A 144,179-nucleotide genomic window follows, 5' to 3' on the forward strand; every position below is an offset into this window, starting at 1 on the left:
CTTGTAAGCTGCACCTCATTTGCCATCTAGACTTTTAGGATTTTGTCCCTATGTGTTTTCTCAGTGTTTTTCTATTTATTCTCAGTAAGCTAACATATTTTTTTACTACTTCCACAATTTCCCCATACATCTGAGGTCTATAAAAAGCTCACAATTCAAGGAAGTTTCCCAACCGCCTATCTTTGCTTTAGTTATTTTGTATTTGTGCTCATAAGAAAAGGCCACTTATATCACTTTTTCTTACATTCACCTGCAGTATTTGTCAACCCTCTGAGTACATATGTCTTCCTGGGAGCCTGACTTTTTAATAGTTTTTTTACTTCTTAACCCTACCAGATCTTAAATACCAGTGGTTTATTTTTATTCACACTAAGCTGGCCTTTCACCTTTAGATCATTCTTATCCAGTATTTCCATGTTGGCTGAAATTAGATCTAACTTTCTGTATAATTTCCCTAATTTCCCATTCCTTTTAAAAGTAAATTCTGTGTGCTAAAAAATTTTGCTATTTATTCACAGAAAGCCCTATCTGAACAACTTCATATTTTGGACTCTAGCAGATCTTAATCAGATAGCTCCATTGTTTTCTTCCCCATCTTTCTACTCAGAGAAGCTTCTTTCTTTTTCTTCTCTCTTGGCAAGCACACACATCCTTCATCTTCAAAGCAATGCTTCTCCTTTTTTGCATTACTTGCCCTTCTTGTACAAGCTATTCCTATTTTATATTAACATTCCAGCAATAGAAATTATCCTATCATGTATTTACTACACAAATTTATCCTCAACTTGACCAAAGAGTCACAACAGTTTTTTCTTTCCCATATTTCTTCCTTTAATACACCTACAGCATGTTATTTTGCAGACACATTTCCTTTGCGCAAACATATGAACAGGTTTTTAAAAATATATAATCCTTTTCTTGTGGAATGCCTCTGCTATACTACCTTTCCACTTACACCAAATAATATTTCAACAATGCTGTATCAATACACAGTTACCCAAAAACACCATGAAGAATTATTTTAAAAGTGTATTGCATCATCTGGGTTTAGAATTTCAATAAACCTATCTATGTTTTCAGATATAAAATTAAAAATTTAAGTAGAGTCTTTTTGGAGATCAACAAGGATTACATGTCTTTTATACAGGCACTAGCCACATAATAATCTGAAAAAAAAAAAACTTATGGAAGAAGATAACAGTGATTGCAAATAAATGTGTAACTGTAGAGCACCTTCTCAGTTCTGTTTATTTTTTTTCCTTTGAGTTCAATTAAAGTGCTTCTTTTATCTTCTTTGTTGTTAAAGAACCAAATTAAACTTGGGGTAAGCTATCACAGACCTTCAGGATGAAATAAACTGCAACTACAATGTGCTCTTTTTTCATAGGGTTTATAATATTAGTGACATTTTTAGTAAAGATAGTAACAGACAGAGCTTGAAAAACAAACTTCTGCAGAAAAACCAGAAGTGACATGACAAAGGGCTGACATAATATCCAAGATACTGATTTTTATTGTATTTGATGTCTATTCAGACATGTTTGACGTCTGTTTTCACACCTCTTCTCCCCTAATAGGAGCTGTGCTCTGATGAGATATAATGTCTTCAGTTTCCAGCCTTTTTTGTATTCTTCTCATTAAAGTGAAAAAAATTCTCCCAACATAAAAGTAGCCTTCTCACCCACTTGAACTAAGACTCCAAATTTCAGTTTAGACCAAAACTTCTAACAAAGTAATTAATGCTAAAGTAAACAGGTATCGGGAATGTCTGTGTGTAAAAGGAATGATCCCAGTTCAGTCTTTTATTTACTTTACACTCATATCTACTTAACCTTCTCTAACCTAGCCATCCATCAAGAAACTCTACAGCTTTGCATGGTGACTAAGCTTTTGTCTAATAGAATATTTTAAGCTCAGGAAAAATGAAAACTATATAACTGGTATTATGTGCTCATAAAGTTTTTCATTCAGTGAATGATGACACAGGTTTATCTGATGCACTGTGGTAAGAATCTGGTGTAAAGTAGGGCTGTTAGCACTTGAATAAAATACCCAGTTGTGCTGTCAGAACTTCCCAAATTGCTTACTTGAACCAATTAAATCTTTCTGCACATTATCCTGCTACAGAAAATTCCCTGCATAAAGAAATTAAACAGGATTTCCTGGTGCTGTTTTCCATGAACGAAAAATGTTGTAGTAGAGGGAAGAATCAAAATTCAATGAAGTCTTGAGAGAGTTGGCTATTTTTTATTCAGGTTGTACAGTATTAGGAAAGTTTTGGTTGGCTGGTTGTTTGGAGTGAAGGGTTGCTCACTAAGGTCTAAACACTGTCAAAATGCAAAATAAGGCAAATTTACTTCATTTTGCATGGAGATTTTAAAGTTGTGGTCTAGGGAATGTGTTTTATTAGCTTATAACAACCTGTCACTTCAAAATATATAAACTGTTTGCTAGAGAGCAATTAAGCCAAAAATTCTCAGAGGATCATTTTAAGATATTAATTATAAACAACATGAGACAGGAAGTAGATATAGATAAATATTATTTATGTTTCAAATAAAACCAACCTTATTTACAGTTCTTAAACCTGAAATTCTCTCAGATTTTGCAGTTGTGGTCAGATGCAGATATTTTTATTCTGAAATTATTCTACACAGTACACAGGTACATTTATAGACATGCCTTTGTTACTTGAAAGAGAGTGGTTATATTTTTCCAGTTGTTTTTCTTTCCCATTTCTGTTGGCCTTTTACTTTGAAACAAGACAGGTCAAACAGAAAAGCGATGAATAATTCAAAATGTTGAAAGAAGAAAACATTGAGAAGCCTAGAAAGGTCTGTTTCAGACAATTCAAGGTATTAGCTTTTTCCTCTCCTTTGGTAATTTGCAATTTTTTCCCTGAAAAAAGGCAGAACCTTACGTGCCTTCCCATTCCAGGATGACTGTTACAAAAATATGACTTGATGAAAAAAAATACGGTGAAGATTTTTAGGCTGATATTTTCCTGTTGATTGAGATTAATAAAGATGAAGAACAATTTACATTAATACAGTAATGTGGTGATGTTTCCTCATATAACTAACACAGGTTTTTTACACAGTTTGCTGTTTTGAGTGGACAAAAATAATTTTATCCTTAGCTGATTTTTTTTTAATATATTTGCTGATATGCTTAAGTCTTAGAGAAAAGAAATAATTTCTAAATAAATTTAAGTTATCACCTTAATCATTTTATTTGATTAGAGGAATTCCTTAGCTTTTTGGAATTCAATACAGTGTTTGTGGAATAGACACATGAAAATAAGTAAATCACTTGTTAATAAAACAGTCTTCTCAAGACCGTTGTGTATATGCACATCGGAAATAATCACTTAATGTTCTCTTGATATTCAGTTCCTTATGTTTATAAAGATGAGGTAGGCTTAATGTTACAGATAAATGCTCTTCTACTGTTCAGATTCAGTCAGATTTGGTTTGTTTTCTCCAGTGTTGGCAATATCTAATAAAATAATATTTTCACATAATTTCATAATTTTCATTATTTTCAAGTTACATAATTTCAATTAATACTCTGCTTGAATGAATACATTGTTAAAAGGTCATGCTACAGTTTAAATAAATTTCTTCCTTTATTTATGATTCCCAGCCTAGCCTTAGCTGTTCTAAACAGAGGCAGAGCAATTTGGTGAATAACAATCAGTCTTACCAGGTTAGATTTCCCCTCTCCTATCAATAAGTTTAGTCCTTCAGGCATGACAACTCACATCAAGGGTTTTTGTACAGTGCTTAAGCTCCTTAGGTCATTTAGATGTTCTTTCTACTAGATCATCTTTTGACGTGTGCCTAGGGATAGCTTCTTTCCCTCACATCCCACTATTCAAGTGGGTATGGTTCACATCCAGCTTCTCCCCATACTGCTTGTAGAGGGATACTGGGTTGCCTGTTTGGAAGAGGCCCAACTTCTAACATGACTCTAAAAATGCTGGAAATTACAGGCAAGTAGATCTTTGTGGTGCCTGTGGTGAGCAGATCAGCCTTTTGTTGACAAAATATGCTAGGTTTCTATAATTACAGAATTCTTTGTCCCATCAAAAGCCATGTCACCATGGCATTGCTAAGATAATGTGTACAGGAAAATCAGATATCCCAGCCTGAAAGTTTAAAAAATATCCATCTAAGCATTTGAGGTTGAGGCAAAACAGGTGACAAATTGTTATATTGCGGCACAGAAAACAAAGTTTGAAAGTAACTTCGCAAAAATTACAACTAAAAAATTAAGGTAAAAATAATACTCTATATTTATTTTTATTTGTTTTTTATTAAAATGATGTGTTTTATTAAACTGCATTGTATTCAAGTCAACAGTCATTTTTATCAAGCAGCCTGCCTGGGAAAAAAGGAGCAGTGAAGTGAAATTCCAGTCTTCTGTGTTCCATGTGTTTCTTTTCCATGACGAAACTCTGTTTACTGTGTTTTCATGGATAGCAAATTTGGAGACAGGCTGTAACACCAAAAACTGAAAAAACTATCATTTATATGCCTGCAGCATTCAAAAAATTGAGTATATATGTTGAGCAACCTGAAGGGAAATAAAATATTACTACTGGTACTAGTACTAGTACTACTACCACCAGAAATAGTTGAGTAACTATGAAGGATCATGAATAATATAAGATAGTGTTTATTATTTGATATTGCCCATGCACTCATCTAGACAATAGCAACAATAATAACAATGTGTTCAGGGGACCCCAGTACTACCCCCTTCACTTTAAAGCAGAAGATAAATTAGAAATAAAAAGCCAGCCATGTGATTTTATTAAAGTTATAAATGTTTTTATACATTTATAACTTTAAAAGACCACTTAGAGGGTCAAGTGAGCAGAAGAATGGCAAGATTTCAAGGCTACATGATAATTGCACTTGTTAGCAATGTGCCACTTTGGTTGCACACTGGATAGTGGTCAGTATGAAAATATATAGACAAATATCCTTCAATCTCTACATAGTCAGTATTGATAGGTTCTGGGAATAAAATGGGACTGAGCAATGGACACTGACAGCAGTGTCTTAGGTCATTCTGTATGGAAGGGCAATGTAATTTGTGTGAACTGCCTGACCATTTAACTATCATTCCAATAATTTCCATTCTAACATTATGCCATGTGCATAGAAATTCAGCCAGTTCTGTCTGACAGTAATAACAGAAATTAAGCTCTTCAGATTCTGTCTGCTTTATGTATTGAACAAGGTTAAAAATTTTACAAATAGAATTTTCTAATTTCAGTGTTTCTATAGAGTATAGCATGTAGACACATGTACAACATCTACTCCCTGTGTAGACACACGAAAAGATAAATAAAACTGAAAAATCTTCAGAATATCATTTTGCCATAGCATTGTGACTAAAAAAAATGTATGTTTTTATATACTAGTAACCAACCAAAATAATTTAAAGTGGGTTTATTTCCATGTGATTAGATTCTTAGAATGCAGATGTGAAGGTAGGTGTGTTTGCATGTCTACGTGCATATGTACATGTGTGTGAAAACATATTTACAAAGGAAGTTCTTTTTCTAATATAATGTGTTTTCTAAATTATCATTCGGAACAGAAGTGAAGGCATAGTCTAGGATTTTTGAACTGTACTGGAGCAATCTGGAAGTCTAATTCTTTGTGGTATCTGTGTACAGAAATCCCTCGTTCACACTGTGAGGAAAAAAAAAAAAAGGAGAAAAAAAAAAAAAAAAGAAAGACAACTGCTAGCTGTGATCAGCTGTGCCATATTTTCTAAAAGCCCATGAACCAGAACAGTGGGTTAAAAGGAAGTTGACCTGACACATCCAGGTAGACTGATAAACTGAGCTGAAAACATTTCATCTTGCAGCTGATGCTAGGTGAAGCATATATGACAAATTGTAATGGCTGCAGGGTAATGGATCACCTGTAAGGGTTGTGTTCGTTCACTAACTTGCTCTCGCTCTCTCTCCTGCTTTCTCCCACATGTAGCAAGGTATTTTCCCTTCACAAATCCTAGGGCTGCAGGGAAAAATCATAACCTTGGGCAAGTCATTCAGCACCCAAAGCTACAAAGCAAAGAGCACTGCCTTTACACGCACGCCTTTACAGCAGGACAGGCTGCGAGCTCAGAGTCACAGCTGGTCTACCATAAATTCTCACCTCAGGACAGTGCCTGTCTGGCACTGCTGATCATGCCTCTGAAGAAGGCAATAACTGCAGCGTTGTTAGGCCCAAAGAAACATTTTTACTGGATACCATCATCAGCTTTCACTAGTTATCAAAGATGTGTTTCCCTATAAATGAGGAAGTCCTAGGAAAAACTATATATTACTAAAATATTGTGTTGTTTGATTAGACCGGACTACCAGAGCAATGCTCAGCTGAGATTCCAGCTCAAGGCTGAACTGTTCATACATTTTAGCATATAAACAGATAAGCCAGACAGCAATATAAATAGCACACTTCCTTGTTTCTGGCTCCCTGTCTGTCAAACTGCCTGCCTTGCAACCCAGCTCCCTTCGGGTGCAAGCTGCTGAGTCTGACAGAGGAATTCCTGACACGGGGCACCAGCCACAGAAAAGAAGAACATCATATGCATGCAACTCAGAAATACTGGGCAGGGTTTGCTTAGAGGCCCCTGAACTCTCTGTCATCCCCGCTTTAAATGTACAGGTAACCTCTGTCTCTTGTTATACCAAAGAACACAACCTTGAATGCTGCAGTTTGCTACATTTCAACTCAATGGAAAGTACAGGTTTTCTGCACCCAAACCTGAAAAATCTGACTCGAAATTTATAGCAATTTAGTTAAACTGGGGTAGTTTAATAGGTAGACATGCCAAATGAGGCATCTTGCTTGTCCTACAAAACCATTTTCATAAGGTGGTATTTTAGAATAACAGACATGTTTGAAATCAAGGCAAGCAAAGATTAGTAGCAGCAGCAGCAGCCACACACAAGTTTTTCTAGGTTTTTTCTGAGTCAAGAAAAAAAAAGTAAGAAAAATTAAAGGTTTTAGGATATTGGCATAGTTTACTCTAAATGAGCAATCTTCAACATCTGCAATATTTTCTGGTTTCTGTACTTTTAACAACTTGGCTCCAGGTTTGTATGAAAGTTGTCCACGGAAACATTTTTCAGACCAAATGGGTTAAAAACTATATATTTTCTTTTATTTGTATGAACAGCTTCCTTACACATAAACAAAAATATCTGAATGTCACATAAATGCTCTAATACATTCCAGGAATATTTCCCTTTACTTACTTTCTAGATCTTGATTCTAAGTGGTTATTGTATAGATTATATTTTGCCTCCTATTTCATCCAAGCAAGGGTCAAACAAATACATTTTCTATTTATAAAGAATCTCAGACTAAATTCACTTTGTTGTAAATTGTAAACGAGGCCGTTTTGGAGCTGGTATGTTGAATGCAGTGTAAGTCACCATGAAACTAAATGACACAACAGACATCCACCGTTGACTTTCCCCACCTAGAAGCTTTTAATGTGACACAGCACATGCCTTGCCTCTCAGTTCAACCTTTTCAGAAAATCCATCAAAATTAGTGGCATTACAATGCTATAAAAGCAGCTTCAGTGAGACAAAATTATTCACAGAATTTATAGTGGATAAGTGAGGAAGAAAATTATTTTTCCAACAAAATGATTTTGTACCAGCTGAAAATGAATGCACAGTAGCAACTGCAGATTCAGAAGAGGGATTCAGGTTATCACTCATTGAGACTACCCTCTTTATCATCTCATACAGCCAAGCTGGAAAAAGATCTACTTCTCCACTTCTGATGTTTTCACATTATATATTGTAAATTCCCACATTAATTGCATCTGCAAAGAAAAGAAGAAGCAAAACCCATCCAAGACAGAGTCAGGGGCAAGACATATTTTCAGTAGTCAGATTTCTTTCAGTTTGGACATTATTGGACTTCAACTCATAGTAAATCATTAGTCTAGGTAGTCAAAACTGATATAAATCGGAGAAAATTAAGTTTATATTTGGACAATTAAAACAGTTCAAATAACTGAAATAAATAATTGAAATAAATATTAAAATAATTTGGATAATTAAAATAATTTAAATAAATCAAAATAGATAAGTTGGGTTTTGGTGACCAGAAGATTAGCAAGAAAATTAATAATTTTTTTTGTGGTTTAAATTGATGTTGATTCATAGGATTGACAGTATAATAACTATTTTTGTTTTTTTTTTACTTTGGACCCTTAAATCATGTAGATAGTCCATACCAACTCTGCAGGATTTGAAATGAAAGTGACGAGCTGAAATGTTTATCTTGCCTAACTGCTGGCCACTGACAGGGTCAGCAGCAGCTTCTCTGTGTAGCAGTCTGGCTCAAAGTAATGCCTTGTGTTCCAAGGGTTTCCATCCTGTGACTTTGAAGAAGAGAATACCCATCCTTACTTACACATTACGCTGTTCTGTGTGGTGTGTAAGGTATTGATACTCCTGTCAGACAGCTTTCAGGAACTGAGCACAGAAAGGGAGAAGGCTTTGTGGTATTCTTTGGCTTTGTGGTAGAGTTGTACTCTGGATTCCAGGAAAATTGTCAGAATACCCCTCTTTTAAGATGAAAAGGTTTTTGCTATGAAAAAGAGTTGGAGTATGCTCTAATCAATTTTTAAGTCAAATTATTACTGCTTGGTGGAAACAAGGTTTTTCATTAATATTTTGTTAAAATATGTATGTTTTGTCAGCGTGCAGAATTTCTCATATCTTTTCTAGGTGTTTCCTTCTTATTCTCTTTTCTTTACAGGCTTTCTTTCTTGTTCAAACTTCCCTTCTTAAGTCATCTTCATATTTTTTCACTGAATCCCTTTCTTCTTCCTATTAATTGATCAATATTTGCCTTTTAGATGGTGATGAAAGCTATGCTGTCATGACATTTCTGTAGTTCTAATTTATTATATGGTCTTGTGGTAGGTTGACCTTGGCTGGTTGGCAGGTGCCCATCAAGCATCTGTCTCAAACCCTTAGCAGGACAGGAGGAGGAAGTATGATAAAAAACTCACATGTTAAGGACAGGGAGATCACTCATGAATTATCATCACAGGAAAACAGACTCATCTTGGGGAAGAACAACTTCACTTATTGTCAATTAATAATGGAGTAGAATAGTGAGAAATAGGCACAAAACTAAAACCATCTGTTTCTGCTCAGACACACCTTCCTAATTCTTCAGCCTCCTTCCTTTCCTGTCCCAAGAAGTGCAGAATGAGGGCTGTGGTCGGTCTTTACTGCTCCTTCTCTCACTGTTTCTCTGAACTTCATGGGGTCTCTCCCATGGGGTATAGTGCTTCACAGTCTTCTCCACTGTGGGCCCTTCCCGCAAGCTGCAGTTCTTAAGAACTGCTCCACTGTGGATTCTTTCCATGGAATATAGCCCTTTAATCAAAGGGCTATATCAAACCCCTGCTTGGGGTCCCTTTCATGGGCTATGGTTCCTTCTAGAAGACTTCTCCTGCATAAGCCCTCGATGAGTTGCAGTTTTCACCAGGGCTAATTGACCACTCTGGTGTGTCTGTGATCCTCCACAGACTGTAGTGCAATCACCTGCTCTGGTGTGGCTGCTGCCATAGGAAGCAGGGGGGAAACATGCTTCACCATGGTCTTTTCCAGGGAAATACTGAGTGTATCTTCAGTAACTTTGCAGATGACATCGAGTGGGCAGGAGAGTTGATCAGCTGGAGGGTTGGAAGACACTACAGAAGAATCTGGACAGGCTGGATCAGAGAACCAAGGCCAGTTGTATAAAGTTCAATAATATCAAATGCAAAGTCCTGCTCTTTGGTCACTAGAACCCTGTGCATCTTTACAGGCTGGGGGAAGAGTGGCTGGAGAAAGGCTCATCAGAAAAGGACCTGGCATGCTGGTTGATAGCAGCTGAACGTGAGCCAGCATTTACCCAGGTGGCCAAGAGGGCCAATGGCATCCTGGCCTCTATCAGAAATAGCATGGCCAGCAGGAGCAAGACTTTGTCAAGCAGAACTTCTGAATTAGAAACACTGGTAGCATGGGTAGAACAAAGAAAGATTAAAACTATCTTTAGGTAGAAAATAGGCAGATGAGCTGATAACTCAGATTTCAGGGCCTGAACTGTTTCATATTAAAGGCATGAGTAAAAACTCCTTTAGCAGCAGCCAAAGGCTTATATTTTCTGGCCACTAAAAGGATTTTTTAATATGACAAAGTGCTAAAGAGATCGCAAAAGTACTTATTTCTTGTTGAAGTACTAAGTGGAAGAAGTTTCAAGGACCAGGGGTGAAATGAACATTCCTTCTTGAAAAAGTAATTCCAGCTGACTGGAACCCTTATTATTGTATTAATCAATCAAATAATTTAGAGAAAATCTAATGGGAAAATATGATCTATCACACATAATTTCTAGAAAACACAAGCAAGAAATCTGCAGGTAAAATGTAGTGGGTATGGTGGAAGTAGGAGCAATCAGCAGACTTTTATCAGAGGGTTATTTGAAATCAGGATTAACACTCTTCATATCGCAGTCACACCACACGCACATGACATTTAATATGTGCTGTTGGCAGTTAGATAACCTCACAAGTGGGAGTTGAAGAGCCCATCTATGTTTAGTCTTTCTCACATAGTATGCATTTAAACTAAGATTCCTGCTGTACATGGTTATTCTGTCTCTCAAAGAGAAATGGACAGCCAGTGTTCCGTAACATGACTATTCTGTCAGATACAACCAATAAACTTTCTTTTTCCTCCAAAATGAAAACTAAAAATCAACAGTAATGTCTTCAGCACCGATAGACAGGTGATTCAATAGTCCCAAAGTTCAACTAAACACATGTTTCTCATTAATGGGATTAATCTATGGAGACCAATAAAAATGGTGTTGAAGAGCTAGATCTTCTCACATATCCAACATATGCTTCCCGTACAAAAACTCGGGTGACTAAAGATGCAAATTCTTGGTTTGTCATAGCTTTTTCTGTGGCATATATCCCAGAAATCGGCATATTATCAGTTTGATATTCTGCAGGCATTCTACAGTCTAGTCACTGGTTAAAAACATTTGAAACATTTTCAAGAGCATGATCAACACACCCCAGTAGCTCAGCAATATTCTTCTTAAAATTTAAAAACTTTTATTTTCTTACTGTTAATGAATAGTGGTGTATCCAGAAATGTATTAATATTGTTAATATGTAATGTATACAAAAATGTTGATTACAATCAGAACAAATCTACAGGACAGAATTATTCTTGTTTCACAGCCTAACACAATGAGATTTATGATTCATTATGATTTGTGTGGTTTTGTGTGCAGTACTATTATCATCATCATCACCATCATCATCATCATCATTGTCATCATCATCCTTATCATCCTTATCATCCTTATCATCATCATCATCATCATCATCATCCTTGGCCTTTGTATATGTATTTTTTTAATACCCCTGTCATTTTTTCTTCCATGAAGGAGGAAATAGCAAGATACCAGGAGAAACATCTCATGTTATTATTTGACCAAAAATTCTGGGAGATATATATTTGGGTCCATAAAAGAAGAGTAAACTGGATACAAAACATTACCTAATTTTGTGCCATAATTAAAAGCATGTCTTAATTTCAGCATGAGATTGCTACCAATTTCCTAATAGTGAACTTAAAATGTCTGCATACCTCTACATAGATCTATATCTATAATTTCAGGTTTTATTTGTCAGGGAACGCTGAAGATATTTTATTTAAATAAACCACTGGTTAACTGCTACAGGAAAACTTTAATCTAAGGTAAGAATTTGCTCATGATTTATATTTCTTCTTATTTTGCTACCCTCCTTTATTTTTTATTCTTATAGTAAGTTCCGGCACAAGAGGGATAATTAGCTCTTTGAGTCATAGCAAAATATAACAAAATATATATTATATATATATAATTCAAAATTATATTTGAATATAATTCAAATTATCTGAAGAATATCTGTGATTTTTCTGTCCCCTTGGATGCCACTACACCTATGAACAACCTTGCTGCTCTAGAATGATGACAAACATTTCTGATGCAATTTGGCCTAAGCATCACCTTAGATTATAAACTGTGATATATTTTATTATTCAAGTATTTTTTTTCCTATGAACAAAGCACTGCTGTTCAAGATTCACAGAAATCTAGTTGCAATATCTCTTAACTGGTCAAGAAAATTTCACTTTTTTCCTGAATGAGTCTTTTCCATTATAAAGTGAAGTCAAGTGCTAACCCCACACAAGTAAATGGATAGTCAAGTATGGCTGTCTATATAAAATGATATGAGTATGCAATATTAAAGGAATTAGGTATGACATTGTTCACGGTTTTCTCCCTCACTTAAATGCTTGCAACTAGAGAATAAAATTCAGTAACATAATTCCTATTTTTTTTTTCCATATACTTTGAGCACTAAATGATATTTAAAGTTATGGAAGAAATAAAAAAGAAGAAAATAAAAAAGAGAGGATCTCTTACTGAAAAATCAGAAAAAATAGTGATAGAGAAGTAACAGGGTGAATTTAAAATTGTTACTTTTTGTATTAATCATCACATCTTAATTACTGCTGGTAAAAAAAAAACTTCCAATGGGGTGTTAGAAAATGAAATTATGAAGTTTACTGTCTGAACACTACTTCTGCCAGGGTGCCTTCTTTCAGCTCATACATAATGTATATATTCCATTAGAACTGTTTAGAAGGCACAGATGACAAGAGAAAGAAATGTGAATGAAATGCACATACATGTGTATGAAGACAAGGTAATAGACATGGGTTTTGAATGATAAAATCATAAAGTTGAAAGTACTACAGTTAAGTTCAATCCAATACACTTTCATATGTCTATTGATTTGTGCACAAGCCTATTCACAGATATTAGTCCTAACTCTGAAAAGTAACATAACATTGTCATATTCCCTATTTACCCTGTTGTGTGGGAACTTGCATACTTTTATGCTAAGCTGCAGTTTAGATATATTGATAATATTATTTTTTTAAAATCAGGTTGCTATTGCTCAACAAGTTCAAATCATTGTGCATAAGAATAAAGGGATTCATTAAAAAAATATGACTCTAAAAACCAATCTCATATTTTTCTTCCTCCTTAGCAGTGTGGTAAGAAATAAACATCTACAACATTCCCTTGAAAAAAAAATTAAGAAAACAAAAAATATATCTTTTCAGTTTAATACCACCTTCTGAGAAATTTCATGTTAATTGTTTTGAAGCACTAAAAAATGTACATTTTCAGATCGTATTATCTGCAATACAGTGCTTTCTAACCTTCTTTGTGCAGAATTATAGAAAGTGATATGTATGAGGTAATAATACATGGGCAAAGGAGGGGAGCAGAAAGCAAGCTATAAACAATAGCCTCAGAAGGAAATATGAGCAAAAACTGTTGGGCATTCTTGAGAGCTTTCCAAAAATAGGGTTCAAGTTATATTGTGTGGGGCTTTAAAATTTCTGTTACAATTGCCATCACCTTTCTTATTTCCTGCTCCCTTAAAGAGAGATTTTATAAGTTAGATTATTGCCATTTCAAGTTGTGCTTGGTTTTTAAGTGTATAGCATTTCCAGGTCTACAAAGCAGGCACTTGAAGTACAGAAAAAGTACATGTTTTCTGCATGATACAGTAGGAATAGTTATAAGGTGGCAATCTTGTAATCACTAAAGTTGAATTTTTTTATTTTGTTTTAGGTGACAGCAACATGCACTCTCATGTATAGAATTAAAAATAGAAAAAAAAAGTATTAAGACACTCAAGGTTATTGGGCCATTCAGAAACACATAGGAAGGTGCAATGAATTCCTTTTATGCTTTCTGCATAAACAGGCACTTCAGAGTCATTAACAATATGAGTGATGGGATGAAGCTACCACAGTTGCTGTGCAGCCAGCATCTCTTCATTTACAAAAAGAATTTGCCTCCCATGAGTTATTTCAGTGTGGTTGAGTGCATCCGGATGTAAACGGAGTACATTTTAATTAATGCATCCCCATGCTAGCAAGCAAATCTCAAGATGTGAATCAGAGATCCAATTTGGATAGGTATCAAGTTTTTGATAGTGTTGAAATAATCAGTGTGCAAAAGATCAGCAGAAGCAAAAGGAAGTTACAAGGAGCAACAAGGAAGTTACATCCTTGACTTTCATTTAAATAGCTGAACTTGGGATGCCATTGTGAGTATCCCTGGCTGGGTTACCAGCTGCTGTAAATTCAACTGACTCCACTGATTTTCAAAGGAAATAGATCTGTTTACATTACCTGACATCCTCATTGACATAATCCAAAAGTGCAGAGTGAGTCAATCTGACACAATGTAGTATCACAAATCAGAGGCTTAGCATGACACTAAGGTTCCTTTAAAAAGGGTCCAAACCCCAGTTGAAATTAGCAAGTACAGGCTTTCAACCTCAATCTTTAAGTGAATCACTATCATGAAAACTACCAAGGCCAAACTTGAAGGCCCTTTCTGTAGCGTTTCAACTTAGACTTTCAAACATTTCATTAGACACAGGCACAGACATCTACATTATTAAAGTTTCAGATGCCTAAATGTAGGTGAACTGAGCCATTTTCCCCTTGTTAAAAACAAAACAAAACAAAACAAAACAAAACAAAACAAAACAAAACAAAACAAAACAAAAAGCAAATAACCCCTCCCCCCAAGGAGTGTCTTTGTTTTGTTAAAGAAAGACCAGTGAATTTTCTCCTCTATTTTTTTTGTCCCAAACACCTCTTTAAGTCTTTTTTTGCACATGATCCTGATGCCATTTCTTCTCAGCAGTTGCTTTTTCTTTTCTTGCTATTTCTTTCAAAATTATTCAAATTTATATTAAAATAGCTGGAAATTTTTCCTATTACCAAATAAAACTAGACACACAGAAAACTGGATTTTAAGGAACTAATTAATTAATTCAGTATGAATCAGACTCACTAATTCATTTTAATCTGATTCCCCATTAAGTTAGGCTGAAGTTTAATGAAATTTATGTGACATATTGACAACTAGGCACCACACAATTTTAGCTGCTCTGTTTTAAAACTCAGTGGAACTGATGCAACTTTGAAATTGAACTAAATTAATCAGTCAGTCCCCAAGAGTGGCGTAGAAGCACCTTTGTGAGTGTAAAATCACTGTGAGTGAGATGTATCTGTTAACTGCAGACAACTACTGTATAGACTTTCACATCTCAGCTGCTTATCTAGACTCTGTAATCAGTAAAGAGGCACTTGGAGGCCATGACTCATTTGGCTTATTTTAGATGACTGCTGCAGAAGGACTGTGCCCTAGAAGACTTTCATTTGAGCCACCAGTCACAAAAACAATCCATGTAAACAGCTTGAATACAGACACATGCTTAGTAGACATTGAAATGTAAGCATACATCAGGGTGTGATTTTACTGTCTTTACTGTGTTGAGCTGTGCTTTTCAGTACTCATTGCAGACTTTCCTTTGTGGGTATGCTTAGTTTGACTGAGATTAGCAGAATTAGGCCATATGAATCCAGGTGAATTTTCCAATGTTATCCCAAGCTAGGCTCTGTTTAGGTGCACCTAAGAAATTCAGAGAACAGAGAACATGCATTTATGTAAATGAAGCTGGATAAAAGATGCTATTGTCTTTGCTTTCTGAGATACTTATTTAAGTTGAACTTTCTACTTTGCATATGTATATAAATACCTGTAAAAGCATTTTATGATAGTGTCCACAAAATTGTGATTGACAACCACCTAAAAACATAGGGAATGAGCAGAAGTGTAAAGTATTTTAGAACAGTTACTAAGTTATACACTGGTTTTCAGTCTTACCTCTGCAAAGTGAAATCAGTAAAACCATCCCAAATACACCGCCAGCTGAAAAAGAAATAATTACCTGTAACCTTTGTTGTTCTTTCTCTTTTGTGATTCACATCATAAAACTGCTGTTATAAGGCTTCTGAGTGGGGGAAAAAAAAAAAAATCTTCAAAATTAGTCCTACACTTTAAACCATTAAAGCAAAAAACAAAAAAGCAATTCAGAACCTGGAATGCTGTGCTTCATCCTACAGTACCCCAGTAGCTCAATTAAGACTGTATCAGATCAGTTACTTGCCTGCTACTCAGCTCAAGTTTATGATCATCTAAGTGGTCAGATCTTAATCAAAACAGTGGTGATATCTAAGGGTAGAAATAAAGCAGTCTTTTATTTTTATTTTTTTTTTTCCCTGCATCACAGTCTTTGTTATCTGATTCAAACACCATTTGGAAAATTTTCATTTGTTTCTGAAACACTCTTAAGTAAGACTGGGAAAGAAATAACTCCATCAGTGGATAGCATGAATATGAAATTGAGCAAGTGGCACCACAGCACTAGATTCACTGTGACTCTTGATAACTGTAGAAAAGACAGATTAAAACATTATGTTCCTCTGAAGAGGTAGTTTCTCTTGAGTTTGAGGTTGCTGAGTACAAGGCTACTCTTGTGCTTAGAATCAGATTACATCTGCTGTGTCAATTTTTTTTTTGTTGGATGACAGTGAAAGTAAAACAATTTGTCTTGAGAATTTAGACATTCTTGAAGATGCGCTTCACCATAGATAAATTGGAGACACTGCTGGATGGCTTGAGCTAGGTATTAATTGTATAATTAAGCCTGAAGCTCTGACAGATTAGTGATCTCTTTTACTACATATTATTCAGTGCAGAAAAATACAAATAATTTAGTTTTAATCTTCCTATGAACACTTCTAAAATGTGCAAGACTAATATTAATGCTATTCATATATCTATAAATAAGATAATCCATGCATGAACTTTAAATTAAAGGATTTTTATCTTTTCCTAACTTTTCAAATGCTTTGATTTCAATTTTCAATGTCAACAATGGCTAAGTGATGGTTTAGGCTCTCCAGAGCTGCCAGATAATAAGATACAAACTATATTTATTTATTATTTTTTGTTAATTTCTTCAGATCATGTGCAGCACATAAAAGTGTACCAACAATCACTTCTTGATGAAGAATGACACAAATTATGGAAGATTTTCAATAGAAAATAACAACAACAAAATCAACAGATGATAGATCTAGCTGGATGACTTTACCTGCCTTATTCCAGAAAGATATGTGTACAAAACTCTACTGTGCACAGTGGAAGAAAAGGCAAGAAGCATTCTCTTTGTAAATATTATATTGGGAAGGCAGATTTAGTTTTAATTTTGAATGACAAGTCAAGAATGTTGTTTAATGCAAATCCTTTCCAAAAGAGAACATACAAGACACAATATATTATTTATCATTCATTTTCTGTACTTCATTATATATATCTGCCATAGGGATTTTATGCCATTGTTTGGTCTAAAAAGATGAGGAAAATGTACTTTCAGGAATGAACCCAATCTGTATAAAAGCCATTCATTTGCTTATAGGGGTGTATGTTTTTAAAGTCACTCCTCATTCTATTACCACAGAACATTCCATTTTACTTTTGCACTTTACTTACAAAAGCACAGCTTGAAACCAGTAACTTAACTGTTCCATAAGCTAGTGAAAAAATAAAAAAAATTGTTTTCCTCTTGCTTCCTGGGTTTTTTTAAATTCAGTGTTTATGCAGATCCTAGGACAATATATTCCTGCTTTAGTACCAGCACCTCAGAACTCTGTAATAATACAAATAAATTTTTATTGTGTCATCCCTTGATAGGGAGAAAATAATTTGATTTCTCAAAAAAGCAGCAAAACCCCAACCTAGTAGTAAAAGAGAAAGAAGAATCTATTTCCCAGGATTGTTTTATGCCCTCAGAATAGGTGTCTCAGGTATCAGAGCATACCATGCACATAAGATCACAATGAGGATTCAGACAGTATCAATTTTTTTTTTTAAGAAAAAGGAAGAAATTAAAAAGAAAGAAGATGAAAAATTCAGCTAGAGGTAATTCTAATAATAAAATTCTGTACTGAAAATGCCAATTCTACTACAATTTCCAGAATTCCAGGGCTAGGTTGCTCCTGAATTTATTCAATAAGAGGAAACTACCTTTTTTACAGTCAAATACTGTGGGAATTTTTATTTTTTTTTTAATGTACCACACTCCACTTGAAAAATTTTGGAAAGAATAGAAAATAAATGAAGATGGAGTACAGTCAAAACAGTTCACTATTCTATCTGAAGCAGATTGGTAGAGAAAAATGAATGAGAAAAAGGAGTCAGCTTTCATCACATTTTGGTTATACAGTAAAGTGAAAAAGTGAATTAACATTTCATGTGATCCCTTGAAGTATTTTTACATGGATAAGGTAATAGAAAATGTAGTTCTAAAAGAGTGCATTTATGTGTACCTAAGTTTGATTTTCTTATACAAACATTTGTATATTAATTTAATATATATGTGCAATCTAACTGGATGAAGTTCTTTGATAAAGGACTTTTGTCTTTACTATGTAAGATAATGTTTTTAATCATTCAGTTATTTTTAGATCAAAATTTATAATGAACTACAAAGCTTAGTTCTGAAAGATAATATTTCTTTTTAAACTACAAAAAGAATAATTTCAGATTATTTTTTTTGCTTTAAACAGCAGGAAAAAAATGGAATCACTAAAACTTTCCTTTTTGTTTTTTTTTAGCAAACCATGTGCTTGAATTTAAAACCAAAATTAACTAGTTCTTCTGGGTTGATTTTTTAAAATAATTTTGTATTCCATTCATTTCACCTAGTATGAGTAAATACAGCAGAACCTTGTATGAATGATTTACTCTTCCCATTTCAACAGTTTCCATAAGTATTAGAAAACATGAAAGATTTAGTAGGAACTGATGATAGGACCAACAGACCATTTTGGATGTATGACTGGAATTCCTTAAGAAAAATGTCAAGGGGCAGTTCAAAATGATCAGCCAAATATTTAACAATGATGCATATTGTGATAAAAGCACTTCCTTATTTCACTTACGAAAAGTTATGGGAGTTTAGCTGCTCATTGTATTTTGTACCAGTACAGTTGTTCTTTATCAGACAAGTTCTACTATGGGGAAAATTGTCCTTTAAAAAAGACTCACCTGAATGCCAAAAAGATCTTCAGGCTTAAATCCAGCTCACCTTTCTTTAATATGAATATTAAAATTTAAATCCACACAGTTATAATTTAATACTACAATTAATTATTTAACTGAGCTGAAAAGGAAAAAAAAATGAAATAAAGAAGGTATTCAGCATACTCAAGGTTTATATGTTACACTGAATTTCAAGAGTGACTAGATTTTTGTGTTAGAAATTGGTCTCATTATAAGGTTTTTGATACTGTAAAATGTGATTAGTTATTTATGTGTATTTTCACTTTTTAAAATTAACCATGTTTTATTTGTGTTTAAAGGTTGGTAATCTTTGAGTTCTCCCCTTTTTCACACACTGCTTTATGTTTTCTGTTTAATTTTTTATCTAAACTGTTCTCTATTTTTAACTATTGGATTGAAAAGTCCACATAGAAATGCAAATATCTCTTTTCACTATGATAGAACAAGACAAACATATTTTTTTAAGACACAATTTTTAAACAGGTATTGCTTCTTGTTTCCTTTTAACCAGACAGAAAACTAGTAATAAACAGTAATAAATAACAATATTTATTAATAATAATAGTAATAAAAACCCAAACTTTTTTCCTTAAAAAAGCATGGAAATCTAAAACTCTAATTTAATGAAAAGAATTGCTGAAGGAACTATAGAGAGCTTGGTCACAAATACATCCTCTACTAGAATTCACTCTACTTACAGACAATTTATATTGGATATTCAGAAAAATTCCTTCCCCAGAGGGGTTGTTCAGCGTTGGCACAGGCTGCCCAGGGAAGTGGCTGAGCCAGCATCCACAGTGGTATTTAAAAGACACTTGGGTGTACCACTGAGGGACGTGGTTTGGTGGTGGACTTGGCAATGCTGGGTTAACAGCTGGACTCGATGGTCTTAAGGGTCTTTTGCAACCTTGATGATTCTGTTATTCATCACATGTAGAACAGAGCCATGCATTTCTATCATGATGTAACCTACAAAGCCCATGTCAGAATGAATTTGGATGCATATGAAATGTCTTGTGCTACAAAGTTACTTGAACAACACAGGAAGGACAGCGTAACAGTGATTGATGACTGACCTTCCGTGTTGGACTGCTTTGAATGCTTATGACGGAAGGCTTTTGAAGGCCAGTATTTCATTGCTAAAATCCTGGCCTTTCAAAGGTCTCATGAGGAAGAAGGGAAGCTTTATAATACCTTACCAACCAGATAAATTTAGCAGTCTGCATCAACAAAGATGTTTAAACTGTATTAATATATACAATCTGAAAGTATAACATAAAATCAGTACCTATCAGTACTACACGTTTTGCTAATTAAAGCATTTACTTCATTGCTTATGCAGTCAAAAAGACTTTAGCCCATCAAGACACAGTACTGGTTCTGGAAATGATGCAATGCTTTCAGAGAGCATAATGAAGAAATCTGCCTCGAGCGTCCAACACGTTCTCCCTTTTCTTGTCTTTTCTTTGTATTCTTGTAAAATGTTAAAGTGATAATTTCACCAGCACCATTTCCTAAGCAGTAAAGAGTATCCAGAGACAGTTGCAGAGTTTGTCTGGTCTAAACAGTTTGCACAGCCTGAACTGCACAGTCACACTGGGACTTCACAATGTTGAGCTTGTTGGTTTATTTTGGCTCTGACCTGATCATCACTGAATTCTGTCCTCATATTTAGAGTGGTGAGTTTCTGGATAGGATTCACCGTGACCCCACTGGAATTTTATATCCTTGCAGTCAAAGAAAAACCTCTGGCTTAAAAAGGTGAGTCATGACTGCTGTGGGAATGCAGATAGAGTTTTAGATATCTCAGATCCTACAAATAGAAACTATTTTTTTTTAATCCTCTTTCCTGAGTAAGAGACTATGTCATGCTGTCTGTTAAATTTCAGGGATAGATGGGACACTCTGGCCCCTCTGAATGAATGGGGAATATGAGAAGAGGGAAAAGTGGTTGGATTAGATTTGGGCTGAGTAAATGTTGATCTTTCCTCACCTGCTCTGCACAAGTTTTCACCTCACTGAACATTTTTATTAAATTTTAATCAAAAGCACAGAAAAGATTGTTGATTGTAGAAATGTCTAACCCTGCTCTAAGCTTCTCTACTAAGCCAGTTTATAGATGTTAACAGTGTCACATTGACATTGAGTTCAATGTTGTTTTACAGCCTACGTGTCCTACAAATTATCACAAAACAAGAGCATAAAAAAATTCTGTGGCTACATAAATGTGACAAACCCAAGACCCCAAGTCTCTATAAGATACTTAAGACTGACTTGTGTTCAGAAGGTTCCCTCTGTATTTGTTGTTCCTGATGCTAGTCTTCTGCGAGATCACAACTTGGTTTTGGGGGGGATCTTGTGCTGAGACACCAGTTTAAGAGTCTGACAGATCTATGTTTGAGGGAGTATAAAGTTGCATCCATGACATCTTTGATCACAAATAGATGGTCTGCCTCGGTTTTGGAAGCCATACACGATCAAAGAGATCCTTTATTTAGAGATGCAAATGCTGTTGTCAAGCTCATAAAATACATACAAATGACAATTTTTTACAGTCCTGCATCGTACTTCAAAAGAGTGCTTTTTTTTTAAAAGGTCATGACCATTTTTATATCAGATACTGTTATTTGTGAGTGGAAGGTCAGCAATCTTTTATTCTTCTGACTTAAACATCATATGAATGTGTGTATTAAAACAAAGATGAATCTCTCAGAATGAGGAAATGAATTTTTTAACAGATGTTAAAAGGCTAATAAGTTCACAACTCTTAGCGCCCAGTCCAAATACCAGATTTTTATATTGCAATAAAAATTTACCAGATTTCTGAATGTATGTGATCTCTTGAAAAGAAAAATCATAAGAAACTTGGATCAGATGCCTATTATTTAAAAAACTTTACAGTCCACTAAAGACTGCTTTTGGCAGGGAAGTAGGAAATGAGTTGGAAAGCATTAATAAACTTTCAGGATACTTAAAAACACCAGCTTATGGTACTTGGTCTGTAAGTGAACTCTAGATTACTTCCATTTTTATTTTTTTTTAAACCTTAAGAAGTGCTTAGAAAGAGAGTTTATCTAAGTAAAAGAAAGAAAACAGAATGCAAGGAGAGAAAGTCCAGCTTGGACAAAAGCTACCAAAGACAGAAAATTAAGTACTTGATTAATACTTTCAGAGTCCTACAGAAAGAAACAGAAAATTGCAGTAGGATTCCATTTTTAATTTTACGTGTTATTGAAATCTATTTTACAATAAATTCATAACAAAGTGTCAGTCTGGTAAAGAAGCACAAGAAAGCTATGTCAACTAGTTGGCAGCAATAAAATAGGGTACATAGAGACTTTGGGGATCAAAGAATTAGATTCCAAAACAGCAGTTTGTTCTGCTGGCCTGACAGGCACTGATTTTTTCCACTCTTAAGCCAGATCTACTTTGCTCCTCCGTAATGATGTTAAGTGGTTCAAAGTCAGTGCAGTGCTATGTAGAGTGAGGAAACCCCAGTGAAAATATCTAGCCTCTGAAAAAGCACTATTTCCAAAAACAATAGGAAATTTTTGAGATCTGCCTAAGACTTAAAAAAGTTTTAGATTTCCAGAGTTCTTGCTTCTTTTTGGCAAAGGCCTGAAAACTGTTTCTGTATATTTCTGGAGGGTTTTGTTGCTTTTTTTTTTAAAGGCCCAAACAAGCTTTGAAAAGTCTCTCTCCTTTTATTTAACATAAACTTGTCAAGACTCAGCTGGTTTTCTTGAAAGCTTTTTCTTAGGATTGGAAAATGTGTTTTGTGTGAACTCAAGCACCTTAATTGAAAGGTGTCTATGAGTGTACTGGAGCCTAAATAATGCTGTGTTTTATCCAGAATGTTAATTAGATGTTGTGCTAGATGGGTATTAACAAGAAATAAAAGCAAAAGTTTTAAGGAGTTTGTCTATAAATCCCCGACCTTTCAACTTTTCTTCCTGTGATCTTTTTATCTGTTCTTCAGTCACATTAGAATTTTATAGGATTGAAAATATTTACATTCATCATTAAAACAAACCCGAAATAATATTCTTGAGAAAAATGCTCCTGTCTGACTATGAATGTCAATAATAAACAAGAATGAGATCAGGGCAGCAGCTTGTTTTCTTTCTGCTGAGTCTCCTTAACATAGTGCTAATAAGACCATTCTCTGCGACTATATCAAAGCAGCAGGCAAAGCAGATTTGAATAGATAAACTATGTGTAGTAAAAGAACTTGGGTATAAACCTTTAAAAGGCTAAAATAAACCATTTTTCTGTGTATGCTGATATAAGCCTGACTAGATAATTAGATGCATGTGACTATTTTCCGCACGGACTAGAATGAACTCAGAAACAACATTTCTAAAGAATTTGAAAAAGGTTTCAGAAAGTGCTATGAAAAAACACTTCTGATAGACAGAGCACCCTTAGCAGAATGGGAATTCATTCCACTAGAAGGAATAATATGCTGACCTAATAATTAACTATATTTGCAACATAAGAGAAAGAAAAGTTGAATGTAAAAGGCTTTAGGAGATGCAGGTGGTCATCATTCAATGAGCAACCAGAGTTTACTCCTTGTGAAGCTGAGTCGGATCAAATACCAAGTATATTTTTTCTACTGCTCTTCAAATTCATGATGATAAAAGGCTTACGGTCAGTGAGGAGATAGCTTGGTTAAAAAGTTGCTTTTCAGTTATAAAGTGATTACTAATATAGGGAAAAGAAAAAGAATGTTAACCCAAAACAAATATTTTCAAAACATTATATACCTGAAAATACACCTATGGTATGCAGAGCAGTTTTGTGTTTGATCTCTCTGATTATTGATATTGCTATGGCAAATCACTATCACAAAATTCTCAAGAGCTAGTAATGTTGTGGAATTATAAACTGAAATATGACTGCCTTATATTTTCCAGCGTAGAGTCCTGCATGATTAGTACTGCTGAAGACAATGGAGAAGCAGACTCCAATGGAAAAGTTGACAGTGACACACGTAATTGGATAATATGATGCAAAATTCTTCAGGGCAGACAGGCAGGCAGACAGACAGGGTAGGAGTGAGAAACCTTTTTGAGGGCCACTGCTATTGGAAAAAATACCAGTGGTTTAATTTGGATAATAATTATGCCTAACATCTCTGCTTGCTATCATATTAGCATTAGTCTTATTTCTTTCTGTGTCACTTTGTGAAAACCTGGCTTCTCAAGGCCATGCATTCCTTGGGCATCACTTAGCAGAAGGCCAAAAATATATGCTTTTTTTTTTTAAAAAGTTCCATTTTTCTTCAGAATGATAACTGAGCCCAGAGGTGACCCTTACACACAATTGCAGTTATTCAGGTCTAAAAAGCCAGCAAATTCACATGTAACTATATCTCCCAGCTTCAACAGTAGGGCAGACTGTCAGCTCCCTCATCTGTCAGCACTTGTTCAGGCTGGTAAATGAAGACTGGTGCATACTAGCAGTATCTATTTGCTACAGGATATGCACTCAAGAAAGTCACGAAAAGGAGTTTCAAGCAAAGGCCAAAACCAATCAGTCATTTTCTCCTGTTAGTGATAAGAAAAGCAACATAAAAGAGAGAGGTGCTTGTCCCAAAGGTGGTATCAGTAGCAAACTGTCACCAAATAAAAATAGTTAAAGTCCTAATGACTGTACTAATTCAATACAAATAGCCAGGTTCCAGTTAGCTTAGCATTTCCTCTTGCTAGGCCTCAGGGAGGAAAACAGAGGTCCTACTGTTCGGAAGACAAATCTGAAATCAGTGTGCAACTTGCTTTGGGTGAAAAAGGTACGCTGCGATGGTGGGACAATCAGTGACATATTGTTTCCTTGGAGCTGAAGTCCTCGAAAACCATGCTGCATCTCATTAAATTAGCAAAAATCTTCCAGGTGTTCTGCTTCTCTGTGGGTGAAAACTCATCCACAGCTACAGTCCCTGCCATGCTGAATGTATATTTAACTAACCTAGAGGCAGTGGAAAGCTGGGCCATCACCCAGGAAGACTGGGAGAGGACAGCCAGGCAGAACGGTGCAATGCAGAGAAGCTCTGCTTGATGTGGACTCTCCCAGAGGTGAAACTGGCTGCTCTTTGAAAGCTTGCCTCCCCCACTGCCCAGCACCAGAAGCTGAATCTCTGCACAGGGAATAGAGAAGTAGCTGCAAAAACCTACCACTCTGACCTGATATGATTTTATAGCAGACTTCTGTGATTCAAAAAGACAGAGCAAAATGGGGTTAAAACTCTTCAGAGCAGGAGCAGATTGTAGGGAATGACTGATTAAGGCTCCACTGATGCTGCCCCATCTGACATGTATGATCCCAATCACATCACGTGCTGCTGTATGTCCCTTTACATCTAGAGTGAAGCTGTCTCTGGCTTTGTAAATTGATTGTGCTTTTCCAGTATCCTATACAGTGCTTGATTACACTTCATCAGATAGCTGCAAAGGAAAGATGCTTTGATAGTTATTTTATAGGCTAGTATTATGTTCGAATATTTTAGAAACATTTTATAGATGTAAAATATAAAAAGGAGTGCCTTGATTTTATGACTTTTATTTACACATTTTCAAGAAAATATATTAGTCAGAAACTGGAACAATTTAAAACATTTTAAATGTTTTAAATATTTAAACTGGGACTTTTTCCCCCAGTTTCAAAATAATTATAGCTTTCTATGATAATTTTAAATAATTTTAAATAAAATTAAAATAATTTTTAAAAATTTAAAATTTAAATAATTTTAAATTGAAAATTAGTGAGTGTTCCCATGTTGAAGAGTTTTTATCATAAAAGTATTGTCTACATTGGTTATCTGCATCTGAAAACATAGTTTGATAAAATATATAAGGAGGGAAGAGTTCTGCAGCTGACATTAAAACAAAAGACAAAGAAAACCCTTCCTATATAGTCAAACTTCCCTTCTCATAACACTTTTTCTAACACTATCTTTGGGACATTAAAAGAAAAGATCAACACCACAAACACTCAAAAGATGCTTTCAGGAGTGGATCCTCTATTGAACTTCCATTCCTCTTTCATTTTCCCCTGTCAGCTCCTTGCACTGATGTCAGTAATTTAGCTTAGATTTGACTTGCTTCTCATGCCGCTTTTCTGAACCCTTACACAAAAGATGTTCAGACAGAGACTGTGCTGTAGTGATTTCATTCAACCTAGATGTTTGATTTCCACAGCTCCTTCAGATCCAGCTTGCAAACTTCCACTCTTCAGACAGTTCAGAGAAAGGATGCTTTTCCTTTACAGCCTGCTGCCACTGTCATTCTGGATATAAACGCTTCCTGTTGTGCTTCCCCTTTCAACTTCCAGCACTCAGATAGTTTATAAACTGTGGACCTTTTTGTCTCCCCCAGGCTCTTTCCTCACAGGTAACTTTCTGGTGGACTTATTGCCCTGCTCTGAGATCCTAACTGCCTGAGTATGGCAGGTAGCTCTGATGAGAGGGTGACTGTATTTCCTAGAGGACCTATATCCACTTCTGACAGAAATAAGCATCATCATGAACATGTTGAGTAACAGGTATTACACCTCTCCATTTTTCTGCGGTATCACTCTTCATTCAAGATAAGCAATAATATATCTGGAGCACTCCAGCTACAGTTGAGGGGAACCACATCAGAAAACAAAACCTGAGACAGAGTTTTCAAGGGCTGTTTCCCCCATCACCCCACATTCTCTTTTCCAGCCAAATAGAAGTAGTACCCTGTAAAACCAGCAGATGTCTTCAGGATCTGCACCTTTCTCTGGTGAGGGCATGGAAGATAAAAGTGTCTTTTCAAGGTGGTAAGTTCTTCAGTGTGTTAGAGATTTATGAAACACTTCACAGAGTAGGCAATTTCCCTTTTAGAGGTTTGTGAGCAATTCAAGTGAACAACCAGATATTGTGATCCATGTCTTATCCTGTACATAGTGCAGCTAAATGACCACATTGAATGAATTTTTAAGACTTTTAGAAAAATGTCCTCTCAAATCTGTAGTAAAACTGATAAATTACTGCAGTAGTAACAGTTCCTACCTTATCTTAAATCTGGTTCTGTCTTCTTTTGCTAGCAAGAAACAGATTTCATTCCTTCCACACTGGAATGAAGATCATCTACTATTGTGTTTTGACATTTCATGTGGATGAGCCTAGGGTCAGCTCAGGCCATCTCCTAAATTTTCTCACTGATAAGTTAAATAGACTACTGGAGTATAGGTAGAATATTTTCCAGCCTTTAAAATATTTTCATGCCAATGACTCAACCCCCTCTGAAGGCTTTCCAGTTTATCAGCATTCTTCATCTGTTGTGGATGCAAGCAGTAGGTTCAGAGTTGCAGTAGTCACAGAATCACAGAGTCAGACTATTCATAAGGCTGAAAGGGACCACAATGGGTTATTGGGTCCTATTGTTTGGCACATGCACAGTAAAGTTCTTCTCATATTTAGGTGGAATTTCTTGTGCATCAGTTTCTGCCCATTGCTTCTTGTCCTGTTGCTTTGCACCACTGAGAAGAACCTGGATCCATCCTCTTGTCAGCCTGCCTTCAGATACCTGTAGAAATGGACAGCTCATTGTCCACCTGGACTTGCAAATCCTTCCACACAGAGCTGTTTTCCAGCAGGTCAGCCCCAAGCCTGCGCTGGTGCTTGGGATTACTCCTCCCCAGGTGCAGGACCCTCCATTACCCTTTGCTGAATTTAAGATGGTTCCTCTCTGCCCATCTTTCCAGCGAGTTGAGATCTCTCTGAAGGGCTGCTCAACCCTCTGGACTATCAGCCACTCCAAATATAATCACTGGGATGTGAGTGGACAACAAGTAGCCCATGAGTAAGCAGTGTGCCCAGGAGGCCAAGAGGACCAGTGGTACCCTGGGCTGCAACAGGAAGAGCATGGTCAGCATGCCAAGGAAGGTGATCCTGCCTCTCTATTCTAGCCCGTGGAGTCACACCTGGAGTGTGGCCAGTCCTGGAGGGCAACAAGTACGGTGAGGGGACTGGAGCACCTCGATTATGAGGATGGATTGAGGTAAGTGAGCTTGTTCAGCCTCTAGAAGAGACAACAGAGAGGGAACCTCATCAATGTGTACAAGTATCTGAAGGGAGGGTGTCAAGAGCATGGAACCAGGCTCTTCTCAGTGCTGTCCAGCAGTAGGACAAGAGGCAATGGGCAGAAAATGATGCACAGAAGTTTCACCTGAATACAAAGAAGAACTTCTTTACTGTGTGGATGACCACATACACGAACAGATGTGTCCAGAGAGGCTGTGGAGTCTCCCTCAGTGGAGATATTCAAAAACCATTTTGACAAAATCCTGTGCCATTTGCTCTGCTTGAGAGAGGCTGGACCAGATGATCTGCTGTGGTCCCCTCCCAACCTGACCTACACTGTGTTTATGTGATTTCAGATGCACTGGGTTTAGATCAAAGAATTTCATGAGCTTGTTTTAGTCTTGTAAATGACCAGTCTATTATAATCCACCATGATACCTAATTTCTTTTTTTTATGAAGACCTGGCTAGTATATTAAGAAAATATGTAACTTGCAGATACAGTTAGGCCAAAAGCTTAGAAGTGGGTTCACATGTGAACCAAAGAGAGCTCAGAGACCTTCACTCATTAATGGCCTCATCAACATACACTATGTTGAATTTTACAAATCAAGTTTAAAAATATCTTCAGAAATAAAGGGTAGTTTTATAAATGTATTTGTGCCCTTTTATTTCCAAATAATATTCTACTGATAAAATTAATTTAATGAATATTCATTGCTCTTTATTTTTTTTTCATAACTTATTTATTGATTGTGGGGTTGCCACATTTTTATGGCTGCTGTCATTTATCTTTTAGGCTATCTTGATGCTTGTTTTCAGTTTTGACCAAGCTGAACTTTTGCTGATAGTGTTTTAGGCATCTAGTTAAAAATTATTAAATAGTTTGCAATAATGATAGTCTTTTCCAACTGAGTTTTGTCTCCCAATTGATTTGTCTCAAAATTGTTTTTTCCTTTGTTAAATGGCCCTTTTAAGCACCAAGTTTATATCTCATTGGTATATCTTTTATTCTTTTTGCAGAGTGTAGTGAAATCAAGTTTCAGTCATTTGAACACAGGAAACCACTAATTTTTAGTCTTGTGATCAGGTCCTCTTTATCTGTCAAGATGAGGTAAGACAAAATTCCTCTATGTAAGATGAAACACTCTCTAAGTTAATAAATTGTCATCTGTAATTTTTAGAAATCTCTAGGATGCTTCAGTATTGTCAGCCTGAAAAAACCCAGCATATGCTGGGCAGATTGAACTCCTCCCCATTCCTTCCCTTTACCTGATAAAACACTTTTTCTTCCTGCACATAGCAAGGTACTTGAGAGCAATCCATAGCATGGAGGAGAAAGAAAGAGGGAAAGAAAAAATTAGGTAGGTCAATTAATTATCCTTATAAATACAGAATCGGAAAAGGGGATGGTAGAGATGTGATCAGCTCTGCTCCTAGATTTTTTGCCTGGGTCACCTTCTTCCTTTGCTTCCTACTGAATGTCCATGGAAAAAGAGCACCCCCATTTAGGTGGGTGTACCACACAGGGGTTTTTTGTGTGTGTGTCCCATGGGTGGAAGGAACAACAGACAGCGTGCCAACACAGAAGCTGTTCCAAACCATCAAAGCATCTGTCTCTGAAAAGCACATAAATAATACATTTGTTCTGAATGTATATATGTGATAGTTTATTATATTGTCACATTGATTCATGATTCAAAATTATTTGCCTTAAGATGATATCATTTAAATCAGAGCTGGATGTTTTTCCTTCCCAACTGCAAAATTATCAGTAATAAGGAGAAGATGGGCATTTAACTGAATTCTGGTAACTTGGGGCTGAGACTTGATTCCAAATATGTCCTTTTTATTCACAACAGCCTTCCATTTCACTCTCTTTGTTGTCTGCATTGTTGCTTTTACCTTTCTGTCTGACATCACTCTACCTTCCAAATTTGACTTCTGCGTATACTGACAAACTAGAAGCTTGGGCAGGGGGAGGGGGGAAGTTTGTTTGTGTATTAGTTTTGTTCAGATATCTAAAATATAAAAAACAAGAAATCACAGCTCACAATAAAGAGAATAAACATAATAAAACCCTAAGGAATTTAAGTTGTTTAACTCCATCTGTGTCTCCTTAAAGATGTATAAGTGTTGCAGTGGTAAGCACATTAATGAGATGCTGAAAATTTGTGAATGATGAAAGTGATGAAGATTGAAAGATCAGAAAACTGCAAATAATACTTGGCATTGAATAAGTAGATGAAGAGAATTAAGTGCCTACAACTCCTTAAATTCCATTCATAGGAAAGGGATTCAAGGGATATCTACCATTTTGGAAGCACTTAGGAATTAAAAATCAGCTAACATGCAGCCGGCAGGAGCAAATTCAGTAAAGACAATTTAATTGTTATCACAGTTTTGTATCCATTCCCAGACGATCACTGAAATAAAGTAAATAACACAGTCAAAATTGCAAAACTACATTGGTCAAGTCTGCAAAAAAAGCTTTGTTTTGAAGTAAGCCTTTTAAATGTCCAATGAATGCTGCTGAAAGATGATTTGGAGTCACAAACTAAATATACCAAATATATACTATGAAAGTAATACAGCTGCAGATCGTTTATCAAACCTATTAATTAGAAATAGAGAAATTATGGGATAGGATTTTTCTTTAAAACAAGAATTATTATTTGATATTTGTGAATGGATTGTAAGAACAAAATTATGAAATTGATAGTTGTGTTTGATAAATTAAACAGTTCTACAGTAATATCTACATAATTTTTAAAAATATCAGGAAACCTGTGCCCTGTTGACATATTCCAAGAAAAAAACAATATTAATTTCCCTTTCTTTTTATTAAATTTTTAGTTCTTGAACTGTAGACACATATCATTTTACTATTTATCAAAGATCACATGAAATTTTGTATGAAGCGACATGCATCATACTGGCTTTAAATTTGCAATTAGAATGGTATGTTTAAGTTGAAAAGTAATATCTGAATCATACGATTAAATGGAGAAATGATAAACAGGCGAAAACTTGCTAAGCAAATTATTAAATTAGTATCAAATTGTACATTCCTTGACTATTGCAAAGGACAGTAAGTAAAGCAATTGGTAAGGGTCAAATTAAATAAAACCTCCCTTGTGTATACAAATTTGGCATAAGGAGAGAAACAGCTAAGAAATGAGAAAAATCTAAAGAAAACAAAAAAAAGTCCATAAAAAGACAAGGTTGAGAAACTTTTGCTTCTAGTGAAATTGTGAAAAGGTATTTAAATAAATAATAAAAATGAATAATTTTGCAATTCTGCATTGCTACAATTACCATTCCATCTCTTCGTAGAAAAAGTCATTAAAGAGCTGTAGTTCTGGAAATGAAATTTTAAACAGAGAAAATCCTCTAAGACTTCAATTGCAAATGAATTGCAGCAGTAGCATTTTTTTAGACTTGAGACATAAGCTGCACAGGTTTCTTACCATGTTATAACTGAGACATATGTCCTGACCTCCAAACCCTTTTTTTGAGGAGCTCCATGACAACTCTGACAGCAGACTTGTGTTCCACTCAAATGCAGGAAGTCTCACTACAAAGGTTTATTGGAATCAGGCTCGACTAAAAATACTATTAATGCTACTGCTCAATATTTTTATTTCAGTTGCTCCAAAACAGTTGAGCCTCTCCTTCTCTTGGTGGCATTTGGGCTAATATGCATTGCTGAGGAAAGAATGATGCTTATATTTATAAAGGAATCGGGTGCCAGAATTTTGCAATACTATCATAAATTACAGTATCATATTATTCAGTGAAAAAGAAATGAAAATGAAGAGCTTTGTGTTGTGGTTGACAATAAAGTTACTGTGGAAAAGAGAGAGTTGAATCACTCTTGTTTGTTTCATGCTTGTTTGACTACTACTACTTGCCTCAAATCCCTCAGATTTCAATGTTACAAGATTTTTCTCTAAACTGTGAGAGATCAGTATTACAGCAGTGTGCATTTTCTAGAGAACTCTTTCAAGATCTTTTCAGAATGCCCATTTCTTCTCCTACACCTTTCGCCTGCTCATTCAATTCCAAATATTTTTCTTGACCTTTTGGCCTGCAGCTTCTTGCCACAAACTGCAGAGAAAACCTAGACCTCTGGCTCCTGTTAACCATAGACATGATGTAATCCTGCCTACATTACTTCACTATTTTCTTCAGTATATGCATGTATATACATATTCTGCTTAACTAGTCATCTGGGGAAGGATGTGAGATCATTTTGTAAGATTGGACCAGAATGGAATTTAAGGGTCGTTTTTATAAGCAAGTGGGCAGCTGCAGTTAACTCCATATGAGGAACTAATCTCTTCACATTTTCTGAGTTTTAAACCCTTGGGGCTCAGTTTTTAATATCTATCTATAGGCATATTTACAACATTTTGAAAGATAAATAAACAAAGTAAAGTGAAAGATAAGATGGTACAGAAGTACTCAGTTATTGCAAGCACTTCAGGGCTTCCAAACACATCCATCAAGCCCATGGGCTCTACAAATCTGCACGGATCAGAATGTTATGACACTATTAACATAACCTTTCGTACCAGAAACTGCTCTTGACTGTTATAAAATCAAGAAACAGGGTTAAACTTTCAGAAGTTTTTAGTTAGTGGATTTCAAAGAGAATTTCCAATGTTTTAAATGACTTTCATTTTAATGTTCCAAACAAGCGATAAGCCGTAGTAGCAGCCTACTTAGCCAATTTTTATAACTATGGATCTTTATTGCATTCCTGTCATTCACACAGTTGCAGTACCCAGAGAAAGCAATTGGTTTAATCTTTTCTCTCAAGTGGCAGGAAAGGTTGAGAAGCCATCCTGCAATACAGTTAATATGGCCCCTCTCTGCTTCTGATCCCAATGAGGCCCAATCTGACAGCATGCACTTGTATAAGCAGCTCAGTGCCCAGGCAAGTGATACTACAACTATCCAAGTACTGGCATGTGACACAGCTCACAAATATTAACTTGTTTCCAGGACCTTGTACCTCTATATATATAGTCAATACTCACACAGACAACGATTATATCATTTCATTAAGCACACACACATTTTTTGTGTTTCTGTATGCAGTTGAATTTATGTCAGTGATAAGAACTGCAGCATTTCCTTTCCCATTCTTCAGTATCGGGTTTTGCAATCCAAGGGTCTATCAGAAGACAATATTCCCTTCAGAGATTTTTTTGCCCTCTAGCAAGTTCTTCTGACATCTGTAGTAGAGCCATGTGATTCTTTAAATAAGGAGCTCAAATAAACTTATTACAAAACAATTTTGACTTAAACAAAAAATTGGTTATGATAAAATAAATTCATTTTATCTCCTACGCATCTAATAATCTTATGCATTACAGATAGAGCTGAAATTATCAGTTCTTACTAGTCAAAATTTCTACAGTTGTGTATGGAATCCTCTTTTTTTAAAAAACCTTCATATTAATTATAAACTCTGTGTAGGAAGTCCTAGGAGCCCTCGTTGTATCTTTTTATTTAAAATTCCTCACAGACATATTTTCTTTATGATAATTTTCAAGAATGTCTTAGTGAGGATATTACATTTTACAAACACTGTTTTAACATGAGCCTAAGCTGAAATGATACACTTTATTCAAGCAAATTAAAAGAAGAAAGCAAAAATTTGCAAGTAGTCTTCATTTCACTGCACTTTTAAGTAAGAACCTCAGGAGTAAACAAGTTGTTTCAGTAGAGCTGGCCTAAATTGAAAAGGCTCCATATGCTAATTTTAGAGGTGCTCAAAGTAACCAGACATAATTTCAACAAGTCTATCATTAGCCCTGATTTGTTTCTCTTGGTTTCAACTGCCTCTATTAATTTCTCAACCTGTCAACTTTTATATAAAACACGTTTTGTCATAAGAAAATATATTTTCACCCTCCTTTTTCTCCATATACTTTGGGTTGTAGCTGTAAAGAGATTTTTTTCCCTCTATATTTTCTAAATTCTGTTGTAGTATTTATTCATGGAAATGCCACCTTCTCTTATGGAAGTACATGACAGGTACTGAGTCAAAACCTATTATTTTTAGTATAAATATCTCGGTTCTATACTTTTTAATCAACAGGGTTTTAAAAGAAAATAAATTTTTAACAGAAAAAATTATACATTGGTTCTGTCTCTATGTCCTTTCTTACAAGAGTGAAATAAATCTTTTACATTTTTTTGAGATCCACTCCACTTTCTGTCATACCCTCAGTTTTCCTTCATTTGTACATACTCTTCATATACATAGAGACATATGTATACATTATTAATACGCTGTACATTTTCTTTCTCAGCAAGGGTCAAGGAGCTGAAATTCTTTTTCATTGTTTAACCTATGCTCCTCATACTCCTTTTTCAGTGCTAATTGTGGTTTCTCTCTATATTGAATAGATAACGTGCAGCATTTTTCTGAGAATTTTGACAAGGATAAAAAGCTTGTTTAAAAAAACCCCAAAAAACTAAAATGTCAGGAAGCAACATATCTCTGGAAGCTTACACAGAATGGAGGGTGTTTTCAGAGCACAATTGAGGCTTCCCAGAAAGTTCTGCTGCTCCTCTTTTGAGCTTCCTGCATTGTTTCATGACATGACCTCTGAAGACATCACTGTGCTGCACTTTACTGCTGTTTAATCATCTACAGATCGTTTTCTCAGTATTACTTTAGCTTCTGCAAAATTAATCTTAACCTTTCAGCAGAAAAAAAAAAAAAAAAAAAAGAGCTACAAGGGACAGTGAGAAATTCAGAATCTGCATGTATAATAAAGGAAATGCAAAATTAAAATATGAGATTGATAAATGTATTCACCTGTTGTCTGAAAAACTCTACTTCTCCAAAAGAAAATGTATAGTGAAAAATGCAAATATTAAAATAAAAATATAACTATGTATTATAAAATAAATATATACTTACAAATATGTATGCATATTCACATATTATGTAATAAGTATAAAAATATAATATCACCCAGAGAAATTTGGGTTTAAAAATTTAAATAAATAATCAGCATAGGACATTGGCAGTAAAACCTTTTCCATCTGTACCATAAATATGTGCTCAGTTCTAAACTCTTTTGTAGTACTAAACACTCTTTTGTGTTTACTAAAAGATAAACTCTTTTAGTATCTAAATTAAATCTCTGCAAGCATTTTTAAAAAAATTCAATATAACAAAAAATTTATTTCAATAAACTGCAGCTATAAGTACCATATAGAACTAAAAAAAAAAAAAAGTAGATGGAAATTATATAATATGTGACATTTAAATTCTTGAGAAAGAGTAGTTTTGAAAAACTTAGTCTAATGGTGAATTAATGAAATTAAATAATCTTGTCTTCAAAATCTGTCCCTTACTGATATCAAAGTCATCAGCTTGTTCCAGCTCATTTTTAAACAATGGACTGAAAAAAAAGATCAAATTAAATAAATAGCTTGTGTAAATAAATAATTCTGCAATTATTTTGAAATTGAGTGTTTCTTTGCCTTCGACAAGAGAGGGAGGAGAGGAAGGGGTTAAAATCTGGTGGAGTGTAATTTGTAAGGCTTAAATCAATACATAAAACAATAAAAAAATATTACCTTGTTCTTCACTATTGATTTCTACCATAAAGCTCTAGAAGTTATAAAGCATGACCTTTCCTTATTCAAATATAGAAATATTTTCAAAATTGAATGTTAGACATTGGAAAATAAAATTAGACATTGCAAAATAAGGTGATCATCATTGTATAAAAGTGATATTGCAGAAGTGTATGAGGTTATGTTAACAACTTCATATTATGTAAACCACAGGCTGGAAATGTGGAATATGCATTTCTCATTGTTAGCTCCTCGAACATAGAAATATTATTGCTGCATACAAGATAACATGATGATTTTCTGGCTTGTGCTGTGTAGGAGCAAGTGTCTTCTACAAGATTTGTGAAAATGGTGACAGTCGTTCTTGAACATCACTTGATGGCCTAATCAAAGTGGAAAACTGCTCCTTTTAGAGTCTGAATTTCCTTTGACTTTCCTGATTCCATGACTTTGCAAACAGCACAGGCAATCACAAATGAGGCTATTATTCTTCCATGTGCATTCCAAGTGATTCAAGTATTGCATATGAAGATGCACTTTCACAGTTTTACCCCAGAATTCCAAATATCAAAGTACTGTCTCACAAAGGCATTACCTCCTTTACATGATCTCCACCTGTACATGTTGGGGGCTTCTTTTTGTTGTATTTTGTTTAATTTTTCAATTCAAAGAACTGATGTATTCTTAGTAAATATAATTCTTATTGTATCTGTGGGCTAGAAGTACATATTAAACACAATCTTGCTAAGAGAAACACATTGTTCTGAGGCTTCCATCTGCACTGAGTTTACTCCACACTGGAGATTTCTGTTCCTGGTCCTACAGAAGTGCTTCTCAAAGGTGACAGTGCATAGTCCTCTCATCACAGAAAGGTCCAAAGAAGTTTTGAGATATTAGAAAAAGCAGTTGGCAGCAGCTCATTTCTTCCAAGGAGGAGGTCTAATGCCTTTGGTTGTTTTAATGCCTGAAAATAACTCCAGTTCTTCCATGATCAAAGAAAAATAATGTTTACATTCATCATTAACTGCTAGCCTCTTCTCTTTTTTCCTCCTTTGTCACTGGTTGAGAAGAACATGTCCATACGGGGATTTAAAGGTATTTCCAAAAGAGAGCTGTTTGAGGCTCAAAGAGACCCTCAAAGAGGCTTTTCCTTCCTACAGTTCTTACTGTGATTAAATGGGCCAAGACAGACAGTCAAATCAGAGGAGCAGATAGAAAAACAGCACTTAATAAATTATGGAAGAGGGAAAGAAGCTTTTGGACATCTCAGGCATTCAAGTTCTAGCTGGCTATAAATATAAGCAAACAAGAGTTATGATCAATGCGGTTTCTCTAAGAAGTTTCAAATGGTAGTTTGACAATCTATCAAAAAGAAAAAAGGGGGTTAACTACCACTATTCACAAAATAATTTATATTATACTTCTTTTTGCTCTTACAGTGTTGCATACATCTCCACTTAGTTCCATACAATGGAACTTAGGTTTAGATGAGATATTTCAAGGACAAATCACATATTAAGTTTTAATTGCTATCAAATGTTTCATGAATGGAATGCCATATATATAGAACTCTTTAAGGAATTTCAAACAACTGTTAACGTGTCTGAAAAAAAAGCTACAAAAATACAAAAATCACATTTCTAAAGCATATTTAGTTACACCACTTGGAAGCATTAAAAATAGTTTTAAAAAGACAAGCTGAAAAGCCACTACTGTAAAGATTTGAGTCTGCCTAACTGGTACGTCTAGACTCATTAAATGTCAAAATACTAAGTGTCTCTTATTTTCAGAACACAGAAATGTATATTTTTCATGTCACAGATGCCAGAGGTGAAAAGCAATTTAATTCCAAGCTGGCATGATATTAAAAAGAACTGCTGCAGAGATTTCAGGAACAACAAACCCACTTCAGACCTCAGGGAAAGCCTGCAGAGAAGTGTCCTTACTAAAATTTAAAAAGAAAGGCTTTGAACTACAACATGGAAACAAATACGGACATTTTCTGTGAGCTCAGAAAAATAAAAAAGAAAGAGAATAGATTATTCCAAAACGGAAATAAGGTCCTGGCACCTCAGCTATAAAAAGCTCACAGGACTAAATATGTTTAGTCTTTTCCCTTCATGTTTAGCTTCAGTTTTGACTAAGAAAATGTTATCCTTTCAGATCAATAAATCTTGGTAATGGCCTCTGCAGAAGTTAATTTCCACTTTATTCTGTACAATAGGGAACACAGTATGAGAGACTCAAAGATTTATAAAGCATATTGTGGGACTGGGAAGAACCACAGCTTAAGTGCAGATCTTGCTTCTTGAAACCTCAAAAGACAGTGACAGAGTAATGAAGGAAAATTAGGACCAAAAAGAGATGTTGATCAAAACCAGCAATTTAGGATCTTCCTTCTTATGCTAAAGCTCAAAAAGCCTAACAATGGTTCATTAGGGAAAGATCCCTAAAAGTTGTAATATTTGTCTCTTTTTTTTTTCTTTTTTTTTTTTAAGTGTATGTTTTTAAACACTGGGCAGTACTCACAATGCTTGGCAATTACCAATAGGCTGAATATCACAACCAACCATGTTATGACTTACCAACATGAAATAAGGGCTTCACAATTTGGCTTCAACTTAAATGGCATATGTCTACCCCTTCTAATTTATCAAGCTCTAATAATAGCCACCTCTTCTCATATGATGTTTGCACACAGCATACAGCCCCTGGGAAGTGTAGTCTTGGGTACCCATGGGGGAAATGGTCTCATTGATGTAAAATGTTTTGGGGCTAAGCTTGGATGAGCAACTGTCCATGCAGGTTTTACTGCAGTCAGCCTGAGAGAATCTTGTCACAGTCACACTGTCAGTGCAAATGACATCCTCCCAGACATGTTCAGAGCTGACTTCTGCAGCAGACCAAGAACTGCAAGCACGATATATGAGGCTGACTTCTTTGGAACGAGAACTTGTTTGCATAAAGGGACAGTGTGCTGCCCACACTCTGGATCAGGGAAAAGGTGCTGGGCTTTTTATTTGCAAGTATAGATGAGCTGTATAGCCACAGGAGTGAGGATAGAACCACGTGGGTTGCTGGGAGCTGTGGGAGCTTATGGGCTTTAAAATGCATGTTCTCTAAAGGAAACCACCTCTTTCCAGAAGACCACACAGAGAGTACCCTCCTAAAACTGGCAGCTTGGATATATGTAGGCAGTTTTATGGAGTTTTACTGAAAAGACTGTAGGGTAGGACTGTACACAGTTGGAGGCAGAGATTTAGGTAGCTGGGATGTTGCAGAATGAAGCTAAGAGGAATACTGTTAGATGAAATAAATGCTACCTGGCCCCACCTGAATGTTAACTCCTACACTGAGTCAGAAGGTGACTCAGGAGGATTCGTAGCAGTGGGCTCTTCATTCCTGTTTCTGTTGGTCATAATGAACAGAACTAGGTGATCTTTAAGGTCCTTTCTAACCCAAACCATTCTGTGATTCTATGATTCCATTCAATAATTTCCCAGAAGCAGCAATGAGCTGGAAGGTCTGTACAGTGATCTGCACAGCTTGCTGGGGTCCTGCATCTCTCCCCGTCCAGCAGTACCAGAGCAGTGATACATGACCAGGCGCAGAGCTGACAAAGTAGCCCACAGGGCAACAGAAGGCCAAATAGGAATCAACAGGAGGATTTTGTTGATTTCCCAGGTGTTATCTGCTCTTTCTTGTCCTGCTATGTTGAAAAGAAATTGTTAATTTATTTCATTTAGAATGCTCCAAGACTTTAGAACTCACTGTGCAAGTTTTATTTATGTGAAGGAGTTGCACATGAATAGTCTTGGTAAATTACCCATGATTATGTTCACATCTGTGCAAGCTTTATTCATATTATCAGACTCTTTTAAGCTATATTTCCATAGAGTACAATGAAGAATATCTTTGCAATTCCCCAAAGGGAATACATGCACTTTCATTTATGGTTTGCAGACACTAAAAAAAAAAAGAATGAAAGAAATAATTTTATGAAGAAGAAATTATTATTTTCCCCTTTTTTTAATCTAAGACTACTTATCTTATTACTTTTTATTAATCCTAAATGCTTATTGTAAAGACAAAAATTTAATTTGCATTAGAGTTTGTCACTGTAATAGGATATAGATTACCATAAAGGCAACATAAAACATAAAACATTATTGCACAGAGCTGTTAACAAGGCCTGCTGATTGGCTCTGCAAAACAGTTTTGTGCACCATGCTTTTTGCAGGCATGTTTTTTAGGAAAAACTCCAACTATTCTGATAGGTGTCTGAAGTCAGAAGACAGCAAAGTACTCAGAGTGGAGAAAATGTTGTTGCACTGTTCAGATGATAGACAGACACTTAAGTCTGGTTTCAGTTGCTCCTGTCACAGGTAGCTTAATAACCATGATCCACTGATTAAACACCACTGCAAAATTAGGGAAATTATTCTCCTTATCCACAAAGTGTTTGTGATAGGAATGTGTAGAAAAATTTACCTAGAAAGGAGAGAGAAGAAATTGGTTTACCAGTTTCTCAGTGGATAAATTGAGACCCCAAGAATTTTTCAATCAATTTTACTCAAAAAGCAAGTTTTCCCACTTTTTATATTGAAAAGAAACCTGGAAGACTGCTGGTACCTTTCAGAAAGTTATGAGCATTTTGAGATAACAAGACAAAATTTAAAAAAATGAAAAATTTTCAATGTGCACTATGAATTCAATGCTTTTTTTAGTTAAAAAATGCAGTTATAAAAAAAATTTCCTCATGAGACATAAGATCTTGCTTGACATTGGATGAGGGTGTGGGCAAATAAACAAAAAATGCAGGTGCAGTGCTAGTCCAGATTTTGTAGTGGTACATATTTTGAGTACTTAGGAAATCTATAAAACTTTTTCAGTTTCTGGTTAGATTTTCGTTGATTTTCCAAATGAATATTACAGTGCTGGGGAAGACCTGTCCTACGGATCCAATCACCTCCAGTGATGATATTTTTGCTGTGTGCTGCAAGACGGGAGAAAGCATAAGGAACAAGCCTCAGCTGATCCTACTTTATCCTTTACCAAATCAGTGCTATACAGACAATTTTTGTGCCTTTTTGCAATATATATCGTAGAAGGATTAATGACTCTGTTTCTCCTTTTTGTAGAACCACTTCTGGAGGAATTCAGGGATTACAATCTGTCTCCCCTGCAGAGCATTAGATGAAAAATACCTTGCAACAGGAAAATAATAGAGTTGGCAAAAGGAGAAGTAGGTTTCTGCCTTACTTTTTACTGCTAAATACCCCAAAGACTAAGCAGGAATATGGTTGTTTTTTTAAGAATTATCAGGAATTACACTTCCTACTCAACTTGAAGAGTACACACACACACACACACACCCATATTTGACTGCAGCTCCCACTGTGGACTATCACAGGACCCCATTTGCCTTCTGCATTTTGAGGTTGATAACAGCAGCTCCAGTGTGATTTATATTGTTCTGCTCTACTATATTGTTGCATGTCTGAGCTCATCTGTGTTTCATCCTAATTTTGTGCTACAAAACAACACTGAAAATATAATTAAATCATTTCATAATTTGCATTTCTAAAGATCCTCTAACTTTTGCTGAATTCAGTGATATTTAGGCCATACAGTGCTTCATCTACCCTTTTCATTCAATTCAACTTTCCCAACAAATGAGAGAAGTAAACCATAGGGGGTTTTTTGACTTTAAAAAACACTTATTTTCTAGGAAGTCAGAACAATGGAAACAAAGTGTTTCAAAAAGTATCTACTACTCACTGTTGTACTTCCAGAAATAGCACAGGAGCCTGAACTGTCCAATTTCCCACAGTTTTAATTCGTTAGTTTTCTTTCAACTTTGAAAACTAATTTATTTCTTTTCCCACTTGTATTATGATGTCATACCACAATCTAGCTATGACAGCACATCAAATAAATGAACAGATCACCTAATTCTGTGATCTTGGCAGCAGTGTAAAGAATATTTTTATGAATCCCTTATCTCTACTTTGTGTGCAATTAGGATTGTCTGACATTTAGCAAATGCTATCATCTTGATTTCCAGAATTCTGTTCAGTGATAGTAAAATCTATACCCAAACAATGCACAATGTAGCTTTTTTTTCATTTCCAAACATAGTTACATTAAACTTTGATCCATGTGGGTTTGTAATCATGTTGCAGAGAGGAGTAGTGGTTTGTTTGTTTTTTTTTTGAGGGGGGGGGGTTGTTTGTTTCCTTGTTTGGATGGGGTTTTTTGTCTGTCGATACTGTTGTTAGTTTGGTTTGGGGTTTTTGTCCCCATAGATGTATGACCTGGGGAAAATGAGGCAAGTGACTGAAACTGGGCTATTTGAACACTGTCTGTCACACTGAATATATTGTCATTCTTCTTTGCTCCAATTTTGAAAGCCAAATCTGCTTCAAACAGAAAAATACTATTAACGAACCCTATATTTAGTCTTCTTGTAATATGGAACAGCAGGAGAGGTTCCACCAATCAGCTGGAGTTCTGCTGTTTCCTTGGCTGACATTAGCTGGAGAATCTCTTTTCTCCCAAGGTGAAGAATCTAAAAATTATTCTGAAAATCTGACTCCGATGTTAGAAGACCTCATTGAGGGGAAGCCACTGATTCATTTGAAACACAGATTGAAATACTTTTTGACTTTAGAGATGACACACAGAAATATGCTCCAGATTTGGAGTATGTGTTTGGTCATTTCTGAAGACTTTCAACAGAACTTTCATTTTACTAATATATTCAGCTTACTTAAATAATGATGAAATCATGAACATATTGATTTTATTCTTTGGAAAAAAACATTTCACTTTCAGAAGCATGATTTGGAGCATCTAGTCTCCCAGGAAAAAACATGTTTAGGAAAGTACAATTTTGTCTGGTTTTCACAGTCCACTGCTGATTGCCAGCAATAAACACTGGCCAATACGCTTATCTGCTCAATTTGATGAGACCAATTTAATGGATAGAAAATCCAAATCAAGTGCCATAATGTCTTAAGTAGAAGACTCCTACTACCCACACATGGCTCCCCATTCTAAACAACGCTTTGGGAATGTGAGGCAGACAAGCTCATAGGTCGATGCTGAAAGGTATGACCCTGTTGGCCCCATATTTTGAAACATGCCAGAAGCCTGTGTACAAATAGTGCTCTTTTCCTCACTTCACAAATTTCAGCAGTTTAACAAGTCCCTGAAGTGAGGCAGAATGCAAAGCCTCATCCAAAGCATCACAACAAGAAGCTGGAAACCCTCTGGAGATCTGCAGTCCGCCAGTGCCTCCACTTTGCTGATCTTGTCTAAGCTGTGCTGAATGAAGGTCAACCTTTCAATTAATGCCTATTCCACCGTAGCAAATTGCTTTTTTTTTCCCATGAATTGATGTGATATAGGAGACTTTTTTTATTATTAATAATTTAAAGGTTCTATCTTTATTCCCTTATCCAATGGCCTGCTTTAAAGCATTAAGTGGAGAATACTAATAGGGCTACTTTCACATGGGATATGTTGGTGTACGAGATAGTACCTATAATAAGGTTGAGCATGAGGCATAGGTAATCCCCAGGTACTTTGTGATATTTGATTTGATTTGTGGTCCTTTGCAAAAGAGGCAAAACATGCTTGAACCTGATAAATGTCCTGTAAGAGAAAGAAAAATGTCTATTGGTCAGAGAACCTTGCTTTAACAAAGAATATTTTCCATATCCCACTTATTGCTAATAGCACAATGAGCTAGAGGAAGAGACAGAGAAAGGTCAGATTTAGATGACTCTACAAGCCCCTTCTATTTAGCCTGTAATAATGCAGTGTAATAAAGTTTTACAAAGAACAAGTTCTTCCCATAAGTATTTTATTAACTATTACCAGGTTTGGAGTGGTTTAGTTAAAACACTGTTACCTATATTCTTAAAAAACATGTCAATAGATTTCAGAAATTTTAATTTCTATTTTCCTTATACCTTTTCATGAGAGGAGTCAATATTTTCATTTACAGGTTCATAGTACCTAAAATTTTGGGATACTCCTCTTGCTTGTCTAAAATTAAATTATTGCTATGGACAGTAGTGCAGCTAATGCAGCATGTCTTAAAATTGCATTCTTCAAGGCTCAGACCAGAAATGGAGGAGGAAATTTTTAATAAAGACAGTCGGCAATGTTTTCCCAGTTCTATTTGTCAAACAAAGGTTTATTTCTCATCAGCACAACCTTGACTTGGCATCCAAACTCTCACAACGTGATGACCTTGTGAAAGAAACAACTTGAAGATTCTTAGCATCGGAATTTTTTGCTCTACATCCCTTTCCCTTCCTGTTCAGCTTCAAGTACCTTGTAGTTTGTGGATGTTAAAACACTATATTCTTGAAGAATTAATACTCATATAATAGTACAATTTTAGTTGTTTTTTTGTTTTGTTGGGTTTTTTTATTTATTTCTAAGACAAGCCTTCTGTTCCACAAGCACAAACAATTATTTTGATTTTTTTAATGTCTTTGGTGATATGGTCCTCAGTGCACTCATGAAATTTGAAGTTTAAAATTATAGAGAGAAGATGGAACTAGCTGAATATCAGTGAGACTAATGCAGTATAAGAGACATCTCACACAGGGTCTGAACAGGACCCCAAAAATAAGGAATGCTTTTGGAGATAACAAACAGAAGAAAAGTTTTGAAAAGCATCTTTATGATTTATATAACTAGCCTATTTCAACTAACCATTGTTCAGACAATAAACTGGAGAGCCTTATGGATGTTTAAAATGTGTAAATATCTGAACACCACTGGTGGTGAGACAGTAGATCCTAAAAGAAGCCATGTACTTCAGAAGTGAGATGCTCAGTATTCAGTAGAATGCCAGTCTTGCCACCCCTAGGGTAAAATGGTATATTTTCCCCTTTTTCTGAGCTAAATTAATAACATTAATTATTTTAACTACTGAATGTGTTTCTGTAGAAAAAGGCTAAAAAAGAGGGTGCTTGAAAAATGACAACACATACATCTTTCACATCTCGGTGTTATGGCTTGAAGTCTTAAATCATTACAGGAAAAGAAATTACACTGCTTGTCTTATCCTCTCGGTGAAAGTGGCTGATAGAAAGACTTCATCACACACACGCACCACACACAAACATACATAAATGCACAGAGAAGGTTTGCACTAATCTTCTAGTTATCACCAGCACTGAAAACACTACTCTTCCTTTTCTTCTTTTCAATAAAAACTGCAAGCATCTCCAAGCTTTTCTCATTAACCTCTCTTTTCTATACTTATCAGCATCTTTTCCACATTGTTGGGGCCATTTTCCAAACAATCATTTGAGGGAAGGGGAAAAGCCAAAGCAATAATGGGCTCAGGGTCACAATTGAGACTGTTCCATATAATAAGCAAACCTGAAACAGTAAACTGAGAAAGAAAGAGGGAAGGAGAAAGAGAGAAAAGAAAATGCTGACTTAGGTCAGGGGTCAGCTCTCTGATCTCATTGTCAGCGCCTCTGCCTTTTGCGTTATGGAATTTGTCTTTCATTACCCTGTCTGCCACTCCTGTCAATACACCCTGAAAAGACTCCTCAATAGGAAATTTAAAGTTCTGGTTGAGGTAACAGGGGGAACTACCCGCCGAAGGCAGCTTGTGGCTCACTGCCGTTTCCTGGGTCTCCGTCCTGGTGCCACTGTTCCCCCAGCGCTGCCTCACAGAGCATCAACAGGGGCTGCAAGGGAAGAGGGGTTACACAGCCCGCCCCAGCCCAGCCCTTCCTCCAGGCAGGGCATCCCTGCTGCTTCAGGGAATGTGGAGCTTTAATATCTGAGTCCCTCAAGGCAGACAATGCAGGGACACCTACTAACACAAAGAAAATTGCAAAATCATTTGTTTCACCGAGAGAAAGAACATAATGATTTTTGTGAAAGGGGAGATGAGATAAAATGAGCACTCTGCGTGTGAAAACAGGAACTTTAAGCATCACATACGATGAAGATATTTAGTTCTGGTTTATTCCCTCTAACTTCCTAGCTTTAACAGACTGGGGATTTCCATCATAGTTAAGTTATAATCTCCCCTGACATTTGTACTACAGCAACCTGTATTGAAGGCCTTTCTAATTGAGTACTCAATTATCATTAGCATTGCTGAATGTCCCAAAGAGAGTTTTTATTTGGTACAAAATAACGAATGATTTTCAGTTCTAAAACAAAAATACTTGTACATTAAATCCCATTTAAAATGTCAGATTTTCTTTTGTTTTCAGTTTATGCTTCAATTTAAGTAATATTGCATTTAAATGTGCTTTTTTTTTAAATTTGAAATATTTTCTTAAAATTGGTGTAATCTACTCAAATTTGTGATGCAAACTCTATATTTAGTTATGTGACTGGTGAACTTATAAAACCCTTCACTGGAAAAATTTGCTTGAAATAAAGAATCACATGCCCACTCTGTTTGTGAAGTTCCAGCAAACTGTAATTAAACTTTGCTTTTTATTTATACATAATCTCAATTTTAAAATGTGACTAGAGGTACACTGAAATCTCTGAAGCCAAACTTATGTCTTTGCATAGTGCTACTCATAAATATGCTAGGATATGCCTATTCCAGTCATAAAACATTGTCTAAGTTAACCAAGAAGAGTCGTGGTATGGTTCATTAAGCCTAATTCAGCTTACACTTCCTATACAAGGCAGAGCTCACTAAGGAGAATGCTTTAATTTCTGTTATATTTTCCTGCAACAGTCCAAAGCAATCCAGTAGTGCATTTCCTAAGTAGTTTAGTCTCATCACCTTAAGAAAGTGTTCTGATAGTATTCTCTGTAGGTTGATTACTTTCCCTACAGTTTCTCAGTCTAGAGGAAAAAAAAAGATATCTTTAATAAATATAAATCTACACCAAATTTGGATATCACCATAGGCAGGAGTTGCAATGAGGGAAGGAAGGGAAAATGGGTGTGGGAAGAAGGAAGTGGCGGAAGGAAGGAAGTGGCGGAAGAAAGGAAGGAAGGAAGTGGCAGAGGGAGGGAGGGAGGGAGGGAGGGAGGGAGGGAGGGAGGGAGGGAGGGAGGGAGGGAGGGAGGGAGGGAGGGAGGGAGGGAGGGAGGGAGGGAGGGAGGGAGGGAGGGAGGGAGGGAGGGAGGGAGGGAGGGAGGGAGGGAGGGAGGGAGGGAGGGAGGGAGGGAGGGAGGGAGGAAGGAAGGAAGGAAGGAAGGAAGGAAGGAAGGAAGGAAGGAAGGAAGGAAGGAAGGAAGGAAGGAAGGAAGGAAGGAAGGAAGGAAGGAAGGAAGGAAGGAAGGAAGGAAGGAAGGAAGGAAGGAAGGAAGGAAGGAAGGAAGGAAGGAAGGAAGGAAGGAAGGAAGGAAGGAAGGAAGGAAGGAAGGAAGGAAGGAAGGAAGGAAGGAAGGAAGGAAGGAAGGAAGGAAGGAAGGAAGGAAGGAAGGAAGGAAGGAAGGAAGGAAGGAAGGAAGGAAGGAAGGAAGGAAGGAAGGAAGGAAGGAAGGAAGGAAGGAAGGAAGGAAGGAAGGAAGGAAGGAAGGAAGGAAGGAAGGAAGGAAGGAAGGAAGGAAGGAAGGAAGGAAGGAAGGAAGGAAGGAAGGAAGGAAGGAAGGAAGGAAGGAAGGAAGGAAGGAAGGAAGGAAGGAAGGAAGGAAGGAAGGAAGGAAGGAAGGAAGGAAGGAAGGAAGGAAGGAAGGAAGGAAGGAAGGAAGGAAGGAAGGAAGGAAGGAAGGAAGGAAGGAAGGAAGGAAGGAAGGAAGGAAGGAAGGAAGGAAGGAAGGAAGGAAGGAAGGAAGGAAGGAAGGAAGGAAGGAAGGAAGGAAGGAAGGAAGGAAGGAAGGAAGGAAGGAGTTTTTCCTGATATTTCAGATAGGACATCACCTTGTAAGCGTGGCAATAGAGTAGGGAAATAAGTCATTCTTAGAGAGCAGCTTAAGAACACGACATGGCACCAGTTTGATAGCCTTTGGGAAAAAAAGGAGAGGAGATACAAGATGTTTTCATGGCCAATCTTGCAATATTGGCTTGAGTTATGCTGTCAGATATGTGAGAATCTTCTCACAGAAGCCATTTGTGTTTCCTCCCTGTGCCCCCCCAGTTACAAACCTGTCCATGCAAACACAATTTGATTAACTATTCATAAAGAAAAATTAACAGATCTTAAAGGATCATGGGAATTTCTCTATGACAGGAAAATTGAGACTGAACTTTTTGTCCAGAAAATTGATATGTTCTCATTCATAGTGAAATGAACTTTTGACCAGTTATAATGTCTTTGTTTTGCATAAACCAGATTAGTTCATCACAACAGTTCTTTGTATCCTAACAAATCCCAAAAAGGGACAGAGTGTCTGATCCAATCTGGAATTTTGGAGATTATCTTAGAAATGAGAGCTCTTAATTCTTGTTTGGACCCCTGAATATCTTCTCATCACTCCCCAACCCAGATGGACAACTGAGTGTGCTTCAGATGTTAAGCACCACAAAATAGTCAAATAGTCATGCAATACTATCTTCTGTTCTTACTGAAGTGCAGTTACTGGAGACTCTCCATCAGTAGGACAGACAATCCCACTTTCATAGTCAGGTATATTTGACAAAGGTCAGTATCTGAGGAGGCTGATGTCATAAAGCCTTTCAGGGGCTGATGTAGAATAAGTGCTACCGAGTTCATTTGGATAAAAAGTAAATGACACAAGTGTCTCCCTCAGACTAAAGCAAGCTGATTTATCTATTATGAAGTAGTTCCAAATGCTGATACAAAGGTGAGTTTTGGAATGTGGAAATTTGGCTTTTTCTTTTCCTCAGATCTTCTTATGTGCTTGTACCAGCATAGGAAAGCCTAGCACTGCATCTTAGAAAAAAAGCACTTGAACCATTTATTTGTAACTTACTGGTAGGTAGAAAGTCTAACCCAACTCAAACTGTGCCATTTCAGTACACAAAAGTGAATTTCACCCACAGCAATTCCACTAGCCAATTTACCAACAGATGTTGATTTACTGGGAGATCTATTAAATGAATTTGTCCTTCATTAATAGACAGTATGTTATAAAGTTTTCCCCAATAGCTTTCCACAGCACACTTGCTCCCAATTTGGTTGAAGTCCAGTCTTTGCTATAAAGTGCAAAATACTTGGCTGCTAACTAAAAATATATAGCAAGCAAGAAACACTTTTTAATTAATATAAAAGAAGTAGTTGTATTATTAACAGTGGTACTGGGAAAAAGTCAGTTTTATTTTTCCTCCTAAATTATTATTATATGTCTCCCACTGCTGGCATTTTCTTTGAAATAATCGTCCTTTTTCCAAAAGGTAATGGATACTTTTACTGTCCATACTTTCCTTTTATGAGCATTTATAAGCCTCGCTGCACATACTTTATCCAACAGGTAAGGTTCTACCTTATAAAAAAGCAATTTAGCTTTATAGATTTGGCAATACTGAACACATGGTTAAATGAAGGGTGCCTTATTTAAGAAATGGCATATCTGAAAAGGCCTGTTATCACAGCTTTAAGTCAGTGTAAAAACACTATCCAGTACACTGCTTTGATATGGATGGGAACTATTGCTTCTGGCATATTCTCACATTGGTGGGTGCCTGGAAACCTTTCTGTATATGCTTCTGCTTAGCGGGAGAAAAGATGGTGTATATCTTGAGGATAATTTTTTTTTATTTAAAATGGTGTTCTTTTGTTTAGGAAAACATTTGTACAGAAATTTGATATATTAATTGCTCAAGTGTTTAAGATACATTGTTTTTCAAAATAAGGGACTTCAAAGGAAGCATTTCTAGAACATGATTGAATTATAATGAAATTTTACGGTATTAAATGTTACACTTTCCCTATTCCAATCTTAGCCAATATAACATTCAGACATCCCAAACCAGTGTTTATTTGAAAGAAAAACAAGTAAAAAATGGGAGAAAGTCATAATTAAATACTAGGGTTTATATTATTAATGATATTAACATTTTATAACAACCTCAGGTTATTTTATATTATTTTTAAGCTGGCAGAAAGTAAAGTATGCAAATAGTGGGGCATTTGAGGGTCACTTCAGGAGCTGTGCCTACGGTCATTTTTTATTAGAACATTAAATTACTGACTTTAAAAGATAATCTGTTAAACAGAATAAGAGTATTTTTTCACAATTTAAAATTTTATAGGAATCCTTTCTTTTCATTCAGCACACAACATTATCTTGTAAAACTTTTTTTTTTATTTTTCTTTTTTGGTGGGGGTTAGTTAAAATTAATATAACTTTATTTTATTTTGTTGTTTGGTTGGGTTATTTTTTTGGAATGGAGTGGTGGGGTTCTGGTGCATTTGTTGGTTTGAGCTGGGACTTCTTTGTCTCTTAGTGATAATTTAATTTGAAAAGGAACAGATGATCTTAGTCTTCAAAGCAACAATCTCTCCCTACTTTTCAAATGTTCCCCGAGATATCCAAAAAACCTTTCAGCTTTTTTGTCCTGGTGATCCTTTTGCAATAACAAAATTGGGGACGTTTCTTACAAGTCTCTGTTATTACATTTTGTACACAATTTAGTTGCCAGTACTTTAGAGCTGTTGTCACCCATAATCCTCTCTTGTGTACCATTGACAGAGTGACCTTCATACTCACTGGCTCATCCATCATACAATGAACTTTTCACTCTACACCATGCTCATCCCTTCCGAGTAAGGAAAACCTTTGTCCACATCCCACTTTGCCATTCACTAGAGATTCTGTACTTTTGCAAATGTGTATCATGAGAAATGAAAAAAAGAAGGAAGTGGGGGGAAAAAAAAATCACTAGTTCAGCACCTTTGAAAGTAAGTACAGATGGTTAGCTTTAAAGCACATCTATCATTCTCATTTGGAGCTCTTTATCTGATAGGCCGCCCCCACTTGTGCTGCCGCACTGGACAGAAGATGCCTAGTGAATCAGTAACAGTGAAAAACTAATTGCCATTTGAGAAATGCACTTTCCCTGCATTGCTCTGTGCATTTGCCTCACATCCCTAACTTTAAGGATCCCATTGAAAAGAGTTTGGTTTTCAAATCATAAGCAAACTCTTTAAATGAAACACACTAACAAATGAAGATTGCTATTTTCTACCTGTTGCAATTGGCAAGGTTTGATTTAAAAATGGCTACACAAAACATTATTAAGGACAACGGATTCATCCTGTTCACATATTCATGTACAGGGTCTTGAGTACTCCTGAACTAAAATATTTCTTGCTCCTCCAGAGAATAGGTTAAAACATTAAATTCTGGTGCCATTCTATTTGTATTTGATCCTAAATTTTCTCTGTTTTTATTGATATAACACTTGACTAAAACCTAATATCAGGTTTTTAAAGTCACCTCTTCAGCTTCTTATATGAATAAGTTCTATATGGATATAGAACCAGAAGAGAGTATCAATAACAACGTGGAACCCCTGGAAAAGAAAAAAGAAAAATATTTACTCTTAAGTTAGCATATGGCACAAAGTAAGGGAATATGAAGTGGCTTATTGGATCCCTATGACTATTTTACCATTAGTTTGTTTGTTTTGGCTTTTTTTATCCAGAGATTTCCAAAAAATGTTTTAAATAATATACATCTATTAATTCTTTTAAATTATATATGACACAATAAATATAGAAAGAGTCCAGGCTTAGAAAATAGAGAATATTTAGAAAAGAGAGATATTTAGTGGTATAGCTGATGTGAGAAACTAGGGACTGGCAATGGTACATCACTGATATTTTCAGATAATGAATGTAAGTAGATTTGGTGATGTTTAAAATCTTGTTTCACTTTCTTCATGAAGGCAGAGTTATAATCCAAACATTTCCTATTTACTATTATTTTTCACAGTTATATGCAAGAAAATCTGTATTAAAGGTCCTATTTACAGAACATTATGAATTAGGTCTTTCCCCAGAATTTATCTGACTTTATTAAAAAAAAAACAAAAAACCAACAAAATTCCAACAAACCCACCAAAAATAAAACAAACAAACAAAAAAAACCACTCCAAAAAGGAAAACAAACCTTTTAGACTAAAATTCATGACAGGAAATATAATTAGATTTTAAATGCTCTGTGTACATTTTTTTCACCATTTCATTTGAGAGTCTTTCTACCTTGCATCCTAGAATTTTAATGCCTTGATAAATCCAGAATCATGGACTTGAACATAAGTCAAATTAACACATCCTCAGTAATTTCCACCAAAGGAAGTGACCAATTTCAGCATAGGAGCGAGAAGTATCTCATTCAAAATGATTCACTTATCAAGGTTTGGTCAGGCCTTACACTCATTCACTGGTATTTTTTCCAGCCTTGCCTCTAAGGTGTTTAACCTGTGAAACTGCAAACCTTTATTTCCCAGCTGCATATATTCCCTCATCAGAAAGATTTGTAATTTAAAAATTGTGGCTCTTAGTTGTATCTAAATAGAGGAAATATATGAGAGTAAAATATTTTTAACGTAACCTCAAGCAGCAAGAGTAGTACTCATAAAAAAGAAGAATTTGAATGTGCATGTTTATCCAAAAACAATTTACTATTAATTTTTTTTTAAATTACACTCCGCTTTAGTTTACTGTATGTGGATTTTTTAAAATTATTTTTGATATAGTTCTGAGGCAAGCTCCTCTTCCCTCCTTCTAGGTGTAAATTACATAACTAGTTCCTCTACAGGTTCATAATAAACCATGCTCAGATTTGAGAGTGAGGTTCAGTAAAGAAAATGACTTGTGGTAAGCACCTGTAAAGTGCCTTTGAAACGTCTCTTTAGACTGTATTTTTTTAGTGCTAACTTCCATTTTGCTGGGTTGAAAACGCTGCTGTCCAAAGAACAGAGGTGCTTCTTAGCTACAGTGGATGCCAGTGCAGAAGAAATTCCTCATTTCTACTGATTACCAAAACAAGGAGCTGTCAAAACAGACATGATCTGCCAGGAATTGGGTGAGAGAAAAGTACACAATTCCTGCAAGTGGAGCACACTTGTTGCTTCTCTTCAGTATGGCATCCACTTGCACTCGCCTGAATGTTTACTGGCCAAACTTTTGGGACCCTCCTGCCCAGCTCAGACTGAATACACACAGGAAATCAATTTGCACCTCATCAATATAGCTGTGAGGTTAAAGGTTGGGATTCCCTTCCCAGTGTGTCAATGCCACAACAAGAAATTACAGAAGCCTTATATATCACCTAAAGACAAAAATCCTCTTTGCAATGTCAACAAAAGCATCAGCTACTGAGAATCTTAGCTTAACCATTGAAACTAATCTCTATATTACCAGTAAAAGTCAGAGAGAACTTTATAATGGAATTTCCGTTCACTTACACAATGCACATGCAGGGTGAATAACAGAGAAGAAATAATATACTATGGTATTTTTGAAGGGAATGACTGCAACAGGAGACCAGCAGGAAAACCTTTTTCAAGTAGAAAGTGAACCACCAAACAGGTTGAGTTAATACTGTTTTTGCTGTTTTTCTGCCTTGTCTCTCAATCTTAAGTCAGCTGAGCAGCATCTTTCTTAGTGGGAAAAAACAGGAGGAGGTCAGGCGGAATGACCTCCCTATTTTGTCTCCCAGTGGCCTGCCTCCCATTTACTACACCTTTTGACATCCTTAAGTAGATATCTCTTTAAGTGTTCAGTCAGTAAAACAAACTGCAATGCAGGCAAAAGAAAGGGGGGTGGGGGGGTGGGAGAAGAAATGTACACTCTAGGGCTCAGATTGAATGTGAGGCACGCACAACCCGTAAATGTTTCTTATATCTTCAGACACAGATTGAAAATAGCCTATTATTTCATGTATCCAAAAACCACTAATTTACAGTTTACTTACCAATTACTACAGCTTTCAAACTGTGTTACTGAGAGTCACTTGGGAGAAATGCCATATTCCAAAATAAGCTCTGGAGCTACAGGGAAATCTCTATTCAGATTTGTCAATTCAGCAGCAGTATTTTGGATGTTAATAACTTGACTAATCAACTCAGAGTGAGAACTGTTAGTGTGTGCTGTATGCAATTCACATATGAGAAATCAATTCATGGAGTAGTCGTGGTACTACGTATGTAAGATGTGTTATAATAGGATCTATGGCTTGGAGTATATTATTTCAAAACTGCTGTGGAAAAGTTCCAGATGTTCTGCAAAACATTTAAGAGCTTTTTTCAATTTGTAAATTACACATTTCCCATCTCTTGCTCTTATCCATTAATTAAGTAGTTTAAATATTTTGCTACAAAAACAATTTCTTAAATAAATATCAGATGCAACTCATGCACTTTAAATTATTAGAACCATAAATTTTGACACCCCGGATGTACCTGTTCTTATCCATAATCCCTAAAAGAGAAACCTGAAAGATGTGCATAGCATTTAAGACTTCAATAATTGGTAAAAACTTTACCAAAAAATGGATTTAAAAGATTCAAATATTGCAAAAAGCCCTGTTCAACATATCAAAACATTGATGAATTTTTAGCTTTTCAGAATTCTTAGTAAGTTATTCTCTGATAATCACAGAGTTAAAGCTGACAAGTTAAAGCTGACTTAACGTTTTTATGTTAATCAGTTAATTTCAACATCCATATAAACTGGAACCTCCAAATACACAAGATTTTTCATGAAACTTTTTGGAAGATCAGAGTCATATAGCTGTAAATGGGTACATACCTTTCTTTCAAGATTAATTTTTTTTTTAACAACATTTCCTTTAAAAAATTTGGAAAATAAATTGTCTTTCATCATCTCTTTCAGAATCTTGCTGTGCAGCTCTCCACAACTTCCCAAACAGAAAAACTACTTGTTTTACTTTGTTATTAAAATTTGTCATTTGTAATACAAATCAATCCCCACTCAAAAAAAAAAAAAAAAAATCTAGGTAAACTAATTATTAAGCTGCTTTACATTGTTTATATTAGTGAAACATGTTATTTTCTATTGCTGCACATAGCAACTGGTTTGGGCAAGCTAAACTAGGTTTTAGTGCTCAGTCAGATGAATGGAACAAGAAAATATTAATAAATAAATTTTTGTTGTTGAGGTGAACAAATATGAATGAAATATAGAGACATTGGATTTCAGATATGCTAATAACAAAAGAATTCAGAAAAACAAAACATCAGTGATATTTAAAGAAGTAAGTAATTAATGTTAGCTCATGGCAGTGTCATACACTGGGAGAAGGCAACACATAATGTAGATTTGAAGGCTCTGTTTCTTTTGAAATTAAATCTCTGGATAACAATAAATGGCACAAAAGATTCTACCTGGGTTTGGTCAAAACATTTTAACAAACTTTATTTTTTCAGTTAGTTCTCTGACAAAGCCAAACCTTTCTGCAATGACATATATATTCATAAAGATTTTGATGGGAGAATTCCAGAGGTTTGTGGCTTTGTGGTTAATCTGGATGTTTTAAAACAATCATAATTAAGGAAAAGACAGAAATTTTGTTTGCCCCATGGATTCAATCAGCTGCATCAGTGTAATGCCACTCCCCTATTAAGCCCTTCCAAAAGGAAGGGTATTTAACTTGGAATGGACAGTGTGCTGTCAGGCTGCCTAGCTGTGAGAATGTAAAGCTTTTGCTTCTAGAGAAATGTTTGCATCATAGTCCTGGATTTTCTCTACCTGCAAGTACAGTGCTGAATAACACCACACTGGAAGCCATGTCATCACACATAGTTCAATCACCAGAAGATACTTTCTCTTCAATATATCCTTTCTGGAGAAAGGTGGAAGAATGCAGGAATTAGCCCCCATGTCCTAAAAACTGTGTAGAAAATTCTGATATTTTAAAGCATGCTGTAGAAAATATTATGACAGCATATATTGTTTAGACACTGCAGATACAACCATCCCTGAAATATGTAAACTTCTTTTTCTGGGAACAATCTTCCACTTTATGTATATTAAAAGAATGAACAGATTTTATGTTCACTTTTCAAAATTTTGACAGTCATCTGATTGTAAAAATTTCCATTTTGTGGTCCATATTTAACAAACTAAATTTATTTGCATACTTAGATATGTCTACAAAACATTTTAAAAATGGTCTGGTTTTTTTTTTATGAGTGAGCATTTTAAAAGCAGTTTATATAAGGGAGATGCTACTAAGATATTTTTCTCTTCAGTGGTTAACACATTTCTTAAACTGGCCTTCTGAACTGGGCATTTTCTCTTCAAAATGTCCCATTAATTCCTATTAGGGAGCTACTAGTAAAGAAAATTGCATGTTAACTTTTATCAATCTGTATGAATAAATGTTAACCATTCTCAGTTAAAAGCTCTCCTTTTAGCTCCACTCAAGTGAAAACACCTAAAGCAGTGCACACGTTGGCAAATCATTCAGAAGATTAATGCACTTAGGCCTGTACAAAGAGTTAGAGATGTGTATTAGCATTATAGATTTTAATTTGAAATGATGTCAGTCTTTTCTTAGCTGCATTGTAGTGCAAGGACTGCCATCTGCTTATAATAATGAATCTGACAATCCACGTAAATGTGATTTGCTGCTTCTTTTGCCAACATAATGGCCTGGATATTGATCCTAATGGTGGAGCAGTTGCTGCCATTTCATTCAATAGAAATGGGAGGAGAGGGTGAAAGAGTGAAATTTTCAGGATTTCCTCCGGAATCACAGTCAAAAACAGAGCTGTGGGGTTTTCACTATGAGAGGGGATGAGGATATCCCTTATTCTTTTTTTTTCCCCTTCCTGGAACTTACAACTCCAGAAAAGGAAACAAACAAAAGAAAAAGTGAACATCTGTAAAGAAAAAGAGCTCACAACAAGAAAATAAAATAAAGTCTCCCTGTAGAGATGTTCATTTTTTCTCCTGTTGATGATGACAATCAAGATGGCATTTGGGGGAGGATGAGAGAGTGCTGTAATATTCTATAATGTAAGGTGAGTCTAAAGCCAGGCAGTGACTCTTCTCTGTGCTGTGAGAATGAGATGCTTGAGGTGCAGAATTTTGTTTCTCTCTCTAATTTCTTCATGAGCACTTGCACCCTTAAAGAAAGGCATTGAATGGCAAAAGCTAACTGTCATTCATAAATCACAGATCCCAGAGGGAACTTGTCTCCAGCTAACAGTGGATGCAGGGATTTCATGCCTGTTATTTTCATCATCTCAGTGCAGAACTGCAGGTGTCCCTCAGGATGGCTTTTCTCCAGGAAATGGAACCTGGTTTCCCAGGAAGTGCTCAGACTTGGAGCTGTCTAGAAGTGAGGAGAGGGCCTATTTCCCTAAGCTGCAGTCATTATTACATCTAAGTTGATTTCCAACTCCACTGTTAATATGATTTGTGTTCGGCCCAGCAGTATTACAGTACCTTTATAAGAGGTTGCATGGCGTTTCCATGACAGCCAGAAGAGGTAGGGATGGAAAATGCCATTTGAGATAGCCCAGAAGTGTTTGATTGATACAAGACATAAGGTCAGAAGCTTTAAGTAGCAAACTCCAGTAACACTCAGTCTGATTTGCTTTTAAAAGTGAAGTTTACAAGTAGTAGCATGTCATTTTTTAACAGATTTTATCCAAAGGAGATAAAATATAAAGACACTGTTAATTTTACCTCAAACAGTTCCTGGACAAGCCACAGTGACCTCAGTGACTGAAACACTAATCTCCATGGCAATTTATAGTGGTTGCTCACACCTACACTCAAATTTTAGACCATAACAAAGGGTGATATATGAAGCAGCTTATACATAACTCCATTTCAGAACTGTTCCTTTACTTCGAACAGCTTTAACTACTGATCTTCCAGCTTTCATTTCTAACCTTGAAGACTGTTACATTCATAAATGGAACAGGCACTGCGCATTTCAAGATAACCTCAGCAATCCATCATCTTCATGTCATTTGATCTCCCAGGACTACAATTTTCAAAAAGTGTTCTCAAAATGTAAAACTACCTACAAGTAAGAACTGCAGCATGCATATAAAATTTTTGTAATATTCTATCAAGACTAACCACAGAGCCTCCTGATTTAATATAGAACATCCTAAAATATCTTGCATCTTCTGGCTTATCTGAAAGAAATTTTTTTCCCCCAGAGCAGTGCAGCATTGAGTAAAAGACAGTAAAAGGAAGAGAACCTACACAAAAATGGTGACTATGAAGGAAGAAAAAGAATAAATTCCAAAGCTGTTTGCAACAAGCTTATATAAGAAGCATAAAACTTTTCTAAAACAGCACAACACTTACTCTCCAATCTTTTTTCTGATGATTGGTGATAATAAAAACCACCTGTGATACTCAGCTGACAGGCAGAAAACCCACCTGCCCTGAGGAAAGTAGGCAAACAGAATTTGGCATAACCATAGAGAGGTGTTATTCTCAGATGTGAGTATAAAATGAAGGTGACTTATTATTAATGACCAGCTTTTGTGTGACTGACACATCTCCAACTGAAAAACATCTTTCATCTCAGAATGAAGGAGGAGGGAACTGTTTTCTCATCTTCCCTCCTATTATTCTTGTCCAGTGTTTCTGGTCAGGTAGCAACAGACAAGAAGATTTAACACAGGCCCTTCGTATAGAGAACCTTCATCTTTCTGCAGTGAAGATCTGTTTTCCCAGAGGTGTTCCCCAGTTAGCTCTTCCTAGAGCTGTGTTTTCTTTCATTACTTTTCTTTTACTGAGAGGAAAGATCAGGGAAAAAAAAAAAAAAAGTTATACTTGATATCACTCCAGAATTTTCCTGTGTGGAAATCATTAGGTAAAAGCTGTTTGCAATCAGAGTGGATGCCTTTAGAGGATGGGGATTGGATCCGGATGCCTTCTATCCTCTTTGGTTAGTACCCATTAGCCATATTTCACTACTGTTTAAGCTACTATCAGGTATCCAGATGTACATCTTTTCTTCTGATTCAACCTTCTGAACTCCCCTGTTATAGCAAGAGGAGCAGACATTTTAGTTAGGTATAAACCAGTAGGAAAACCTCAAGTTCCAGTCACAGTTTCTGATGCTGCTGGTGTGTACGCTGCAGAACCTCAGGACTAGTTCATCTGCAACTCAAAAAAGCTTTTTTAGTAGGCACAGTTTCCTGAGGAAGAACATTAAAACTGAAATAAATATCTTTAAATCTGATGAAATACCTATATTATTTTTGATATCTCTATAATTTCTTTTACATTACAGCAATATTCATGCACATGTATACAAAGAAAAAACCCTCAATATACATAGTCTAAGCACATAGCAGATGTTCATTTATAGCTTGGGCATATGCCTCAAACTAGATAATCCAGCTTCAGAAAAGGGCACTGGGAAAGCTGATAGTATGGTGACAAACACAAAATACTTCTTCACATCTTGCCAAATATTCATTTCCCTTCAAAAGGAAATTACTATTAGAAGAAAAAAAATACTCAGCTGCGATTGGAACAGATACATCATCAAAAGCACAAGTGATGTGCAACTCTTGATATGAATGCACCCTATCAAATCTCTCCCAGATGTCAAGTGAATGTAGAATCAAGCAATGTATTGTGCACTCTGAGGTAATGCTCATAAAGGTCCACATTTTATAGAGTCATAGAGCATTTTGTGTAGGAAGGCACTTTAAATTTCACCTAGTTCCACCTCCCCTGCCACAGGGAACCTTCCACTAGATGAGGTTGCTCAAAGCCCCATCCAGCATGGCCTTGTACACTTCCCGGGATGGGGCATCCACAGCTTCTCTGGGCCACCTGTTCAAGTCTCACTTCCCTTGCACTAGAGAATTTATTCCTTGCCTCCAATGTAAACCTTCTCTCAGTTTAAAGCTATTGGCTCTTGTCTTAGCCTCACATGCTTTTGTAAAAAGTCCCTCTCCAGCTTTCTTGAAGGGTCCCTTCAGGTACCAGAGGGCAGCTTTAAGGTCTCACTGGAGCCTTCTCTTCTCCAGGCTGAACAGCCCCAAATCTCTCAGCCTGTCTTCACAGGAGCAGTGTTTCAGCCCCCAGATCATCTTCATGGCCCTGCTCTAGACTCAAACTCACTGTTTTGGGCATCATTAACATCATGTCCTTTTGATTTTCTTTTTTTCTGAGAAGTGAAAGAAAGAGACCTAGAATACTATCCTGCAAATTAAAGCAGATACACAGATTTTCTACCTTATGTGGAGCGGAAGGGGGTCTGGACCTGTGTCAGGTCTGAACTCTGCCAGCAATCCCCTAGGGGGCCAAAACTGAATAGACTTCATTTGTCTGACAAGAAAGGACTTCATTTTGGAGAGACTTTTCAAGGCTTCTGTCCAGGAGAGTTATGGAAAAAAATGGTGCAATGTTCAATTGTAACTGTCATTTTTTTCTGATACATCAGCTAAATGTCTGGTATATCATTATAGCTCCTAGCACATCTCATCCAAACTTTGCCTCTCCTCTCCAATTTAACAATACCTTCTTTTTAGTAATCACAGTTAAAAACACTGAATGGGAAGAGCCCATTTTTGAGTTTGCAAATATAAGCAGCCAAGGAGGACTTTGTGGAGGGAAAAAAAAGAAAAAAGTGTTTGTTGGTGTTTCTTAATCAGCAGAAAAGGAGCAGCTGTCAGCCTGCCGGAATTCAGAATTTAGATGAGCTGTGAGGCCACACTTCTGCTACCCCACATCTGGCTTGGAAACAAAGAACAACCTGTCTTTGGTTGCTCTCATCTTGTAAGTACAACTATCGCATAGGTAATTAACACTCCATGATAAGGGCTTAGTTTTGCATATCTTCATTTCTACTGACTCTTCCACAATGTAAGTCTTCTTCCCACTTTCAATTAAAACAAAGGCTATGTAGAGGAAAGGAAACCTGAATTTGTTCTGATGTTGAGGGGAAGTGAGGTAAATTTACTCTTTCAGTTCATTTCATGGAGAGCACACCAGGATATATAATACTTTAAATGTATTTTTTAATCTTATGCTTAAAAGGGGAAGACTACTTCTTCCCTTCTTCTCTAAAGTGTTTAGAGATTAACTCTTTGTGAAGCACATGGTAACTAATGGAAGTATTTTTAAGGTATCATAGAAACATAGAATGGCCTGAGTTGAAAGGGATCTTAAAAATCACCTAGATCCAACACTCCTGCCATGGGCAGGGACACCTTTCATTAAGTTGCTCAGAGCTCCATCCAACCTGTCCCTAAACACTTCCAGGGATGGGGCAGCCACAGATTCTCTGGGCACCCTGTTCCAGTGCATCATCATCATCACAGTAATTTATTTTTTTTTTCCTAATATCTAATCTAAATCTACTCTCTTTCCCTCTGAAGCCGTTAACACTTGTCCTGTCACATATGGGTGCTGTATGAGCGGTATTATTTCAATATTAGTATTATTTGTATATTAGCATAGAGCAGTATTATTTGATGTTTTATATAATGTGAATTCGTTTGTGCTGTCTATAAAGTGGTGAGTTGAGATTCACCCCCACAGGGGAATGAAATTTCTCTTACCCTTTGGTCATCTACAAAAAGCTCTAGGCAGAAGTCACTCAGCACTGCTGGGTACAGGCTCTGTGGTGAGTACTGGGCTTCGTGGGCAGCAGAGGAGACAGACTCTTGTCCTCTGTAGCTTGAACATCACACATGGTCAAGACAACTTGAACTTTCACAATTTCAGCCCCTGAACTCATCACGAACCATGGATTTTTGAAACCTTACAAAATCCAAAGTTGCAGTATGAAAGACATTAAGGCAACACTGTCAAGAAGATAAAGGAAAAAAAAATCATAAACCTGTGACTGTTCTATATTTTAACACTCATGACTGATTAATTTTTTTCCTCTGTAATGTTAGGAATTGAACCCAAGTACATTACCTTACAATCTTGTAAACTGCTTTTAAACTCCTAGTAAGTGGACATTTTTCCAAGATATTTTCACATAAAAATGCTTAGAAGTAGGAAAAAAATCCTAGTGAGACCGTTTAACCACCAAAGTTTGCATCTTTGTTTTATTTCAGTTTCAGTATTTCACAGTCCTTTTCTGCTTAACTGTCAAGTGAAAGATAAGGCTGTCATCCTGTCTGAATAACAAAACAAATACAATTTTCCTACACTAAAGTGTACTGGCTTTGTGCCACTGTTAAAATTAAATTTGTCCAATACCAGTTAGCTGCAACAAACATTCTTATGGCAATAGTTGGTGAACAGAAGTCTTTCTAGGGTTTTGTGTTGCTCCATTTCTCTGAAACAATGGGAAGAATTGACATTGTCTATTCACTGTAGAAGATAGGCTGTCAAGTAAAGCAAGACAAATGTGATGTCCTGACTGATTATTTCCTTAGATACTAAATCAATGAGCTTATTATCACAGCAATTACATTACTAATGTAAACAGATGCTATGTGTAGAAAACTGGTTAACAATAAGGTAGGCAGAGTGCAGAGTTTTAACTGTTACACAAAAAGAAATATTTGGAGTGTATTATACTACAAATAACATTCAATCTTCAGTTCATATGTATCACTTAATTGAATATATGCTCTATCACATGATTTTACATATAAGAGAGATGTAATGTAAAATGTACATAATTAAAGTTTTCCTTGTGTAGTCTTTATTACCAACATTAATATTCTTATCTATATCAGTCATTAATAAAATTCAGGGATTCTGAAATAAAATACAATTCTGCTCATGAATTAACTCTGCCAATTTTCTTAATGCAACTTTTTATTTAGTTTATAATGAAATCAAAGGGGGAAGAAAAGCAATATCCTTTACAATGGTTAAAATTAGTTTAATATAACTCAACTTGAATTTCCTATCTATTCTTTTACTTTATAAATAGTTATCTCTACATTTCTAAAGCCTTCTTGGTTCTGTAATTGTATATGTGCTTTAGATATATCTAATATGCATAAAATAAATCATTATAAACACAACAGCATTTATAAAGATATGTCTTTTCAGCAGAAGGCAATTTCTACCTATGAAACAATTCAATCAGCTCTAAAGCTTTCTGAATACAGGTGGGTATTCAGGATATGTATTAATCCAAAAGAGTAATGGAGAATCAATGTAAATTGGTATGGGACTTAGAGAAGAAAGGACCATCCACCAGTATTTGACCTAATGGCAGGACACTTCTATGTTATACCATGGTCATCTAAGTCAAAGGAGTGGAAGGAGTCTAGCAAGTACTAATAAAGAACTTATGGAGCTGCTCTAGATATAACAGAGATCATGCCAGAAAACAGCTTATCAGAAAACATTGTTTCATCAAGTGCAAAACTTAAAATGGGAATGCTGATCACAAAGCTCTCACTACAGAGAGTTTTGACTCCACTGTATGCAGTAAAAGGTTCAGATTTCTATTTCCCCCAGACTGGATTAAAAATAAATGGCAGATAACAAAGCCTATAATTTATCTTTTCTTTACTTTTATTATATATGTTATAACAGTGAAAGAAGCAGTCAGATTTCTCCCTAGTTTAATATTTCATGAAAAAATTGACATGGTAAGGTTCCTGCTCACCATCATGTTAAATTAAACTGTAGTTTAACAACTCCAGTTGTTTTCTAAGGCCTTTTTCAAGCAGCAAGATCTTTTTCTGAGTTATTTTAGAAGGCTCTCTAGGCAAATTGTGTTCACTCTTTTCTATAAAAATCTGAGTTCTAAACAAAAATAATCAAAAAAAGCAAGATTTCCTCAAAGTTTAAGCAAACAATTAATTTGAACACCAAGAATGAGCCAGAAGTTCCTGAGCTGCAGCCACAGGACATGTTTCTCTGTGAGCATTGCATGAGTTTGTTTTCATGAGATCTTTCAATGTCCCAACACGTTTGGAAGTAGATTGCTTAAGATGTTTCCATTCTTCAAATCCATTATGCATTAAAGTACATACACGTGTACCAACAAGCTCAAAGTGCATTTTTTCTGGTCTGGCACTTGGTTGTGTTGTTCTGGAGAGCAAAGTCCTGTCACTTCTGCACCACTGAGGAGAGTGGGTGCAGAACAAACCTCAGCAACATGCTCAAACATCCATTCACAGGCAGCATAAGATTTTTAGAATTTGTCCACTAAGTGCCAAAATAAGTTTTCCCTGGAAGTCAGTCAAAACCATTTTCCCTTTGTGGAGACTGATTTCCATGACATATATCAGTCACAGCTGTTTATAGTTATATGTATATTTGTGCTAACTGTTATCATCTGGAATTTTTCTTTCAAAAATAAACCATTTCTGTTAAAGTTTAAAAAATCTCTTGGTGAAGAAAGGATAGAGATCAAGTGGAAGGTGTTGATAAATTTCAGTCTTTTTCTGGAATATCTAATACAGAATAAAATAGCCTTAAATGTACAAATAAGGAAAATTACAAATGTACTTATTTTTAGTAATAAAAAAACCCAACTACTCAGTACTTCTTTGAAAATTTCAGGGAAGTTTCAGCTGAAAGACTTCATCGAAGTTTACTTAGATACCACTCTCAATTAAAGAGAAAATAATTTTCAGAAGTTCAAAATTCCTTAAGATTTCTCTATGTAATAAATTAATCTTCTACAATATAATTTGCATTCACTACATGTGACAGATACAGTGTAGTTGTACCTCTTTTAATATCTGTTAGGTTTGGTACACAGCATTGGTCTCTGTCTTCAGAGAATTTCTCTCCCTCCTGCAAAATTTAATCCCGCTACTTTTGAAATACTTGAACAAAACAGCCCCTTTTTAAAGACAATTTTTCATGAAAATTAATATGTCTGCTTACAATCACAGATTAGGCATATCATTATTTACAGTGTCTGTTCTTTGTGAACTGAATACCTCATTGGCTTTCCATACATTGGTTTCTACTGCTAAGTTTCATTGCTCATCCAAAACACCTATGAAGAAGATGAGTCTTCAGTTCCCCAGTTTTCTCAGAAAATAATTATAAATTTGGTTCAGATAATTAGGTAAATATTGTTGCAATATTTCAACAACTTTTTTTTAAATTAAGTGTAAGTTGAAGTGAAAGTCTTATGGGAGGGGTGTCAAACTCATGTTTTCTCTTTTCTGGAATTTTTGAAGTCTTGAGAAAAATGTTCTGGACAAGAGTTTATCAGGTAAAAGTAAAGGTAAAGAACAATACAAAAATAAATTTTTATAGTCACTAGTAGTCATTATTCCAGTTTTTCACATGCATATTTCAGAATCCATTAATTTCTAATTTTATTATATAGGTAGCAATATGCTGTAACTTCATAACTTTATTTTAATTGCAAGTGACATAAATTCTTCTGTGAGAACAAACAAAGACCAAATAGTTTTGCCATATTCAGAAATTGTGGAATCTCTGTTTCTGTGTTTTCTTAACATATATTCACTTTACTAATTGAATGTATTAGAATCTTTATGCTAAAAATATTAAAATTTTAAAAATCCTTTTGAAAATCCATCGTTTTTATGCCTCTCATGAAAAGATATCACATTTTGCAGATGCAGCTGGGTGATATTTTTTAAGAAATGGCAGTACATATTTATTACTTCTATAAATGGTTAATAAATAAGATAAAGGTTTTTAGTTTTGAGGTTTTAATTTCTTTTAAAATCATGTATTATTACATTGAACATAATAAATCAAATTGTTTGCTATCTCATCCACTGTCCAAGCAGTTCTATTGATCGGTGATGGATGAGTACCCAAATTGCCTACTGTGTGCTCTATTCATGCTCACTGCATTGCTTGTTTTAGCTAAGCTTATTGTGAGACATAAAAAAAAAAACCCAAAAAAACCAAAAAGTAAGAACAGCAAAGCTGCAGGTGTGGGAAAGTTAAGAAGCTTTGCCAAGGAAGGTCATTACTTTAGATAGGCTGCACAGCTCTGAAATGCTCTAGAGATTGACTTAAGGTGTGAGACATCTGCCTTTCATTTTCCTACTGTATCTTAACTGAGACAATTGCAAATCAAAAACTAGACGTCTTTTAGAAGTTGGATCACATACTGAGGAACAAAAGGGAATTTTAAGTAGACTCAGGCAACAATGATAAACATATAGAAAGAGGATATTCCTTCCTCTCCCTTTTTATTGTACATATGTTCCTCAACAAAGTATTCATAAAAATATCCAGAAGTCCATTTCCTCATGGCTGGTTTTCTACTTTGTTCTTTCACACTTTTCCAATGGCTCATCACCACTCATGACATTGAAACCTTGGTGCAGCACTGGATACTCTTTGGGCTCAGAGAAGACACAGCAGGCCCTGTAAATGAGGCAGAGCTGAGCAGTGTTTAAATCAATTTTGCTTACTGCTGTGCATAACATAATAATAGAGAATTGTCAGAGAAGCCAATTTTGAAGTGTGGCTTCAAGAGAGCTAACATAGATTTCACCTTGCCGTAAAGAAGAATTCCATTCCAACTTTTTAAAAGGACAGCATCTATAAAATAAAACTGATTAAATAATATCATCTCCTTATTTTTTTCTATGGTCAGCAAAAATGGGCTTCTCCATTATGCTCACAACTGGGGAAAACAACAGTTGTTTCCATCGACACATATGCAGGCATCCAAAAAAAGGAAATAAGGTGGTGTCTTTTTTCTAGGATATTTTTCAGTTATTGGAAAAGACACATCTTCAGAGCCAAATGCTCTAAAACATGAGATTTGGAATGTCACTGTATGAATCTTTGTTTAAATATGTGGTGTCTGAAATAAAAATTTAAAAAAATATATAGATAACCCATCTTTTTTTTTTCTTTTTTTTTCTTTTTTTTTCCCCAGAAGGTCTTAATTTAAAAGAAAGTAGCGACAGCTCATCACTTCTAGAAACTTGGCTACTAATAGATTCTTAATATAGATTTTAGGAACTAGAATCTGTCTTCTACCTGTCTTTTGCCTTGTCACTGTTATTTGCCCCTTTAGAATCTTAAGCAACTGGATTTAAGCTTGCAGTTGATTTAAGGTAGAACTTCGACGCAGTGTTCCTTCACTCCAGCATATTTTGGACATGGAAATTATCTATGTACTTTTGCACAGTACCTGACTGTAAGGAAAAGGAGAAAATAATCCAGAGAATTTGAAGCACTTGAAAGGAAAAATATAAAAATATAACTATGAGAAAACTCATTAAAATCACTTAGAAGTTTGGAATACCAATGGCTGTAATGAAGCATGGAGGGGCTAAAATCTTGTGAGAGTGGTCAAAGTTTTGTATGACTTAAAATTCATCACTGTCAGATTTTCAGATTGTTGTACATTTGTTTAAATACTTTCTCAAGGATCTCACCATCCCAGGCACTCAGTCAGTATAAAACACATGTAAGTTTTTTATAAATTAGCATAATAAAATTCTCTTGCATCATACAGAGATACATAATATTTGCTTGTAAAAATACAGAAAAATAAAAAAAAAATTAGGAATTATCTTCAGTTTTTTCACTTAGATGGCATTTTCATTTTTAAAAGTTTTAGAAGTGCTTTTTTAAATTTTACATGCTTTAAAAGCTTAAAAAAATACAGTGTTTAGAAACTATAGTCAATGATCCACATGTAACACAATTCAATTTTCATGACACATATATAGTAAAAAAAAAAATCATTATAATATCACACCACACTTAGCAAAATACAGAATGAAAGTCAGAAATCCCCAAGGTTTACATCTGCCACCGTAGTTCTAGCTTACACATTTGAATATCTTACATTTTATATTTGAGTATCTCATCCACTGTCATTGACAGCTTCAGGGGAGATTTGACTCCTACTCCTGCCTTCTACCTTTGCTCCAGCAAAAGGCAAACACAGACAAATAATCACTGGATACTCATAGAGGCATAACCACAAGCAGTGAAAGCCATTTAAAAAGACAGCCATAACAAAGTATTTCCTATTGTACTTCAGAATCCAGGCAAGACATATAAGCACCAGCTCAGGGAACAGTGTTGCCTGGATTCTAAAGACCAAACTCTGACTTGTCCAAGCCTAGATTACCAGCAAAGCCACTGCTCATTTTCAACAGCAACCAAAAGATGTTCACATTCAAGCCAGTGACCCTCTGATGACTATTAGTTCTAAAGACAGAACTGAAAATGTGGAATTTTTTCCCAGGATGGCCAGTATTATGATCCTTGCTTTGCACAACTTTCTTTGAGCCACTGATTAGCTAAGGTGAAATAGTTCTTTCTTAAAAACATAGCCTTGATTTTCTATAGATAAAGTATTTTGGACAACTGCTTTTGAAGGAGACATTGAATCAGAACTGGCAAAAATTCTTATATTTTTATGTTATTGAAAAATTAATTCCACTCTGTAACCTCTAACAGCTAAGTTTAACCATGCACAGATGCAGCTGCTACTAAAACAAGGAGCAGAATTCATTCCAGATAGACATTATGCTAGGTCTTTGAAGGCTACAGAGGAAATGAGTGTAGAGCTTCTAATAAAGCATTTACCAGCCAATTATGAATTTGTGTGCATTTCCAGACTAGGAAGACTGGCTACTAAACTAAGACATTCAAAAGAGTTCAATAGCATAATATATACATAAAAATAACATGAAATTCCTGCTTTTACCACAGTATTATACATTTGTGTTTTATATTTGACATGGAAAAGTTGTACATGAAAAGGTATACTCTGCTGTGTTTCCCAGGAAGGATTGGTTTTGCCACTCAGGGATGCATTATTTATTTATTAAACAGGAGAAGAGCTACCTGAAACTGTGACTTTCTCTAATTATCTGTCTTTGCTGCCATTGAGTAGGCACTGGACAAATGATGCCGCCCTCTTTGAAATCAACACAGAGGCTAATTTACAGATACTTCTAAGAGATCTGGGGATATGATCTTAAATTAACTTCTTTGCTGACTACTCAGAGCACTCTGAAGAGAGTTATCTGAAACCTGAAGCAACGAGCACCAGTTGCAGTGTCATGTGTGCTCTGCATACTCATTTCTGTCCCAGACTGCTGAAACACAGAATATTAAGATCAACAAAAAAAGTCATTACCAAAATGATTTTGGATTTCTATGGCCTTTGTCTACAGTCAGAAACAGCGAGTTGCTGTTTTCTTTCTGCAAAGTAACAGCAATATCAGAAAGCAGCTATGCCTTGTGCTGGCTGCTTGTACCCGTGACCAGCCCCATACCACTGAATTAGTGGTATGAATATATCTTCGAGATACACATAGTGTGATTAATATTCACAAATTTTTTGAAAGGGATGGAACAAAACTGAGGTCCTAACCTCAGACACAGTTTTTGTAACTTTACCAGCCTGGAAAAGAAACTTGCTCTGTGTTAATCTTGTATTTAAAGTCTCAAGGAAGGAATGTATATAAGGATTTAATTTTTTCCACATTACGTTCTTCAAGTATGCTTAAACAAGAAACAAAACATCACACATTTCAATTACTAAAAAATACACAAGAGTTAAGTAACCTGTTTTATAGCCTTTTATATATTTTATAAACAATACATAAGTATTATACCATTTCCTTGCCCTTAATACCCTTTATTGTCTTGATTCCTTCTCTATTTTTTAAAGCCAAAATCAAAATGTTTTGTTGTGTTGATCTTATTTTCATTGTAATTTACTTTCAAGCTGATTTTGAAAGCTGTTTTAAAGTTCTAACTTAAGTGAAAAAGCAGCTACTACACAATAAAATCCTTGGGAAGAAATGTGATTTATGCAGATGAGTTTGTTAACAAAATTTACACATAAATGAGAACATTTTTTTCCATTCCAGTTGCTATTACAAAGAAACACTGAGAAGTAAATTATCTGTAGAAGAGTACAAGATAAAAAATGTATTAAAAGCTGTAAGAACGAAATTGAAATGTCAAACATAGTTACTTATAAAAAACAGGTGATGGACTCCTTGTAAGCTACCTATTAAAAAGAGTAATCAAAGTGAGCTAAAATGACTTTAGTTCTCCCACTAAACTTGTGGCTCAAATTCTCCACAGGTTTATTGCCTGTTTGCAGTTTCATTCACTCCTTGGTGGTGCAGGCTTTCTGAAAGTTAAGACTATATATGATAAGGCTCTATTACTCACATACATAACATTTGAATTCTGCTAGAGGATTTCACAAAATCCTAATAAGTGCTTCTTGGCACAAAGATTTTATGCATTCCATAACCAAGATGCTCTGCAAAAGAGAGAGATGTGGTGTAAATACAGGTTTTCAAGATGTAAAAAGGCCGTGAAGCCAAAACTGAGACAAGGTCATTGTGACCAAGGCTGTTCCTGGCTGCAGGGCACGTTTTCCTCAGGAATCCCCCCCTCAAACCCTCATCCCATTTCTATCCCCCAGTCCCACCACCCCTGGTTGCCTTCTGGTGGGGTGGTGACGCCTCCTGCCCAGGACCTGGGGTCCAGGGACAATGGGGCCAGGAGCACAAAGCATAACGCTGTGACCAAAGTCTCCTCACTGGCAGGCCTTTTCAAGCCGATGGGAAGTACGGCCACTTGAGCTGGACATGGCTGGCTTGTCAGTTCCTGACAACAAACTGTGTTTGGTACGCAGTGCATTCATGGGCAGTGTCGTGCTTTTGTCCAGAGCCATGACGACTTTCCCCAGGTTGGTTTCTGGCTTTTGCATACAGGCAATAGTGTTGAGAAGTCCACCCAAGCAGAAAGGGCCCCCCTGGCTGGTGATTTCTCACATTTAATTACTTGATTTTCCTTTCCTGCAGTCAGGAAGAAAATGGAATTACATCACGCCCCATGTAGCCTTGGAAAGGGACCAATTGTTTCTAATAGAGCTGCTGGCGGCAGGCACAATACATGTGCTCCTTGTTTCATGTCGAATATTAGATTGTCCAAACAAGTCTGAGTACTCCTGCTCGGAGGATCCTCAATAGGGAACAAAGGGGATCAGGCTTCTTCTGTGTCACTTCCTGCACCCCACAAAAAGTAAATCTTTATTTAGGCACACTTCACCCCTTTTCACACATTTCAAGCATCTTCTGAGACTCAGAGATTGGTTTGGAGAGTAATGGTTTCCTACATGGAATTAGTGAGCTGATGCTTTATTCTGCTGATCAGTAATTAGTTAAATTAATGCTTCTTCCACTTCACATAACTGCAGACATGTCTGGTTGTAAATTTGCAGTTACCAAGAAGTATGTGACAGGGCTTATGACACTTGGCCCTGGGACTGTACAGTAATGACAATTTATTAAATTAGGTATGTTTTCCACAGGCACACAGATTATGTTACAGATCTTGTGCAGTTGCTCCACTACATTTATGTTTAAAACACACAAACAAACAAATAGAAAAGTCTCAAGAATTTCCAGATTTAATCACACCAGTGATGCATAGCAGTCAGTACAGGGTCTCTAGTGACAGTGTATGGAGGATGGGTATAGAGGAGCATGGGTACATAGAGTAATACCTCTCCAGAATACAGCATACATGTCAAAAAAGTAATACTTCCCTAGAATACCCTCTCCCCTTGCTGTCATTTGTGGCTAAATAACTCTGTGAATCAGAGTATTTAAGAGCACTGGATGGACTTCTGTCCTACCAATCTTGGCATTACTGACAGGCTCAGTCCTTGAACAAAGCATCTAAAATCATTTTCCCCAATCACATCTCAATCAGGCAAGATGCGTGCCTGAGAATTACCTGTGTACACCTTTCTTCCCAGCACATGTCCACTTGCATGCCTTTCAAAATTGATGTTCAGTGCCCATGCTTCTAAACATGTATTCAAGTTCTTATAAGAAGTTATTTCTTCCACGTGCTAAAAAATATGCCTGGTTCTAAAACAAGGTTTTCCTTAGTAAGCATTTCAAACTAATCTACCTATGGGAAAAATGCAGGCAAAACCTGTTTCTGTTAAATGCTAGGCATGGGGGGTCACTATTATATGTACCCATGTTAAAAAACTCTCCTATCAATATCAATCTCAGTGAGTGAATTGCGGAGATGAGAGTTGTTCTTTCTTAATGTATGAGGACAGCAGACCAAGGAGTCACACTACACCAAAAAGCAGGACTAGAATGCAATTATGATGAACCTGAGGATATGGAGGAACATTTGTAGCAAACAGACTTCAGCAGGGAATATCATCAAGATTGGATGTAAGGAACAGTAGATGGTATTAGGTGGTGTTATACCTGAAATAAAAATTACTGGGCCAGCACTGCTCCCCAGATGATTCTGTAGATGAGTTTATCATATCAGAGAACTCCTTGTTACTACTAATGACATGAAGGCATAAATGCTGTATTATCCCTGTTATTTATCCCAAACAACAGACCTCTAGGACTGACAATGTCTACACAGATACATTGTGCCCTTGTAACAAGAGAGGCAGGAATCTGCAAGCTTTCACTAAGAACTTTTGGATTCAATATTAATGAACAACGCAATATGAGTCCATATGGCTGGTGAGGCCTGAGCTGGAATTCATAGGACATCAGTCAGTGTACTGCAGGAGTCAGGTCTTATATATATTTTAAAATAGAGTTTGTTTTAATGGTGTATTAAGCCACTGATGTCAATAATGAAAGAGAAGCGACAGATGTGCCTGTGCAGATCAACTAAGCTTTTTTAATGTTTTTAAATTATTTGTTCTGTTGTAGACCTACATTACCTAACAAAAGAAAAATAGATTTGACTGGTATACATTCTAATTAGTTATACTAAATTTAGTCAAAAGTAGGAGTTTCTCTTTCATGCATGTCTTTTGATATGTTTTTTAATGTGTTCATTCTGAACTGGAATAAAACAATATATTTTGATGTTTCCAAACCAGTGGCTGCTTTTGTCACAACAATAAAATATCAAATTTACAAAATAACAATTCTCTAGAAGAACAGAAAACAGGAAAAAAAAAAGCACATTAAAAGAAATTTTACAGGAATTCATGACAAAGTAGGCTTAACACATAAAATACATTTGCCAAAACCAGGTGTTTTTTCTGGGGAAAAAAAATTAATTAAAAGGAAAAGAAGAAATTTATTTTCTGGTAGCTTGTCAGTCAGGACAAGAAATCCCAACAGGTAAAACATAGAGGGCTGAAAAGAGAAGACAGAAACTTCTATACTTCAAATTGTGCCTCCATTCCTGGGTTCCCACAATGTAGTCGTTTATAGATGCATCCAACAAAAATATACACAAAACCAGGCAGAGTGGTAGATTAATGGAGCTGCATGACTGCACAGCCACTCTTGGCAGCTGAGGCCAAGACTGAAGGTATAAATGTCAGAAAACTGCACCATGGCCATGCTCTGTCTAAAACTAGGACACAGATAAGGAAGCTGGGTGAATATAATGTACATGCTGTAAGTGTCAGTGTTAGTGGGCAACTGACTATCCCAGTGCGAGTTAACATTCAGTACTGTCTGTAGAGGTCCAATAACCCATAGCTTCTAAAGTTTCAGTTTATGATATGGCATTTCACCATGTCTTAAAGAAGAGGAAGTCTATTGAATACAGTGGGTAAATCCTGCAAAAAGGAATAGTGACTGTCCAGCAAAAGTGATGAGACAACAGTCTCAGGAAAGGATGGAGATAGATAACTCCTGCCCAGTGTGGCAGATCAAAGACCAAAGATGTTCTCCCAGAATTAAGATAATGAGTGCTAGGTGAGCTGGAGAGTTCCTTGATGTGAGAACTCATAAAAATTTGCCATAGCTGCCCTCTCTACAACCCTGTTCAGTTTGGAGCAAATAAGATGCAATTATATATATCCTGTGGATGGGTTCTCTGTATCAACTCATAATCAGTTACTGGTGTCTCCTTGATTTTGACAACTCCTTCAGCTCAAACAGTCCCAACCAACCATCTAGTCATCCTACCAAGGCTAAATTTGTTCCTTAATTGCATTTACTCTGATTAATTTTAATTGATTTCTGTGACAGAGGTTTGTCATTGTTTTGAAATACCACTAAAATCCAAAAGTTGTACTTAAGAATCCAGTGTTGAGTTTGTCACATACCTGGCAGCATTATCTGAGCCTCAGAGATATAAAAATTGTTGTCTTTACATGTGAAAATTTCCCACAATGGTATTAAACATAATATTGTTTTAACATCTATATTGCAAGTCATGATTTAGACAACTTTCTGTGGCCCCTTAAGTGTTATTTTCACAGTAAAGTGCGACTTTGAAACAACAGCAAAGGGCACGGTGTTTTCCTGGCATTTATAGTAAAGGTGAAATTGATATGTTTGAAATGCCACAAGAAAACACAGATACTGGGCTCAACACCTAAGGAAGCCTACACATCCCAAACTGACAAAGGTAACATCAGCATGGAGCTTGAACTATATATTCAAACTATATTTGCTGGCTACTTGCTTTAGACAGCACTGCTTTCCCATGGTCACAGAACTCTGCCTGTATTTTTATTCAGCATTCACATGTAAAGAACATTTGTTAATTTTCCATTTTAACACACAGTGAAATGCGTGAGATCGGTGCAACAGAAAACTTAGAGCCAGTTACACATGTATCAAGTGGGTGCATTGAAAAGGCAACTTCAAAATTGAGGGATTGTTTTAAGTGGTTAAAACCAATGCTCTAAGCCAATTTCGTTGCTAAAAAGCTGCAGGAGTTTAAAACAGAAATAACACATTCTTAGCCTGTTTGCATTTCCTATTCAAAGAGCTTGTTCATCTTTAATCTTAACTCTTTATCTCCAGAACTCTGAATGGGGGAAAAAGACAGAGACTATACCAGAATCCTTTGCTCTATCAACAGATACATGGGAATTAGAAAATAACCCTCTGCTCATTTGCCAATAGCCTTTGCAAGTCACCTAATTAGATGATTAAGTCATTAAAGGGATATGCACATCTGAAAAGCCTCTAGTCAGCCTCTGAAATCAGAGGAGATAAAGACAAGACTCATTTCTTTTTTCTCTTACACTGAAAAGGTAATTAATCCATTTAACTCTGCCTAGAATTGCTTTTCTGTAGCAAAAAGGAGAGACTGAAGCAGGATAGCTTTTCAGAAACACTCTTTGAAACACCAGAATGACAAATGTCTCTTTCTTTTGCATGCCACATGAAGAGGCTAGGCTTAGCCTCCAGTGGTCAAAATTATTTAGACAAGAGATCAGCAGCAGTGTGTGTAATTCTGACTTTGGTATTTGGGATGTTACTGACTACCTGCTAATTTGACTTTTTTGTAACTCAGTGTAAAGTCTCTCTCCAGAGCAGCATGTAAGGCTGGTAACTAAAATTCTGAAGAGTAAATTATTTAGCATCATTCACCTTCTCCTATAGAGGCTTCCCAAGAGTCATTCTTGGGTGCATGTTGCCTGCAGGATAGGACTTCCAAACAATAACAAAAATGTGCTGTGATTTCCAGGCTTTCTCTATAAAGTGGAAGTAGTGTGTTGGAAATTACATACAAACATGTGCTGCCCTAGCAACTAAGCTCCACATTTCAAACTGCCAACGACACTGTGGATAAACCAGTGCTCCAACACTAATTGTTAAGGTCTCCATCTGTGTAAGGTTTCAGGCTTAATTTCTGTGAACACATTTTGATATTTTCAGTATAACACAACTATGAAGAAAAAAAGGTCAGCAGTAAGGAATAAAGCTCAGGAAAAGCTTAATCTACAATGCTGTTGTCAGTATTCATCAGATCAGAGAGCACAGCCCATGTTGCAATAGCTCAGCCTCATCACTTCAGTGATGTGAGAGGATCTGAACACAGGTGACAGTGGACAGAGGTCCCACACTCCTCTTTGCAATTCCTCTCTCTAGAATAAAATTGGTGAAAGAGGTAAAGAAAGAAAGATTAGTACTGTGAGCTTAAAACAAGAAACTGTTTACTCTGCTTCACCACTCTAGAATTTTTCTTGGGTCTGGCTATAGGAATCCTAGCAACACTAAACAGAAAAGAGCAATGTCAAACATATTACTACAACTAACTGCCATTGTTGTTCTAAAATCTTTATGTTTTGACATCTTTATGTCAAAACAATTCCTAGTTTTGAGCCACATTTGGAGTAAAATTCAGGTATGCTCACACAGTTTTTATATTTTCAGTGCTGTAAGTTAAATTAGAACATTGTGTGATTTCCATAATTTTCTTAAAGAGTCAGCATTGATCTATTACCTGTTATTCTACTGTGTGTAAACTTCACAGTAATTCAATATTGTATCCAAAGAAGTCAGAGTAATCATTCTGAGATTTAGTACGCCTTTCAGTGCATGTTTTAGTAGCATGTTTTGGCTGAAATTTTCAGTGGTGTCACAGAGACCAAAAACCTGATGTATGGACAGACAACACTTTTCAAGTTTTGTGACCAGATTATTGTGATGTGTCTGCATAGACATATATTTTCTTGGGTGGAAGGGTGCAAAAAATGGATCTAAGTCTGCACAAAATACTATAGATCCTTAAAAATCCTTGAATTTTCAAAGAAGTCCAAATATTTCATTTAAGAGTCAATTGACACATTGATATCAAATAGATATGCTGCCAGGATGTGTTCCTTTAGGCCAAACGATTATCAGTCTTCTTTAGTTGACAGCAATTTAATAATAATACCAAAATGAATTATTAATTTCTAACAATACTATAAATACACTGAAAATTTCTTGTCAACCCTTGCCTAGAAGGCCACAAATTAATCTTCCCACAGATAAGATGAAATATAGCTCTTAAGCCATTATTTTTTTCAGAAAAATGGAAATGGATGAAAAAGCATTGACTTAGCAAATGTGTTTTTATTTTATTCATTATTCAATAGTTTGTGCTCACTTAAATCCTTATAATAACTTTGTGTTATTGTATTTATATTTGAGACGCACAAAAGCAAATACCTATTTCTCACCTTCTATAATGACAATAGTTTTTTTCTGTCCCACACTAACTAATGGGATTCTGTATTATAAAATAATTTTAATTTTAAATATACAAAAGGAACAAAAAGGCAACAAAGTATGTGTCTTAAGGCTGTCCTGGCCTAGTAATTTTCTAGTATCTCAAACTAGTTTTTTTTCCCTAGTTTCTTAAAAAAAAAAAACATGTACAGGGATGGCCAGGTCAAAATACCAAGTAGATCAAAAGACATTGTGGGATATTTCAATTGTAAAGTGTGTAACAGGCAAAAACTAATCTGTATGCAAGTTCATTACAGTATGAGAAAATAGAAAAAAACAGCAATGAAAATTGTTTTTAACTATCTAAGCCATTCTTTTGAATTCTAACTTGATATATCGACATTATTTCCCTCATTATACAAAAAAGGATGACATATTATTTCATATCTCTGAATATTCTGGATTTGAAGGGAAGAGGGGCAAAGCTGAAAAACCTTAGGCTACAAACTCAGCCTTGAGCGAAAAAAAAAAAAGACCTTGCCACTGTCTTGCTTGAGTGGCCCTTGAGAAATCGATGAATAAACATTTTTTGCTCTTATTATACACAATATTTCCTTCCTTCCCTATTTCAATTTGCATTACATACTTTTGACTGAAGGCAATAACAATGATACCAGGAAAAGAAACACATGTCAAAGGACATCTAGATAGCAACCTCTCAATGGTTGAAATCCTTCAAAGTGTAACTTGTAAATATAACTAGTATCATACCATAAGGCAAGCTAGCTCAAGCTATCAGTTAAGTCAAGATATTTGGTATCTTGGTGAAAATTTCTAGTGGCTAGAATTTCATCTGCAGCGAAGAAACATTTTTGACAGGACACGACAGCATATTGAGTTATTCTAACCCACTGCTGAAACATTCTTAGTTTCAAACACTTAATGAAATAATTTTATGTGCTAAATATGTACTTTTCCCATAAATTAATTATTAATCAAAATGGAAATATATGGAATGAAATGAAAGAATTTAGTGCAAGGGAAACACAGAGAAAGTTGTAACAATAGTTGTTGCAAAAGAGTTACATAGAAAAAGACGATGTGCTTTCAGTAATTAACAGGTAGGAATTATGTCAAAATTAGAAAAACAAGACAACCAGCAGGGCAGAACAATTCTGGATGGCAGCTAATTCACGATGGATGACTTTGGGAAGTAACTAACATACCTGTATAGAAGAGAGAGTTAAAATCCACTTTTAGGTCTCAGGTAAAGACTTAAATATAGTCTATGTGTACATTCAGTGTAAGGAATAAATAAGCTCTGCAGACTTAGCATTAAAAATCTCTGTCATCACAAATTTCCTTCTTCCTTTTCTATCTTGGGTCAGCCTACCATTTCCAAAACCTTCTTAAAACATTAGCATTTTTCTATTTCCCTGGTTTTTTTTCCTTTTTTTATTTCTTTTTTTTTTCGCTTTCCTTTTTTTTCCAGCTACTTCCTACTCATCTGTCCTACACACTAAGGTCTCCTCCAGTACATAAATTCCTACAATGCAGGTGGGAAGGGAAAAGAATATATGCAGGAGCTGAAAGAGAACGTTTCCAGTCTCTGCAGCATTAAGTTTTGATGTTTGTTATCTAACCTTGTTTTGTCAGTCCAAAATGAAGAAAACACCATCAAAACAGTAATCTTCTTGGCTGGAATAGGTCTTTAGAGCAAGTTTAATGTAAGTAAACTTGAAGTATTACAGTCAGGGCTAAACCTCAATCCTTAACAACATATTTCAATGAAAAATTGATTCACTCTATTCTGTTCCCAAATTACTTTTTCCAGAGTCAGTAGTACTGCACCAGTCAGTACTAGACAAGCTCCAAGTCATGCTGTGCAGCATCTTAAGATGTTAGTACTGCCCTAGCCTGTTCTTCCCCAACAACAAAGTCAGCAAAAGTGTAAAGCAGCTAAGCATCAACCCGGCACCATTGGTGATGTAAGCACTGAGATTTCCTGCTGATACAGCTGAGCTGAACATTGCCATTTTGGTTTTCCCATTATTTTTCCCTCAAAATCGATGCCTATAAATTCATAATAGGTCTTCTTTCAATGCCATAACAGAAACCCTGAACTTAACAAAATGGCCTTCAAGAAGAAATTTTCAGATTGCACAGCATCTTTCTGAAAAAGTATATCCATTGACTTTCAGTATTATATCATCACTTTGAAATCAGTTGGATGATTCTTAAAAAATGTCAAATGAACAAATGCGAGACTCACCAGGATTTATTTTAGGTATTTATGCACCATTAAACAGAGTTACCATCACCTGCTTTCCAAGACATCATTTTGCTCTTTGGATTGCACAGGGTATAATAGTTACAGTGATTGGGAAAGCAGAGGTTGTTTCTATCCCAGGATTTATCTCTGCTTAGTTCAACTTTGTTTCGCTCTTCAGACACAGTGATAACTTCAAGGAAAATGACCAGAGTTTTTTGGAGCACAATAATGCCATCTCAAAAAAATCATCTATCACACCTTGGCATGTCTCCTCTCCTGTATTCTCTCCTGAATTCAGCGGGAGGTTTCCCATATGACAACTGATCTACTAGACTTCCTACTAAACAACCCAGAGTTTTATCTTGGATAAGCCACTTTAAAGGTAGCTGTGAGGAGCCTGCCAGCCATGAGCTGCATGCAGATGAAAGTGAATAATGCAACATGCAGCATGCAGCAATATTCCGCCAGTACTGATTCCATCTACACAACAAATGCTCATCATGTGCACATAGACGGCAACTGAATCAATTATAATCTTTCAAGAAGGGTAAAAACAAAGACCTGTGTTTTCAAAGCAAATGTCACCAAAACAGTTAAAAAAAGACAAAAGCCAGATAAAAATATGAATAGAAAAGATCTCTTTATTGCTCTTCTCATTGTAAACTGCATGGTGAGGGTTTTTTCTCCCATTTGAAGGGTCAGAATAAAAAGTCTGAAGTAAAAATCATCTTAAAGTTTTCATCTTTGAAAGGATCTACTCTTGGAAAGAAAAAAGCTGATAATATTTTAACATGTAGGGATCAAACTAACAGTGCCACTCACTATCAGAAAGTAAAATACATTTGAAGCATGTTATTTTCAAACTTTCTTGCACTAAAGAATAACAAGCTTTCTAGCGTAGCTAGGGAAAGTAAATGCACAATAATAAAAATACAAAAATGTCAGATGATTCCAGTGGGCAGAAATAACCCACTGGCCAACATTTACTGCTGTATCCTTATTTCTGAATGGAAGTCCAGCGTCTACCACTTAAATATATTGGATAATTGAGACACAGAATACACATATAAAGTATGTATTTAATCTATGCTCTCAGGGAAGAAAACATAGTTACAGAATGAACAAACCTCTTAGACCTACCAAATTAAAACAAAGAGATACACCTTGAGTGTCAGAATCTTTTTTATTATCTAGCATATTAAGTGGTGTTACAAATTGTTTATACTGAACACAAAACCAAACTATGTTTTGTCTTCAGTCTTTCATTCTCACCTACATAGATTAAAACAAACAAGAAGACATATGCCAAGACATAATAAAATAATTAATTCCATTCACACCTTCTACTTATTCCCTGCTCCCAAAGCAGATTCTGTAGCAGCAGGATAGTACCCCCTTTGGCTCATGGAAGCAATCAAAATATATTCTTTCTGAGGGAGCCCAGATCACATTCAGATTGGTGCTTATTTCAAGATCTTGTGACCCACCATGGCCATGTCCATCTTAGACTGAAAGAAAATGTATTGTAGTCATGTTTGAACACTTCCAGTTGCTAATTTTATTCAGTATTAAACTGAATAGTTAAGCTGGTGTTTGACTCTCCTATTTATAGGCAGACAATCAATCATTATGCAATTTTAATCTAAATAAAAGACACCAAAATATATATTTTGTGTTCCATTATTATTGCTATCATTGTGCATAATGTTTATCAATGAGACAGGAAAGGTATTAATGTCCTTTCCACAGTTTAGTGCAAGGCTGAACAAAGTCATGTTTTAATACTACACTTGGTTATTGATGAAATGTTGCATTGCTGCAAGAAAAAAAAAAAGTTGCACAAGTTTGAACTATTTTCTGCTGAACACCACCTTCCTTTGCAATGGCAATTCCAAGATGTCCAGATATGTCTAAGAAAAAAAGCACAAGAAAAGTTGAAACAGCTTTTTTTTCCTCCGTTTCAGTGGGATTTCTGGAGTCCACCAGACAAGATAGGGCTGTGAATCATAGTCTTATAACACAAAAAATGAAAGTCATAAAGAAGACTAGAGCAGATCTGCATTTTGAAAAATGCCTTTCATTATGCTGTTTTCCTCTGATCATCATTATGTTTTCCTACACCTTAACAAGAGTCACAGAAATACATGAAGCAATATGAATTCATGATGAGGAAGTGGAGGGAGATGAGTGAATTTTGCTGTTCAAACTGCAAAGAACAGCAGTCTTTCCTCCCTATTCAGTGCCTCTCTGGAGTGGAAAAATCTGTCTCTAATTTTCCACTTACCTTCAGTGGTAGATTAGAAAACATTCCCAAGTGGAATTGTAAATCTTTGACCACACTCCTTAAGAAAACCAAGACTTTTGGTTCCTTTCAAAAACGAATTACCCAAGTTTATAGTGAAGAAAATTGATTTTGTCACATTCTACTATGTGCTTAATCTAAGGTATTTAAAGATTGTGTAAAAGGAATTAGCAAATTTCAATATAATGATGAGCATGGGTTCTTAAATGAATCAAATGCTGAGCTTCATGAAACGATTTTGTAGGCTATAGCTTGTTAGCACTGCCAAAAGGCTGCTTCTTTTCTCAAAGGTGTCACACACCCCCACATGCTCTCCTTTCAGCAGAAAATTATAAGATTTTCTTGCACATAAGGAATAATCACTGTGCAATTTCCTTTTACTATAATTTTAAATACCGTAAATATAATTTCTCATCATACTCCAGGGAACATAAGAGTTTTGGCAAAATGCAAAGAAATGGTAGAGTTGAAAAAGAAAGTAAAAAAACCGCACATTAATTTCTGCAAAGCATTTTAGAGCTTTCTCCTAGATAGTCAGTATCTATCACCAGTCTAGCTTGAGATATTTGGATTTTATTGAAAGAAACAAAGTTGTGCAAATATATGCCCAGAGAATATTTTGAGTCAAAATGTTTAGACATTCTTCCAAAACCTACATATCTAGCTTTGGGATCATACCTTCCATACATTAAATTTTCCTTTCTTGTTTGCTGAAGCACAAGAACTACAATTTTAAAAACCAAGTTAGCATATGATATGCATAGAATATAATATAATAACTATGCATAGAAAATAATAATACTAATTCATGAGAAGTTTAGCTTACATTCACAAACTTAAAAGTCTGTTAACTGTTTCTGAGTGTCTGTCCTGAAAGATCTAAATACTGTGTTTCAAAAACATTTTATAGACAATCAGAGCTTGTTCATTGTAAATTGTTTCCTAATATTTATTCAAGGCCAGACTATCAAGAGCCAGATAGTTATCCTAGGATGCTGTAACCCACTATTTTTAGTGAGAATATCACTTCAGTGACTGCAACAATCAGAATTCTCCAGGCTATGCTGAGTGAGCTATCCAGCAGAAAATGCATTTTCAGAAGCTTAAAACAGAGAGAAGGTACTATCCAGCAAATATGGCCAAGTATGAAACTGGAGGACAGGTTGTCCTGTTCATATTTCCTGTTCTTCTTAAAGGAACAAGGATGGTCACGAACAAAAAAAGTCAGATATTTGTGGATGTAAATATGTTGGGAATTTTATATCTTTTGAACACATAAGAAAGCTTTAGAAAATGCTGGTGCAGTTCATCCTGTTTAATACAGGTAAACGCTGTCTGCTAGTCGGGCATCCAAAGGTTCTGAATGTCTTTTCTCGGCAGTCATGTTTATTAGAGTTACTTGTCCAACACTCTTGTTTTGGGGCTGTGAAATATCTTAGGGCTGCAGAACTGTTTCTGGAAAAAATCATCTTGCATTTTTCCACAATGTACACTGCATACAAAGAAGCAAAATGCAATCTGTGTCCAGTTGTTAGGAAGGGAGAGCTCTGTGTTATTCCCTCCTGACCTGGTCTCTTCTGAAGTTAAAATTGGGAACGCACTGCAACTCCACTCCTATCTATTTGTAAATGTCTTTCTAAAAGAATCAGGAAAACCAAAAGGATTTGTTGCATGGTTAGGTCTTAATACGAAGAAATGCACCAAAAAACTGAAACAAAACATGTCACAGAATAAGCTTCTCTGGTATCATCATCATCAGTACCAGGTGAGCAAACGGCCAGCTTCCTTTAGGAAGGATCCAGCTTTAGGATCCTCTAAATCCATGCCTATTTTGCACACATTCCCTGAGTAGGAATGATGTTCATTATACACATCTTTTTGCTTTGTAATGGTGCTGGAGGCATCTGCAATGATTAAATTGTCTGTACTACCTGCCAACATTTACTTAAAATAGGAGATGAAGTGGGCTTCTGGCATAGTTAGGCAATAATCTTGCCTGTTAAATTGTAAGACCTTTCCAGCACCACAAGATTTTCTGCTTTGCATGCTTTTGCATCATTGATCCTTACATACAGTATGCAGGAAAACCAGCAAGAATTCTAGCTATTCCATCCAGAATGGTTCTGTCCAGAAACCTCTGTCTGTGGAGGAAGGCTGAAGTGCTAACAACACATATTACCTTTATTTGTACTTTTACTCATGCTTCCACTAACTTTTGTGATTTGCTTTGTTTATTGCATCTCCTGCCAGTAATACTGGTTCAGATTACCTCAGGTTCTCCTTCCTCAATAAATAATTTGTACAGTAGTTTGAGCAATTTTGGTAGACCTTTAGACCTTGATCATAACATTCAATCTTTCAAATAGATCCCAAAACTTTCCAAAAACATGCATCAGCACTGTAGTTTAAAAGAACATAATACTACCATAAGCCTGTATATGAGAACTGAGAGGAAAGCCAACAATAATGACAAAGAGCTTCACAGTAATATGATGCCAATATTTTTCTTGATGTAATTACATATAACCTCTGGATCCTAGAATTATGTTCCATTTCCGTTACTCCTGCTTTACATCTTTGTATGGGACAGTTAGTCAATGGTCTATAAACTATTGAATTGATAGATAGTCAAACATTTGGAAAATAGATAGCACAGTGAAGATGACTGATTTTTCTGCAAGCTTTCAGGGGTTCCCAAGTTCTTTTGGACCTAATTGGACTCTTTTACTGGTGGAGCTATGTTATTAAAATTCTAAACTTCTTTTTTTTGCATTCCTTCTTGCTTCAGATTAATGTGGGACAGGAGGAGCACTGCCTATAGTATCCAAGATGCATTTCCCCACCAACCCACTTCAATCAATACACCAACATCCTCTGTTGTGTTCTCTTTCTTTCCTAAAAAAATCCCGTCAGTGAGCCTTTTCTTTGGCTGTGGCTGAGCTTTGCAGAAAATATTGTATCCTGCTGTGTTTCAGGGTGACAGCTTCTCTTTCACCCTGCCCACAAATGCATTGTACAGAGCACTGCAAAAGAGGAGATTGGTGAAGGACATGATACACCTCAGGATGAGCAGCTGTTTCATCTCCAAAAGGAAAAATCAGTGTTTTGAAATCCTTCTCTGAAGTGAGAAACCCTTTGTTCTGGATACAGGAAGGAAAGCAGTGGTGGTACACAAGCCATGCCTCACTCAGAGGCTACTCTCCCCACAAAGGCTCCCTCTGCAATGCTCCGTGTGTCTGACGATGGTCACACTCTCTCCTCACCTGCTCCAGCTAAAATATGGACCCACTCTGCTGTTCACTTATGGGATTTTATGATCTTACGTGACACAGACAGGTTTAGAAATGCAGGATAAAATACTCAGAGCTTCCTTTTCATGTCTCCTTCCTTTGCAACATGTTTTCTTTAGTAACAGGCAGAGTACAGAAGGATGGCAGATCAGATAGGAGAGCCAGGTGATCCCCTGGCTGATGAGGGGGTTTGGGTTGTCATTGCAGGCACCAGTGAGTGGCTGAATGCCTGGCATTTCAGAAAGAAGCCTGACTCCTATTTTCTTTCCTTGTATTTGAAGAAACTTCACAGTATTTGACAGGTCTTAAAGCTGTGCATATCTGCTGCCATGTAAGAAGCTTGCCTCTAATTTAGAAAGGTACAGTAGATAAATATTACCTCAGTAGGGCTTACTAAAAGTCTTTCTTAAATCAACAGCTATGCAGTGTAGTTATAACTATATGCATGCAGAGCAATTTTAGTTTTTTTGACATCTTTACAAAGCCAGTGGTGGATACCCATTTTCAGATTCTGAGAATGATAACATGATATCTTGGCAGGCCAAGATGACAGTATGCAGCTGGTATGCTGTTTCTAGCTGTCATAATAGGTAGTGTTTGAAAAGGAAAAAACAAAGGCTTACTTTAATGAGGCCTACAGCAGCAGCAAACTGAAGTTATAAACATATTTGCTGCTATTTTGAAATTTTCAGTGAACTTTTTTCTTACTTCACATTCCTTTTTTAAACACATTTTGCTGTCTGCCTTTATAACTTCAACCACTGCTGTGTGCCGTCTTGTGTAAAACTTGCTCAGAGAGATTTAAGGGTTATTTTTTGTTTGTTTGTTTTTGGGGTGTTCTTTTTTATCTTTATCCCATGTCTCTTTTGAATTTTTCCTTGAAGAAAGAAACTGTTTCCTCTAAATACAACCATTTGGTTGAGTGTAAAAGTGTTAATTGGGGCATTTATTTACTCTGCCGAAATAAATTCCACAGTGATTCTACACAGAGCTTCAGCAAATCCAGTATTTTTTCTTCTGAAAGCCTATGCAGGTGGCGTCAGTACTGGATATTCTGTTTACAAATCATTAATGAAGTGATTGTGGCTTTTTTCATTTGCTCACACTTTTGAACTGCTCAGAGCGACACATTCCTAAATAGGGAACACAAGAGTAGAGAGAAACACACAATAGCCTTATTATGGGGGCCACACAAACACTGGTAGTGCTGAGGGTTTATATTAACCCAATCAATTAAAGATGTACGGAAAGAGTTCAGCTAGTAGGGGACTGGGAAAAAACGGTGCACAGCAATGAGTTGCTAGGCATGCTAATCTGGACTCTGAAATTTTCGCTTAGCGCTATATCTGTGCTTTCTTCCTGCACAATAAAAGGTCCCTTTCAAAGCTGAGAGTCCTTAGCAGTGCAACCATTGGAAGTCACTGCATTCTCTGAATGAAATAAATGCCTTGCTTTAATTTCTATAAGGCTTGTGTAAATTTCCTTCAGTAGTAAACCATTAGAATTCTGAAGGAAAAATGCATATATTAGACTATACTGTATCCCTATTGTGCACTAAACATCAACTCATGCTGCTGATATGGAGTTTAAAAGCTTAAATAAAGTACGGAGCTCCTGCTGGGCAAACAAGCTGAACTGGCCCAATGAAGCAACCTTTTTGTTAAGAATTCTCATTTGAATAAACAGCATGGTAGAACTGCTGAATGCAGATGGCTTAAGTGTTTGGGTTCTTCTAGAAGAAATAAGTCTTAGTAGTTTTACACTTTCATGAACTAAGTCATATTTTGTGAAGAATAACTTCTCAAAGACTGTATGGCAGAAATGAAAGGAGTTTGTAGTTAACTGGTTCATCTTGAAGGCTGCATCAAGACAAAACAAATATACATATTTTATTCTGTAATTCTCCTGTTGCCTGTTTGTTTATGCAAACACACATACAGAACGACGTAGCTCTAAAAGCCATCTAAATTCTCCAAGGAGTAAATTAAATCCCTGTGCTCAGGTTTGGCATTATCTTTGTGTTCTGCATTTATCTGTGATACTTTTTGAATTGGACGTAGCACCAAGAGCTATGTAAGACTCAATACAGCACAAAGCCTGCTTTAACATAGATGCTTTACTTCAACTTTTATTGCATTTGCTCTTATTTGCTAGGCAGATATTTTCCTTTTTGACAGCAGAATGCTAGCCCTGTTTGCTTCCTTCTTCTCTGAAAGTGCACAGGTGATAGGGAATGCTACTGATAATGCAAAGAGCTCATACCACTGTCTTGAATGGAATATAAGATCTGAGAGTTACAAACATTAATTTGGGATACTATTTAATGGGATGACATTGTGCAAATGGAATCAAGAGCTGACTGCCCTCAGCCGTCCAATAGATACTGCATTCTCTGCATCTTTTATAGAAGGTGAATAAGTTATTAACTGTTGTGTGAAGCATCAACAAGCTATTTCTACAGGCTTCCCCCCCTGTACTGTAAGGACAGCTCTAACAGACAAATATGAAAGACTCAGAAGCGGGGAAACAGTAAAAACATTTGCCAAAACCTATCTTTGAGAGGGTCTGCTGATTACAGGAAATGTCTTGTATAGAAAGAAAAGGTAATTGGCAAAAATTAGGGAAAAGAGAGGGAAATTGTCAAGAGTTAATCAGTAAGACCCAAGAGGAATCTGATTACATTTACATGAGAAAATACTTTCTAGTTATCAACATCTATAAAACTAGGCATTTTCATGTTGGAAAAGAAGAATGGGCACTGTGCACCAAAACTCTTAAGACAGATCTTTCCTCTGTTTTGTTGCCATTTGTTCCCGTACAGGTGAGATAAATTTCTACCATGTTGTAATAGAATTAATTTGTATGTATTTTTTATTCTTCTTTTCTCATAGCACTTTAAAGAGTTCTGTAGGCCTGTGTATTTGAACTTGTCATGGTTTAACCCTAGCCACTAACCAAGTAACCATAGACCCACTTACTCACTTCACCACAAGTGGGATCGGGGAGAGAATCAGAAGAGCAAAAGTGAGAAAACTCCTGGGTTGAGATAAAAACAATTAAATAGGGAAGCAAAATCTACACACATGCAAAACAAAGCAAAAAAATACTTCACATGGACAAATAGATATTCAGCTATCTCAAGGAAAGCAGGGCTGCACCATATGTCACGGTGACTTGGAAAGACAAATGTCATCATTCCAAATGTTTCCTCTTCCTCCTTTTTCCCCCACTTTCTATACTGAGCATGATGGCATCTGCTACAGAATATCCCTTTGGTCAGTAGGGGTCAGCTGGACACTTTTCCAGTAGACCAGGCTGCTCAAAGCCCCATCTCATATGGCCTTGTTTACATCCAAAAGGAGGGTGTTCTATTAGTACAAACAAAGCTCCTTATACCTTGCCAAAATGAGGTCTGTGTCTGGATTAAAGACTTCCCTCAACTAAAACTCTATAAGAACATCTGAGAACAAAATGTGACTAATTAAAAGAGGTGTTTCTCTTTCAAATCTAGACACATAAATAGTAGGAAATAAACCACATTAAATTGTATTGTGCATTATTGCAGATTAAAAACACTTTACAGACCTTATCACTCATGGTAGACAACTTTATGTAGCAGATAAATTTAATCTAGTGACATTTAAGCCAAGAAGCTGTCTTAATACACCAACTTCCATCAACTTTATTTAAAAGTTGATGTGAACTTAGAGAATTGCTCCTCATTGCTCCTCCCTCTGTTCTTGCCTGCAAGGTCTGCTAATTGCTTGTAGGCAACAGCCTGTCCAAATTTCACATCTCTCGACAGGGTCCACACCAGTTGTTGGGTGAAGGAACACTGCTAACCAAGAGCAGAACAACTTGTTGAGGTGTGCTTTAAACTGAAAGACTTTGGAAGAAAGGTCTCAAGTAGCAATGTTCATGCCAGGGGAACAAGCCAGGCCAACCAGAGTAGAAACAAATATTCCCTAGCTGTGTCCCAAGACAAGAACCAGGAACCCAGCCATCTTAAATGTATGTATACCAATGCAGACAGGCTGAGGAATAGACAGGAGGAACTGGAGCTCCTGGGCCTGTCAGAAAGTCTTGATGTCACAGGAATAACTGAAACATGGTAGAATCTACATGGCTGAGAGGAACCAGATGGATGGCTATAGGTTGTTTTGTAAAGACAGGAAAAAAGAAGAGAAGTTGCACTTTATATTAAGGATAACCTTGAATGTATAGAAGTCAGCTATGGTTGACTTCACTTCATCCCACTGGGGTCAGTCAACACCATCTCAAGCCTGTCCATTCGAAATAAGATGCATAATGACTAAACTCTAATAAAATGCTGAGACATTTCAAGTAATTAAAAGAAATATGAGAAATGGCTTAAATAAGGTCAATGTTTCTGATGCTAAGCCTAATTGGAGGCAAAAGAGCAACTATTCAATGTGTCACTCATCAAAACACCTAGTGAGAAAGAAGCAAAGTCTGATTTTGAGGCTCAGGATGGGCTGCTGGCATATTCCTTGTTCTAAGAGATGCTTTGATTGGACTGAGCCATACAGAAGGTCCTACGTGACATGCCCTGGAGCTTTGAAATGCTAGACATCTTCTTTTATGTGAAAATTATGATTCTGCTGTCATCTTTTCCCGTTATATGTCTTTTTCCTACTCTTCTACCTGACCTCTATTTTTTTTTTTTCCTCTGCTCTCTAAATATATCCCTGTCTTGTGATACTACCATGACCAAAAGGACACTGAAGTGGTCTGGCCACACAAACAGAGAAGGAAGCTTTCAGATGTCAGTGTCTCAAGGAATGAAATACAAAATGCCACTCGGGAGACAGAGGTCATCTTTTGGAAGATTTCCCATACTGATATATACAGCCAGAGAACTGTGTGACAGCAGAATTCTTAGGCAGGGCAAATGTTTTTTCTCTCTGGTAAAAATTATTCACTGTTTGTTGTCTGTGTCTAGAGAGATATCAATTCCTTGGTTTTGTGCACAGTTCTGTATTCCTCACCACTCAACAGAACTTCATGTTTCTAATTCTTTCCCTGTTGCCCTCTGAAGCATGGCTGCTACCCCTTCCCATCAGGCTCTTCACTGATACATAATGTTAGAATGTTTATCCAACAAGAACTATACACAAAATGGAATCAATTTGAACAATAGATTGTAATAGATTTTACATAGCCCCTTAGTATAAGTGAATGGCATGAAAGTTCAGCTACTGAACTTTGAAAAAGTAATAATTATTAATTATTAAATATGATGATGAGGAGGATGATTATTATTATTATTATTGTTATTATTTATTGAAAAATAAAAGGATTTAATCATAGATATTAGAACTTGCCGAATACTGAAAATTTGATGAAAATCCATTATTGGTTATAAATTAATACATATAACTCCGTTCTGAAGTAAAGGTTCACTAACAGACTTCTGTGCCACTATGACCTGGAATAAATTTTGCAAAATGACACCAAAATAGTTCATAATCAAAGTCATCTGACAAATGTACAGGACTCTTGTGAGTAGGGTCAGATATCAAAGCAAAATATGAAACACCTCACAAATCTGGCACTTTTGCTATTACAAGAAGTCTCTCCAGAATAATTACTTGCTTCTTCCAATCAAGGAAGAGTTTTAAAAGGAGAAGGAATGGAGTATCTGATCTTCCCACAATCATTACCCTGAAGACTTTTTTTTTAATATGATTTGCATTGAGATCCAGCAAGGGCTCATTACAAGTCCCTAAATAAGGCTAAACTTGGAGGCCATCACATATAGAAAATTTTGACTTGTTCTTGAGACTGTGGATGATTTGAGGAGATCCATATGATAGAGGATATCATTCTTCCACCTGTGAATGAAATGAAACACCTCCTCCAGTTCTGATGTCTGTCTACCAGCAGAATAACAGAGAATCTGTTGGCAAATTAAAGGCAGTTTGGAGATGAGCAAGAAAATGCAAGGAGACAAAGAAGCCCTATGCCTAATAAAACTATTATTTGTTTTGTGGAAATTCAGGTTCAAATGGTAAGTTGAAACTTGTTTAGATTGCAAATTGACATAGAAATATTCAAAATATTTATTGAAAAATAATTAATCATTTTGATATGGATTTAAATAATTTTTTTAAATATGTTGCAGCACAAAAGCATGGATTCATTTCCAATGCAGAAGCAAAATTATACCTGGGAAAGATAAAGAATTACTTTCCTTCAGGAGGAAGAGACTAAAAAAAATGAAAGCATACAGATAGAAGTTCAGGAATGTAATAGTGACATGGAAAATGGCAATTTACCTGGGAATTCGATTTTTTTACTTGAATCCTAGCAAAAACTTGCATTAATAATAAAATTATATCAAAGGATTCTAAGGGAGGATTAAACCAATTATTAAATAAATAACAAGGATCAAAACCTAAATTATTTTTAACAAGAAACATTTTATTCTGACAGTTATGTTAATTCATGTGTGGTGGAGAAGAGAAAGTTCAAGAGACCCTTGGAAAAATTAATCCAATGAGAAAACAGAAAAAAAAAAAAAAAAAAAAAAGACATGAAGTGATATGAAAAACAATACATCAAGTACTAAAACCTAAATCAGTCTCCCAGCCAACCTGGCAGAAGCCCCACTACTTGATATAAATACAGCTCAGTTTCACCAAGATTTCAGACCTGAATAGAAATATTATCAGAGTTTCTGATGTACTATTTTGCCGACACAAGGACTTACGTGTTAAAAGTTACTTCATGAATTTGGTCTTGAATTTCTCAGCCAAAAATGAACTGGGTTACTTGCTCTGTTATGTGTTGCTCGGTGTGAAATTAAGTCCACTTTCCACCACCACTTTTCTGTTTCTAAAAACTGTCACTTGTTACCAAGCATCCCATAACTGTGTTTCCAACAAAGATTACACTGATATTTCTGTTCAGCTACATGTCCTGCAGGGCTGTTCTGCGGTCTTCTGATCAGTAAAAATGTAATAACATTTTCACATAGTCAATATTTAATTCTGTAAATGCAACTGGTAGTTGTAATCCAGGTTATTAACCACACAGTGATTTATGAGGGAGGGCAGACAGTGGAGGGGTGCAGAGCACTAGGAAGGTCCTCTGGTGACAATAAAAAAGTTATAAATTTCATAGCTCTGCCTGAGAAATGTATTTATATCCTATATTAAGAATAGCTTTTTATAAATTTTAATGATCCATGTTATTAATGATGCTGTCATCATTACTGCCTGTGCAAGACTGCAGTCTTTTTTCTTTCCTCTTATACTTTTCCATCAGCTGAAGGTCTTACAGTTTCTAAAAAGCTCTTATTAGCAGTTTGCCAAAAATCCTTAAGAGTTATAAGTCTATCTTTGTTTCACTGGACTGCAAAGACTGCAAGGAATATTTTGCATAAAGTTTTACAGCCAAGGCAAAAGTTGGGCTAATTGGGCAGAAAACAATTGCTTCTCTATCATGTTTACAAAAGTAGCACCATATCAAAAAATAGGAATTTATACATGAAAATTGTCCTTAAACAGTGTAGTATATACTGTTTATTGGGTAACTATAAGATAGACAGTTATAAAACAAAGATCTGATATAAATATGTGAGACACCACAGACTCCATTGCAGTGAAAATCAAGGGTAGCATTTACAAAAAAGCTCTCCACATTTTTACTCCATTTACATTACTTTAGAATGCTCTGTCACACTTGGCTGGGTTTGCCAAGGGAAGGTAAACTGTTGAACTGTCTGATAGCTGAACAACTTTCACATTTTTCTGACCTTCATACAAGAATTTCAGAGACACAAAAAGAAGCCTGGAAATGAATCAAAAGACATAAAAACAAAAGAAAGCAGAAGTAGCACAATTTCATTTCTGAGTGTTTCCTATTATCCATCTCTAAATGGAGAAACAGACACCTACAGGAACCTCCAGATTTACTGCTCTCAGGAACGGAGGCAGCTTTTCTAAAACTGTCAGAAATCTCTACAGTAGTCAGAATCCCTCCCACTGTCAGAAGCCAACAATAAAAAGTGGTACACAAACCTCTGATCTGTTGGCAACACAGAGGTGTTCAGTAGGGAAGAAACACAACCTCACATGATTGTACATGTAAGTCACATAGATCCTCTGACTTACAAGCATAGGTACTTTTAATCATAAAATCATAAAAAATAAACCTGAGCCTTATGGGCTATCAGGCACTCTGATGCTTCAGTGATAGTAGCTGTACAATTCAGGCAGGCATGTTAAAGAAGATATGTGAGTTGGGACAAGGTCCTGTGGTCGTGTATGCTTGCTGTTTAATTTTAAAATATTCACCAAAACAGAAAGAACAAACACTATCATTCCAATCCCCAGACAAATGTAAATACCTGCTATTTTACAGGTATTAGTACCAGTTATGATTTTTGCAAGGATGACAACAAATCTCCAACACTGAGCCACTATTTTCCAAAATTATTCTTCTTTTCAAAAAGCTTAATTATCATCTTTTGTCTCCTTTGTTTTTATACCTACTCTGTTTAAATTTGATATGGCGAAAGTAATTTTTCCCTTGTCTTTTGACTACTTATTCCTGGGACACGAAACATGAATATTGCTATTTGGTAAAGCCGACATTTCACTGGAAATACTGCACTTCACATTTGTACCTCAACTTGGAACATTTTCTCACCTCACTACCTATGAATTATAGTTTGAATCCCATTCTTTTATACTTCTCTCTCACATTGGCTTCAAGCATTGCATACTCAGCCTAACACAAGGTGATTCCTGAATAGAAAATGTAAATTCCAATCAATATGAATATAGAAGATGAGTAAGGACAAATTTGCTTCCATAAAGAGGAATTCCCATGCCACTCCTATCTGAGGGGAAGAAGCAAACAACTTCTCTAGTGCTAAAAGAAAATTCAGTCTCCCTGCAGCCTAGCTCTCTAACTTAAGAAAATTCTGCCAACTACATCATAAAATATTCTTGTAAACTCATAAGGAAATTACTTGAAATACAACTGCATTTTCATTTGCTAGAAATTCTTCCTAAGGAAATCAGCTAAAGAAATAAAATTTAAAAAGTGAGATTTATTTCTAATCATTATTTTTCTAAGATTTTCTTTTTTGTTTTTTCTTTTTTTTGTTTTTTCTTTTTTTTGACATATATAACCTGCACAACAATTAATATTTATCTGAATTTCTGATAATTTTTTACAGTAGGGAGGTTGAAAACTATTTTGGGGAGATTGAATAACAGTGATTGTTAATGACTACTCACATGCAGGATTCCTCAGCTTACAGCATTTGTCTCTGCAAGATTAAGTAAAAGACAGACTGTGAATTACTGAGAAATAAGTTTGTTAGAACACTCTGCTAAATTAAATCTTTCACAAAAAAAGTGAAACCCTAAACCTCCAGAAGTAGGAAATTCACTGGTTCTTAAGTAAAGCTAACAGAATTTGACATAAGTCTGGCTTAAAAAAAAAATAAAATTCATGATAAATTGCTTTCAGAATATGACGCTATGCAGTGTAAGAATTCTAAAAAGTGTTTTTCAGGTTCATGAGTGAGAAAAGCTTTTATTCAAGGTGATTACAGAATACTCTATTGATTTAATTAGTGGATATTTAACTTTCCTTTAAATTACTAAAAAAACAGTTAACAGCATGATTTCAAAATGTAAATTTAGAGTTCCAAGACATCTGCATTAATGCATTGAGGCTATTATTTTATGGAATAATGAGGCAAAAGAACAAATATAGATGCAAAGGTAATGTGCTACTGCTGATTATTCTGAAGACATAAAGCAAATCAAGGCAGGAGTAATGCTTCAGCAAGGAAAACAGGATGCATCTTTGTGGGAAACAGTTTGCTTACTCTGAGGTCTGCATTTTAGCTAACTTAAAGTACAACATAAAATGGTACTGACTGATACACATGTGAAAGCTGAGGGTGAAAAAAGCAAAAGGAAAAGCAATTTCTCAGTTGTAGCATCATATGAAGATAGTCTAGAAAGGAAGCATCAAACTGGAAAAAAACCCTGAAATGTCAGGGAATCTCATTGTAATTCTGGAAGATCTCTTTGAAGGCCTCCAGTAGTGTTTTTAAAAGTATGCCTAGACATACTCACTGTCTCATGGAGTGGCAGGAGACTTCCTATTCAGCAAAGTAAAGAAGAAGCAAAAAATGTGACCAGCAAAAGCTGGTTTGTTTACTGGGAAGCTGCCGAAAGTGCTCAAGTGTGAAGCATCAAGGAGACTGTGACTTGAGGCCACTTAAGAAAAAGTTTTGTGAGAAAAAGGTGAATCCCTGATATTCAAAGACATAACCTAATTTTCCAGCCAGCCTGGCTCTCACAAAGCATCCGTGTCAGAGGAGGTTGGTGGCATCTTCTGTTATATCAGCCTCTTGGTTACACAACAGTGGTTCCTAAACATGCTGGTCTGCTGTAAACTGTGTTTCTTGGTGACCATTGATCCCTACTCAAAACTGAGATTCAAACATTTCTACAGCCTTGATGAAGAGGTATACCATAAGCTAAGGACTACATCTGGAGGGACCTCTGGCACAGGGCCCACCCAGGCTATAAAAGGCTTTTCCTGGCTGTTATTACAGCTACCAGGTTATATGCATTGTGTACCCCAATGAAGATGCTCTTTTTCCACCTCATACTGATTACTCAGAGAAGAATTTATGTCTCTTCTATCAATTTCTCAAAACTATTGTTCACTTGGTTATTCATTTGCTTTTTCCTTCTACTAACAGAGTCTGAAACAGTGAGGAATATGACTTACTGTCATCAAGCTGTTCCTTGTTGCTCCTTGCAGGGGAATGCCGTCTAACAGCTGTCTTAGGGAGTAAAACTATCTATTCAAACAGGGCTCTGAAAATGTCACTGAAATCTTGCTTTAGCTCCCAACCTTCCAGCCTTCCATATCCTCCCCTTCTGTACCTTTTAAGTTCATTTCCCTTCAGTCTGCTTTTCTTCATTTTTCTTGTTTTATTCTTCCTACTGCTTCCCCTTGCACCATAACTGTCCTAACAGAAACAGAAACAAGATATCTATTCACACTGTCAAATTGCTTATCTGCTGTGATTTTCTGTGTGATTCTCTTCTATTTTGTCTACTTTTCATTCCAGGTGACTTCCATTTTTCTGCAAGGAATAGGTCTCTATTTCTTAAGAAAGCAGTTACACTATTTAGGGTATTGCCACAACCTAGATCACCTTCTTGAATGAATCCTACTGTTACACACAGATACATACATATGTTTCCAAGCCCCAAAGGCCCTTCATGTTTTTATGAGAATGAAAATCTGGGGTGACTTCCAGAAAATACACAAGAACTAGATAAATAGTGCCAGATCCCACATTTGTAAGTGAAAAAGGACAGCCACAAATCATCCTCCAATTAGAATGATGGAGGAGTTTCAAGACAAGGAAAGAACTGGACTGAACAAACTCATACACACTGAGGGTTGGGGTGAATGGGTACTTTTTGTTGTTATTTTAATGGTTTGGAGTTTTAATAAGTAATTGAAAAGAACACTGAAAATTACAAATATGAGAAAGGACTGTATTAATAAATAACAAAAGATCAGGAAAAAGGAAAAAGGCAGCCTGACCACACAAATCTTGCAGTGGCCAGAAAGACCTATAGAGTCTGTGATGGATCTCCCTTTGACTTTTCTGGGACAATTTCAATATTCCAAGAAACCTAAAATGGAAAAGATTTCAAAACAACTATCAACTGTGTGCTCCACCTACTATCATCATCTATTTCTCTGCAATTCTTGCTGAAATCCATTAAAGACCCAGTTCTGCAATATGTGCTTCACATTCTGCAGCTATTGAGATCTAGTGAAGTCTGAAATGCATTTTCATATAAACTAAATTACTCCTAGTAAAAAGATCAGGACTTGCAGATATAAAGTCACCCCAGGACAGTTCTTTATAGCATAAATCTTAAACAGCAACCCAGACCTTGAAAATCTGAATTGATCCAAAGAACAGGACTAGGATAACTCCTTCAAATTTCATTCCTACCATTTATCAGTCCTCCTCAAACCCAAGATGAATTTTTAAAATAAAATAGAAATTATTAAAAAATGGGGTTTTGAGGGTGTTTTACATCTCTTCTTGAATACCACTCTGCCCAGCTTCCAAGTGCATCTAAGACTTACAAGGCTTTATCTTCTGCTTCTGCTTTGTTGGTCTCTATGCACGTGGCAGCTCTCCTACTGCCTGAGCAGTGGAGTTTGGAGAAAGAACTGCAGAGCTGTGACAGACAAAACACCCACTTACAGTCACAGACCCAGAAAAATAATAAAGTAATAGAGCTCACTGACTAGTGCCATTCCATTCATCTTCAATGTTCTGCCAGTTTTAACCAGTTGTTGTATAGATTGGTGTAGGAATCACTCAACACACTGGCACTGCTGCAATCTATCATCCAATTGAAAATATTATGGTTCAAGTGAAAAGTGTTCCAGAAATTCCTGAGTTTAAACTTAATGTGAGAGCATGAAAATGTAAAATGTGTTGCTACAAGTGAAAAATTTTGCTAAATTTGACTTTCCTGGAAATAATTTACAAAGAAAATCTATAAGTGAATGATATTTTATTATATATAAGCATATTTTATTATATTCCACCAAAATTTTAATTATTATTACTATTTTACTTAAATAATTTAAAAATTACAGTATACTTATTTGTCTTAAATTATGGTTTAAAAAATTAAAACTAGTCCATACATCTATCCTAAAAATGCCAATGACCTCATTCAAATCAAGTCAGATACTGAAAATACACCTGAATTCCAAGACAGATACATCTGAATTATCTACTGCTTCTTCACATCTTTTTCTAGGGTGAAGACCTCATTTTGACTGATTTCAAATCAGAATGAACACTTATCTTCTTTATAACCATAAAACAAGAACTTTTCACCTTTATATCACGTGAATGTTCCAGAAAACATAACAAATGTGCAAAAACACATTTTAAAAATTGAGTTGTGTTTTTCTTGACTAATTTTTCTCTCTTTATGATATAGATATACTATCTCATCATTGAAAAATACACATGCTGGCTTTTTAAAGTCTAATCAACATTGGTTTTTTATTATCACTTAGGCAACCTAAAGCCTCACAGCTTTATCTCTGAATGTTTTGGATGGAAAAGATCTGCAGCTTGATTATGCAAATCTGTTTCCAATGCTGCAAGGGCAAGAACACTCCACAATTCATAACACAATTCTGCAACCCCATTCATCCAAAGTGAGGGAGCCACATTTGCTCAGCAAGGTAATAGTGGCTATCTGCTTCTCAGCTGACATGCATTTCGACCCAGACATGTTGCACAATGTGGACAGTGACAGTGAGAAAACATTGAGGAAAAAAATTCTAACCTAGCTATTACAAGCAATCAAGTTAGACTCAAGTCAACCTTGCTCTGACCTTAAAGAAACATCCCAGTAAATAAATGCAAAGTCTTATTCAGCTCTCACTGCAGTCAGGTAAGAGGTAACCTCTCCAGTCAAGGTATTTAAATGAGTTAAATAAAGTATAAAGGCAAAACCAATCAGTAATGCTGAGTATAAAATTTAAAAAAAAAAAAAAAAAGAAGTTAGAGGCGTTTCTGTGAATGGGTTCAGAAGGTGTATTCTTTTGGCTTTGTGGCATACACTGGAAGAAGAAACACAGACATACTGTCACATTATTTATTTAAACTTGACATCTTTAGGATTTGTAGGAAAACATGGGATTTGTTGGGAATATTGCAGGTTTATCTTCTGCTCGTCCTAGAAATGCTCACCCAAACATTATCTGAGGAAATGTCAGTTTGCATAGATGCAAACAAGCTCATGCCCTCAGCAGCCCATCTCCCCTGAGCATCCTTCAGCTTCCCACATGGGAAGAAGCCTGAGCACATACTGTGCTTACAGAGAAATTATCTACCTTTCACTTCAGACTGTGGGAGCAGATTTAGGAGGTGAGCCAATCTTGAGAAAGTGGGAAAGGGAGTGCCTGGAGCCTGGCAGGTGAACAGAGCAAAAGAACAGGGAGAAGCATTGGTTTAGGACTCAGACCTGACCTTCTTCAGCAGGTGAGGACTCAGATCTTAGTTCAAAGTCCATCTGTAAGCTAGTATTTGTCAGTAGCCAGTGTAAAATAAAACTACTTTTTCTAAGAGATGCAATTCTTTGCTTTCACCTTTCTGTTGATCCTGTTGAGCCCTTTTTTAAGCCTCATCTATGGGCAAACCATTCTTAGTTATATAATCCATGTTTCCTGCAAAATAAGACAAACACGGACCTGTTATTTTTGCCCATATGAATTAGCTTTTTTATATTTTCAGGTCTTAAAGGCAGGTATACAGCCTTCCTGCACTGCCAGCAGAGCAGTTTTTGAACTCTACCAATGAGTTGAGTTTACATGAATATAAAGCCACATTCTTTGTTTAAAGAGCAGAATTATGGAGGATAATCAGCTCTGCCATATGAAGAGACTCTGAACTTATCTTGAAGGCAGAACAAATTTTGATAGCTTGGCATCTCATTTTTTCTCTGGAATGGGACTTCTCCTGTGGAGTAACAACTCATTTCCATGGGAACATAACAGCTTTAGAAAGCCTTGTGCTGGATCAGCTACAACAGGGGAGTTACTGACTGCAAAAGCAGCTCTGCTTCAGAGTAGAAAAGAATCTGAATAAAATGTAGCTGCAACTTCTTTGCTTTGCACTGAGTCTTTTTGTCTTTGCTTGTTTCTGCATCTGTTCTATTACATCAGTTGCAGAAATGCCTAAATGACAGCTCAAATGTGAGCAGCAGGACAACCTTTTAAAACTGGCAGAAGGACAGCCCATGGGTCACTACCTGAATGCTTCATAATATCCACAAACCAGTAGTACATATGACAAGATCAAATCTATGTAACGGGTCCTACCTATTAATCAAGAGATAATTAGAATATTCACAGTACTCGTGAGAACATGCTCTCTTGATCATTATGATATTTTCTCCATGGTACTAGATAATATTAAAAAAAAAAAAAAATATTTGGAAACCACTGCCTTCCACATGCTTCCAGGTGTGAATAACACTGAGAAAATATTACACAGATCTTCAGTGTTGCAAGTGTAATTCTTTATCTTTCTTCCCAGAACCATAAAAATTATGTAGTTCATCAAAGTATACGAGTGAACAAAGGAGCTCTTCCACATCATTGGTAAACCACATGTCAGAAATAATCTTTATTGATTAGAAACACTGGGATAACACTGGGATAAGAGAAAGGTGTCACTTTAAAGACATGTTTCAGTGTTGTAAACATCTCTGAAAAGAAACAGTGCTTGATTCTCATCCTCATGCCACATTCTTATTTTCATCTGAAGTCTCAGGCAACTATCATAAGAACCTAACAAAATAATTTTCAGACTGGTATACTAGGTCAGACAAAAGGCACCAATGATATCTCGTCTCCTATGGGAATGAGAAATGAAGGCCTAAGCACAGCTGAACAGTGACTCCACAGTGGTACTTCTTACAAATACCATTCCAGTTTTGAACAATTTGCGACATTGGCCTAATGAGGCAGAGGTAGTATCTTTGTGCTTTACATTCTTTTTCATTTTCATTCACTCATCTGTTCACCTCGTCAATTCTTGTAAATATTTTAGTACTAGTATCATTCTTATGTTGAAGGTCCCTAGACTAAACATATGTTATGACGATATCATGGACATTTGCACCATTTGTTTTGAAGAGGTCACAGGCTGTTTTATGCTGACAAGCCTTAGATCTTGTATTGGAGGACTAATCGAATAACCAAACCTTATTTCCCTTCTCCATGGTTTCATAGATGCCCATTATATATCCCCACAAAGCCCCTCCTTTCCTCCGAGCTGAAGAGTCCCCTCAATTGAGCTGTTCCTTATTCAGAGATATTCTGTGTGTTTGATCTTCTTCGAAATGAGGAAGAGTGACAAAGAATCTGACCACAGCATTCAAGACACAGAGCATCTATATGTGTATTTACAAAATGATGCAATGTTTTGAGGTTTATCTTGTGTTCTCTTTCTGGTAATCCCTAACATTTGATTAGAACTCATTGCACTACTGAACACTGAGCAGACTTTTCACAGAACTAAGTCTTAAATTCAAGATCTTCCAGATTGGTAATGGTCATCCCAGAGCTGGGAATCACATTGTATGTAACATTAGGACTTTTCACACTGTCAGTTTTCTCTGAAGAGTGAGCAAGAGTGATAACATTATCACAAAACATTCTTTCACATCACTTAAATTATTCCAATGGCTTCTGGAGGATATCCACATCTTTAATTCATTTATATTCTAAGGCATAACTCATCTTCATAAATCTGCACCTGATATCCTTAATGCATTTTGGAACTGGCTTGGTTTGTAGGGGTGCTGAGGTGGATAGCACTTTAATTTAGTATTCCAGTCAAGGGTAAAAAAGTGAATACAGGAGGATGAGATTTGGGCCTCTCTCAGAGGAGAGAAGAGTGTGGTAGTATGTGTAATGAGAAGACAGAGTTTCTTCTGGGTATTGACTCAGCTGCTATCATTAGTTATGAAGCACTTATGAACAAGATCTGCTTTTCAAGTAAACAAGCCTAGAGAAGAACACACAGAAGAAAAGACTTATGGACAAGTACAGTCTGTACATTGAATCTTAGCCTAAGGGGATTTTTGCTAAAAAATTACTAAGTCCAAATAAATTCTATGGCACTTGAAAAATTATTCACCTGCATTAGCCACTTTTAAGAAGAGTAATATCTGTAGGAGAGCACACAGATGGCAAATAAACTAGACTGATTCTTTGCCAATATTATTGCTCAAAAAATTCTGAATTTGGGGAATGTTGCACATTTCACAGTCTTTATATGCCTCACATGCCTGGGGGTTGTGTATATACTGTCAAGTTAAGACACAAGGCAGAAAGCATTTGCCTGCATTAAATTTATCATTTAACTTTGTTCACCTGCACTCTTCCCACACTACTCAGGACCTTTTCTTGCTATTCTACCACCCTCTGAACAGTTTGAAACCCCTATTATTTCCAGAAAAATATCTCAGGTAAAAAATGCAAACATCCTCAAAAGGTCTCTAAAATACTCATAATAATGACAACAATCAAAAAGAAATTTAAAGATTTATTCCTTGGTTCCCATTTTGCACTGGATGAGAAGAATTTCTGAATACTTAATTGTCATCATTCAAAAACCTTTACAAAACATTGCTGTAATAGAGTACATAGCACAGAGTACACAACTCCTTTCAGGTTCATTCATTGCTCAAGAAGTGGAGAGGAATGTGCTAAGGATATGATTGTATTTTTCCTGGTCCTAGAATAATTATTGTAGCTGATAATAACTCTTTATTATAATTGCACCTGAGTAATTATCAAGGTCACATACACATTGAGTGAGGCAGTGTATGAACACAGGGAAGCTGCCCCTGTTTTAAACAGCTTACAATTAAATTAAACAAGATGTATGAAATTGACAGGAAGGAATAAAATTCACAAAGTGAAGAGCATGATTGCAGCAAATGACAACCCATGGCTGCTTTTCTCAGGGTGAATTGAAGGTTATTAAGCATGGGCATAGCACATGGAAAGAAGAATGGAGCCACCAGAAAAGGTAGGACCACCAGTAATTGAATGCCACAAAATAGAAATAAATTTAGGGAAGGGCAGGGACACACAAATGACAGGTGTAACAGGTTTGCTGTGGCTGTGTCCAGACACCTAAGGCACTGCAAAGCTTCCCCCTAGGAAAATGGCCTAAGAGGAAATGTTCTCACACTTTCTCATGAGGGGCTGTTTGGGCATGCCCAGCCTGGCACAGACACAGTGTCCCACACCCAAAGGGCTCTTACAGCCTCCTTGGTCTACCCCCATATACAAGAGCCTGTCATGCCTTCCAGCAGGTATAGAAAGGACAGGAAAATATGAGCCAGGGATTCATGGGAAGCATTCATGCCACCTGAACCTGCCATATCCTGCCTTCACTAGAGTGCCCACTGCCAAGACTCACTCCCATGCCCATCTCCTTTCTCAGAGTCCAGGAGTGCCCCAAACAAAGGTGCAGTGCCCTTGAGCACGGAAGAGGCTAGTAAGTAAATGCTCCATATGTTTTCAGTGTCTGTGGAAAGTCAGAAGGTACTGAGCAACCTGAGGCACATTGTTCAAATAGCACTACTCCACCAAGGCTGTCCTTGAGAAAGTCAGCAAAGAGGGCCCAGCTGGCCCCATCTCCAGCATGCAGTGATGTTTATGGCATGGACAGAGACATTTTTAGTGTGAGTCAAGTGCCAAGTCTGCATCTTGGCCGAGTTCCTGAAAGAAAATTTACCAGACCAAACTTATGACCTTGAGAAGCCAAGCCTATAACAAAACTATCAGATTGAATCTAATCCCTCCAGGGTCATAGGCTTTCAGTGTCTGAGACACACCAGCTTCACATGGCAGAACTTTGAATCTTGTGTACCGCAAGGATCACTGTGCAACCTAAAAAGCTCCAGTTTTGTTCAGTTTTTATCTGGTTTGTAGATGTTCTTATGCAGACTGGCTGCTCAGATTCACAGATGCAGTCAGGCCAGAATCTAAGCAGGCACTAACACCACGCTGTAGGGCAGCTGGCAGTAGGTGTGGCAGGTTCAAGTAATCACACACCAGAAACTTGGATTGGGCCCCAAGCAACTGAACATTATCTACCTTCATAATCTAAGCAAATTTTAATGGCCTGGCAACATCAGTCATGATGACCACCTGCTGGTATTAGAGCAGGAACTTTAGTGGTACACACTGTACCCAAGCTCTATACAAAACAGAATGAGGTTAGTTTGGGAGGAGGGGGGCAGTGATGTAGAAGGATTGGACTTTCAAGCAGCTTTCCACATCTCATGATATGTGACTGCAGCCTGATTCTGCTCCAAGCAGGTGCATGCACCTTTCCCAGAAACATTGTCCTGGGACCTGCTTGTGGAACATCGACTTTTATATGCCTTGATTAGCACACAGTGAAGTCTTAAGAAAGATATAATCATAGGTTGTACTAAAATGTATATATTTAAAATTATTATTTTTCACTTAATTTGTAAATCAAAACATAACACTTTTGGCTTTTCACCCCAGTAAACAAACAAAATATGCTTATTTTTTTTTACACCAGACAAAAAATATTGTTCTGAAGTGTAAAAATAGTTTGTTTGACAGTAGTTAAATATGAAATTTATATTATTTTTCCATATCCTCAATAAAAGATTAATGCCATACAACAACAACTACAACAATAATAATAATAATAATAGTAATAATAGTATTAATAGTATCATCTCTGTCTTCAGATGTCTTTCTATAGTTTTAAAAAATGCACTATTTTTCTCACTCAATATGACAAATAAGGTTTCTTTGTGAATTTGGGACTTCGTTTAGGGTTTTTTTCATTCATATGTTTAGGCTTTTTTGGGCACTGTGTTTAGCATTACATATTCAACAAGCATTTATTGGTTTTGTGAAAACTGCAATTCTTGGCATATTTTCTTCAATTAGATCAACCATTAACATATGTTATGTGGGTGTGCAGTTATTTAGTTCATTTGCAAACATAGGTAATAAAATGTCTGTATTGCAATACCTCTGTGTGCAGAGTATTCATATTATTTCTTCCACTGGAACTTGCTCATTAATCATGGTGACAGCTGATACTTTTTTCACTGACATGAGATATACAATTGTTAAAAAATTTGTTAGAAAGCTTAATATTGTCATTTATGATATCTGCAAAATAGAGAGAACCTTCATAGGAAAACTAATATGACAAATATTGATACCAGTGGTAGATGGTACTTGTCTCACAAGTAGTGACCTCTTTGAAAGACACTAAGGTGTTAAATGTGAAAACCAAAGACTTTTAAATGCATAATGCATGTGTACTCAAGAAATTCTTCACACATAAACTCAAAATTATTTAACTGACACTAGATATCCTAAAGGGTGGGAAGGATAAAACGTTCTATTCTTAGTAGGATGACATATGCATCCAGACATGCAATAATAAATTTAAACAAATATGCTATGCCTTAGGAAAAAATAGTTAGAATTGAAGTAGCAGCTGATATCTGCAGAAAGAGGTGAGGCTGTAAAGTGTGATCTGTTAAGGACATACCACCCTTGTGAAACAAGTAAAAACCATATCTGAAAACAGATAATACTTCAGAGCTCCCCAGTTGAACAGAGGGAAACAACCATAAAGGATAAACCCTCAGATCAACTGAGTTTAGATTTCACTTTGACAGGATTGTCTATATTAAATATGCTGTATAATAGTGCTACAAGAAGAAGAATGATAAAACATTTGGAACTGGTGACGTCCTCCAGTGACCTGAGGTGGATGAATACCAAGAAAAGCTAATGAAAAAAAGCTCAATGACTCTAAGAAAGCAAAAATAAACTGTCTAAGGAAACCTCAGGGTCAAATTTGGAAAAGTTCTGATTTCTGTATGAGAAGTTGAGGAAAAAAAAAAAAAAGTAGCCTCTTTTCTATTTCAGTCAAGCTTTTGTCACAGATAAACTTGGCCACTCTAGGACTGCAGCATCCCCAGGCTGCTTCTGTGCTAGTGTGACTATGCATTTGGGATCAGAATCAATTTCCGTGGACACTTATAACTAAATTCCAACTGCTAACAACTCTCCAGCTTGTATTTTCTTTATTTTAAATATATCTTGAGGTACTGCCCTATGAGGACTATCAGGAATGCCTAGGAAATTTAGTACCAGCTCATACTGGCACTCATGCCATCTTAAAAGTGTCATCAGGAAGTTGCTGTTGGAGAAAAGACTGTTTTAATGCATCATGACTACAGGAGGATAGAAAGTGCCTGATAAAAGAGCCAAAAACCCCATAATATGCATGCTCAGAAAACTCAGAAATTGTGAGAGTATGAGTTCTAGTGATCTGGCAAGGGAACTGTTTAGTTGTTATCAATTTCCTTTGGTTAGGATAATAGAAAGTCCCTTTGCGGATATCCCCTTTTTTTTTTTTTTTTTTTTTTTTATTTTTGCAAAGAAGATTCATGGGTATAAAGAGAGATTTGGAAAGAGTCTTAGGAGACACATATTTCCTGTCAGTAAAACATATTATTTTACCAATGTTGGTAAAAGAGAGAAGAGTTTTGTCCTTGAATATATATGCCACTGCTGTTTACTTTAACGGGGGTATGTGCCATATTCCAGTGATCAACCTTGGCACTTGCAGTGAACTCCAGCTAGGAAACCAAATGCTTATTTCATAGACATGCTGCACTTGCTATTGTTGGAGAGATGTGGACACCAGCAGACCATACACACTCTTTCCATTTTGCTTATTTTAAAAATATAACTGGTTTAGGACATCCTTGAAGAAACTTCACCTCCTTTATTAAACTCTCAGAGCACCAGCTCTTACAGCAAAAGCTTTGTGAATATCCCATCATCACTTTTTTTTTCCTTCAGAATGGTAGACTAACTTTCAGAACACACTCTTAGATTCCTAGCACAAAATTCAGATGCACCATGTTCTTCCAACATGAAATTACATGGAGAAGAATCAAATGGAAGGCTTCAGAATGTTTCTGAAATTACTTCTGTATTAATCTTGATTGGTTTGGGTTTTTTTTGTGAAGTCCCAAGGTCTCACACTAAGCTATTTATTTTGTCATTGTAATTCTGCATTCATCCCTCTTTATTTCATATTAGTTTAAAACACCTAAAATCAAATTTTTTTTGGTTTTATGAAATTCCACAGTCCATCAATTTAATATATAAATTTGTCATAGGACGCAGAATATGTATAGTCAGGTGGGAAGAGACTGAGGAGTAGGTACAACCAATTCATTTTTTAAAGAGAAAGACTTCATTCCCTGGAGACAGCATAGCAGGTATTTTGCAAGTGGAGGCATACTATTACTTAAATCCTCAAATACTTTTTTCTATTCTCTTCAAAAAAGTAGAACATGCATTAGCCCATATTAATTCAACCTCACGGTGACCCACAGTGACATATCACTGTCCTTAATCTTTATAAATGGCTTTTGCACTCTGCACCATCAAAAAACTTTCTTTTTGCTGATCAATACAAAGTGTATTTGAAAAGAGCATTATCTGCCTTTGAAAAAGCCTTCTGCACAATCAATGGTCTTCAGAAGCAGATGCTGATCAAGCAAGCATAGGCAACAATGTAGAAAGCTAGTAAATATTGATCCCAATTCAGAAAAGGAAATTGCCTTGTAGTTGCAGTGTCTGACTTCATTTAGCTCATAAGTTTACTACAAATCTGATTGGCTGATCTGGTAAACACTATAGTGCATCATCACTGATCTCTCTGAGCTTGTACAAACAACTTACATGTTTTCCCTGATGAAACTACAGTTAAAAAAATTCAAAAATGCTGATTTTTATTGCAGAAAAACATGACTAATACTAATGGTTCATATGATTTCATAGTGGATTAAACCAAGCAGTACAAAAGCTCTGACACTGGCATATTTTACGAATTTGTACTTCTTAACTAAAAAAACCCAAAGCATAATACACAAAAAAAAGTTTGATCATTTTTTATATCAGAGAACCAGCTGAACTCAATTGGTTTGACAAAGTTACAGACTTGATTAATTTCTTTGTTTCCTAGGATTTATTAACAGAACCTGGCATATATGAGAGCAGAAACAGTAGGCCTAGATCCAGGCAGTACCACCCCACCAGTGCAGACAGAAGGAAAGATGCAAGGGAACCTCAGCAGATGATCTAAAGGTCCATGCAATGCATTACAATAAAACTTGAATTATTCTAGATTTATGATGTTGTTTATAACAGAAATCTTGTTTAGTACTTCCAAATTGTGAGAGTCACATAATTAGCTGTCAGAAAAGTGCACTGATCGTCATTCTGCAAAAGATATTTTAGCTCACAGCGCGGTATAAATCACAGGAGGTGACAGTCATATCCTGTGTCACTGAAGTCAATAGGACCTCATTGATATTCAGCAAACTATCTGAGCATTCCTTCAGATTATGGTAGTAAAGGTAGTCCCTCACAAACTGAGCGCAAAATTACACTAATTACAGGTCTACGATTCAGAAGGAAATAGACTAGTAGAGGTGCCACAAATATGTGATCAGACAAGTCAGCTTGCTTGCTCTGGAGTGAGAACCAGCCCCAAATTCTCAGCAGTCAGAGGATGGGTCACTTATCTTTGAACCAGACACATTGCTGGGTAATGAGTGACAAGACAATATTATGACACCATAAGCATTTTGTGCCAAATAGCTATTCTCCATCATGGATCCTTGTTAGAAGATTGGGATGGGATTGATGAAGTCTATGAATAACACAGATACACTTAAATTTTTACTTAGAAAAATAAAGATGAGAAAGGCAATGGCCATTCTTCCTGTTCAGCCTGAGGCTAGGTAAATTCACTGGCCTTCACTGGCAAATCATCTTTATAAAAAGGCCCAAATGGACTTTTCACAGAACATGTGTCTTCTACTAAACAGGAAAAACAAATCAGAAATTTAAAGACTACCTCCTGTGTCACAGAATTCTATGATAAAATATTTTACTCTTTATTCTTTTTAACAGATTTACAGATATTAATTACTAAAAATCTGCAAAGTGTTTTCATCTGTACTCTCAATGTCACTACATTGATAAAACAAACTTTTCAATTTTTATGAGTTTTAAAATTTAAGAAAGTCTTAAATAAAATTCAAGGCATACTTTGACCACAGAGTTTTGACCTATCTTAGTTGAAAGTAATAATAATAATAATAATAATAATAATAATAATAATAATAATAATAATAATCCAAATGCTTCAAACCTAGTTCTTGAACAGCTTAGAATGAAATTTTCTCGACTAAGAGCCTAATTTTCCATACAAATATAGTAATTAGATATGAAACTGCTCATGTATAATAATGCTGTCATATTGTGGTATTTGGTCTAAATCAGGAGGTAAATCAGGGAGCAATTACATGGTTTTACAGCCGGTATATATTTGTAGGGTGGGAAGAGTAGTTTGGGCTGTCCAGATCATAGCTGAACAATGGGTCTGAAATAGGGTGTTTCTAGGATATATGTGGAGAACAAAATATGAAAGAACAATATTTTTCACTGTCAGTTTGTGGGCTGTTAAAAAAAGTGCTTGGATTGGGTTGACAAGCCTAATGTGATAAATGGTGCATACTTTTGTAGGACAGTATTTTCTCAGCAAGGGGTGAAGGTTTGTCTTATTTTAGAAATGAAGTGGAATGACTTTGTTTTTGCAGAATGGTGGTCTGACGCCAAGTACTATGGGAGGAGTTGTAAAAATCCTCATACATATATCCACCATAATGATGTCAACTGCTTTTTTAGCATTATTAGCATTATTTTGCAATAACGCTCAGAACCCTCACTGGTATGAAGACCATACTGTAGTCTACATTTCTTCCTGTTCAGCACAAACACATAATGAAATTGGGTTCTTTGCTTACTGGAAAAGACTATTGTTGCATTTTTGCTGCCGATTCAATATATTACAAATATATTACCAGAGAAAGTCCCATATAACTGCTGTTGCCAGTATACAACACACTAACATACATGGCTTAATTTATGTCTCCTCTGGCACTGGTACTCCTGACTTACACAATACATGTGAAGGAGGCCCATCAGAGGGCTCTTAAACTATTTTAGAATACTAATCAGTCCCTACACACTACAGCTTTTATGCTGTTTACAGTAAGCTACAAAGGCAGAAGCAAGCTGCAAGTGTAAGCCTCAGCCAGGGCAGCAGTTCTTAGTCCTGTACCATTACCAGCACCCAGAAAATGCAATTCTAAGATAATTACATCCTTGCTAATCATCAAGTATATGATGACACAAACCCCTAAAATAATAGCTCTTAGTGAAAAATAATTTCTATTGCATGGAAACAACTGCTTCTCTGCAAGACCTCATCTTCTTAAGCAACACCATTCAGAAACCCTTCAGTGAGCTCAGCATACTCCGAAGAGCACAGGTCAGAGAGCATCTTCACCACATCCCAGCCCCTAGCTGCGCTGGGGTGGAGGCACAGGGCCAGGATGTTGACTTGTCAGTCTGCAGAAACTGAAAAGAGCAAGTAACAGCAAAGGACACTGCAACATAAGAACTGAGAGGGACACTGCAATCAAATGCACGTATTGGGGTGGTGCTTAAAAGATCAGTCACCAACAGCGCAACTCGAATAAAGAGCAGCATGACGAAAAACTGTGAGAAAAAAAGGAAAAAAAAAAAAAGGCTAAATAATTTTGTTATGCCATTTTAGGGACAACATAATGTCTGCAAGCTCCCAATTAAGAGTCCTATTTCTGTTGCCCTGGACGAAGTAAAAAAGAGAAGTTTAACACAGTAACTTTTTGCTTTAAACTGAGCAATGAAAGTTTGATCCCCTCACATAAACAACAAAATCCTCTAGGCTTTTGCAGCTTGGTGGAAACGGCCAAATCTGCATTCAACTTGTTTTTCACATTTCCATCATTGTGCAGAATGAAGCCTTGTGGAGCCCAAGGGACATGTGTTTAGCTGCCATTCTGCAGCGCTTGTAGCATTTTAACTTCAAGCCTCTGGGAAAAAGCCGCATACCTATTACTGTGGCTTTGGAGTCTAAATTGTTAGTTGATGTGTCCTGTTTATCAAATCCAAAAAGCAGTTTGTGCCTGAAAAGTAGACCAGGGCCCTGCAAGCAGAGGAGGGCTTTGGCTGGTTGTTTTTTAAATAAAACCCTAAAGAAGTGGCAGTTAAAAGTAAGTAATCAAGTATTTGTCCCTCTTTTCTGCTTCTGGGTTATTTCACACTTACATTGACTCATTGCTGACATCCCAAGTTTGGCAAGGCATAGTGCTCACCTATCTGACCTTCTGTAAGAAATATACGTATGAGAGTAAGAAGGAGATGGGCTGACCTGTTCCTCTTTCAGGTAAAGTTTTTACTTCCATGTTTGGTCAATGCAAAATAAAACCAAACTAGCAAAACCCCAAGCCTAGAATCCCTTTCCACACTCACATACATCTCATTATACATAATCAAACATGATCAGTACTTTGCAGGTTCAAAGTACATTTTACTTTTCTCCACAGCTATTAAAAAGGAAATATATATAAAACATAAAACTGTATATAATTTTATATGCTTTCACAGACAGGTGTGTTTCTGTAGGCTTGGATGGGTGTGTTGCTGATTTTCTTTAATATATATAATCTGCCATCTATTTATTGTATATGATGTAAAAGAAATAGTAGCTGACTTACAGTGCAAAGAGAGTCAATATACTACTTAAGTCTAAAGAATAGCCTTCAAAACTGAAAGGATTAACTTTTTTCAGTTTGTTTTAAAGCATTCCTTCTTAGAAAGAAGTCTATTGTTATGAATGAGCTTATGTTGGCTAGCTAGACTACTATTTGGGGAACAAATATTTCCTTGTCGACATGAGACAACTTGCAACTTTTATTATTGTATTTCAAATAATGGAAAGTAATAGTAAAATTACTGCAATAAACTAAAAGAAAATCTTGATAGTTGAGTCTGTTATGCAATATGTATTCCCCTCGCTGCTCCCTCACTGGTGCCAAAAGCATGTCACTCAGGTAATTTGTTTTAGACCCTTAACAAGACTTAGAAGCAATTATTATGAAACACTGACACAACAGATCTCACCAACAATTGAAGTTTGACAGCTTGTGAGAAAAGTCTCATGTTTATGTCATTGGAGAGGTGATCCTTGCATGACCTCCTTTTTCACTGCTGTGAATGATAAACTATCGCTTTCCCTGGTTCACTATAGTTGAAGGCCCAGTGTACTGTACTTGTAAAGGAAATTTTCAGTTGGTTCTCTGAATCAAATGAAGCTGGAAACTCCTTTGGTCCCTTTGACTGATCTAGTTTAGGCTTTATGATACACTCTAACTGTGAAAGGAGCTAAAAACCTAAATATATCCACACCGTGCATTTGTAAAGAACTGTAGAACAAACATCAATAGAGATATATATGCGGGGCTAGCACACATACACTTACTGACTGAAAATAGCTTCACATTTGCTTTTCTAAGGAAACTGAAACAACTTGTGAGTTGTGAGATGTGAAAGAAGGAGAGAAATTGCAATATATTAATTTTCCTTGTTTCACAGTAGAAGCTGGAGGGATTATTTAATGTTTTATGTTAATTCTAGAATCTGCAAGCACCAAATCAAGTATTCTTAATCCACATTTCAGAGGAAAGTGGAAGATGATGTGGTAGGCAGGTCTATATATTCATGCTGCAAGTGCTCCTCAAAACTCACATGAATTAGCTGGAATTGCCATAGAGCAGTGGAATAGAAATCTTCAGCAGTGAGTTTAGACCTCCCTGCACTCCTGCATTTAGTTTGAACAGCACAAGACAAAACCTATTATTTCTTTCTTTGCTGTTAGGCAGCTTTCCTACTGATGATAATCTTCTTTTAAAAATATAAGTAAAACAAAAAAAACAAAAAACCACTAAACCCACAAATCAACATCACACCTCCCAAAACAAACAAACAAACAAAAAAACAAACAAACTTTCTGACAGTTTTATTTCTTTGCGTAGTCACATCTTGATTCCTTGTTCTAAATAAGTAACTATAATGAATGGCCAAACTTTTGTTTAAAATATTAGCTGAAGCTAATTGGAGAGGGCAGAACTTAAACTGGACATATATAATGAGAATAGCTTATCAATTGTGTAAAAGTTGCAGCCAGTAAGTAAGGTTAAGAATCCTATGATCATAGAACATATTGACTGCATTTCACCACATCCTTAAAATGTGCTTAATCTAACATGAGTTAAATTGCATCCCAGCTGAGAGGAAACACAACCAATACATCACTCTTAGGTCCTCTCTGCCAGACTAAGAAGAGATTGGCCTGCATGACACCCAAAGTCAGGACTCTCGGAGGTGGGATGGAGCAGGGAAGTAAGTGAATGTATGTTCCAGAAATCCATCAGTGTCCTCTGATCTTGCTGTGACACCTAGGCATTCAGTCATGGTTTTAAATCAAAGTGTAATTCTGTGATACTTATCTCTTGGAACAGTAAGGGTACAGTGTGCTTGATGCAATCACTCTTGTTCACCCTGGAAAACTAAACACACATGCTGACTGTACGCCCACCCCACATTCTAACACGAGTCTCACTAAACTTTGGGCCATCTGCTAACCAGAGAGGCCTGAACTTTTGGAAATACATTCTGTTTCTCCTTTTGTTTATGTTTATATTTATATGTATACAATGTCCTGCTAATTGTGTCTGAGAAGAAAGGGTAAAAACAAGAGCAAACGCAGCTTGAATAATGTTTATCTAATAATCTGGGAAGTAACAGTGTATGCCTCCTGCATCAGGAAGTTTCCAAATCTTTGACTTTCCAAGACTTTTCAAGAGTTGACAGAATAGCAAACTGGCGCAAACTATTGTAATTTTCACAAAAATATATATTGCACTTTAGTGACAGCCTGGCACACTTCAGTAGCCTGTTGAAATAATAAATCCAGTGTCAGGAACATAAATGCCAGTGTCAGGAACATAAATGCCTTGCCTTGCGATTCTTTTAGACTTTGAAGACACTCATGTAGTTTTAACAGTGAATTCCTTGTTGGGAATGTAGCCTTCTGCTAACCTGGGGTCCTGGCTCTCTTATTACTACAGTTTAACATCTCAATGGTCTGTAACAGAGATTATTCTTCAGTCTCTCAAAAAAAACTTCAAACATAGCTGCTGGGATAACCCCAACAATACTGGCATACAGGTCCACAGCTATGTTGCTAAATGGGACTGAATGTGATTCTTTAGGTGTACGTAACTAAAATGTTAAAATCTACAAATCCATACAGGCATGATCCCTCCTCATTTCTGCTTACACTCCAAAATGAATCTTTGATCAGTGCCCCTCCATATATCTGCTCCCCTCCTCCCATTATTATTTATCTTTATTTTATTTATTGCCATTGCAACTGGCAATCTCAAGGATATGAGGTGTTTAATGTCTTGCTCATTACTGCAAAACAAATGCAGGTTTGTGTGAATCACCATCATTAGCAGAAACGAGAGCACTCCTAATTGCAAACAATTACTCAACAAGTGTTGCTCTTCCCCAAGAAACCTATTAAATACTCACAGTGGAGCACCTGGCAGCCTGCTGAGACTTCAGTTTCCTATGCAAATGGAAACTGCCATGGAATTCAGTGACTTCTATTCATTTGTTTTAGATAGGTGGGTAGGACTCATTTATATGTCTCTAGAAAGAGTGCCCACAAATGACACAACTTGTCAGACTTACCAGCATTCTTATCCCTCTTATTCCAAGTGGTTATATGTTTAGTTGGTTGGAGGTGTGTGTGTGTGTGTTTTGTTTTCTTTGTTTTTGGGTTGGTTGGTTGGTGGTTTTTTGGTTGGCTGGGTTTTTAATAACAACAAAAGAATCAAAAAGTCCCAGCAATCTATCTTCTGGTTCTAAAGATCTCTCTCCAGAAGTGATAATATTGATACATCCTAGCCATGATGCCCTATGGATAAACAAAGCATCTTGGTTTTCCAGGGGCATCAGCAAACATGACTTTTATCAATAATTTAACCTGAAACAGCTTAGGTTTCTGTGCAATTTATGATTGCCCCCTTGCTCCCAGGTATTTCACATCTGGAAAACTGCATCATAGTATCACACCCAAAACCCAAAAAGTTCTGTTTTCTGTGTTTGTATCCCCCTAAGGATATAAGTCATAAGAGGAGACTTTCACCCTCAAGGTTACAGCAACAGTTGTATTCAACATCACCTCAGCCAGGTGATGGACACAGCAAAGCTTCTGCCATTTAGGAGTTAATGCAGCTGGTGTGTGTGTGTGTATGCACTAATTATAGATCACAGCATGCACTAGGATGCTAAGGAAGTTCAAAGAGAATATTAGATCCCTGACTCCAGCAGATGCACAGCTCTGGGGTATAAGAAAAAATGTGTGAGCAAATCACACAAGCTTCCTGAGCAGCTAGAAACAAACCTGGAACCCTGCAGGCTATTGTTGGATTTCTAAAATTGACAATAGCCTCTGCAACTTGTAATTCAGTCTTGTTTTTCATTATTATTAAGATTATTGTTTCAGTTTACTAAGCTCATGAAAATGTGAGTAGAGAAGAATGCAGGGATTCTCTGCCAGTATTTATGCTATAAAATATTAACCTGTTGACGCCTTGCTTCAAAATGGATTCATTTTTAGAGAGAGCATAATAGTTCTATCATCTTTATATAAGCATTATACACTATTCTGAAGTACCTTGAAACTGCTCCTTGAGTTCTACATTTCTAAACTCAGTTTATACAATATTTAGAATATATTTAACATGCACAACCCAAGTTTTTTGAAGACAACCAGATCAGGCCATGGAGCTGGTGGCTGTGATGTTGCCTTACAGCTGTTAGAGAAGAGTAAGTCAGGACAATCAAGGTTAGAAATACCCAGTGAAGAGTTCTTTGACTTCTCTAATGTAAACCATAGATTTTAAGGCCAAAAGCATTTATTTGGCTGTACCATTCAGTTAATCTTAAAGAATTTCACACAGCCAATAATAGGACAGAGAGCTTCATTTCCCACTAGGGCATCCAATATCAGGCAAAACTGACCTCCTGACTAATAACGAGCCTGCCTTTCATCTTATTTTCACTGCAGGCCACCCAATAGCTTGGAGAAACATCTTCCAGAAAGACATCCAGTCCTGAACTGAAGATGCCATGAGAAGGAAAAGCCACCACTTTACTCCAACAATTTGTTTCAAGGGCTTCTCAGATCTACTGTGAAATTGTGCACTTGATTTCTCAGATGACTCTGCCTTACCTCAGCCTCCAGCCATTGGTTTTAATTATGCCTCTCTCTACTAGATTAAAGAGTCTTTAGTATCCCACGCTATCTCTCCTGGCATTACTTTTACAGTGAGATCAAACCGCCTCTGACACTCTTAATACAATAAGCAGAATGATGTTTAATGTTCTTGTAGTAAAATGTCTCCTCCTGGGCCTCAAATAATTGCTGTGGGTCTTCTCTCCAATTCTGGGCACCCTCCAAGATGAGGATATTAGAACTGATTGCATGGATATACCTATATATTTTTTCACTACTTCCCTGTTAACATTCTGAAGGAGCATATTCTTGGGGTTTTGCCTCAGTTTTGCCATTCAAACACTCCACTGTTTGGATCGGTTGTTTCTCAGGATGCAACTCCCCATACTGCAGCTATACACTGTGCTCCTTGACATGTGATTCTGTTTGTCACTGTCTCCCACCCCCCATGGATGCATCTTTTTCACTTATGCATCCAGACTTGATTACCCAGACCCAGCACTGGTAAACTCTCCGTTAACACCCCCCAGATTTTTTCAGCTGCAGTTCTGTATATACTTCCATATCAAAGTCTTGAGGCTAGACCTGGAATTGTTTGTAGATACAGGTCACTCAACAACAGTCTCCCACTGACATTTTTGGACTTTTGAAATCCGTGTTAGTGATATCCATGTTACACACACACGAGGGAGGAGCACTGCCAAAATATGACATGTCCATATAGTATGTCACAGCACCAAGCAAAAACTGTTACTGTAGGTGTCTTGTTGTGGCCCCTAGTCATCACTACTGCGTGCAATCCTGAGTAGCACACATAACACTCCTTGTTTTCCCATGCAGCACTTCATTGAAGCTACTTCTCACGTGGGTATAGCTGACTATTGTCACAGAATCACAGTGCTTTAGGATTTGTAAGGCCTTCTGGAGATCATCTAGTTCAATACCACTTCACAAAGCTAGGTCAGCTAAAATAGGATATTGATCAGCTTCATTTTTTAGAATATCCAAGGATGGGGACTTCCTCGACCTCTCTGGACAGTCTGGTCTAGTGAACAATCACTATCACAGTGACTTCTTTTTCTTATTACATTTAAGTAGAATTTTCTGTGTTTCAGTTTGTGCCTATCACCTCTCAGCTTTTAGTGGATACCATTAAGAAGAGTTTGACTCCATTTTCTTTGCTCCTTTCTATCACACAATAGTAAGGTTTGCTTCTGAACATTCCCTTCCCTAGCCTAAGTGATCCTATCTCTCTTAGCCTCTCATAGTTTCTCACAGAGGTTACAATCTCTTCAGCATCTTTGCAACCCTTCACTGGCCTTGCTCCTGCAAGTCTGCCTTTCACTGGACATCCTAGACTTGGACACAAAATTCCAGATGTGCTTTCAGCATGGCTGAGGAGAAGAATCACCCCCTTCACCTGCTGGTGAGGCTCTAAAGCAGGACGGCTACTGCTGGCTGTCTGCCATAAGGGCAAATTTGTGTCTCACATTCTACTTGGTGCCCACCAGGAGCCTTGCAGCCTTTTCTGCAAAGCTTCTTACCAGTCAGTCAGACCCCAGCATGTTGATGGGGGTGCCTGGAGTTTCATTCCTCCCCAAGGGTAGGTCTTGGCATTTATTTTCTTTCATCCATGTCTGGAGATTCCCACTGGCCCACTTCAGCAACCTCTCAAGATCCCACTTAACGGCAGTGCAGACACCTGCTGTATCAATCACTTCTCATGTAAATCTGCCAAAGGTGAGCTCCATCCCATCATCCTGGTTATTAGTTACTAAGACCTTATTAACAATCTCTGGATTAAAGAACTAGTGATGAGACTCCAGCTGGCCCTCATGCATGTGACCCCACCCACCCACCTACCTTTTATCAACTGTCCTTTCATCTCACTCTTCTGTATCACGTTGTCAGTGAAGGAGTCAGAGATGGCAACACTGGAAGCTTCACAGCCACTGCTTTCTGGCAAGCCAGTCATTTAATTACAGAAGGCTATCATGTTCATCAAGCATGTTTTCCCCTTCCTAAAGCCAGGCTGACTACTCCGAATCACATCTTGTCCTTATGTCCAGAAATACTTTCCAGAATTATTTCTGCATCACATTACACACAATCAGCAAGGCTGACTGGTCCGTAGCTCTCTAGAACTCCTTCTTGCCATTCCTGAAGATAAGGATGACATTTGCTTTCTTTCAGTTGTCTGGAAACTCCCCAAAGGCCTACAGCCTCTCAAAGATAATCAAGAGCAGCCTCGTGATGATATCAGCATTTGCAGTATCCTATTGGATACTTCCCAGTATCCAAACAAAAACCCACAGCTTTGTTTATGCCCAGTTTATTCAGTGTACTTAAGTTGATCTTTCACAATGGGTAAGGTTTTCTTTCTCCAGACTCTCCCCAGTGTCCTTGGGGACCTGAGATTCCTGAAGGCTAATTTTACCAGTAAAGGAGTGAGGCAAGAATGGTATTCAGTATCTTGAACTTCTCCATGCCCTTGATTACACAGATCACTGGAAGAAACAGCTAAAACCCTCATAAGGGCAAGAAGCTTACTGTTTCTATTTCCTTCTTGATTCACCAACCAACTAAACATAGGGCTTGACTTTAGTAAACCAGACTGCACAACATACTAGAAATTATGGCACAATAGAGAAAAGTATTTGCAATTTAAAATGGCAAGTATTATTTTAGTTCCTCTGATTTTGTAATGGGTTTGTAATGAGTTTTCTTCTGAGTTTGTAACATTCTTCAAATGTAAGGAAAATGAAAATGGAGAATAGCAAAAAAAAAAAAAAAAAAATAGACCTGAATTATATAAACTAATTGCAGTACTTGGGATACAATTTTCTGTATTAGAAACCATCCCTAAGCTGTGATATGATCAGCAGAGTAGCAGCACGGCTATGCTAACATAAACATTTTTTAAATCAAATATACAATAGAAATATACTGTTTTGTATTCTCTTTCTTGAACTTTTAACAGAAGTAGACCCTCAGAGAAAAGCATGATGGATTTTAGTCTTAGAAATTAAAGCAATTTTGAGTAACCCATACTGAAAATGCTGAAATCACAAAAGGAGCATCAGAACCACCATATTGATTAGCCAGTTGGTAATAAATATTTTCTCCAATTAAGAGGAGTAGTGGGCACTTGACAGAAGTTAAGAAAGGCTGGACAGTTTCTAACATGGATGTACTTGTTTTTTGTGAGTGCATTCACTGTTTTTTATATTCTCCGGTTAAAGAGTCTGTAACATTCTTTTTTTGAGTTGATGGTTTAAATCTGCTCTCTGATATCTTCTTTGGATGCCCTGAAAACATTGTACTGAGATGCTGAAAGCTGCTCCCTATCCAACCCTCTCCCAGTTACTCACAATTTTATCAATACTTACCATTATCCATTTCACCTACCTCCTCTTGAAGATGAAAGGAATAGAACTTGTCTACTAGAGGCAAGTTGCTCCATTCCTCTGGCAAAGGTTCCCCTTCTCTGCTACAGAGACTAAAAATATGGCAAAACGAAGATATTCCCATGGACGGGATGCACATCCTGATTTCTATTACATAATCTAAGCAGAATAAAACAAAACATCAAGTTTTCAGCACGGGTTCAGGTATATTCAACTTTTTCAATTTTCTCTTCTGTCTTTTTGCCTCGATTTATTAATTTTTAAAATAAATGAGTACATTTGACTGAGTTCCCCAGTATCCTGGCATGCACATACAGTTGCTGGGAGAAGGGCATTGTTTTTTTAAGTCCACCTAAAAGTGTAGCGTCTGGCTCTAATTCACTATTCTCGCATGAAGGCCATGGGGAGGATTGCATTTCTTTCTTCCCTATTCCCTCTTTCCTAGCTAATGTCTGCCGCTGTCACACACCGCTGATAGCAGCAGATCGAGATGGGTAAACCAGATCAAAGAGAAATGTCAGCTCCAATTTTTGTCCATAGGATTGCAAAGTAACAAGGGGTTCAACAGTCATGCCATTTTTTAGCATTTACATTTCATAGCCGGTACTTTTTTGCCATACATCGCACGTTAAACAGCTTCCTAGTAAGTAAAAACCAAATTTCTTACCCTCCCATAGTATCACTGAGTTCAGAAAGGTCTGAAAAAAGGTAGCACAAAGCTGAATTTGGCTCTGTGCTTCAGAACTGACAACCTGGTGTAGCAGCCTGCAGCAGCAGTACATTCAGGAAGAATTTCTTTCCCTCTGTGGATTGCTGTTGCAATCCTTGACTCAGCCTTTGCACAGATTTTCTCTGGAAATCAAATGGGAATTTACCATATGGAACCAATGCAGAATATGCAGCTGCGATTTTCATGTTAGATAACTGAGTATAATCAAAGAAGGGAGTTTTGCCTTTCCCTACAGCCAAATCTGCATTCAGCAACAGAAAGGCTGTCCTAGTTGCAAAATACACTGTAAAAAACAGAATCTATCATCACAGCATTAAAAATGTTACTTGATATTCACACACTGAATAACTTCAAAAGGAACAGTAAAGAAATAAAAACAACCTCAGCACCTACAGTATTTAATGGCAGTGGTACTTGACCTATGGAATTTGTTCTTCAGAGGCCTGTATAGAGCTTTTATCATGGGTCTGAGTGAGAAATCGTATGACATGCTGGCTCAGTTCTGTTTCTTTTCAGCTATTCTGCAAACTTGTTGGATGATATCTTTCACCATTTCCTTCCATTTACGTATGTAAAGTTTCTTTTTTCCTCCTTGTAAAAACATACAACCTACACAATCAATTACTTTGCCCTAAGACACAAATTGCACAGTGCCTTCAGGATTTCCTTAACTGTTTTTGATGAATGCATTCATTCATAATTTTTCATTAAATGGTCGCACGCGGTTTTGTATTTTTGACTTGTGTGCCTCTTGTGATTTTAAATGGCTCTTCGATTGTTAAAGGTCAAGTGCCATCGCTCTAAGGGGCATATTTTCATTGCGGTGCACGAAGAGTTATGCACGTCAATCTTTAATCAAGATGAAATTCCCCCTAATGCTTTCGGCTCACAAGCTCAATGCAAAGCAAGAGAAAACTTACAACAGAAAAGAAGTAGTAAGTTTAAAAAAACCCTATTTTGGTATGTTTTCATCTAGTAAATCATTAATAACTTCATGATTCATTCTGAATTATTTTATTCTCTGAAACCAATGTCATTAACATGAGTAGTTCCTAGAGAAAAGCCTGTGTCGCCTTGTCAAAATATAGTTTTATCATGAGGCAACTGCTTTTAATAAATAAGATTTGAATGTTCTTTATGGCAGCTTCCGAAGAAAAATTACAAATGAAATTATGCACATGGGGATCAATTCTAACTTCCAGGAAAAAAAAAACCAAAAAACAAACTACGGATAAAATTCTAGAATGTAATAAAAAACCTGCATTTGAAAGCAGCATTTCTCCCACACAAAACCAATAAAGAAACAGACTCCTGATCCAACTGAGGCTGTGGCTGTATATGCTAATGCATAGAACATCCCATGAAACTGTCACAGGTAACATGTGCATGCAAAAGCCCTAATTCATACTGCAGCAGTCCTGTTGATTCAAACAGACAGATCCGAGAACTCCATTCTTCTTTTCATGTCTTGCTTTATCCTCATGTCTATAAATAGATCAAATTTCTTATTTACCTAGAAGGGGGAAAAAAAAAAGTCTGTACTGGATTTGCAATCAAGAGGGAAAAGAAATTAAATTCCAGCAGCTTTGCTTAGTTTTGAAAACCCAAAGAACAGAGTATATAGAAATTTGGTTTTTATTTTACTGATTTTATAAGTGTTTTTTTAATACAAATGACCACAGAAAACACATTTAAAATTTGATTTCTAGTGCTTGAAAATATGATAGATTAAAACAGATGGGGCAAAAGAAAAATAAGAAAAAATGCATTGAAGTACAGGGGGAAATTTATTCGCACTATTCACCTAATTTTTGGACTGATCAGGTTTGTAAAATTCCATTTTCTGTGAGAGAGATAACAGAATATTTAATGCAAAAGTTTCTGAGGCCTCTTTTCCTGTTAAAGTAAGATCCCCCTTGTTCTGATAGCCAAAAACTGTTATTTTTTTGACTTAGTTTTTCAACAGGAATCTTGGAAAAACTGAAGGCACTACAGATTTGCAGCGATGACTCTTCCAGCTTTGCTTACCTACAGAAAACTAATTTCTGGCAGCTTTTCTGAATTCATAATTTTGTTCTGGAATGAAATTACTAATAATAGTGAGGAGAAATTGACTGGGTTTTTGTTGGTTTTTTTTTTCCTGTTTCCAAGTAGAGTGGATTGATACACATTATGAAATTCACTTACTTCAGAGAAAGAATTACACTTCCGACCATAGCAAATATTAAAGTTAGCACAGTGCAAACAATCTTTTTTTTTTAGACTGAAAATACTTAAGAAAATTACTATAATCTGTCATCATAAGATTATCAGTTTTGTTAAATATGTTTAATTGGGGAAGTCTTCCTTATATATTGTTTCTTAACCATCTTCCTAAATATTTGATATTGTATCATGCAATACAAGTATTGAATTAATTTTCTCCCCTGATATTTTTGCACTTCTGTGGGAACAAAATGATTTTTTCAAGTGCCTCACACAGCTTCCGTTGGCTTTAGTTCCCTTTAAACGTTGCCAACTCAGGCTGCACAGATTTGGATCTTCCCTTTTGTACCTGTTATTTTCAGGCTTAACCCTCATTTCAGTGTTACAAAATTCAGAGCTATAAATAATCAGTTCATACTTTTAACTGAAGAGGAGCTCTGTTCATCCTTTGAGAGACACATCTTTACGTGCCCAAACACTTCTTCAATACTTTATTTCCTGTTGTCAAGCTGTGATACCCAACGCACAAAACGCGCATGCAAGAACAAGCAATAAATACCAGTTTGCTAAATCTCTCCCCCTCTCCCTCTGGTGAGAAATGCATGTGTCCCGACTGGATGTACATGTGTTTTCCCATGTGAGAATCCCGTCTCTGACAACAAACAATCCATGTTTGTCACTGCCATTGAACTGACTAATCCAGGCAGTATAGAAGGCGATTTATATATCACAAAACAATGGGACTAATTTGAGTGACAATCACTTAAGCGGGGCAGGCTCCTTAGCGGCATTAAGACAGCACGGGGTTCCAACCTGAAATGTACCACTGCTTAAAAATACAGGAATAGCAATGGTAATATACAAGAGGAGAAAAAAAAAATTAAAAAAAAGAGATAGAAGGATAGACATTTTTCATAGGATCGCCCAGATAAAAGAAAATACTAGCTGAAATTATAAACAAAATCCACATTGCAATGACAGTTGCTTTCTCATTACATATATATATATATATATATATACATCTATACACACTTTTTTTTTCTTTTTTTCTTCTTTTTTTCCCCTTTTTTTTAATTTATTTTTTTATTCCCCATCTACGGTCTACACACCCTTGATCACTTTTTCCTCTTTTTTTTTTTTTTTTTTTTTCCACTCCTCTCCGGGCAGATCTCCCTTTCCCGCACCCCACGAAGCGGCCCTCGCCGTGCCCCTGCGGCGGGCGGGGGGCTCGGGTCGGACAGAGCCGGGGGGGTCAGCACCGGCTCGCTCTCCTTCGAGGTCTCACTTACACCTGCAGGCTTAGGACGGCGGCAGACACCGGCCCGAGCCGTGCCGGAGCGGTGCCCGCTGCCAGGCCCGGGCTCGGGGCTCGCCGGGCGCCGCGGGGCGAAGGAGGCCGGCTCCGGGCGGGGGCTGCCCTGAGGGGACGGCGCGGCTTCAGTGGAGCTCTTGCACCCCCTGCAGGCCGCCCGCGGCACAGCGGGCGAGGGGCGGCCATGGCGGGCAGGGCGGCAGCGCGCCGACCCCACGGAGAGAGGAAAAAAATCCCTTCGGTGGCATTTCCTCCAGCCTTTCCTGTCGTCCGGAGCAAGCACTGCGAGTTTTTACCCTTGTTCCTTGTTAATTGCCGGACAGCGGAGGATTCTTGAGGAAGAGGCGCACAGGGAGGAGAAACTTCTCCTGGGCGGCAAGGTGGCTCACGGCTAACCCCCTGCTGACAGGAGCTAGGAAGTAAATAGGAGAAAGCCGTCCGCAGTCTAATAAATAAATTAGTAAACGAAAATGGCCAGTTTCCAAGCCAATGTCAAGGGAGAGGGGGAAAAAAGGAAAAAAAAAATTAAAAAATAAAAAAATAAAAAAAGACTTGTCAGCCTGACAGGGCCTGTGTGGAAAAAGACACAGGCTGGGAGATACCTGACTCCTAAAGAGGCATGTCAGCCGAGCAATGGTCCCACAAAGGATAAGGAGGCTAGTAGAGGCAATTCCAGTCCTTCCAGTGAATCCAAAAGAAAGCTGTCTACAGGTAGGGCACATTTGAAAAGAAACTGGGCGTCCCATCTCAGGCTGAGCTAGGTGTAACCAGTCTGTCTGTGAGCCATATCTCCCATACACAGATCCAGAGTACTCAGCTGCTCATCCCTGCTGGGTACCACTGGGGCTTGCAACAGGCACCAATGCCAGGGAGCAGGACAGATGCACCGGCTTGAACTCAGCTGTAACTGAGCAGCCTCCTTGCAGACATCCTAAAGCCATTACATCTGTATAAAAATTGGGTTTGAAACGTTTTATAGCCTCAGTTGCACCACATAAACCTTTGTTTGACTCAGCTGCAGTCAAGTTACTGGAGATTGACATGGATTGGAGTACTGTAGGGAAAAAAAGCATTAAAATGAAAGAGGTGAAGGGAAGGCCTCCAAAGGGAAGGTTCACTGTGTGGACCAGTTTCCAGTTTTTAGGCAGATGAAATTACAGGTATTTAGTATGACCTTCCTGTTTTTGCTCCTCACACCCCTGAACAGTAGTCTTTCTACCATTTTTTATTATTTGTATGTCTATTACATATAGGGAAACAATTCAGACCAGAATCCTAATTTTATATGGCCAATTAACCAAGTTAGTATTAGTTTTGAAAGCTCAGAACAAATCATTGATTCCATCTCTTCAAATCCACAGGTTTCCTATCTGTCAGGTTTAGCAGAATGAAAGGAAACATAAGATGTCCCCCTCATACTCACTTGTCTCCTGAGGTGGAGTGGCTTTTTGCTTTATGATGATGTAGGGACGCTGAGAACCACCAAAACACCTTTCCTGCTGAGACAGCTGTAGGGAAGACCCACCACACTCCCAGAATTGATTTTGACTGATACAAACCAAGCAGTGACAAAAAATCATAAAAGTACCCCATCTTCTCCTTACGACTGGACTTCATGTATTAATGGGTTGAGGTGTGTTTTTTTTTTAACTAAATGTCTCTACATGCAGGGAGCTTAGTTAAAGCAATAAATACTATCCATCTTCTCATTAAAAAAATCAGGATTGAAAATACCATCTCTTATTCTTGGCTTACTGGTACACAAAAATGTATGAAGGATTCCTTCCCTCAATTACACCTCCTCAAGATAACATTTCTTAATTAACACCTTAATTAGCACTGAGAGGGTATGGCCTGTAGTTTATTGGATCTATTTCACTCTCCAAGCAGCTGCATTGCTTTTAATCAGCAGCGATATTTCCCAGAAAGCAGAAACAACACTCCTGTTCTAAATTTGCTGCAATATGTTTCATCATTTATCTCCCCATCCACCAAGGAGAATCCTATGTAAAGACATGCTTTATACCTGGGTTTTTGCTCTTTTCTGAATACCTCGAGTTTATGTTTTTTCCTGACTGGCAGTAAGAAATTAATCTCAACAGCGAAGGCTTGGGCAAGTGAAAAGACTCACTATGGTTTTGCTTCTATCCGAAGGTTGTAGGAACTTGGGGTATTCAGGTAGTGGGTGATAGGATGTTTACGTGCTCAGGTAAAGACAAGATCTCTTCAGTAACCTCATTAAAAAAATTACTGAGAAAGTATGTAAATTAATTGTGCAACACAGCTTGTCTTTTAACTTCTGCTTATCTCCAAATTAAACTGAAGATGCAACAATAATGTTTTGGTGTTGCCTGTATGAGCAAGTTGGTATTAAAATTTGGCCTGACCAGTACAGAGAACAGGGAGCTTCTACTCTCAGCTAAGCAACGTCTGCTCTACACTTGCAAAAGCAGGCTATGCATCCATGCTGCTAGGCTTGACAGGCTACGCTAGTTCTTAAATTGCAAGTGAAGTAGGATGCTGTTGGCAGGGTGGCCATTTTCAGCAGAGCAAATTACAGTCTGTGTCTGAAACACAGTCCTTCTGAAATCAACCGGTTTCAACGGGAACAGAACTGAACTGTATTCCTGCTGGTATTTCAGTGTAATGACATTCCCTAATTTTCCCAATCACTTAGAGCACAATGCATGTGCCCTGGTAATTGTCTAGTTTTGCAGCCAAAAAATACCACAAAGTCAGCACAAGATGTGCATATACAGCATACAAGAGAGTAGCAGACACAGGAACCTGAGAAATGATGAAAGCAGTAAGAGCCTAAAAACACTAAATTAATTTTTAAAATGCACAGCATACTACCTTTTTCTGTGGCTTTCCCAGACAAACTGCTTAGCAACTCACTGTCGATAAAGCACTGACAAGTGTTAAAATCTATCCAATCATTTATGACAAAAGTTTAATTTATTTTTTTATATTATATTTCAGTATCATTCTTCTTTCACCTTGGCTTACACCACTTTCATTCAGTTAGCAACTGTCCTGACCAAATCAGCGTAAATGACAGAAACCAGGTAACAATTTATAAGGTTGGGTTACTAATCCCATAGGAGTCTTACTTCAGCTGCCGTGCTGAGAAATTACCTCTCAATAGACCCACATCAGAAATACTGAAAATGTGACAGAAAACACCAAGCAAGAGGGCAGAAAAGAACATTTGAAAGGAACGTGTACTGCTAGGATTTCTGGAACTTTAATAGCTTTCCACCTCAATTTTGGCCATCGTGAACTCAAGCTAAGAGAAAAAATATATCTTTTTAATGAGTTTTACAACATGCAAGTTGCTTTATAATATATTACATAATGATGTAAGTGCCATAAAGAAGGTTGTGTGCTGCTCTGTAAAACGTATTAGATCATCAATATTTCTAGTTTCGTGCTAAGGAATTAGAAATAATGATGAAGATTAGAGTTACAAGAATTAAAAAAATCCTTTGAATTGAACCATTCAGCTATCCCTGGGGAAATACTAAGGAATTTGTAGGCTGAGAAAGTAGGTAAGTTTATAGGTTCTCCTTAGGTGAAAGAAGTCATGTTAACATCATAAGTTTTATACAAACTTTCCATATGCTGTAGTACCGTCTCTGCTTACCCCCAGGTTTCATTCCCTTGCACCCTTATTGTGTAGCCCAGTTGGAAGCAGATTTATTAAAAATGATCCATCAACTTTTACACAGAAGGAGGTCAAACATCTTTCAGTAGCATGATTCAAAACAGGAATATCCATTTAATCCTCCTGCAAATGACAGGCCAGGAGAGTTTACATCAGTAGGAACAGAGGCAAAGAAAGTTTGAAGATTAATCCTTCCACTTAGTGCCATGTTTTCTTGAAGTCACCCCCACTCTGTCTCACTTCTGCAGATGTTCTGTATTCCTGGAGAGGAATGCAGACACCTGGAGATGTCTTCCTTTCAAATATTTTTTCTTGGTTTTCCCTTTGCTCAGGCATGTGTTTTCAACTTTTTAAATACCTGTACAACTGCTATGCACATTAGGCAATCAACAAGCTAGAAAGGAATCTTTACTAAGTGGGTCTAGAAAGTACTCTTATAGTTTTTTGACAGTTTGATTACAGTGGTTCAGTATTTAGCTACTTCTGAAAGTCTAGCTTGGCACATAAGTGCCCAAATGCAGCTTCAAATCTGACACTGAGCAAGCTAAATTGTGCTGGCTGTCAATAAGACATAGATTTCTGTGTTGTTGTTTTTTTGGTTTTTTTAAATGGGACTTAACTTTTAGTGGTGTTATGTAAAAAACAGACTGAGTTTAAAGTGATTGAAAGTGAAAAGAGGGATTAATTAGTAAGGTAAATGTAGTGATTTTCATCATATACAACTCATTGTGGACTAACACCAATGACCACTGTAGATGCGTGGAAGAAATGCTGTCTGGATCCAGGGTCCAGGGTCAGAAACCCTGTCACAGCTATATTAAAAATTATGCCTACTTTTAAAGTTAGAAAGCAGCCTCTACCACAGAAGATTTGTGATCATTATGATATAATGAACAGAAATTGGTGAAAGAATGTGAGATATAACACAGCCTGATGAAATTATGTTTCAGTCCGCACTGTTTTCATTTAAAATAACTGATTTCCAAACTCCTAAGCTTTGTTTAGAGTGAGAAAGTAAATCAGCATAAAACTTCTGAAATGCTGATTCATGTGGAAACATGGGAAAAGAGGTATGAAGCTCTCAGCATCTGTCAATGAACAAGTAACTTGATCTGGCCTGGTAAGTTTTCCAATTTTGATAAGAGGGAAAAGTGGCTTTTGCCATATTTGAAGCACTTTTCATTGTGAATCTCTAATTTTTGTGACAAAAGATGCAAAGAAACTGCAGTAGGTAGAGAAGTCTGACTGATGCTGCAGAAGCCTAGGCATCTGAAATGATCAAGTTAAAGAAGACCTAAGAGGTACAGAGAAGGAAAAAATAAACATTAAGTTAGGAATCAGAGAAATAAATCTCTTTGCTTTCAGCAGGGAGTGCAGTCTCCAGGCTGGTATTAAGCTCAGAAAGATAAGGCTGTTATGGATATATTCCTCAGGCATAAAAATTAAAGGAAATAGGAGAGCACTGAAATGGCTCTTTAACGTCTTCTGTGATTATAAACTTTGCACCTGGCCTCACAAATTTTCCTTCTATAGTTCTTTTTTTCTAAATCAAATGCAACATAACAGCTACATGCTGTACAAACTTTAGCTGTCTCTTTTCAGAAGAGTCAGAAATTATATTATTTATAGTTTATTAGAACACTGAAAATCAACTGGATCATTAGATACCTTGAGCGATTCTCCAGACAGCAGCTGTTCCAAACTTGTCTTGCTGTTCCCTCCAAAAATGAAGTAAGTTCTTAGAGGAAGTGCGTAAGTGCTTAGATGTGAAACAATGCTGACATTCAGGTGGGAAACCCAGTGCTGCTTCATTAACACTATCTTGGTTCATTTTATTTTCTAATGAAAATTAAAATCAAGGTCCCCCAACACACTAATATTTTGTCTTGCTGCCAAGCAACTGATAAGCAATGTAGGTCAAGAGCAATACATTATTAAAGTTGTCTGAAACGTCATTTCTCACTTCATGGTTGTAGCCATTTTTATGCATGTGCTTTCAAGCCACTAAAATATCAGTGATTTTTTTTTGATGATGTGTTAACCGTAGACCTACACCGCAGTTTCTGTCAAACCAAACATTAGGTCAAGCAAGTTCATGAGACAACTGGGAAGTTCTTTCTGCTGTAAGCTTAGCCGCAAGATAATAGTAAAACAGTTGCAAGTCTTCTCTGGCACTTTTCAGTGAGTTTCAAAAATGCCTCATGATCTTCATCTATCTTACAGTTTAATTTTTTAATGTATTATACTAACTATTCATTACTAGGAAAAGAGAGCTACTTTAGGATGAGCTGAATTGCCTTCTTGGCCTCCACTGGCTGTGCTGGCTGAACATAAGTCCACTAGGGTAGGAGCTTCAGACTTCTGCATTACACTTAGATACCTTATTGTGGATTTACCTTTTGACATTGAAGAATTTTAACCCAGAGAAAGGTCTCGCTAATGGAGTCCCAGAGTAAACTCAGCATGGCTAAAGTTGTACAGTCATCTTATCAGTATGGAAATAAGACAAAAACCTCTGAGCACCCATCTGACAAATTTTATTCATATAGTTCAGACATGATTAGTGGAATGGTCCTTGTTAGGGGTCCTTTCCTTAAGAGGCTGTATTATGCATTGAAGATGTTGCATACAAATAGTTTTTCTGTCTTGGGAGACCCAGGAGATGAAACGTGACTCTAAGTTTAATAAGATTAAGCCAGTCCTTCAAGTGACGTGATCACTGTTCTAGACAGGATATTTCACTTTGCCAGCTCCTAATGGTGCTAAAGCAAGTGCTGAAAGAGTAGAACATTTCTGTCAGAGGTTACATATCCTGTTACAAATGAGAAAGGAAATGCAAAGCAAAAAATCCAGACAGCAGTGAATTAATAGTAATACCTTTAATAGCTTATCAATTAAGTTGTACACAGAAAAGATTTTATTTTTTAAAAAACTGGTTTGCCATCTGTGGTATCATGCTGCAGGGGTTGGATGGCTTCCATCTCAGAAGAGAAAGCGATGTTCTTGGAGAAAGGCTGGCTAGACTAGTCAGGAGAGCATCCAAAATACAATAAATGTTTTTGGTGCTTTAAAAGAACCATTTCACAAACCTGAAAATAATTAAAAGACATATCAAGCCAGAGAGAGGAATCAAAGAGAAAAATGAAAATGGCAGTTTGAAACTGTTAAACAACATTTTACTGGGTGTGCAAAACCATTTCCATACCTGACAGGAAAGGCTATGTGAATTTGAAAAAGAGCCTGGTTTAGTAGGGAAAGGAAGGCAGCTATAAAGAAAGGGAACTAAAAAGTAATATATAGAAACAAGATTAAAGCAAAGGGGAGAAGAAATGGAGAGCAATGAACTTAAAACTAATAACTGCCCAAAACTGAGAGGGTAGCAAACAAACAAAAAACCCAAAAAAAACCCCAAAACAAACAAACAAACAAACAAAAAAAATTTGACCAAAAGAGCTAAGGTATAGACAGTATAGATTGTCTGATAGTAGTTTTGGAATAAAGGGAATCTTAATATATTCCACCGCCATATTAAAGCAAAGAAATATTAAATGATCTCTAAAGTTGGGCATTTTGAGATCAGTAGCCTTAAATACTTGCTTCAAATAATCTGAAGGCATTAATTTTTCTGTATTGCTATTGCTGCTTTTCAGTAATTCTTAAAATACTGATTTTTCCTGAAGGCTAGAAGGCCAGTGAGGTACTGATATTTAAAAAGGGAAAATTGGATGATGTCAGTAACTACAGGCCTGCTGTCATAATAACACTGGAAAAAGATGATGGGATGGCTGATAGGAGACTTAATGTACAAAGAATCAAAAGAGAATAAAAAAACCTAGTCTCAGTCAATATGGGTGTATCAGAAATAGATCTTATCAAGGTAACTTAATATATTTTTAATAAGATTAGAAATTTAGTTGCTAAGATAATCAAGTTGATATAGAGTACTGAGGTTTCAGTGAGGCATTCCATTTATTACAACACAACACTTTGATTAAGAAATGAGAGCAGTACAAAATCAACATGTAATATATTAAATGGATTAAAGGCTAGCTAACCAGTAAGACTCAAAAAGTGCTTCTAAGCAGAAATTATCATTAGCCAGTGCTTTTAAATAAGGTCTGAAAAAAATAGTTCTATTTTTTATTCTATTTTTATCAACGATATAGAAGACAACTTTAAATAGCAACCCATAAAAGTTTGCAGGTGGCAGAAAAGCAGCAGGTACAAGAGATAATAAAGAAGATTAGTCACTGCTGCAGAACTACCTGGCTTGCTTGGCAACATGAGGTCACTTTAATGTAGCAAGTTGTAAAAACCTACATGTACTCAAAGAATGAAGGACATATTTATGGTTGGGGGACTGTACTGGATAAAGCAGTGATGATGAAAAGGATTCTTGAGGTGAAGGCAAGGTCAATGGGAGATAATCAGCTGAACAAGAGTTCCCAGTATGATGACTCCAAGACGAACAGAAATTTGATAACACAGTGCTCTTTGATCTATCAGACAAAATTATAATAAGATCAAATGGCTAGAAGTAAAACCTTAGTAAATTCAGGGTGAAAAGGGAAACACATTTTCAGTAGTGAAAGTATATATAGCTCCATTAATGTGTGTGATTTTAAAATATTGCTTGGTGACTTGCTTCTTATTTTATTCTTTTTTTTCCCCACCTAACAAAGAAAGAAACAAAAAAAAAAAAAAAAAAAGAAAGATTCAGACATGGCTTATGTTACACAGAAGACCATACAACCATACAAATTCATCTCACTCTGTTAGGATTATTTCTGAGTTTTACATGGTCTTGGCTAATGACTTCACTCACATTTTTAGCAATGGTGAAGCCACTGTCATTCTAGTCAGGTAACTCCAATTTATGTACCTCTCAATAACCACCATGGTTCATCAAAAAGGCCACATTTTCCAACTTAGGCGGGGATTTGAGGTGTTATCAGTAGTGCTACAGGTGGCATTGTTCTAGCCATTCCTTGTAAAAATTGAAAATAGAAAAATAATCAAGTTCATAAAAATTATTAAGGCCTCTGTTTCTCCATTTAAAGGCTTAGCATTAGGTCTGGGGTCATTAGTTGACTTCTTCGATCTGATTCTTGTCTTCAAGAACATCCCCAAGTGCTTGAAAAACATGTTGGTCCTGGGCACAACCCTCACAGTAGACTTTGTTCTTTTAAAGTGCTTTGCTCACCTTGCAATTAACAAACCTGTGCCATTTGCAGCAATAGTCAACTCAGTAACTTCCCATCCAGACAGGAAATTCTGGAAAATTTTGACTGGGAGCAGTTTTCCCCAGAAATGGTAGGACCTTTCCACTCTCTCCAAGAGTGACTGAGTCTCTGTTCTTCCTTAATTCCCGGGAAATCACTGCACCAGCCCTGTGTAAAAGATAGCAGCTCAAAATCTTTCAGCAGAGTTTTATCTAAAAATTTGAACTGAGATCCAAATTAGGCTTTTCAAATAAGGAATAAAGTTTTAATCAGTCACAAGTACTCTAAGTGTTATGAAAAATCATGACCTATTTACCTTATTAAAAACAAGAGACTGAAAGAATTTCAAAGTCATATTTAAGCCTCCTGCTAACATTGTTATTCTGAAATATGGGAACTTTATTATGTTACTTGGACGTGTGTTAAGGGACATTACTGACATTCTCCATAGTATATAAAATTGGGGAAACAGCTAAAAATGTTTTGGTTACCTCTCAGACTTACAAAGTGAAAGTATTAAAAGTTAACAATTAAATAAGTAAAGTATTTTCTTAGTAGAATGAAAATTAAAGTTGTTCTCGATCTGCTATTTCAGCCTTCTATCTCAATATAGGATGAGGGGAAATTAATTCTTTTTCTCATATCTGGAATCAATTTTAATAGAAAAAGAAATAGCATGAAAGAAAATAAACCATTTTGAAATGTCAGTTAGAAATCAGATGTGACGTAAACACCAAACAAGATTCTGGGGTCTGACCATACCAGGCCTTCCTCTAATACAAATGAAAGGTAATCCACAATTATGAGCTCTAATTATTTAATAAAATGTTTATTTGTATTTCTAATTCTCTGGGTGAAATTCAATCTCCTGCACTCATACGAGGCTAAAGTAATTGGGGGGTCTATGCACTGGTTGTGTAAAGGGACTGGTGAGGTGAAATTCATCCTTCCCCATCTGAGGCTCATGACTACTCTGTGCCGCTCCAGTTCCCTGCCCAGCTGCTCTCATCTGTGCCTTTGCAATGCTTGGGTGGGAATGGCTGTTGCAATCACTCCAGGTAGTTTATAAGGGTTGGAGCTGCTTTGGGTGTCCCGTGAGTGCAGTTTATAATTTCTCTTGCCCTTCCTTGGTGGAATATCTATGCAGAGAAAAAGTTCTTCATGCTGCACAAGGGACTTAAAAAATACTCAAATTTTCTGATTGCACCACAGGTACAATCGCTGGATTTCCACTGGAGTGAAAATAGCTTGAAACATCCCTTGTCTTCAGGTGTCAGACAAGAGAGCAGAAATTTTGCATTCACTCACAATGGAAAGGAAAAAAGACATCTAAACAGAAAGCATATGTGATTTTTTTAATGTTAATTCCTTCCTTCTTTGTATGTCAGAATGAGACAGCCTTTATGCTACGTAAGTCAGCATTTTGTGAGAGAGGAGAAAGAGAGACCAAATCTATTTGGGCCTGGCTTTGGGTGCATATGTATGTATTAAAATTGCCAGAGTCAAGAAGAGCTGTGGAGATAAATGAAACTGAAAATTTCCATTCACACTCTCATGTTAAAGGCGAGTTGAGCAGAAATCAAATTCTAATACAAGTAAAGTTTTGGTCCATTTTACTGTAAAATGCGCAAGAGTTAAGGCAAACTTCAGATGCCTTGGTGAATGTAGTGGCCCAAGACAATCATGTTCTATCAAGCCTGCAAATTATGGGACAGTCTTGTTACCTTGCACATGTGAGGCTTTCAGTCCAGATACTGTTTCAGAGTCACTGAGCATTTTCTCTTATTCTTCTAAACCCCCAAACAACAGAATGTGAACAATATTGTGGGAGTGAACAATATCTTGTTTCAGTCCATGCGGAAGAATCTTAAATATCAATAATTTTGCAAATCTCTGAAAATGATCAGAATTTGTTATTCTGCAACAAATAAAGCACTTCTATCAGCCCATCAGAAGAAAACATTCAATTAGACGATTTATTTTAAGGGTGATTTAAATTTAAAGCTTTTAATATGGACTCCCACATCTTAAAAAAATCCTTCTCCTTTCTCTATTGGAAACAGAGGAGGGGAAAAAAAAGTGGCAGTACTTTGAATGAAGACTTTGAGCAGGTCATTTTTGGGGAAAGTTGTTTCTTACTGAAAGCCTTGGTGAGTGTCTAATTATTTCCTTCAGAGCCGCTTTGAATTGAACCATAAGATTCCAATGTGTATTGAATTTAAATTCTACTTATGGGTTCTGCTTCCTTTGATTCTGCATTTCTAGCAAGGGGAGCTCCTTACACTATATTAATCATAATATATGGAAGGGCTTCTGTGTTTGCTTCTGCAGTGCACTAAGTTGTCCCTGAAGATAAAAAAAAATCCCCTTGGAAGAAAAATCTCATTCTAAATGAAGATTTAAATTGAAATTATTGGAGAAGTTAAGAGGAAAAGATATGCCCAGTAAAATTAGAACAAGCATTTAAATGGAAGAGGGTATCTTTAATTATTTTCTTCCTTGGCATTGCAGAAAATCCCATGATGTGATAACTAAGGATACTTTGGGGGGTTAAGAGCCCAACAGCAGAAAAGCTAATGGGATTTTTTTTTTCAGATTGAGGTTAAAGTGATGGTGCTGTAAGTAGGCTGTCAAACTATCTCAGCTCACCATCTGCTACATATTAATTTACAATAGAGAGATAGGTGAAGTGGGTGTTACTCTTCAGGAGCTATATAAATGTGTAACTTTCTCAATTAGTATTCACTTCAAATGAAGAATAAAATCCCAGGAAATTCAGACCAGGATACAAGCCAGGCAGTATTATATTTAAATGGTAATAGTATATCTACAATACACAGCTAGAGCTGCAGTGTATTGCCAAGAATAGAGTCCAAAAGACTAGGCTAAGCCATTTACCATTAATGTTATGAGATGTCTTTGTTTTGTATAGGTATGCAAAAAGGGATAGAATAAATGTGTGTTTCCAGAAGGCTTTTAATTTTATTTTTTTCCTCTTTTATTTTATTGGTAATAAGTGTTGCAGTTTTAGTTTGGAGAAAACTATTTTTCCTTTAGAAAGATTGATTCCCAGCTGCACCAAATCAGATCAAGAAGAGAAAACAGCTACTTAAGAAAAACAAACCCAACTTTCTCCCATTCCTGTGTGAATCATATACTAGTTGAAGAGAAATAGGGGAGAATTCTTGATTTTTGTACGTAGGAAGCCAGAAGCTACTTGTGAAAATGGGAACAGATTTCCCTTTTTCACTGTAGTGGCAACACGGAGCCCTATCCCATCTCTTGGATTCATGGGACTTCCTTCAGGCTAATTTCCTTCCTCTCTGAATAAAACTGAAAATCCTTTTCTTGATCTTGATCTGAAAGGAAATTGATCAAACACTGGGTGTGAAAGTGTGGGCTGTGTAGAGTTTATAACTCTATTAGAGATACCTATCAAAATATAGTGAGAGTCTTCTTTGGTAATTATAAGGTTTAAAATTAATATCATAATTTTTATTATGATATATAGAATAATGTGTTCTTTTAAATTAATAGATATTATTTTTCCTTCTCACTTCAGCATTTTCTGCAGCATGAAATATTCGTTAACAATTATCAGTGCTTAAGTGAAAATGCTGTTCCGGCTTAGGCTAATCACAGCAGACCTGGCCTTTTTTTATGTAGAAAAATCTCTTCAATCTTTATCCCGAGTTAGACGCCCTTTTGTTTTCCTCACCCATTCGTTGCACAAAGAATATGTGATTTCCCACCATGACAGGTTTTTTTTTTTCCCACAACCTGAAGTTTCCCCAGACCTCCTCGTCTTCTTCCCTCAGGAAGGAAAAATACTGAATTCAGGGGAAAGTAGAGCTATGCTCTAGTTTTCACTATTCTGTATCTCCTGTGCGAAGCCAGGGTGGTGACAGTGAGTGAGCAGCAGAAGGCAGGGGACTGTCTGTGACACTGGAGCATGGGGGTACAGCACTCCTGCGGACCAGAACTGTAATGATGCACTCCACCTTGGAGGCAAGTTTCTTTATAACACACAGCCATCTCTTGCTAAACGTCCAGAGCAGAGGTGGTATGCTCAGCCATAATTTAAAGCACCATGACATGAAGAAAGGGTTATGATGTTTAAGTTATAGGCCATCCAAATGTTATAGGCCCAAGCAAGTTCCTATTAGCAGTAACTCAAGTCCACTGAGTAGATTTGACATTCAAAACCGATGAGCACTAATCCCTCGAGCCTGCTCCGACCCAGCCACACTCAGGCCACTTGGTAACCTGAGTGACCCAGGAGTCAAACCATGATAACCCTCTTCAATTTAAAGAGCAGCTTCTCCCCATCTGTCTGAGTTCTGACTCTGCACAATAAATTTCCCAAAGAGTATAAAGACCCATCTAGTGTATATCAAATCAATATCATTGTGGCTTGCAGCGATATCTGAGGCTACAGTTCACAAAATAAACTAGGCCAGGGGCTGGATTTCTGCCCTTGGCAATCAATCAGACTCACTGGGTCATAGATTTTAGTGTAAATTAACACAGCAGAAACAATCACGCTCCCCAGATGATGATATAATACAGTATTTGCTTTTCTTTTTCCCCCCATTTCATTGCTCATGCTCAGCGGCTAAGCTGTACTGAACAAGAATAATAAAAAGCAATGATTAGAAAGGTGGTGGTAATCATAAAGCAGAACATTAATATTCTCCTGACAAATGTATATAAAATGCACATAAAATATATACACAATATTAAAAGGAAAAAGGAGAGGGGAAGTGGTGTTAAGTCACTGATGTTTGAAAGGCGTTATTTTTTGCTTAAGAATTGTAGAAGTGGTCTTGTAAATCAGTGTGAGTGGTTATCATTTTCTTTCATTACCATTTTTGAATCCAAAGATGCTAAATGCTCTGTTATTGTCTGAATATACCACTTCCCCTACATGGTGTGGAGCATACTGACAAGTCCTTTCTCCACTTACAATTCAGGCTTTCCCCAACATTTACATGAGCATTGCCAACACTTTTCCCCAGAGGAGTTTTAATTTTTTTTCTTTAGTATGTCATTGTTGTAGGAGAAGAGGCACCTGGTTTTTCCTGACACCCACCTTTATGCAAATCTTATCTTTTGAAATTTTCTCAGAATGTGCCACATATGAAAGCCTTGCAGGAATTACTATAATCTCTAATTATTCAATTGACATAAGACAGTGTATTGTATTTTCTGTCAGAACCTCAGGAAGAAATGTCAATACTTTCAGCATTAGTGGGACATTTTTTGAATTATAAACACCTATCTTCTAATGTTATCTCATGCATCTTCACAAAATATTTTACAGAAAGAAAATGTGATACACATAAAGATGCCAGCTGGATGTTTAATTTAATGCAACAGAAATTTCTGGTAAGGCAACTGTTTCATTCTTTAAGTATTCAAACCTTTACGTTAGTGTTCAGATAGTATAATTCTGGTCTTTATTTATTTGCAAAATACCTAATTAGATTATACAAACAATATATAGTTTATATATAATAAAATACTAATCTGTGTACAAAAGCTACATGGTATGAATTAGAACTGTGTGAGAATAATAACTACCGTGCAGGAGTGGTTTCTGTTGAATAGTCAGAATAATAAGATTTATCAAATAGCAGTTATAAGCAGGAATTCATTTCTTAGATTAAATTTATCAACTATTTTCTGCCAGGGGCATAAAGAAATAGAAGCTTTAAAGGTAGCTCTCTCCTGAGATGATTGAAGGAAAACTGCACCTCCTCTAGTGACAGATCTACTCTTCTGTTCTCTGACTAAAGAAAGAAGTGGATTAAGAGTCTGTGGAAGGGGGAGAATCCCTTGTGTGTGCGTTGATGTGTCCGATGCTTAAGTGGTGGCAACAGGGTAGAACTGAGGACAAACTGAAGAATCTGACACCCCAGCGATGCAATATGTATTCCTTTACCTGTGCAATGGGGATGTGAGCTGTACTAGCAAAATATAGTCATTTAAGGGCTACACAATTCCCCTTCATATTAATTGTAAAGGAACACACTTTCTCACTGTCTCAGTTGATTCTACCCCTCAAATAAAACCTCAAAACCAAAAATCCGCAGCTGATTCAGTCTATAGGCCTGAACAAGTGGATTTTCTCTTTTCACAGTAGTCCATCTATGAACAGCTGAGTTACAAACCCTCACAAGTTATTATTTTGTTTTTTAAGTTTAGATTCCTCAGGAAAACTCTGGTTGTATGCCACTAGAACTGCTGATGTATTCTGAGAGCAACTAGCTTACATTTTTCTAAAAGCTGGTGCAGGCCATGATTGCCAGGAGGTAGCAACCATCTTATGTGGTTGTTCATAGTAATTCTATGTTTAGCTTAAGTAGCTGAAAATAATTTCTTAATGTCCAAAATGTAGCAATTAGTTCTGTGTTCCGTGGAGGTTATTGTTAAAATAAACTTCTGATTTTTACTTCTTAAATAACAAACAAAAAAGCATATAAAACTGAACAACAAGTCTTTAACTCATATGTAGAAAACTTTAACTGAAAAGGTACATAAGGCTCCATCTCAGAAGGAAGAACAATATCTCAACAAATTTTATTTGATCTTTTGTGAATTTGTATTATGCTACAGACCTTAATTATGTGGTGACAGGGTGTTTTCTGAGAGACTGCTTCTTTCAGAGCACAGGCTGGATGTACACAGGAGCAGAGTTAAGATCTCACAGGGTGCCATAAATCTCACCTCATCCAACGTGCTCTTTCTGGACTTTGCCACATAAGCATCCTTCCTCTAACATATTTTCAAGCACTTTAAAATAATAACTTTGTTGTCTCCCTATCTTTCCCTGCATTTTGTCTTTATTTAGTGATATATACGTGAAAAAGCTCCAAATCTTTGGAGTGTTGCAATGATAGCACCACCTAAATAAGGAGCAAGTACTATCTGTCAATATGCTGTGTTGTGCAACAGTAGGCCACATGAGAGGTCTGCATTACATCATTCATGGACTTTCCAGGCTTGTAATGTCCTTTCAGTGAACCTGAACTGAGTGTTGAGCTTATAACGAAAACTGAAACCCAGGGAGTTACTTGTGGTTTAGGATTTTTGCACAGCTTCAATATGCACATACTGGGAGTCATTGCAATAGGCTACAGATTTGTTTCAGCCACTTGTGAGGTAGTAATGTTAATAGGTAAGAAATTTGCTTCCTAACATAAAAATTTTTCATTTCTCCATTTTAGAGGTTTTGTGTTGGTTTTGTTTGGGTTTTTCTTAAGTGAGCACAGGGTATCTGTAATATTTTTTGCAGTTCTCCAACTGTAGAAAAGAAACATATGTTGAGAATAATATACTTATAGGTACTATTCTATAGATGTGTGAATGTATGATTCTTTGTGTTTGTGTATAAAAGTAATGAAATAGTCACTGGGCTAGAAGAAAGAGGGAAATTACAAATAAATCCTACAGTCCAGTGGTCAGGGTACCCCCCTGGAATGTGAGAGAATCCAGTCACAGTTCCTGCAGAGATGAATGTTAATTATGTACTGGAAGTAGAGCACTTCCAGAGGGAGAGATTAAGAGGTACCTATTCACTAGCCGATGGATCAAGTCACCTTTGTGGGAGATTTGTGTTCAGTGCCGGTTGGGATTTACTCGAAAGGTGAACACTTCTAGGCAGTAAAAAGCTCATCTCCATGGTGTGAGACAGAAGCTCTCCTCCTGACCATCAAGTTTTGACCTTGTAAGTGAGATGAGCACACCTTGCTTTTTAAACATGTGATGTCTTAAGACTAACATTACAGTTCGGGTCTATCAAGACTGTGATAGTTCTTTCTATGAAATTCTGGGGTCTGGGGCATCTCTCTGGTAGAAGCAGACATATAAGAAATGTAGATACCTACAACATAAAGGAAGGTGGTGGTGAGATAGCATGGAATGAGGACAACAGGAGAATGGGAATCTGAAACTGGTATTTGAGTTTCCTAAAAAAATAGATGTTTTTCTCTGTATTCACCCAAGGGAACATAGTGTTACATTTTTCTCTTTCATTTCCAGTGTACACTTCTGGCACTTCTGTTTTCCTTGCCACAATTATTCCATGCCAGACCTTGGAGGCTAATTGCTTTAAGGACCATTTTCATGAAGCTCCCCTTGCGATGATGCTGCCTTGAAAGTCATCTTGGTATAAGGCTATTCTTAGGTTTCAGTAGGCCTAAGAGCCTTTGTTTGTCCCAGGAAAGTCAAATGCCCATCATGAGGGGTCCCAACATCATGAGCCAAGTGACAAACTGGGACAAAGGGTGCACCTAAGAAAACAGTTATTCTTTCTCCCACCCACAGCTGCCGTGTGTCAGGGTCTTTTTGTTTCAGACTCAAGTCTGAAAATTTTGTCTTCTAAACTTTTACTGTTTCTGTGTTTTGTGCTTCATGAGCAATTCTTGAGATGTCTCTCCAAGCCTTTCCTACCTGACTTCCAAATACAGCTATAGAGAAACTGTATTTACATCTAATGAAACACCTTGATAAATATATAGTCATTGCAGTCCTTAAAAACAGAATGACCATTCATTTTTTGTCATAGATTTGGCATGCAAAGGAAAACTTTATAATTCCAGATTGAGGAGCTGAGCAGGAAACACAGTGAAAGTCCTCATATTTCTACCAAACTACGCAGGTATCTTTCCTGTTTGGATTTATTTTTAAATTCACTCAAGTGTTTAAAATATTTAACTTAATAATGGAAAATAGTTTATCCAAATAATATTTTTTGTTTCCTTTTTATCAGGAAAAGTACTTCTTAGATTACAAAAGAAAACAGTTGCTAGACTGTATAAAGGCAGGTTGATCTTTAAATCTTGAGAGAAAACCTGGTGCTCTCAGCTTTTAATTCTATTTTCAAAAATTAGTTATATTCAGATAACTTGGATAATCCTTAGGAAGGAAAACAAATGCTATGTTTCTTACAAGACCCAAACTTCCAATAAATCATTTGGGACTGAGGTAGTGAAAGCAAGGCCAAACTGAGTTAATTTGGAGACTGGCCCCATAGCTAATTTGACAAATGGCACTGAAATTTAACCGGTATTTTTCTCTATGCATGCTATTTTTGTTTGGTGGCTGTAAGGGTCATTAGCATGACTTGTTTCCTTCATGTTACTGTTTTTCATAAAGTTAACTAGAAGAAATGGTGCCAAGAAAGAAAAAAAATTCAATTGGTTCATGGTTTAAAGTAATAAAATGATACAGTATTAAAATTGCAACAATCCTACCCTTACAAAATTAACTGGTACAAAACTAGAGTTGGTTACAAACTGTATGCAAAATATAAAGCAATAAAGAGAAATGCATATTTGCCCATTGTTTTACTGAATGTCATAAACAAAGCCAACTGAAATTCTGGGAAGTAATGCTGTGCTTGTTTTCCTAAGTACACTAAGAAGCTGCTTAACTTAAATGGTATACCATGGGAAAATAATTTCTAATTATTTTAAGTAATATTTAGATCAATTCATAATAATCTTATTATCTTTCATGTTTATGTCAGTATTAGATTACTTTCATGTTTGTTTAAGCTCTTTTGCTTTTTAGAATGTTGGTTTCAAAGGCAAATTGAGCATAGTTAAAATAATCAATGTCCTTTGTGGTTTCAGCATATACATAGAACAACAACAGTTAAAAGGAATCTAGTGCTTTCTTATACAAACTATTAAGGTTTTACTGAAGAAAAACAGAATTATCTAGCTAATTATATCATTCATTATTGCTACCTGCATATAGTCAGTAACTTACAGTCTATTAAAGAAAACTATGGTGAAAGAGATATGCTGTGAGAAAGAATAGCAGCTGGGCAGCCTCAATCCCTGTACAGCATTGCTCAAAAAATGCTCTTTGTTGGCTCATGTGAATGATTGGGAGTAAACAACAGTATGATGCTGAAATTACTGGATTTCACCTGGGAAGCTGCATTCACTTTTTTTGCTCTGCCACAAACTTTCTGTATGACCTTCAGCTGATTATTTCACTGTCTCTGAGCTCTGATGTGGAGCTAAAAGGAGCCAAGGTGCTTCCCTTCTCCTGTTCTTTGCCTACAGCTGGGCTGTAAGAAACCTGTGGTGGGGGTTATACCTGTTCTTTGTGATGTGCTGGTGTAGTCCATAGCCTGGTAGGGCACCTGTCTTGGCTGCAGCCACTCTCCCAGGTTGTACAGTGAGTAATGATACTAATCCAACAGGCCGTCTGTACATGAAAGCACTCATTAGCTTCACTAAGATTTCCACTGGAGCCATAATTGCAGCAGTGAAGTGCTGACAATTTCTCAGCATGGGTCACCTTCTGAAATATTTAATGGGAGTGAAAAATACCTAAACTAATTGCTAATGTCTTATTTGTTGTTTTTTCTTCATTTCATCCTCCTGTGCTTTGTGCCTTACTGTCATGAAAGGAAAATTAACATTTTGCAAGGACTCTGGGGGCTCCATTGCAACAGAAGAAGCAATAGGTGTAAAGGGTTTGCAACACTCAACAGGGTGCTCTCTACTCCTACTCTCCTCCTGAGAAAGGTGCCTGGGGTGTGCTGTTGTTCCTGCTGGTTTATGCATCTAGGATTTTTACTGATGAAGGAAACAGAAGCATGGAAGGAGAGGGATTAAATTTGTACACAAGGCACAGCTGAGCTTTTTCCAGATCCAGAAATACAAAAAAACTGTATTGTGACTAGTCTAGTTTTTTTTTTAAAGGTCAGCCTACAGATTTTTGCTGCTTCTCCATCTCAAATGTAAGCAATGTCCATTTCAAGACACCAAACTGTCATAACACCAGATCTCTGTGCAGACAGCATGCATGTATTAATACATATGCGTGTATTAACAAACTGATAAAAAAATATTAACTGATCCTGCTCAATTTTGAGATTATTTTATTCTTTGTCTTTTGCAGCAAGAAGACACTTCAAATTGCTCTCTCCAAAAAGATAGTAGAATGTTTTGCTTTTCTTAGAAGCTGTATTTTAAGATTCCCTAAATTAACATTTCAGCTGTCTTTGTATAAATCACTCAGAAAATATTTCTACTCTGAAGAAAGTACAGAGCCTGCTTTGCAAGACCCACAAGTTGGACTTGCTAAAAGATGACATTTCTTTTCTTAATACTGGAATGCAACATGCTGTTGGTATGTGGCAAATTTTATCGGCTATATTCAGTGGCAATACCAGTGTAGCATTGTGCTAGCAGACTAATGCATTTTTATTTTAGCAAGTTTCTCTTTTGAAGTTTTAAGTTCCAGGCAGTAGCTCAGACTCTCAGACTATTTGGTAGCTGGAAATAAATGCAAGAATATTCACCTCAAGGATTTCAGTATGTTTCAAAGAGATAACTTTTGGGTTTGTATCCCATTTGCATTATTTTAAGAAGCCCTGCTGTAAATTGATTTATGGAATTCAATATTTCCAGAAGTACATATGGGCAGGTACTGATGCTGAGTTATTTAACAAATATTTGCCGCCTTCTGTTTCTGATTCTTCGTCTGCTCATCTATTTCTCTGTTGGCCAGCAACACTTCCTAATACTATGTTAGAATGGTATCAATCCTCCACATTCTTTTTGAAAAGTGTGTTCATGTGTGTAAAAAACCTACTTGGTAACTGTACCTGTCCTTAGCCAAAATGTCTGCATCAATATCACTCCTTCAATATTCACATGTATTCAGATCTAAGGCTTTCACACCACTGAAAAGAGGGAGGTTCCTAGTGTGCATAAGATTGCCTCTTCTTTTGAGAAGGGCTCTGCAGAAAAGTACAGGTTGTATATTCTGAGTATTCCTGTTGAATTGTACATGGATTTATTTCTCACAAACCTGGAAATAAGTTGATCTGTAATTAGTGAAGCCCAAAGGAAACCAAGATGACCTAAGCATATATCAAACCACATGAAACCTTGGAACACTCGGCAAAAAGAAACTGCATGTAGGAGTCAACAGCTACACTTAACCATGAAACTTCATCAGGAAAATCATAAAGGAGAAATTTTTGGAAATTGTCATTTCATCCTTTTTGCTGTAACTGATTGTAGGAAAGTTATAAATACCACGAACTACTCATGCAAGATTATGAGCTGAGACAGAGGTGAAAAAAGTAAATGATACAACCTGAAGAGTAAATTTTTCAATAACCAGTCAGGCTACAAACAGGTGGTTATTAATATAGAAGTCAAAATAACTAAGTAAAAACTTTGTATCATAAAATATTTGTAATATGCCAACACAGTAATCTGAAAATCAGAAAATACTGATTACTTTGTAATATCCAGAATGCAATTTGAACTTATTTAAGAAAAATATGCAATCATACTTAACCTGATATAGATGTTCTAAGG

The sequence above is a fragment of the Poecile atricapillus genome, chromosome 2 (genome assembly GCF_030490865.1).
Source record: "Poecile atricapillus isolate bPoeAtr1 chromosome 2, bPoeAtr1.hap1, whole genome shotgun sequence".
In the NCBI taxonomy this organism is placed as follows: Eukaryota; Metazoa; Chordata; class Aves; order Passeriformes; family Paridae; genus Poecile; species Poecile atricapillus.